General features: G+C 34.2%; 12 protein-coding genes and 2 pseudogenes across 21 annotated transcripts in view; 5 read left to right on the forward strand and 9 right to left on the reverse strand.

Moving 5' to 3' along the window:
• Positions 1-1642: 1642 nt before the first annotated feature.
• On the forward strand, positions 1643-3134 carry LOC126689275 (probable 3-hydroxyisobutyrate dehydrogenase-like 2, mitochondrial). Its single transcript, XM_050384415.1, has one exon. It carries the CDS (start codon positions 1809-1811, stop codon positions 2733-2735), a length of 927 nt encoding a protein of 308 aa, XP_050240372.1. The 5' UTR covers positions 1643-1808; the 3' UTR covers positions 2736-3134.
• A 697-nt stretch (positions 3135-3831) lies between these two features.
• Positions 3832-8145, reverse strand: LOC126689280 (endo-1,3;1,4-beta-D-glucanase-like). The gene is made up of 7 exons (XM_050384427.1): positions 7938-8145; positions 7581-7602; positions 5264-5393; positions 4940-5030; positions 4722-4811; positions 4537-4637; positions 3832-4154 (listed from the first exon to the last, which is right to left on the reverse strand). Exons 1-7 carry the CDS (start codon positions 8083-8085, stop codon positions 4014-4016), a joined length of 723 nt encoding a protein of 240 aa, XP_050240384.1. The 5' UTR covers positions 8086-8145; the 3' UTR covers positions 3832-4013.
• Positions 8146-10656: 2511 nt separating this feature from the next.
• On the reverse strand, positions 10657-29592 carry LOC126689279 (endo-1,3;1,4-beta-D-glucanase-like). Of its 3 annotated transcripts, none has more exons than XM_050384424.1 (7): positions 29249-29574; positions 14757-14778; positions 12176-12305; positions 11838-11928; positions 11620-11709; positions 11436-11536; positions 10657-11082 (listed from the first exon to the last, which is right to left on the reverse strand). In XM_050384424.1, the coding sequence occupies exons 1-7, from the start codon at positions 29394-29396 to the stop codon at positions 10942-10944; spliced, it is 723 nt and encodes a 240-aa protein (XP_050240381.1). In that variant the 5' UTR covers positions 29397-29574; the 3' UTR covers positions 10657-10941. The 3 variants fall into 3 exon arrangements, with proteins under 3 accessions (XP_050240381.1, XP_050240380.1, XP_050240382.1); XM_050384423.1 differs by lacking the exon at positions 29249-29574 and adding an exon at positions 15323-15562; XM_050384425.1 differs by lacking the exons at positions 10657-11082; positions 11436-11536; positions 11620-11709; ... (1 more) ...; positions 12176-12305; positions 14757-14778 and adding exons at positions 24640-24962; positions 25343-25443; positions 25527-25616; ... (1 more) ...; positions 26084-26213; positions 28666-28687 and having other exon boundaries at positions 29249-29592.
• A 2950-nt stretch (positions 29593-32542) lies between these two features.
• LOC126689276 (notchless protein homolog) lies at positions 32543-45127 on the forward strand. The gene is made up of 13 exons (XM_050384416.1): positions 32543-32843; positions 33527-33608; positions 33757-33846; positions 34698-34823; positions 35269-35396; positions 35573-35772; positions 36870-36933; positions 38565-38675; positions 39169-39306; positions 43649-43791; positions 43866-43920; positions 44533-44589; positions 44676-45127. Exons 1-13 carry the CDS (start codon positions 32685-32687, stop codon positions 44757-44759), a joined length of 1437 nt encoding a protein of 478 aa, XP_050240373.1. The 5' UTR covers positions 32543-32684; the 3' UTR covers positions 44760-45127.
• Positions 45128-45696: 569 nt separating this feature from the next.
• Positions 45697-49255, reverse strand: LOC126689282 (endo-1,3;1,4-beta-D-glucanase-like). Its single transcript, XM_050384429.1, has 7 exons — positions 49012-49255; positions 48334-48355; positions 47032-47161; positions 46732-46822; positions 46514-46603; positions 46330-46430; positions 45697-45988 (listed from the first exon to the last, which is right to left on the reverse strand). The coding sequence occupies exons 1-7, from the start codon at positions 49157-49159 to the stop codon at positions 45848-45850; spliced, it is 723 nt and encodes a 240-aa protein (XP_050240386.1). The 5' UTR covers positions 49160-49255; the 3' UTR covers positions 45697-45847.
• Positions 49256-50845: 1590 nt separating this feature from the next.
• On the reverse strand, positions 50846-54488 carry LOC126689281 (endo-1,3;1,4-beta-D-glucanase-like). The gene is made up of 7 exons (XM_050384428.1): positions 54173-54488; positions 53658-53679; positions 52313-52442; positions 51965-52055; positions 51746-51835; positions 51562-51662; positions 50846-51214 (listed from the first exon to the last, which is right to left on the reverse strand). The coding sequence occupies exons 1-7, from the start codon at positions 54318-54320 to the stop codon at positions 51074-51076; spliced, it is 723 nt and encodes a 240-aa protein (XP_050240385.1). The 5' UTR covers positions 54321-54488; the 3' UTR covers positions 50846-51073.
• A 2515-nt stretch (positions 54489-57003) lies between these two features.
• LOC126689283 (endo-1,3;1,4-beta-D-glucanase-like) lies at positions 57004-62187 on the reverse strand (annotated as a pseudogene).
• A 3061-nt stretch (positions 62188-65248) lies between these two features.
• On the reverse strand, positions 65249-69712 carry LOC126689284 (endo-1,3;1,4-beta-D-glucanase-like; annotated as a pseudogene).
• A 2645-nt stretch (positions 69713-72357) lies between these two features.
• LOC126689277 (ribonucleoside-diphosphate reductase small chain A) lies at positions 72358-87378 on the forward strand. 5 transcript variants are annotated; one of them, XM_050384421.1, is made up of 9 exons: positions 72358-72705; positions 83988-84148; positions 84641-84689; positions 84779-84905; positions 85501-85566; positions 85671-85787; positions 85984-86146; positions 86273-86343; positions 86975-87378. In XM_050384421.1, exons 1-9 carry the CDS (start codon positions 72537-72539, stop codon positions 87087-87089), a joined length of 1038 nt encoding a protein of 345 aa, XP_050240378.1. In that variant the 5' UTR covers positions 72358-72536; the 3' UTR covers positions 87090-87378. The 5 variants fall into 5 exon arrangements, 4 of the variants coding, with proteins under 4 accessions (XP_050240378.1, XP_050240377.1, XP_050240375.1 ...); XR_007644453.1 differs by lacking the exon at positions 72358-72705 and adding an exon at positions 82261-82637 and having other exon boundaries at positions 84641-84699; positions 84741-84905; positions 86273-86777; XM_050384418.1 differs by lacking the exon at positions 72358-72705 and adding an exon at positions 82263-82637 and having other exon boundaries at positions 84641-84699; positions 84741-84905.
• On the reverse strand, positions 75064-78523 carry LOC126689278 (endo-1,3;1,4-beta-D-glucanase-like). Its single transcript, XM_050384422.1, has 7 exons — positions 78300-78523; positions 77752-77773; positions 76405-76534; positions 76069-76159; positions 75850-75939; positions 75666-75766; positions 75064-75302 (listed from the first exon to the last, which is right to left on the reverse strand). The coding sequence occupies exons 1-7, from the start codon at positions 78445-78447 to the stop codon at positions 75162-75164; spliced, it is 723 nt and encodes a 240-aa protein (XP_050240379.1). The 5' UTR covers positions 78448-78523; the 3' UTR covers positions 75064-75161.
• Positions 87379-100391: 13013 nt separating the features above from the next.
• On the forward strand, positions 100392-111518 carry LOC126689285 (mediator of RNA polymerase II transcription subunit 33A). Its single transcript, XM_050384430.1, has 12 exons — positions 100392-100896; positions 102476-102586; positions 103848-104195; positions 104561-104880; positions 104999-105090; positions 105616-105976; positions 106699-106909; positions 107574-107688; positions 107879-108040; positions 108602-109262; positions 109570-109776; positions 110208-111518. The coding sequence occupies exons 1-12, from the start codon at positions 100622-100624 to the stop codon at positions 111323-111325; spliced, it is 3981 nt and encodes a 1326-aa protein (XP_050240387.1). The 5' UTR covers positions 100392-100621; the 3' UTR covers positions 111326-111518.
• A 3544-nt stretch (positions 111519-115062) lies between these two features.
• Positions 115063-126998, forward strand: LOC126689286 (mediator of RNA polymerase II transcription subunit 33A-like). Its single transcript, XM_050384431.1, has 12 exons — positions 115063-115425; positions 116974-117084; positions 117902-118249; positions 118913-119226; positions 119327-119418; positions 119766-120126; positions 121741-121951; positions 122731-122845; positions 123003-123164; positions 123743-124388; positions 124719-124925; positions 125880-126998. Exons 1-12 carry the CDS (start codon positions 115157-115159, stop codon positions 126983-126985), a joined length of 3942 nt encoding a protein of 1313 aa, XP_050240388.1. The 5' UTR covers positions 115063-115156; the 3' UTR covers positions 126986-126998.
• Positions 126999-131657: 4659 nt separating this feature from the next.
• LOC126689288 (pentatricopeptide repeat-containing protein At5g19020, mitochondrial) lies at positions 131658-134542 on the reverse strand. Its single transcript, XM_050384432.1, has one exon. It carries the CDS (start codon positions 134333-134335, stop codon positions 132224-132226), a length of 2112 nt encoding a protein of 703 aa, XP_050240389.1. The 5' UTR covers positions 134336-134542; the 3' UTR covers positions 131658-132223.
• Positions 134543-136054: 1512 nt separating this feature from the next.
• The window catches only part of LOC126689289 (uncharacterized protein At5g19025), a 7824-nt gene continuing 965 nt past the window's right edge, over positions 136055-142913 (reverse strand). The window contains exons 2-3 of one of the 4 annotated variants that reach the window (XR_007644455.1): positions 142261-142395; positions 136055-136397 (exon numbers count right to left, since the gene is read on the reverse strand). Coding sequence is in view for 2 of the 4 variants with exons in the window: in XM_050384433.1 (XP_050240390.1) it covers positions 142335-142395 (61 nt within the window). In the remaining 2 variants the exon portion in view is untranslated. The remainder of the gene's footprint in view (positions 136398-142260; positions 142396-142913) is intronic. The other 3 variants (XR_007644454.1, XM_050384433.1, XM_050384434.1) reach the window with 3 other exon arrangements.

Below are 142913 nucleotides of genomic sequence, written 5' to 3' on the forward strand. Positions count from 1 at the left end.
CTACGACTGGAGCTACAAACTGTCAAGATAAGTCAAAATCTCTCTATATTCAAGATTACATTATTAAGTACATGTTAATTCATTGTTATTGCACCGCTGGATGCAAGTTACTTTAATAATATCTCACCATTTAATAAATATGATCTCACTAGTACTTCATTAATGAATATACATATTAATAAATCGATCTACCACCGTTGCACATATATTTTTTGGAAACGAACTATCATTTGACATATATTATTTGGACATGAACCATTGCTGGACATACCTTATTATTTGAACATGAACCGTGAATCGCAATTGGATATGGACTGTTGGACTCATCCCATTGTTGGACATTTGGTACCTAATTAATTATTTTCTAATATAGGACATCACTTAATATACATAATAATAACGTATCAACTCACCATCTAATCAAAGTTATCACGCTAAGCATATTATTTATTTATTTCAACCATTGTCATGATTTTAAGACTTTGGGCTTCATCTATTTTGTAGGCTTAAAAATACACTAGAAGTCGTTAGTCTATGTGGCCCAATGTCAAGTTCCGAGTTGAACTCCCTAAAACAAATCTGGGCTTAACAAAGTCACACTTCTAGCAAGAGACACGTGGCTACGCGCAAAAATCGCCCCCAACATTTTGGCGACTCCAATGAGGACTCATAAAGTATAGCTTTATCATGCCTCTAAAAGTCTAGAGTCACATGTCATGAAGAAGATCTCAACTCCAATGTATCACACGCTCAATATCTCTTAATCCAGCAGCTCACGGAGTTGAGTCATGACATTATTATGTTCAAGATGTTTGGTGAAATGCCAAGCCACCTATCTCTCAACATTCTCCACCTAATGAAAAGTACATTGACATCTTTGCTTAAGAGTACAACATGATGCTTAGTTTAGATCCTGACTTGTTGATACATGCTCTCAATGTCAAGCCATGAAGAGATTTATCATGACATATGGACTTTCCACTGCTGCACTCATGTCATTACACTGCTGGACTGCCATAAGTTCACTGATATAAGTTGCTCAATGACACTTTTGTAAATATTTAGAAAAACGTGAGGCCCACTTGATTAGACAACACATAAAGCTTCCTTCTATAATTCCAACTAGGGGGCGCACTTATCATCTTAAAAAAAAAAAACACACGCACACACACACACACATACCAAACACATAATTATGTTTTTTCACACACTGAAATATGTTATTTGAAATATGGTATTAAACACATTTTTTGTTTTATGAATACTGTAAACACGTGTTTTCCTAACACCTTTTAAACCATAGTTTTCACATCATTTTAAATAACAATACTAGAAATCTCAAACCAAACGGGCCCTAATCCACTCATAACAATTGCTCATTTTAGGATGTTTAAACAATGAATTTAGAAAACTTGTTTTACCAGTTTTCTGTATTCAAACAATATTACTCAATAGCACTTGTAAATATTTTAAAAATTGTAGATCCCACACTTTAAAAAATAAGCACACACACATATTAAATACACAATTATATTTTTTCACTTTTGAAAATACATTTTTTGCATAATGAATATTTTAAATAATTGTTTTTATGGCACTTTTTAAACCACGGTACAAATATTATCAAACACTTCCCAAACAGGCCAATATGCACTTAACTGAAAATACGGTAGGCCGATTACCATGAGTACTGTAGTAATGTTGATACAAAAAGAGCCTCTTATCTTAATTGAATCACCCAAACCAAATCCATTAAAGCCAGAAGAACAAGATTCAATATTCAACGACTGCAAATCAAATCAAATCAAATGGGGACTCCCTTCCCAAACCCCATCACTCCTTCCCAAACTCGCATAGGTTGGATCGGCATAGGCGTAATGGGCGCTGCCATGGCCTCTCGCCTCCTCTCTGCCGGTTACTCACTCTCCTTCTACGCTCGCAACCCTTCCAAACCTTCATCCCTCTCTCTCCAATCCCAAGGCGCCGTTCTCGCCTCTTCCCCACGCGACCTCGCTCGTTCCTGCGATGTTATCTTCACCATGCTCGGACACCCACCAGATGTTCGACAAATTGTCCTCGACTCGGATGGCCTCCTCTCCGGCCTAAATCCAAACTCTGTCATTGTTGACACTACCAGCAGTCACCCTGCACTCGCACGCGAAATTTTCTCCGCTGCACGCAAGATAGATTGCTGGGCTGTCGACGCCCCGGTTTCCGGGGGCGACATTGGTGCTAGAGATGGGAAATTGGCCATACTCGCTGGTGGTGATGGTGAAGTTGTGAAGTGGCTGACACCCTTGTTTGATATTTTAGGGAAGGTCACGTATATGGGTCTAGCGGGTTGCGGCCAGAGTTGTAAGATAGGGAATCAGATTGTTGTGGGAGCGAATTTGTTGGGGCTGAGTGAAGGGTTGGTGTTTGCGGAGAAGGCGGGTTTGGATGTTGGGCAGCTCTTCGAGGCGGTGAGGAGTGGGGCGGCGGGGTCGATGGTGATGGAGTTGTTTGGGGAGAGGATGATAGGGAGGGACTTTAGGCCAGGTGGGTTTGCAGAATATCATGTGAAGGATTTGGGGATGGGTGTGGATGTTGTGGAGCAAGGTGATGATGAGAAGGTTGTGGTTTTACCTGGGGCAGCATTGTGTAAGCAGTTGTTTTCTGGGATGGTGGCTAATGGGGATGGGAAGCTTGGCACTCAGGGCTTGATCACTGTTGTACAGAGACTCAATGGCAAGTGAGAGCTTAAACAATTTCCAATCTTTGCAATAATGTTTGGGGTTTATGCATGGTTTTTCATGTAAGTTAAGGCAATGTGTAGAGCATAAAGTATGTTATGCAATGGGCATACATGGCATAATTCTTTTATGTCTGTGAGATCCATACAGCATGCGAGAATGACGTTTTATGTGTTTATTACATAAGGTATCGCCGCGAGTGAGATTGAGGTGGAATGGTGTGAAGTGGTAGGAATTTGTTCTTGGTTCATTTTGCTTGGCTGGTTCTGTATTTGTCCAAGATGTTTGGTGATTATAATTAGTGAATCTTGGTCTGCATTTTGTTCTGCTCTGCAATGGGTTTCTTAAGAGTTGTTTCTTTAGAGATGAAAATTAATGAAAGACGATTGTAAAAGACCTCAATGCGTGTAATTTGGAAAATTAGCGTTTTTTTTCTTCTTGATGTTAAAGTAAATCAGTTTGCAAGAGCAGAAAAATATGTACTAATGTTCTTTTTGGGAAAATGTATAATAAAACACCTTACGAGACAAAAGTCAAAGGTGAGTCTTGTATGTGGACGTTTGGAACCGAAATAAGATCTCAAGTTGACATCTTGATACACTAATTTTCCATAATGATAAATAGATTCAACGGTGAGTCTCCCTCAAGTTGACATCTTGATACACTAATTTTCCATAATGATAAATAGACTCAATGGTGAGTCTGCCGTGGGAAGAGCTGTTTCTTTCTTGCTTGATTGGGGGGAGGGGAGGGGGGGTTGTTTCCATTCAGTTATAATCGGGAATTAATGAAAACATGCTTTCACAATTTTAACTAAAATTCAGCTAACGTGGCATTGCATATCCCGCACTATGTGTGACTATCATATACTGTAATATCATGACTGAAATTTAGCTGGAAGACTGCACTTTGTGCTGGCTGTAGCTAGGCATCAATTCAAGTTTAATACCTTTCTCTGTATATGCCTTGTGAGTAATATTTTCATATCTCATGCTTTAGTAGAGTCTTGCACTTTGAAGTGAACATATAGCTTCAAATAAAATGAATGGCAAACAAGAATTGGCCATTTAATTAAGACAATTTCAATCAACATTCTAAATTGTACTAATTGAAAATAATATCATTAGTAAAATAATCATCCATGAGTATGTAATTATCACCAAATTTCAGAAACAAGGATGCTGATTTCTGCATACAATACATGGAAAATTAGTCTTCTAGGCACATTGCCTTACAAGCACGTTCAAACCCAGAGAGTTCACTTTCATGTATAAACAATTTTCACTTGACATACTTGGTAAACCAATTTAACATGTCCAATTGGGCCTCTTCTGCACTCTTGACGGCTGACTCATCCTCAAGATTGTACCTCACTGACCATCCATGAGCCACACCAGGGAATATTTTCACAAAGCTATCAAACTGTAAGATATACATAATAGGAGGTTAAATAAAAGCAACTGAATTATTGTTAATTTTGACATTGCAAAGCAGAAAAATCACTCCATGTTTGTTGTTGGAAGAAGAAATAACATATTTAATAAAAGTAGCCAGAATATTTACATGCCCCAATGCTGGAACTTCGAAGAGATTATGCTTTCTTATTGAGAGAAATTTTTTTCTGACCATTAATTATATGTCTTGAAATTCCAGGATTATTACCCAGGCTTCATTAAATGCTGTAAATATTCTATGATGGCAAATTTAATTCGACAAATGTTTTAAATTGGAACATAACATTCACATCTATAAAATTTAAAATCATGATGAGAGAATCAAGGAATGACCTTTTCTTAGGTCTTACCTCAGATTTTTCTGACAACTTCTTTCCAAACTCTTTCAATTGTTCAGGTGGGGAAGTATGGTCAATCTCAGCTCCCAATATAGCAATAGGAACCTTAACATCTGAAAAAAAATGAACCTTAACATCTCAGACAACATGCAATCAGTAGCATTAATTAGCATGAGCTTGACAAGTGGGAGACTAACCATCAATTTCATCTTCCGTGATCTTTCCAGGATGTAACACGACAGCAGCCTGAATGTCAGTAGAACTTGCTAATTTCGCTACTACCTTCCCTGGTAAATTTGAAGGGAAGCTAGATATTAGTAGCTGAAGCACTCTAGGTTTTCTATGCAAAAACTAATTTCAATCATTCAAGCATGAAGTCATACAACAAATTTAAAATTGAAAGCAAAACACTTACCTCCCCAGCAAAAACCTGCAGCCCCTATGGCAGAAACTCCTCTACTCTTCAGAGCCGTAAGCACAGGTTTGGCATCTTCATATCCTTTATCCTAGAAGGAAATATTATTCAAATTCAGCTCAAAGCAATCAGAAACGTTCAAGCCATACATAATAGATAATAAGCCATTTTATTTCAATCAACTAAGGCCCTGAACAAAACATGCATAAATGTTCAATTTGGACATCAAAGGCAAATCAATATGTGCCCTGTTTGATTTCTTGATTCTTGCACAATTTGTCATATGCCCATCCATAGATTGCAACTGAGAAGCAAGGAACTAACCGTGTTGTGAGTTTTTCGCCATGAGTCTCGATCAAATGTAGGGTCATTAAAATTAATAATAGGGTCCCCATAAAAAAAATCAGGAACTACCACCAAATATCCAGCTGACGCAACTTTGTCCGCAAGTTTCCTTCACAGCAAGACAATGCATAATATTAATTTCATACTAGTGAACAACATTTACTTCCACCAATTCAAACTATAGAGGACAACTGGATATCATTTGGCTTGAGCTTAGATAATTTATGGTTGAATATATCATTAGCATGTGAAAGACTACTAGGTGGTATGAGAAAAATCATTTATATGGTAAGAGAAGAAGAAAAGTATGTATCCTGTACTTAGTTTACTGTTTCAGACTTGTGACCTGGAAATTTTATATTTAGAATGCATATGCACAAGAAGAACAAATAACAATTAGGAACAAGTTTGCTTTACAAGCTCTTAAAATCAGTATGGGAAAACTACCAAAAAGAAAAAGAAAAAGAAAAAACCCTTATGATTTGCTGTAAAACACGGAGACCCACTAAACTTTAAAATGTAACACATAACACCCCTGTAGTCGTGTTTTAGTTGGAACTGTTACATCTTCCGTTACTATTGATGGTAAATAACACATGCCTCACACATGCATTTACACAATTCAAACAGAGACTAAAAAGACATGAATATTTCCCACCTCTTTTTGACGGCTATGAACCATAAAGGCTAAAATTGAGTCATTTAAGTTTAAGCCTTTATAACTGTTGGAAACTTTTCTCTGTTTTAACCTTCTAGGGTGTGCAAGTGTCCATGTGAGGCAAACACTATCAACAATAACGAAAAATGTTATGGTTAAAAGAAAACCATGACCACAAGGTGGTTGTGTGTCACAATTCAAAGTTTGTTTTACAAGCAAACCACAATGGTTTGTTTTTATTTTTTATTTTTAAATAATTTTCCCTTATAGATATTTGCTACTTCATTTTTCTTATTCTTCTTTGAAATCAGAGACGTAAAGTTTATGAGCTCATCCTTGTATTCACATTTCTTGTTTCATGATTCTCATAAAATCAATCAGTGAAATTCTCAATTCTCCACTCACATTTAGATCCATTTTATGCACAGTAATAAAATAATACATTTCTTTTGCTAATTCACATTATTTGATTAGCTAAAATTTTCATTCCTCCAAAGGCTTTGAAATATATTTAAAATGATGTCAAAATATTATAGCCATGATAGGCCTGGTGTTGCTCCATATTAAGGGTTGCTTGTTTATCATCATCCTTTGAATGACTTTTTGCAGGCAGAGAAACAAAATTGTAAAATAATGGCATCCATGAAGTTAACAACACATTTAGTTATGTGAAAATTTTCAAATTACTAGTGTTGGGTCCTGTTTGGTCCAGACCCATAAGGGCTTTTTCACTTATTCATGCCCCAAGCCATCAGGCGTTTTATAAAACTAAGTGGCGGGAACTTCCAGCACACAAAGCAATAGACACACACAAACGCACAAACACATAGATAGCGAGATATACAAAAGAGGCTAAGAGAACACACAAGTGAAAGAGATAAGGGTTTGGGTGTGAGTTTTCTTTCCCCCTACAGCAAGTGTCTGAAAGGTGTTTGGGGTCTCATTGTTGTGTAACCTCAAGTTGTGTGATAAAACTTGAGTAGAAAACCATTGTAACTTGTTGTCTATAATAATTTGTTCGGTGTGCAAACCATGGATGTAGGCTTAGTGTAAACCAAGTAAATCTTGTGTGTGCATTGTGTATGCCTTCTATGTGTTTGATAATTTGTCTCTTATATTCGATATTGCATATATAGCCAGCTTAGCCTTGGTATTTGTCGTGGCTAATTTCCAATACCTCTGTGTTGGTAAATTTAGAATTTTTTTTTTATAAGATAATTTTATTGAAAAGAGACTGCTTCATGCAAAATGACATAAATCAGCCTAAGAATTACAAACAAAAACAGAAAATTTAGACTTGCTTGACAATCCTGGTGGAGACTTTGCTCTCACCAAGAAGTGGCTAGTTTTTCCCAACACCTAGTACATGTATTGTGAAGAAATCCTTAATCCTAGAGAACGAAAGATTTATAAGCTCAGCTAGCTATGCTTTCAAAACCAATCTTATGTTTCTGTGCTTTTCCTTCAATTATCTAATTTACTAATGTTGTCACAAAATTATATCCTCTTATTTTGAGTGACAGTTTTCTTCTAAAATGGAAGCAAGCACCAAAATATGTAACTAGTTGCCTCTATTGATTTGAACCATTTAGTAAGTTACAAAACACCTGATCCAGTAAAACAAAGAAATCATCGTACCTTAAATTGGGTGCTTCATACCCTGCAAAACATCACCAGATGATACAAAAATTAAATTGTAGCTCCAAGGAACATTGTCAAATCTATGTATCACATAAAAAAGCAAATTCCACATTCACACACATATGAATATAAGTGAAAGTTGTGAAATTATAAATTGAATAACAACAAAATCATCCAAACCCAGATGGCAAAAAAAGTTTTTTTGTTTGTTTGTTTTCCTTTAAATGTTTATTATCAATTAAAAAAACTGATCAAAACCCACATCTCTAAACTTTTTGAATTATAGATTCAAGAATTTAACATTTACGTGCATGTTATAGTGAAGAAGGAAACACAAGTAAGATGGGGTGGTACCAAAAACATCGGAAATGAGAAGGATGGCAAGCTTGGAATCTGGAGAGCCAGTGATATAGGTTTGAAGGCCTCCAAATTCTTGGACTGTCCCTGCTCCACAGGTTGAGCTCAGAGTTGGTGGGTTCTCAAAGCACTGAGAGCTTGACATCTTTACAATTTTGAGTGGCAGTGTTGAAGTGTGAAAGTCAGGACTGAGGAGAAAAGTGGAGGGAATCTCAGGTCTTATAGAGAAGACAGCGTCACTGCTTACGTACGTGTAAGGGTAAAAAATAGAAATGTTTGACAATTCTAGTACCAGGCTGTTTACCGGAACTATCTTTACGCGGTAAATTATAACCGATGATCTGTCACTTTTTTTATATTAACCTACCATTTTTTATTAGTTATCTTTATTTTATCCTATCAGTGTTGTGTCAAAGTTATGGTATAAAATAATGTAGTCTTAGGTTCTTTTAATGTTTGACACATCCGGAAACACAAGCAAAAATAATATTAGTTTGGATTTAGTGTTTAGTACAAATGGGATCGTGTCAAAGTGGATTGCATTTGATCCACAATAACCAAATTCATATAAATAATTTTTATTTTTATTTGACTTTAATTTTGAGTTTTAAATAATGAATTGAGTTATTAGAACTTAAAAGAGTTTTAATGGTTATATTAACAAATTCTTCATTTTCGGCATTTTTTTTTTAAATAGGTTGAAATGGGTCTTGGTCGTATCAACTCTATACATGTTTATTAAAAATGTTGAAATAAGTTTGTTTGTATCAACCCAACATGACCTATGTGTTAAGTGTGTTAAATGGATCGTGTTTTTAAACTAGTGGTTGATGGATTTTGACATTACTATTAAATATGCCACATTAAGATTGATCCATGTAGTTAAATACTCATGTCTAGATACAAACACGATCCACTATCATGAAATGAGTGAAGGAAACCTAGGTCATCTCTCAAAAATAGCAATTCATTATTCCAGCCATAATATACTAATATTCCTTCTCTCTCGGTCACGTCATTATGTTACCTTTTGTTTTGTTTTTGTTTTTGCTTTAATAGATAAAATAGACTTCATCTTATGACATCCATTCTATAATAATTTATTATTAGACTAAGATACAATTTATTTATTCTTTGTTATTAGATTAAGATACTAATTGGTTTTTTTATGTATAAAGGATTTGAACCTAAGAAGAGACCTTACTGATGGAAAATGAATCATTATTTTGAAGGTGCCATTTTTTAATCCATTTCATAATAATTGATTCATTCTTGTCATTAGGCAAAGACACAAATTGGTTTTTGTGTATAATAAAGGATCTGAACCTAGAGACATTACTGATTGAAAATGAATTATTATTTTGAAACCGCAATTTTTTTAATTTAATACTATCCCATCAAATCATGAAAACACCTCGAGAAACTGGCTACTTGACTACTTCCCACACACACACACACACACACACACACACACACACACACACACACACACATAAATTTCTACTGTCAGAACACACACACACACACACACACACATACATAAATTTCTACTGTCAGAACACACACACACACACACACACACACACACACACACACACATACATACATAAATTTCTACTGTCAGAACACACACACACACACACACACACACACACACACACACACATACATAAATTTCTACTGTCAGAAATTTTAAATATTAGCACAATGCACATAAATCAGGCTTTTCCTGGCTGTAGCATGAGGTTATGCTACTGTGAATTAAACATTAGACAAGAGTGTGAACAGTCCAAATTAACAATCCTCTAAGTATTAACTCAAATTCAATAGTAGCTTGTGCTCAATTAGTAAAGTCTCTGATGGTTAAATAAGAGATCTAGGATTTAATCCTCACTGTGTATCTCTCACAATTTTCTCTTGCTTTCAATATTTTTCTCTTCCCTTTTGCTTGCTCTCCCTCACAAAGTTCTTCAAGACTACACTGTCCTCAGTCTCATTCTCTGGGACTTCTCTTACTCACCGGCAGAATGGCCTCCCCTTTTATTTCATCATCTTTTCCTTCTTTTCTTCCTTTCACACTCTTGATATCAATTCACAATAAATACATCCCACTTGCCTTGACTTTGCTTCAGCCAATTTCATTTTTCTTCGACTCTCCCTTAGGTCGAATAGCCTTAATGCATCAGCCCATTTCTTTTCTCTTTTTCTCCTTAGCGTGTCCAACACGCCTAAGCCAACCAACCCAATAATCATGTTGACTTTTGTACATGATTAAGAAAAGTTAAGAGTGATGAAAGACAAGCTCATTTTTTTTAATAAGAAACTTGTAACTTTTATAAAAACGAAGATAACATTGCTACATCATGCAGACTCAATCATAGAAAGGTGTTTCCTCTATCCAAGCTCATTAAATGAGCATGTCTATTACAAGTGGGCTGGACCCATGGTGCAGTGCACCCAACAATATTGTGATTCTTCGTATGACATATTTATTGAGAAACTCTAATCTCACGTAGGATCACCATTAAAGCAGATTTTTTGCCTAGAAATGTCCGGTTAGAGAGGGAATAATAAATAATATTATAAAGTCTCATACTTTAACAGAAGATATCCTGCTCAAGTGAAGATATAGCCAAATGGCCAAAGAGAGAATTGACCTCTTAATTCAGACAATTTTAATTAATATTCTAAATGGTGCTAGTACAAAATGATATCGTAAGTAAAATAATCAGCCATAAGTAATTATTACCAAATTTCTGAAACAAGGGTGCTAATCTTTTTTTTTTTTGATAAGCCAATTATTGCAACAAGTGACAGAGGGGGATTCAAATCTTGGTTCTTTTCACTAGAAAGACCAAACAATACTACTAAAGTACAAGCTTTTAGGTGAAACAAAGACACTAATTTCTGCATATAATACATAGATAATTACCCGTCTTCTAGCCACATTACCTTACGTTATTTCAACCCTCACATTTCTCTTTCATGTATAAACAAATTTTCACTTGACATACTTGGTAAACCAATTTAACATGTCCAAATGGGCCTCTTCAGCACTCTTGACAGCTGACTCATCGTCAACATTGTACCTCACTGTCCATCCATGAGCCACACCAGGATATATCTTCACAAAGCTATCAAACTGAAAGATATAAATAGTAGGAGGTTTAAAAAAGAAGCTGAATTATTGTTAATTTTGATATGCAAAGCAGAAAAATCACTCTTCTTTGTTATAGGAAGAAGAAATAATAACTTTTAGCCAGAAGATTTACTATGCTGGAAGAGATTATGCTCTCTTATCAAGAGAAATGTTTCTGACCATGAATTTCTAGTCATGAAAGAAATTCCAGTATTTTTACCCAGGCTTCATTAAATGCTGGAAATATACTATGATGGAAAATTACTTCAAAAAAAAAAAAAAGACTTAAATTGGAACAAAACATTAACATTTATAAAATTCAAAATATCAATGAATGACTTTTTCTTAGGACATACCTCAGATTTTTCTGACAACTTCTTTCCAAATTGTTTCAATTGTTCAGGTGGGGAAGAATGGTCGATCTCAGCTCCCAATATTGAAATAGGAATCTTAACATCTGAAATAATGAACCTGAACATCTAAGACAACATGCTACCTGTAACAAATATTTAGCATGAGCTTGAAAAATGGAAGGCTTACTATTGATTTCATCTTCTGTGATCCGTCCAGGATGCAACAAGACCGCAGCCTGAAGGTCAGTAGAACTTGCTAATTTGACCAATACCATTGCTGAAACACATGCACACAAACTAGATGTTAGCAACTGAAGCACTCCAGGTTTACTGTGCCAAGAAATTTTCAAAAAATTCAAGCATTAAGTTCCTCATCAAAGTTGAAATTGAAATCACATCACTTACCTCCCCAACAAAAACCTGCAGCCCCTATGGCAGAGAATCCTTTACTCTTCAAAGCTTCAATCACAGGTTTGGCATCTTCAAATCCTTTTTCCTAGAAAGGAAAATTTATTCAAATTAAGCTCAAAGCAGTCAGAATTAGGTCAGTTCAAGTCATACATTACAGATAAAAAGCATTCAATTTCAACTTTGGCTTTTTAAAAAAAATGCATAGATGTGTAATAGTATGTCAATTAGGACATCAAACACAATTTGATATGTGCCCTGCTTATTTTCTTGATTCTTGCACAATTTTTCATATGCCCATCCTGAAGATCGCAACTGAGAAGCAAGAAACTAACTGTGTTGTGAGCTTTCATCCAGGTGTCTTGATCAAATTTAGGGTCACTAAGATCAGTGACAGAGTCACCATGCAAAAAATCAGGAACTACCACAAAGAAGCCAGCTGCTGCAACCTTGTCAGCTAGTTTCCTTCATATAGAAGCAATGCATATTATTAATATCATATAGCTAGGAATAACTGATATTTGAATGCACTTACATCTAGTTTATCTAGAACATAAAAGTAAATTTGGTTGGTGAATAACAAAATTGATGGAACATAAAAAGCTCTAAGACATGGTTGATGGCAGTTTGGATCTATGTGCTTAGTAAAAGTTAAAATATGATAAATCATAGTATCTGAAAAACATTTGCTTCCACTAATTTGAACTATTGAGGACTGGATATTATTTGGCTCAAGTTTAGATAATTTATTGCAAATATATTTCATTAACATTTGAAGGACTAAAAAGCAGCATAAGAAAAATCAAATAAATGGTGAGGACAGAAGAAAATAAAGAAGAAGAAGAAAACATTATATACCCTAGACTAAGTATAGCGTTTCGGACTTGTGACCAGAACACTTCATAATTAGGATGAACTTATGAAAACACTGCATATTTAGGATGCATAGACAATCAACAATTAGAAACAAGTTCACTTTACAAGCCCTTAAAATCTATAATGTGGAAAATGCAGAAAACCCCCTCGCGGTTTGCCTGTAAAACACAAAGACCTCATGAACTTTTATGTTTGACACACAAATCCATGTAATCTTGCTTTAGTGATGATCGTGACTTTTTCCATTACTATTGATGGTAAATAGTATCTGTACCTCACGTGGGCATTTACACACTCTGAAATGAAGGGCAAAAGAGGAGAGTCATTTTTGTTACTATCTCCAACCTCTTTCCAAAGGCTATAATTTCCATGAAATTCAAAGAACTTTAGGTCCCTTTGGCCCTTGGATTGCCTGGTTGTGTTCCATTAGCTAACTAAACATGCCAGAATTTAGGCCAATTACATGTAAATGGCCCAATTTTGGCCTTTATAGCTGTTGGAAAGAGGCATGAAATATTCTTGTCTCTTTTGTCCCCTATTTCATATACATATATAATTGCCCATGCAAGGCACATGTACTATTTACCTCTATTTTTTTTTTTTTTTTTACTGAAAAAGGTAGAACAATTTACCTTTAATGATAATGATAAATTGAAACAGTTATACCTAAAACATGACTTCAAGGATGTAATGGGCCACATGTCAAAATTCAGTGATCATGTCTTACGGGCAAACCCCATGAATCCCCTTATGGATACTTGCTATTTCATTTTCTTTCTTGGAAATCAGAGTTTGAAAGTTTATAAGCTAACCATTGAATTCACTCTCCTTGATATCGTTGTTCTCATAATATTCATCAGCCACAATCTTCACTCAAACTAAAAATTTCAATCCTTCCACGAGCTTCGTGTTTCCCACATTCTTGGACTTGATATCACTTATTTTTTATTTTCTTTTTTCTTTATTTTTTTCAAATTCATTAACAATGATGTTAAGGATTTCATGTTATTATCATTATCCTGCGTGGCTGCATCACATCCTTTAAAAGACTTTCTTAGGCAGGTGAACAAAATTGTTGGATAATGATCTTTGTGAAGTTAACAATATATGTATTGGCAGAAATCAAGGAAAATCTAGGCCGGTCACAATTACTCAGTGTTACCAAATCTGGTCCTAATAAACCACCATTAGTTGGAGCCTCCTAAGGAAGCAATTCCAAAATAATCTCTAAGCAATTACTCAAATCATACCAAAGTTGGTCCTAGTCAACTACCTTTACTATTGGAAAATTCTAAGGAAGCAATCACATAATACTTTCTAAGAATCACTCTTTGTACAATCGATTTTGAATTTAAATTCTTTTTGTATGGAGAATATGTGGTATAATAAAAGGAGATGTAACCTTACTATACTAGCCGAATGAACAAGATACAGTTTCTACTTTCTACTCTCCAAATATTCTCTCTAATGTTTGATTTCTTTGAACATGTACTAGTTTTGTGAAAATTAAGAAGAGAAAACTCTCCGTTCGTCCTTAATCCAATAGAAGGCAAGATTTTATCTCGGAGAATCACTCTTTATAAATTTGGTTTTGAAATTTGAAATTCGTTTTGTATAGAGATTATGTTGTGTTATAAAAGGAGAGGTAACCTTGCTATACTAGCTTTCTAATCTCCAAATGTTCTCTTTACTGTTTGATTTCTTTCTACATGTACTAATTTTGTGAAAATTAAGAAAAGAAGGATCATAGCTGCAAAAAAGCAGATTTCCTTCAAAATCCTTAATCCTAGAGAAGGAAAGATTTATCTCTAAGAGAACCAAGGGAAAAAAAAATAGCAGCTCAGCAAGCCGTCCTTTAAAAATCATTTCTATCACCTAAGTTGTTTTTCTTTTGCTTTAATGATCCAATGTAACTATTGAATGTTGTCACATAACTCTATCCTCTTAGTTTGAGTGACAGTTTTCTTTTATATGTAACTAGTTGCCTCTATATAGCGCAATTGAAATATTTGATCCAGTAAAATAAAGAAATCATCATACCTGAAATTTGGTGCTTCATAGCCTGCAAAACACCACAAGATGATACATAAAAAAAATGAATTATAGCTCCAAGGAACATAATCAAATTTATGTCTAATAAAGATAGATCATATTCCTTATTTGTAATGCTATACTTTATCTCCAAGAAAACTGAAGAAACCCACCCCCCCCCCCCCACCCCCACACACACACACACATTACACAACAACAACAACAAAAGGCAAGCCTTTGGTCTCAAATTTTGTTGGGGTTGACTATTGATTATCAACTACTAATCATGGTCAATCACATATTCTTTCTTATCGTTTTATTCTATTCAAAGTCATATTCTTTGTTACTTCATTAACAACGATATCATTCAAACCCAGGTGGCCAATTTTTTTTTTAAAAATGTTTATTGGGAATTATAATCGCTTTGCAAGGAAAGCTTCCACAAAACTAATCAAAACCCAGGTCCAAAACTTTTGAATTAGAGAATCAAGAATGCAAACATGTACATAAACATCATGTATATAAAACACATAAAGAAACAAAGGAACCCAAGTAAGAGAAAAGAAGATAGGTACCAAAACCATCGGAAAGAAGAAGGATGGCAAGCTTAGAATGAGGAGAGCCAGTGACATAAGTTTGAAGGCCTCCAAACTCTTGGACTGTCCCTGCTCCACAGGTTGAGCTCAAGGTTGGTGCGTTCTGAAAGCACTGAGAGCTCGACATTTTGGTTACAATTGTGATCAGTGGCTGAGTCTGAGCTGCAGCGTCAAAAGTGTTGAAGATTTGGAAGGAAAAGTGGAGAGGGAAGCTGAGGTTTTAAAGAGAAGAAGACATGAATGGAGTAAACGTCACTACTTACGTCAAAGGACGCTTTGGCAAACACGTCACTACTTACGTCAAAGGACGCTTTGGCTTGGTCCGTCTCATCCCTCCAAAAATAACAATTTGTTATTCCTGCTTATCAAAAAGAAACCATTTATTATGGGATAATTACACTTTACTCATATGTGGTTTACCTATAATTTAACTTGTCTATTTGTGATTTCAATTTTAACACTTTACCCATCTGTGATTCCTTCCGTTACTAATCCGTAACCTACTTCTGTTAAAATTAAGGATAAATAGGTATTTTTGCTCAATTTTTATGTCTCTCTCCTCCCAAAACAAAAAGTAGCACAAAAATGCAAGAGAAAGAAGATCAAAAAATTTCTCCAGTTGGCCAAAGACGCCACTGAAGCTGAATTAGTTCCTTGTCCCTCCATGAAAATTGGGTTCTAATCTTACAACTTAACTCTATAAAAACCCAAAATTTGAAATCTAAATATAAATTAAATTTCAATAATAACAAAAACTAACACATAAATTAAATTTCAATAATAACAAAAACTAACACCATGGTAAAAGGACCAGGGGTCCAAAAAAAATCTCTCCAATGCGATTCTGGGGCTGGTCGTAGAAATCGATGCCCCAATTGAGAGGCTGTTGTGATTCATCAGAAGAAGAAGGGCAACGGACATTGAAATGAGTGAAGGCATCGTTGTAGGCCTGGCGGTGCAAGTGCTTGAACTTGAGGATCATGCCGTCGCAATCGAATACCAAAGCTTGTAGAGAAGCCGAAGCCGAAACTGAGAGCTGTTTCTTGGAGGAGCTGAGAGATTTTGATCTGAAGGTTCGAAAGAGCCAAAAAGTAGTGACTAAAGCTGAATCAGTTCCTTGTCCCTCCATGAAAATTGGGTTCTAATCTTATAGCTTAATGATTTTTCGAAGATGTTTCATTAAGTCAGTGATCTTGTATAGGTTGATCTGGGTTTTTTTTTTTTTTTGGGGAGTATGTTCTTCATGTTCAAGATTTGTGTGAATGGAGAGAGAGACAAATACCACTTTTTGATCTTTTTTTCTCTTGCATTTTTGTGCTATTTTTTGTTTTGGGAGGAGAGAGACATAAAACTTGAGCAAAAATACCTCTTTACCCTTAATTTTAACAGAGATGGGTTACGGATTAATAATGGAGAGAATCACAGGCGGGTAAAGTGTCAAAATTGAAACCACGGATAGACAAGTCAAATTAGAGGCAAACCACAGGTGGGTAAAGTGTAATTATCTCATTTATTATTCTAGGCTTAATATACTACTAATATATTCCTTCTCTACAGATCAAACCTTTTTTTAACCCATTATATATCAAAGCTATATAGACACTACAAATTTGATACCTTCTAAAAGCATTTGCAGCAGTGTAGCTAAATAGCTATATTGCTATTTTAGCTACACCAAAACACAAAAAAGAGGGCTGCAGCAGTGGAGTTATACTTAAAAATTTTTACCTTTTTGCTACAGTGCACATCAATAAATAGATGTGCACTGTAGCTGAAAGCTAAAAAGAAAATTAATTTTTTATTCTGTGTTCACACTACTTTTTTTATTTTTTATTCTTTCATTCTCCTTTCTCCGTCTCTCTCTCCTCACTGCCTCTCCATCTCTTCTTTCTTCCTCCAAACCCTTCTTTCTTCCTGTAGTGGGCCTTTTTGGTTATATTGGACTGGGCTGCCTCCTGTGGTACTGGGCCCAAATATTCTGAGTAAGGGAGTTGAGACCGGTCCAACTGCAACTCAATTTGGTCCGACTTGTGCGCAAACTATGCCTCGTTCGCCAAGAGTGTGCTTACGGCGGGCAAAGCTGTTTTAGATGCGTCGTGGCAAACAGATATGATAATAATAAGATAAAAGAAAGTACTTTGACTTCTTAATTAAAGTGAAAAGATAATCCCTAATCAAGAAAAGATAATCACAGTTTAATAATAATTACTTTTATAAAGAAAGTAAGGGAATAAATGGGTAGTCTATGGGTTAATCAAAAGAATAAAGAAATCAGATTAAATCTGATCCGCAGGATTAAAACAAGAGAGGGAAGAACGTCTCTTCTCAAAGTGAATAATCTCCCAAGGAAATCCTACTATGGAAATTAATAACTTTAAGGGAAAATGACCTGAATGGTTGGTGCATAAGGGAACTCTTTGTTTCTGGCAGAGAGTAGGACTTTGAGAGGAAGAGAGGGAATCAACCTATTGGTGCATGTCTGCCGCTCTAATTCTCTATCTTTTTCTTTCATTCTCTTCTAATACTCCCCTTTCTTATCTTTTTTTCTTAATACTTGTTTTCTATTTCCTGGTTTTTAAACTCCTATGTCGTGGTGTTGGTGTCTTCTTCCCTGTACACAGCAAGGGTCTCTTTTTATAGTGTCTATCGTGACTGAGTTTTACTATTTTAGCCCTTAACCACCTTTGTCTAGTCTAGGTATACTTGCCGACCACCACTGGTCCGTCTGTGTGTCACTCCTCATCACTAGACGAAAGAAAACTATTTTTGTTTGTTTGTCTGCCATGGCACCCTTCCCTGCTATGGTATGGGTGCCTTCTCTCTCCCTATCTCTCATGGCATGCACCTAGTGGTTCCAACTCAGTTTTTGCTTCTTTTAGGTGGTATGTCATTGCAGCAGGACACTTCTCCCAAAAGAGCCCAAGCAGGAACCTCAAAATAGGTTTTTCTCCTCTCCCCATCGCTAAACCATGCCTTCTTACCTCTGACCCATGACCTCACCGTGTCCTATATTGGCTAGGTATAGGCTAGTAAGGTCTAGGCCTTGCACGTGCCTCTCTTCCATGTATGTCCAAAATTTACCTATTGCTTATGCGTTTGCCGTGGTTGACTTGCATAGTCTGCCGTCTGTTTTTTACTATTTTCTGGTTCCCCTTTCTTTTATGACTTGCCCCACTTAGGGGCTGGGCCTTGCTTAATGGTGGGCTTTGCCTTTCTTCAGCCCACCCTTTTTTCTGCTACCATCTCCTGCCATGTCATTTTATCATTCCTACTGCGAAGTTGTTTGCCTCAATCCTGCTGGGCCTCTTTGGGCCTGCCGTTTATTCTTCTCCCAATCGCCCAATACGGCCATTGGTTCTTTTATTACATCACTGGTGGGCTTCTGTGTCCCATTTGTTTTCTCTTGGGCGTCCCTGGCCCATTTGCTTTCCTTGGCCATTTTCTTAACTTTGTATTCCCATGGGCTTTTACTGAGTTCTTTGGACTTCCCCGACCTAATTACATTATCCATCATCATTGGGGTTCATGGGCTTGCCATCAACTCCTTACTTTCTTTGCTTTCATTACTTTGGGCCTGTCGTGGCCCATTCTCACATTTCCACATCATATACTGCCTATGATTTGCTTATTTCTCTCTTTCCGGGCTCCTTAAGCCCATTTACCCCCTCAAGGCCCATTTGTTTATCTCATGGGCCTGTGATCCATTATTCCTGCCACTTGGGCTTAATGGGTTTTCTATCCATTTACCAATTCTTTTCTGCCCGCATTACTGGGCTTCTCCTTTCCACTTGGACTTCCAAAATGGCCATCAACACTTCCTCCACAAATCCATCGTCGATCTGCACGAGCCCAGCCACGGCCGCACGTCGAGAGAGGCCTCTCATTCGGACGTTGTTCAAATCGGCTGGGCCCTGAGAGCAGTGGCGGATAAAGATTGAGAAAAAGCCCATGAAGAAAAGAGTAGCAATTAGCACCACCACGATTATCGCCATTGACGAACTGAACTTGGCGTACTGGTATGGATCTGGGCTGGGCTGGGCCGTGGCCCATTTGATCATCACCTCCGGACATATAAAAAGAACTCCGATCAAAGTCCAGATCGGACGGTTGGGATCGGGTTGTGCTTGTGTTTCGGTTTGGCTGTGTTGATTTTTCTGCTTTCTTTTTTTGTTCTTCTTCACTGGTTTTGATGGGCACGGAAGGGTTGTGGTTGTGCAGTGATTTTTGTGGGTTTGATGATGGTTGTGGTGGTGTGTTGGTGGTTGAATGAAATATTATTTTATTGTAATGTTTATATTATTTTATTGTGTTAAAAGCTAAAATAGCTTCACTGCTGTAGGATGTGAGAAGGTAAAATAGATAAAGTGACTTTTTGTGTAGGTAAAAAGCTAAAAAATTAACTCCACTGCTGTGGATGCTCTAATATGACAAGTCAAAGCTGTATAGACACTGACAAATTTGATACCTGCTAATATGTTAGGTTGGTAGCGTGAGGTTAAAAAATGAATTTAGTGACTATTTGGATCCAACTGAAAAAGCCAGCGCATCTGCGTCTGACGTTTTCCTTTTTCTTTTTTTTCTTTTCTTATGCATGCGTTTTTGGGTAGAGACAAAGTTACTATTCATACACACAAAGTTACTATTCACGCACTATTCATGGGACCCACAACCACTTTATTCAAAAAAATATATTTAAAATGGGTCTCACAGCATTATTCACACATTTAAAAATTATTTTGCTACAGTGTTTTCAGTTTTCAGCAAAATAAGATGTATCCAAACGGACAGTAGTGAGTCTATATAAGAATCAATAAAATTTTGCCATTTCAATAGTGAAAAATTTTATCTTTTTTTTTTTTGTATATAGCATTACTCTAAATTAAACTTGAAAATATGGGATTAACTGGCATAGGTGACAAATGGTTGACCTCATCAATATTGCAAAAGAAGGGATTAACCAAGACTAATATAGGTGACGAGTTGATATTGCGGATATTATTGAGAATCTTAAGACAGAGAGAGAGATATATATATATATATTTTAAGAATCTCGAGTTTTTGGTGGTCCATAGACAAATTAATAATATTTCTTAAGGTAGTTAACACCTTTAACACTAAGCAACACCTGAGATTAACCATTCATTAACTAAAAAACATTCCGTCATTTTTTTTCTTTTTCAAGAGTATGAGTGTATGACCATAGGTCAAACTAGTTGATTACTTGATTATTTATATTTTTGGAGTTTTTCTGGGCCAACTTAATTATTGAGATTACAGTGGGCCAATTTATATTGTTAGTTAGTTAATTTGAATATGTGCAATTTAGCCATGCTAAGAGATAGAGTAACAGTGCCACCCATAACAGTGCTAAACATGTGAGACATGTTAGCAAGTTTTCAGTATAGATAGAAGATGTTCCTTCACACTTTTCTACTGTAATTCAAGATAATTCGACTATTCCTTAAATAAAATTAAAGTGTTCTTTCTCAACAAAAAAAATAAATAAAATAATGAAAAAAACTTAATCCTTGAGATGGAATGAATATATATATATATATATATATATTGCGGGGTGTCTGAGGACCAAGAAGAATAAGAGGTGGGGTATCATGCACCAACTCATTTATAAAAGCGCATCTGACCCGAGGAGTTGGTTAACCCAAGAAGAGGATGGGGAAGAGACATAACATCTTATGAGCACCTAACTAAGAGAAATGGAGTTATAGGAAAGGATCAGCACGGTGGAAGGAAGCTTCCTGAAAGGGTATACCTTCCACCCCCACATTAAATGTTTTGTAACAACCTTATCAACTGCATTGATGGGGAAGTGAACCCTGAATAATATTTTCACAGCTAGCAACCCTTTCTACCACCTTCAACTGAGACATGATGGGATAAGTATCCTGAGAAGAGCCTTGAGGCATACAAGTGGAGGGTTAGGATGCAAAGAAGGGGGATATATAAGAGGGAAGGAGCTCCACAGTAAAGAGGAGAGATTTTTAGGGAAGAAAGTAAGAAATAGAAAAGCGAACAATGTATTGCTTGATAAAAACTAGTGTAAGACCTAAATAAGAACTCTTCCTCGGAAGTGACTGAGTTCGTTCTTCCTTATTTGGGCACCACTTCACTAGCCCTAAGCTTAGCTTGCAACTATATCGTAGTTGTCCTCCCACGTCTACACAAAACAATTCTATTGTTTGGGTTTGGATTAAAATACAAGGCACTACTATTCTAAGTGGGCTTAGGCTGACAAATTCAGTTCTTACATATATATATATATATATATATATATTAAAATTACATCAGTTTCTTTTTTTAAATTTTTTTTATTTATAATAGTATGCTAGTCAATAACTTTTTATATATTGACAGTATATTATGAAAAATTTACTATTAGATTGTTTACATTTCAAGATAATAAGATATTAATAATTATCTCATCTATAAATATTGTAGGGTCCTTGGGCCCAAAAGTGCATTATTTATTCATATGTTGGGCTTGTGGCCCAAGTCGAGAACAAAGATCCGCCCGAGGATGAGATGTCTTTGTCAAAGGAAATTGCATTGATGAATAAAAGGTGGGGTTTGGTCCTAAAGGCCCCGGAAAGTGTGCCGAGGATGAAAACTTCCTCAGCCAAGCTCGGCCGAGGTCCTAGAAAATGGATTGATAGTAGAGATGACAATCCTTGAAATTCGTTTGGGGTGGACAAGCACTGCAGAGATGTGAGATAAGGATGAACCCCAAAATATCTGGGGAGAAAGCTGCTGCCTCCGCATTAAATGCACTACAGCTAATCTCCTGGCCACATTAATGTAGAAGTGATACCTGAACAATGTATTTCAGTCTTACAGCTACTACTTTAAGACTTATGAAAAGGACTGATGGGACAAGTATCAGCCCTAACCATCTAGCATACAGGTGGACGGTTGAGGTGAAAAGGGGTGAGAGTATAAAAGAAGATGAAAAAGAACAATGAAGGGTATCGAAAATTGGAGAGAAGAAATATTGTAGCAATCCACAATCAAATTTGTAACACTTTCTAAGAACATTATATTAGAACTATTGTCCTCGAATTTCGCCGAGGATGTTCTTTCTTCATTTCATAATAGTCCATTGTTATCTTTTTGTCATCAAGCCTATCTATAACGTTGTTTGATTAACTAAAACCCAGTGTTTTAACCCATTCCTCTACAAATTCATTATTTTGGGCCTCTTGGGCCAAAGTCCGTCCACGTACTAGGCTAGGAACTCAAGTTTGGGTCCTTACAAATATATTTTAATTTTTTTTTGTTTTATTAAAATTTATACATAAAATATGAGTTTATGGACTAAGTAGTAAATACCATCTTATTTTACCAATTTTAGTGTGCATATTTCATCAAAAAAAATTTTTGTGTGCATATTAAAAAAGGGAGAACTTGTGGGTTCCAGTTAACTCAACTGGTAAAGTCTCTGATGGTTGTACATATTTCATCAAAAAAAATTTGTGTGAAAAAAAAAAAAATTGTGTGCATATTAAAAAAGGGAGAACTTGTGGGTTCCAGTTAGCTCAACTGGTAAAGTCTCCGATAGTTGTATAAGAGATTTGGGGTTCAATCTCCGCCTACATTAAAAACTGATTGGTGTCTTGGTCTGATGATAAAGAGCTATCATTAGGAGCGAACGCCATAAGTTAAAACTCTAAAAAAAAAAAGGGAGAACTTAATTAAGATTAACAATGAAAATTTTAAAATATTGATTAAATAAAAAGTTATTAACAAAAATTTATAGGGTAGCATTGAATATAATTAAAAGAAACATAATTGCCACTGTGGGGCCAGAGAACTTGTGACCTCGACCCACTTTGCTTTAGGGCTCAAGACCCGAGCCGAGGAGGGATATAGCCGAGGACATACAGTGAAAGTCCAAATGGCCTAGAGATATAGCCGATGATGATTCTGTTCTCGGCATCCCAACGCGCTCCTGAAAGAAAGGGCAAGTACGATATAGGAACAATTTAAGGAAAAGCTGAACACCTGCACATTGATGGAGAAAGGACCCCTGGACAATATGGCGACAAAGGACAAAAGAAAGGTTGTCATTACTGCAATTAAATACTATGCACCAGACAGAGCAATGCTTTCCAGTTTTTACAACCACCCCCAACCATTTTGGGTATGGGCTGATGGGACAAGTATCAGCCCTGAAAAACTGAACCTACACGTGAACGTTGGAGAAAGGGTAAAGGCTAATATAAAAAGAGAAGTAAGCAATCCAGAAAGAGGGCTGGGAAAAAAGGCTAAGAACCAGAACCTCCCAGGCCATGCCAAGGAGAAAGACTTCTTGAACAAACATGGTTCACCTCTGTATGAATACCATGACTAACCACTGTCCGGTGACCAAGGCCTAGCCTTTTAGCCCACGCTCTACAAATTATATTGTTTGGACCCTTAACGTACGAACCCAATACCATTTTTGGGGTCGTTACAAATTGAGTCCTTACAGCCACAATAACTTCTATTTTAAGAATTTCCTTAAAAAAAACTTCTATTTTAAGAAAGCATGAACTTTAAGGGGGAAAAAAAAAAGTACTCTTCCACAAGTAAAAGTATGGAGTCACATATATCTCAGGTAATTAGTTTTTTTATTATATCATTAAATGAAAAACATTCATTAATAACAATTAAATATGAGTAAACCTTCAGTCCAGAGCTAGCGTAAATGGGCTAATTTATGCCACCAATAAATAAATGTCACATCAAATTTAAAGTGAAATGCCAATACACTTTTTTTTTATAATCAAAGCCAATACACTCTAGCACACATGATTATATCTCAATTAAACTCAAAATCCTCCAACACGTATACAAGATTTAGACCTAAAGAACGACTCCTCCAACGCTAAACCCATTCCATCTCCTCCTCTCCTCTGACCATCGAAGCTCCACCTCGCCGCTGGCGCCGCCGCACATGTTGTCTCTAGAGCTGACGCCACTACACCAGACCTAAGATTTGTTCTTATGATTTGCTATTTCCCCAAACTTTGGATTTTGTGATTTTGATGGGTTTGGGATAATTTTTTGGATATCAATCTGTTTATATTGGTATGAGTTTTTTTTTTTTTTTTTGGTATTTTCATGGGTTTTGATTAGATTCTTAAGTGGTAGGTTTAAACAAGGGGTATCAAATGGGTGGGTTTGGAGTGGGCATAATTGGGTTGGGTATATAAAACTCATTTACCCATTATTACCAAATTTTTGAAACAAGGGTGCTAATCTCTTTTTTCGATAATTCAATTATTGCAACAAGTGAAAGATGGAGATTCAAATCTTGGTTCTTTTCACTAGAAAGACCAAACAATACTAATAAAGTACAAGCTTTTAGGTGAAACAAAGACACTAATTTCTGCATACAATACATAGATAATTCCCGTTTTCTAGCCACATTACCTTACGTTATTCCAACCCTCACATTTCTCTTTCATGTATAAACAATTTTTCACTTGACATACTTGGTAAACCAGTTTAACATGTCCAAATGGGCCTCTTCGGCACTCTTGATGGCTGACTCATCCTCAACATTGTACCTTACTGTCCATCCATGAGCCACACCAGGATATATCTTCACAAAGCTATCGAACTGAAAGATATACATAGTAGGAGGTTAAAAAAAGCAGCTGAATTATTGTTAATTTTGACATGCAAAGCAGAAAAACCACTCTTCTTTGTTATAGGAAGAAGAAATTATAACTTTTATCCAGAAGATTTACTATGCTGGAAGAGATTATGCTCTCTTATCAAGAGAAGTGTTTCTGACCATGAATTTCTAGTCATGAAAGAAATTCCAGTTGTTTTACCCAGGCTTTATTAAATGCTGGAAATATTCTATGATGGCAAATTACTTTAAAAAAAAAGAAAAAGAAAAAAAAAAGAAGACTTAAATTGGAACAAAACATTAACATTTATAAAATTCAAAATCATGAATAGAGAATCAATGAATGACTTTTTCTTAGGACATACCTCAGATTTTTCTGACAACTTCTTTCCAAACTGCTTCAATCGTTCAGGTGGGGAAGAATGGTCGATCTCAGCTCCCAATATTGAAATAGGAATCTTAACATCTGAAACAATAAACCTGAACATCTGAGACAACATGCAACTTGTAACATATATTTAGCATGAGCTTGACAAATGGAAGACTTACTATTGATTTCATCTTCTGTGATCCGTCCAGGATGCAACAAGACTGCAGCCTGAAGGTCAGTAGAACTTGCTAATTTTACCAATACCATTGCTAAAACACATGCACGCAAGCTAGATGTTAGCAACTGAAGCACTCCAGGTTTACTATGCCAAGAAATTTTCAAAAAATTCAAGCATTAAGTTCCTCATCAAAGTTTAAATTGAAAGGAACTCACTTACCTCCCCAACAAAAACCTGCAGCCCCTATGGCAGAGAATCCTTTACTCTTCAAAGCTTCAATCACAGGTTTGGCATCTTCAAATCCTTTTTCCTAGAAAGGAATATTTATTCAAATTAAGCTCAAAGCAGTCAGAATTAGGTTAGTTCAAGTCATACATTACAGATAAAAAGCATTCAATTTCAACTTTGGTATTAAAAAAAAAAATGCATAGACGTGTAATAGTATGTCAATTAGGACATCAAACACAATTTGATATGTGCCCTACTTATTTTTTTGATTCTTGCACAATTTTTCATATGCCCATCCTGAAGATCGCAACTGAGAAGCAAGAAACTAACCGTGTTGTGAGCTTTCATCCAGGTGTCTCGATCAAATTTAGGGTCAAACCAATCAATGACAGGGTCACCATGGAAAAAATCAGGAACTACTACAAAGAAGCCAGCTGCTGCAACCTTGTCAGCTAGTTTCCTTCACATAGAGGAAATGCATATTATTAATATCATATAGCTAGGAATAACTGATAGTTGAATACACTAACATCTAGTTTTATCTAGAACACGAGTAAATTTGGCTGGTGAATAAGAAAATTGATGGAACACAAACAGCTCTAAGACATGGTTGATGGCAGTTTGGATTTATGTGCTTAGTAGAAGCTAAAATATGATAAATCATAGTATGTGAAAAACATTTGCTTCCACTAATTCAAACTATTGAGGACTGGATATTATTTGGCTCAAGTTTAGATAATTTATTGCAAATATATATCATTAACATGTGAAGGACTAAAAAGTAGTATGAGAAAAATCAAATAAATGCTGAGGACGGAAGAAAATAAAGAAGAAGAAAACATTATATACCCTGGACTAAGTATAGCGTTTCAGACTTGTAATCAAAACACTTCATATTTAGGATGAACTTATTAAAACACTACATATTTAGGATGCATATACAATCAACAATTAGAAACAAGTTCACTTTACAAGCCCTTAAAATCTATAATATGGAAAATGCAGAAAACTCCCTTGCGGTTTGCCTGTAAAACACAAAGACCTTATGAACTTTTAAGTCTGACACACAAATCCATGTAATCGTGCTTTAGTGATAATCTTGACATTTTCCATTACTATTGATGGTAAATAGTATCTGTACCTCACGTGAGCATTTATACACTCTAAAATAAAGGGCAAAAGAGGAGAGTTATTTCTGTTACTATCTCCAGCCTCTTTCCAAGGTTATAATTTCCATGAAATTCAAAGAACTTTAGGCTCCTTTGGCCCTTGGATTGCCTGGCTGTGTTCCATTAGCTAACTAAACATGCCTAAATTTAGGCCAATTACATGTAAATGGCCCAATTTTGGCCTCTATAGCTGTTGGAAAGAGGCATGAAATATTCCGGTCTCTTCTGTCCTTTGTTTCATATACATATATAATTTCCCGTGTGAGGCACATGAACTATTTACCATTAATAATAATGATAAATTAAAACAGTTATACATAAAACATGACTTCAAGGATATTATGGGTCACATGTCAAAATTCAGTGATCATGTCTTACGGGCAAACCACATGAATCCCATTATGGATACTTGCTATTTCATTTTCCTTATTTTCCTTCTTGGAAATCAGAGTTCGAAAGTTTATAAGCTAACCATTGAATTCACTTTCCTTGGTATCGTCATTTTCATAATATTCATCAGCCACATTCTTCACTCAAACTAAAAATTTCAATCCTTCCACAAGCTTCGTGTTTCCCACATTCTTGGACTTGATATCACTTATTTTTTCTTTTCTTTTTTCTTTATTTTTTTCAAATTCATTAACAATGATGTTAAGGATTGCATGTTATTATCATTATCCTGCGTGGCTGCATCGCATCCTTTAAATGACTTTCTTAGGCAGATGAACAAAATTGTTGGATAATGGTATTTGTGAAGTTAACAATACAAGTATTGGTAGAAATCAAGGAATCTAGGCTGGTCACAATTACTCAGTGTTACCAAATCTGGTCCTAATAAACCACCATTAGTTGGAGCCTCCTAAGGAAGCAATTCCAAAATAACCTCTAAGTAATTACTCGAATGATACCAAAGTTGGTCCTAGTCAACCACCTTTACTACTGGAAAATTCTAAGGAAGCAATCACATAATACTTTCTAAGAATCGCTCTTTGTACAATCGATTTTGAGTTTAAATTCTTTTTGTATGGAGAATATGTTGTATTATAAAAGGAGATGTAACCTTACTATACTAGCCGAATGAACAAGATACAGTTTCTACTTTCTACTCTTTAGATATTCTCTCTACTGTTTGATTTCTTTGAACATGTACTAGTTTTGTGAAAATTAAGAAGAGAAAACTCTCCATTCTTCCTTTTCATGGATCATAGCTGCACAAAAATGAATTTCCTTCATCCCTAAATTCCTTAATCCAATAGAAGGCAAGATTTTATCTCGGAGAATTACTCTTTATAAATTTGGTTTTGAAATTCTTTCTGTATAGAGATTATGTTGTGTTATAAAAGTAGATGTAACCTTACTATACCAGCTTTCTAATCTCCAAATATTCTCTCTACTGTTTGATTTCTTTCTACATGTACTAGTTTTGTGAAAATTAAGAAAAGAAGGATCATAGCTGCACAAAAAGCGGATTTCCTTCAAAATCCTTAATCCTAGAGAAGGCAAGATTTATCTCTAAGAGAACCAAGGGAAAAAAAGTAGCAGCTCAGCAAGCCGTCCTTTAAAAATCATTTCTATCACATATGTTGTTTTTCTTTTGCTTTAATGATCCAATGTAACTATTGAATGTTGTCACATAACTCTATCCTCTTAGTTTGAGTGACAGTTTTCTTTTATATGTAACTAGTTGCCTCTATATTGCGCAATTGAAATATTTGATCCAGTAAAATAAAGAAATCATCATACCTGAAATTTGGTGCTTCATAACCTGCAAAACACCACAAGATGATACATAAAAAAATGAATTATAGCTCCAAGGAACATAATCAAATTTATGTCTAATAAAGAGAGATCATATTCCCTATTTGTAATGCTATACTTTATCTCCAAGAAAACTGAAGAAACCACCCCCCCCCCCCCCGCCAACACACACACACCCCACCCTCCAGACACACACACATTACACAACAACAACAACAAAAGGCAAGCCTTTGGTCTCAAATTTTGTTGGGGTTGACTATTGATTATCAACTACTAATCATGGTCAATCACATATTCTTTCTTATCGTTTTATTCTATTCAAAGTCATATTCTTTGTTACTTCATTAACAACGATATCATTCAAACCCAGGTGGCCAATTTTTTTTTTAAAAATGTTTATTGGGAATTATAATCGCTTTGCAAGGAAAGCTTCCACAAAACTAATCAAAACCCAGGTCCAAAACTTTTGAATTAGAGAATCAAGAATGCAAACATGTACATAAACATCATGTATATAAAACACATAAAGAAACAAAGGAACCCAAGTAAGAGAAAAGAAGATAGGTACCAAAACCATCGGAAAGAAGAAGGATGGCAAGCTTAGAATGAGGAGAGCCAGTGACATAAGTTTGAAGGCCTCCAAACTCTTGGACTGTCCCTGCTCCACAGGTTGAGCTCAAGGTTGGTGCGTTCTGAAAGCACTGAGAGCTCGACATTTTGGTTACAATTGTGATCAGTGGCTGAGTCTGAGCTGCAGTGTCAAAAGTGTTGAAGATTTGGAAGGAAAAGTGGAGAGGGAAGCTGAGGTTTTACAGAGAAGAAGACCTGAATGGAGTAAACGTCACTACTTACGTCAAAGGACGCTTTGGCTTGGTCCGTCTCATCCCTCCAAAAATAACAATTTGTTATTCCTGCTTATCAAAAACAAACCATTTATTACTCCAGGCGTAATATACTACTAATATATTCCTTCTCTACAGATCAAACCTTTTTTTTAACCCACTATATATCAAAGCTACATAGACACTACAAATTTGATACTAGCTAATATGACAGGTGCAAACGCTAGATTGCACGTTGGAAACATGCAATCCAAACATACACCAAATAACTAACGTGACACCATTTAATATAAAACACTTTTTTGAGTTGGTGATCATAAAAATATAGCTGTTATCTAATTACTAGCCGCGGACCTGCGTGTTGCGTATGATAATTATTTTTATAGTGGTTTTATTAATTATTTTTATACAATTTAAACTAATTTAATAAAGAGTAATGAATTTTGTAATTATATTTTTATTTATTATAAGAATAATCATAAATTTAATATAGGAACAATCATAAATCATAAATTTAATAATTTTTGTCGTACTAAAATGAAAAAAAAAATACAATTTTTCTCAGAAATTCAAAAGGCAAGTTAATGAAAATATTTATTTATTTTTATAAAAGTTATAACATTTTGTGAATCATTAAAAAGAATATAAAATTTGGAAATTATTCTTTTAGTTTTAAACAAACTTTCTCAAACTTATTTTTTCTACATACAATCCAAAACACTGAAAAAAGTAACTAAAAAAATTCATAAAACTTAACTATGATTAATTGGACCAATTAGGAAAACAATTTGTTGTTTATAATCTACTAAGGCTATTTTCTTTGCAGAAATTGTAATTTCATCCACCCAAAACATATTATCAAATAAACAATTATTAGCAAAACCTAAGAATTAAATTTCTATATATGCATTGTTATAAAATAATAATAATTAAAGTAAAATTGCAAAAGATAAAATTTGTCTCTCATCCAATCAGTGGCGGAGCCAAGATTTTAAGTTAGGGGGGGCAAGATCAAAAGAGAGTAAAATTAATTTGAAAAAGTATTAAGTGATATTAATAATAAAATAAATTAACAACTATATGCAAATGTAATTGTCATATACAATTAAAATTTGGGTTTGTTAAAAAAAACTTGGGTTTGAAACTGAAAAATGTTGGTGTGGAAAGAAAAAATTGCTATACATAATAGAGGTGCTACGAGTAGTTCTAGACCATAAATTATTTCACAATGTTTTTGCCAAAACTTTGATATGGCAAACTATAAGTGATTAACAAATACTAACATATAAACTCACAAATTTTTTTTTCAACAATCACACTCTGCCATGCAAGTTGTAACAAAAAGTTGTGAAAATTTTTGTGGTCCTTAACTTTTTTTGAGATGCTATAATGACTAGTTAGTGAAAGTAGGTTTTTTTTTTTTTTTTTTCATAATTCTATTCAACAAAATAGTGGTGGAGAAGTAGGCTGTACAAGCAGAGGCGGAGCCAGGGGGGGTCGAGGGGGGGCCACTGCCCCCCCTAGCCCACCCAAATTTTTTTTTTTTTTTTTGATACTATCATTTTTATTTTCAGTTTTGAAGGTGAGAACAGTTGTTGGTTTTTTTTTTTTTTTTTTTTTAATTGACTCGTTTTGGTTGCTGATGAAGTTGTGAAAAATGAAATATATGTATATATATTTTATACTTGTTTTCCTAATCATTAATGGAACAAAATCACCTTAGCTACTTAACATATTTGTTGTTTCTATTTTTTTTTTCTTTTTACATACATAAGATATATGTGCATAAAATGCATATATCTTATACAAGTTTTGCCCCCCCTCAACTCAAATTCTAGCTCCGCCACTGTGTACAAGTAGTTATATTTTATTATAATATTATTATAAGATAGGACCCATTACTTTTTAAAAAAGAGTTGCAGTGGGCCCCAATGTGAAATTGTTTTCCTACAATGAACTGATATATAGTACATGTACAATATGTATGTAAAAAAGCTGATTGTCTTTGTGTATGCAAATAAGACATTGCACTGTATATTACTTGAGAATTTTTGGAGCATCAGGGGGGGCATATGCCCCCCCTCGCCCCCCCTTCCCTCCGCCCCTGCATCCAATAATTTTTGTTTAGCCAACCTTTGCTTTTCTCTAAATAAATGGTATTGTAGAGTACTTCTAATACAATTATTAAGAGTATTTTGTCCACCACAAAGAATTAAAAAATAAACAAAAATGATTAAAGTCTCATAATTTAACATCTAAATTGAGCACTATAAAAATCATGCTATCAAATTACAATAACTACCAAATTAAATTATCCAAATCATGCTATGTAGTAGAATAATATTATATTTTTATATGCTATATTTAACCCTTTATAACGCAATAAAATAACATTTAACAATCAAAGAGAGAGAGAAAAAAAACACAACAATTAAAAAAAAAAAAACAGAATCACATTAACCTAAAGTAGATTAAAGAATATAAAAAATTATCAACCTAAAGTGAAGATGCAAGAAAAATAAAAAATAAAAATCCACCCAAAAATTGAGAGAGAGAGAGAGAGAACCTTTTTTCAGTAAGAGAAAGCTATGCATAGAATGAAAGAGATAGTGACAAATTTATAGTAAGATGATGTGAATAAGAAGAGACAAAAATAGAAGAAGATGAAGGGAAAGATGAAAAATGATATTAACGTAGAAGGTAGTGGGGAGATGAGAAGGTGAGGGAAGGAGAAAGGTTGGAGAAATAGTGAGGAGACGAAAAGGTAAGGGATGGAGAAAGGTTGGAGAAGTGTAAATATGAAATAAAAATATATTAAAAATAATTATAAGAAAATGAAAAGAAAAAAGATAATGACGTAGATACTGATGTGGCTCAACATAAGCGCAGCAGCATTAAACGCTACGTTTCAACTTTTAGAAATATATAGACTTGATATAAAATATTTTTTTGGTGTCGATAAAAAACAAAAAAAAAAAAAGTTGACGTGGCGTGGCCTTTTATAAAGGCATTTTGTAATAAAAGTTGCTAAACCTAAAACAAAAACTCTGAAACCTAAACTAAAACCCAAACCCCCAAACCCTGTTTCTTTGAAACACAAAACCTTGAGTTCCATTGCACACACAGATACACATACACACGGTTTGAATTTGAAGCTTAGCAATGGAGGTGGTGGAAGGAGAAGAGCAAAGAGAGACAAGCAATAAGGTGATGTGTCTTTTGACGGACCCAGAAGGAACTCCTCTAGGAGTTCCCATGTACCTTCCCCAAATCGCTGGGCCTCAACAGCTTCAGCAAATGGTCAATCAGCTTCTGAACAATGTAAGTTTTTTTTTGCCTTTTGGCTTCTGGGTTTTGTTTTTTGGTTGCGGTGGCATGTTGGGTTGTTGAGAAATTGTGAGAAGAGAAAGCTGAACTGTTAAATGAATTGAGCTTTCTCTGTTCAACTTGTCAAGTTCGAATTGGGTTTAGTTAGTTCAATTGGTAAAGTTTATTGTCATTGAATAAGTGACCTCAAATAGGCCTGCATAAAAAAAGAAATCAATTGGTGCTTGGAAAGATGGTAAAGAGTAATATTATGGACGGGACACTATATGTTGTAATTATATATATAAAAAAAAAAATAATAATAATCAAGTTCGAATCTTTTGGCCCTGAAAATTCTTTAGTTTAGTTGTTGAGAAATTCTAGGAGGATAAAGAAGAAGACTTGAAAATTTTTGTATTGAATTGGTTGAGTTTCTAGGAAAGCATTATAAGGAAGATGGAAAATTCAGCCACATGGACTTGTGGATAATGGAAATTATGAGTCTTTGAATTTAGGAAGTAGAGGGACTAAAACTGCCAGGGCTACGGTCCCAGAATGATGTAATATGGTAGCAAGGATGGTAAATTGATCAACTTATTAGAAATGGTGGCCTTAGTAATTGAAAAATGTTGAGAGGCTGCGTTTGTGTTTCTATGAATTAAATAACAATGAGTGTCTATATTTTTGGCTTGTTTTAGGAGGAGAAGTTGCCCTATTCTTTCTATATATCAGATAAGGAGCTTGTTGTGCCTCTTGGCACTTACTTAGAGAAAAACAAAGGTTAGTCAAATGAGACTGGCAGTAGAAGTGTCACGCTTTAGCTGTTGCAATTGGATTTTAGTTATTGCTCTTGTTTTTTGAATGAGGCATTTAAAGGCTGATTTATGAGGCTTTGCTATTGTTTGTTTACCTGATAACAAATTTGCAGTTTCTGTGGAGAAGGCACTCTCAATAGTTTATCAACCACAAGCTGTTTTCCGAATTCGTCCGGTTAATCGTTGTTCAGCAACAATTTCTGGTATGATATTTTGAATTTTTTTGCATTACCATTTTACATGAACACATTAACTACAAGACAACATGAACTCTTTTACCTTTTTTATATAATTGGTTGCATTGTATTTATCAAAAAATAATTGGTTGCTTTGTGATACTTTATTATGAGTGGACTACTGATAGTTTTCATTGGTCTAGAGACCATCATTGTGCCACTTAAATGCTATTCCATTGCAGTAGTTTTGTGGTATTTGTGTTTGTAGTATGGTACATACAAGTTATTTTGAATAGGAATACTTTTCAAGGATGGGTGTTTGGTAGTGTATTTTGAACAATAGTTTTCAGTGTTTAAACAACATTACACGCATTTTCATACACTTTTTTACCCACACGTATTTCTAAAAAATACAAACAACGTTACTAGAACAATATTATCAAACGGGCCCAGACAACTCTTGTTACTGATATGACCTGCAAAGTCTTTTTTAATTGTTCTTTTTATAATAGTTAATGAATTCATATACAATGGCAAGCACATATGACTGAATGGTTTTACATGTACTTCTTTTATAAAAAAATCTTGTACGCCCTGCCCTCCCGATGTACTTTAATTATAGTATCTATAAAGGATTACACCAGTCTAATTTTAATTGATTGATGCAACCTAACGTTTTCCCTTTTTCAATTAGTTTCACCCCCCTTTTTGTTGTCCGATGTTAATCCTGGCTTCCAAACTGAGCTAAATTCAGCTAATGAATTCAATTTGTATGGTTAACCCTTGTCTTAGATTTACTCCTTATATGCAATGTCTTTATCGGCATGTAGTTTAGTATCATTTCATTGGTTTTCTTAAATCTGTGTATGTCACTGCAGGTCACACTGAAGCTGTACTTTCAGTTGCCTTTAGTCCTGATGGGCGACGTTTGGCAAGTGGTTCTGGTGATACCACAGTCAGAATTTGGGATCTTAATACCCAGACACCGCTATTCACATGTACAGGTTTGAAATCTAGGAGACTCGTCTCACATTGATATTCATGTGTAACCACTTGAAGAAAATGTAGTGGAAAAAAGGAATTAGAATAAAATAAAAAAACTTAACTTATACGACGCACAGAACTTTTAAGTAATCATGCAATTGTGTGTGTATGTGTGTGTGTGTGTGTGCTTTTTTTTTCCTCAAGGACATGTCCTGTAAATCTCAAAATTTTGACATTGCCCTTGTATTGAATTTTTGTGCCCACTATAACATGCTGCATGTTAAATGAGAATAACATGCTTTGATCCTCTTTTTTTTTTTTTTTTTTTTTTTTTTTTTTTTTTTTTTTCTGTTAATATTTTATAAAACTGGGATAGCACTTAATTTAATTTTCGAGTAGATGGCCAATCATTGCCCTTCCTCTATCCATTGTATTAACAATCATGAGCCTTCTCTTTTTATACAGGACACAAGAACTGGGTTCTTTGTATTGCATGGTCTCCAGATGGTAGGCATCTTGTTAGTGGCAGCAAGGCTGGAGAACTTCTATGCTGGGACCCTGAGACAGGGAGGCCATCGGGCAATCCACTTACCGTAAAGTCTTTTACTTGACCAAATGTTGGTTCATTGTATAAATTTTGATTGTTCACAGAACGTAATGATTGATGCTAGTGCTAGAAATTTCTTTATTATTATTATTATTATTTTCAAATAGTGGGCTTACCAATACATTTTCTGGACATTAACATTTGGAATCTGCTATTAATTAGGGTCACAAGAAATGGATTACTGGTATCTCTTGGGAACCAGCCCACCTGAATGCTCCATGTCGTCGATTTGTAAGTGCTAGTAAAGATGGTGATGCACGCATATGGGACATCGTTACTAAGAAATGTGTTATTTGTCTTAGTGGCCACACACTTGCAATAACTTGTGTAAAATGGGGTGGAGATGGAGTTATCTATACAGGGTACCCTTTTTTCTCAAGTTCTTATAATTATGTTGCAATGTTTATCGGTGAAGTTTTATATCTTTACAAAAATCTTAATAGTTACAAACGTATACCTGGACTTCTTTTCCTATTTTATGTTTTCTGTAAATGTAGATTCAGTTGATCAATGAATTTTGTCTTACTAGAACATGAATTGATTTTTATAAGTGCTTCAATGTCTTTTCAACCTTTGAACAGCATGGCTGCTCTGCCATTTATTTTTGGTTGGGCATTTCTCACAACTTTAACTGATTTGTGAATCCTTTCTAAATTTGTAATAACATGTTCAAGATTGCACTGCGTATGAGTAAAGCTATATGGGGGTTTAACCAAGTCCCTACCACCCCCCCCCCCCCCCCTCCCTCCTTCTCTTCCCTTAAAGTAAATTTGCCAACTTTGGCTTACAAATTGGGAGTGGAATGCCCAGGCTATGCAATGTAATGAGATTCGTTAGGGTGAGTACATATCTTAATTTATGATGTGATTTGCTAATTTGTAAATTGGCTCAATGTGTCAGACAGATGCCAGTTCCAATTTACAATTTCGAATGACATATATAAAATACAAATAAATATGTGTGTGTATAAGTTTGTATGAATGTATGTCTCTGTGTGTGTGAGGGGGGGGGGGGGTATATATTTTAGTCTTCTTCTTATGAAAGAAGAAATAACTTAAAAAGCAGGAAAAATGATCTGGAAGGCACAAGCAACCAAAATAAATACAACTAGAGGATGTAGATGATATTTTCTTAATTTATAAAGATTTACTTAGAGCCTTTCATAAAGAATGGTGAAGTTGTCTCTTGATGAAGCAAAAGATACAAAGTTTTTGGAGAATTGAAAAATTCATGATAAAGATGATTGAGTTACATTTTAAAAACTCAAGAAAATGTTATGGAACTTCCCTTTTAAGGAGATGGCCATCATTGTAATTTTGAATAAACACAAATTACTGTTTACTTATAGAAAACCAGAATCAAGTATTAATAAATAATAAGCTTTACTAGTCTAATAGCCACCATCCAAGCTTCAGTGTGCTCTGGATTTCTAACCATATCTTCATCTCAATTGATGCAGATCCCAGGACTGTACTATCAAAGTTTGGGAAACTTCACAAGGGAAGCTGATTCGTGAATTAAAGGTAGTGATAACTCTTTTAGAGTTGTTTTCCTAATAGTTCATGTCCTTTACTTGTTTGTAAATGTTCTTATGATGTCATTATTTATCACCTTCCATGTCTTCCTCTGTTGGAACTAGTCTGCTGTAATTTTACTTCATCAGTAATAGTGTGTTTGTCCATAGAATTTATGAAAACAGTTTATTAAAAGCTTTTTGTTACTTTCTTGATTGGAAGTTACACATGCACCATTGAGTTTTGTACCCATGACCTCACCCTCCACCCATTATAATATATATTTTTATTTGTAAGTGCCATTTTGTTTATGTTACTTGAAGGCCTTCAAGCAAAACCTTTATATTGGAAAGCATCCTCTTCACATTTTGCCTTCTTATGTCAATGAGAGGAAAAAAAAAGAAAAAGAAAACAAAGACTGTCATTGTACCAATGTGCTTCTGTTTTTTATTCTTCCTCAAATCAAATGTTCTTTTTAGATTGTTTACAAATCCTTTAAATTCATTTAGCTAATTTCTTAAGATATTTGTATGACTGGATGATTGTAACATGCAAAATCTTGATTGATCTCCTTATTTTAGATTGTAGTATTTGAAGATCTCTTTGAATACCTATATGTTTCTTGGTTTCTTAATGTATTAGTACCTATCCCCAAAAAGAGGATCTTAGATTTGTTTTACATGTATCTCACTTTATTTTATCTAATACTTGAAATGAACATGTTCAAGGATATTTGACCTTTTGGCTAAGATCAAGTATGGTGCTAATTCTTACTTGGGTTTTCAAGAATTCATATTTTTCATATTACACACGTTTCTTCTATCTATCATACACATATTAAAACATTCAATTTAATTGAATGACCAAAAGCCCCAGTAGTGGGTTACCCTCCAACAGTACTGTAAACCACTGTATTTTTTTTTATTGGATATAATTTGATAATTATAACAATGAGGGAGAGAGAATTTAAATCTCAAACGTCTTTATTGGAAACACTAGGACCCCGTTTGGTACACCCACTCAAACACATGTTTTTAGTTTTTAAATAACATTACAAGTATTTCCACACTTTTTCACTCAACACATATTTCCCCACATGTTTTCAAATACATGTTTTTAGTTTTTAAGTGTATATACCAAACACCCTCTAGGAGGTGCCAGTTGAGCTAGAAGGCTCTTGGCTTGTACACCACTGCTAAGCATGAATAAATGCATTCTCTTGTGATATTTAAAATGCCTATCAAATTTTAAGTTATGCTCTGATTGTACAACAGAAGTCAATGTGTTTCCTAATTTCCTTGGGCTTTATTGCAGCATTTCCTTTTCTTCTCTTAGGATATATCAAAAAAATAAATTTGTAAAATTTGTTCAAGTATGTGATATGTGTCGTGATGATTTTTTTTTTTGTTGTTGGCTGCTTCTGAAATTAAATCATTTGCTTCAGTTGTGCCATATATCATTATCCAACTTGTATTGCCATTCTTCTGCTGTTGTCATTAGTGTTCCTATCTATTATTATTAGTCTTATTTGGGGAGTCTATGATCTTGAATCCCAGTGGTTGATGTCATTTATTAATTTCCTCTACTTTCTACTATTTCTCAAACTTTTCTTTATATAGAATAATGAGTATTTGTTTCAGGGTCATGGGCATTGGGTCAACTCGCTTGCATTGAGCACTGAATATGTTCTTCGCACTGGAGCTTTTGATCATACAGGCAAGCAATATTCATCTCCTGAGGAAATGAAGAAGGTAAATATTTTTTGTTTGCTTTAAATGTTGTATTTGTCATAACATTTCACTCTCTCCTTGGTGGAGACATAATAAGATTGGAAAATGAAAACTTCTTTGAGGAAGAATTTGCACCAGATAAGGGATATTGCAAGCACCTGTAAAGTCTTGCTGTTAATCATTTGCAGTCTGCCTTTCAGAATCTTAAGGAATAAGGCCTTTTTTAGGGGCTCTTGTTTGAGTTTTCCTGCAATCATGTTACATATGTATTATGTAGCTTTTTCTTTTTGATTTTTGTCTTAAATAATTTGGGGAAGACTGGAGGCTTGTTGTTTTATGCAATGTTACTTAAGTTTGATTCTCCAGGTTACGTTCATTTTTATGAGCACATGCTTCATGCAACCATAGGTTATTGGTCATGTTGAGCCCAGGCTTCATGCCAATTTTTTTTTTAATCTTCCTCCATCTTCCTTAATATGGAACTAATTGCATTTCACTCTATTAATAAATATAGGTTGCTTTGGAAAGGTATAACAAAATGAAAGGCAATGCCCCTGAAAGATTGGTCTCTGGATCTGATGATTTTACTATGTTCCTTTGGGAACCTTTTGTCAGCAAACACCCAAAAACTCGAATGACAGGTCATCAACAGGTACAAATATTTCATAATCAATTATCTGTCTTCATTTAAATTGTTTTTCATTCTTGGGAGTGCAAGATTACTTTGTTTTCCTAGTTTTTCATCTTTTCCATTTGAGTGATTTTGACTGAAAATAAGAGAAGTGGGACTCTCTTTTTTGGCATGGATGAAACTCCATTCGTACTTGTTTCGTATTACTCACAAGAATATGCATCAATAATTGTTTGCTAAAACTAACAAGATCATAGTCCTCGGCAAGATTCAAGTCTTATCCTTATGACTGATGCCATTTGAGAAGCCCTGAAAATAACGTTTGAGATCCATACTAATAACTATGGAAAGAATAAAGAGACATTCCTTTTGACTCGCTTGCCCCTTTCTACCGTAGTTATCTTTAAGTATCATGTCATCCTGCTTTGCAGAATTGAAATAATTAAAGATAGTTTGGGTTTAGTACCTGGAAGCATAGGGTTGACAATTTTCTTAAGCAGATAAATTTCAACTTCCTTTTTTTGTTTCCCCTTTACAGCCAGATTATTTGAACATATCTGAATCTTCATGACTATGCCAGTTTTGAATCCTTCAGTTATTTATTTTCCTATGAAGTGTGAATGGTACCCTAGTTGTTGTTGGAGCTGCTGTATAGATACTAAATCTTCTTATGATGCAGGAGACGCAAGAAAATTATTGTTTAGTATTATTTATATTTACAAGTGAATTGTATTTTTATGTTTTAGGTCCTAGTAGTTTATTAGGCTATTAGAATTTTAATTTGGAAGCAAGGTTATTTTTGTAATAAGGCAATTAGAGTTTCCTAACCAATTAGAGCTAGGGTTTAGCAATCCTTTATAAGCATCCTATTGTATTTTTTGAGGAGATAATTGATATTTTGATGAATGAAAAAATGGCCATTTGGTCTCTCTTTGGTCTAGTGTTGACTCCAGGTCCACCCTAGGTGCTGACTCCTAATGGTTCCCCCCGCTTGGTGTTGACTCCAAGCAAGGCCTAGGAGCTGACTCTTAGGCCATATCCCCTTATTTTCTTGTTGTTTCATTTTGTTCTGGTTGTCCTACATTAGTTTTGGTATCAGAGCAAACACTGATCTGTTTGAAGCATCACTGCAGTCAATCCGAACCAGAAAATATTTGAAAAACAAAAGAAAAGAGAGTTTCGGCCATTGCATTTTCCACCCACCAGAAGAATAGTATCTTTGCCTACCACTACAGAAAACCCCACAAAATCCTGCCAGCATCACCCTCTACCTCCACCATCTCGCTACTGTCAAAATCCACACAGCAGCATCCATCAAGTTTTGAGCTCCACAACACAAACCTACCCACAACTAGGGATGGCCATGGGTAGGGTATAGATCGGGTATACCCATACCCTACCCGAAAAGTTTGCTCATGGATGCCCGAATATCAATACCATTAGTATCCATACCCGAATCTTACCTGGATATATTATCCATGGATATCCATACCCTATCCGAAACACGAAACCCATTTAAATTTTTTTTTTTTTTTAAAAAAAAAAATCCAAAACATTTTACTTAAAAACATAATACACACCGAACGAAAACCTCAAAAAATCTCCTTCTCCTTCAATGGCGTCATTAGAATCCATAGATGATAGCTTCCGAGCCCGAGTCGAAAAGGTGTTCAGATCCCTTGCATCCTCGAAATCATCGCCGTGGTCACTCATCGATGGCGAGGTCGAGCAACGAGAATGGAGGCGAGATACTAACGACACACGCAATCGCGACGACATGCCGTGATCATCGGCGTTCGATGAGTGCTTTAAGAAAGACCAAAGAGCTTCGCAAAGAAAGCTTTGTAGAGAGCTCGATGACCAAAATGACGACGCCGATGAATAGTCTAATCGGTCGTTTAGAGGTGGAGATGTTGATATAGACGAATGGGAAATCAGATCTTTGATCGGCTTGGATCCCACTCTCGACTACAAGGTTTGTTTCTTTTCATTTTGCATAATTTTGATTTTAATTTATCTGTTATTTTTTGAGGTTTTCGTTCGGTGAGAAAGGATTATTTATTTATTTATTTTTAATACGGGTCAGGTTTGGAGAATATCCATACCCTACCCAAACAATTCGGGTAATATTCATACCCTATTCGGTTAAGCTGTACCCATGAAGAACCGGGTATTACTCGGAACATTTGGATCAGGTAGGGTTGGATATCGAATATCCATTACCCAATGGGTATGACCATCCCTACCCATAACCCACAAAACCCAAGTGCCGATCGTACATCGCTCCACCTTCACTGTTCCGCCAACAACCACTGATAGTAGCTTGTGACCTCCATTGCCAACCATGGACCCATCGCAAAACCAACCCTCACCTGGGCCACGACACCACCATCCAACTGCAACACAAGTGCCTCCCATCGATCTGATCTTAAAGGTAACGCCTAACCCGGTCCTTTTTCTTTTTAACTCAAATACCCTTTAGTCTTTGAAAACCCTCATCCGACCCATTTGTTAATCAAGTTCCCCCTCTTGTTTTTGATCCACCCAATTAGGAAGCCTTTTGGATTTTAATATTCCCTGACCCAGTCCAATTAAACTACACAAACCAACAAACCAACCCAAGTCAATTTTTAAACTCAAGCCTTTAAGTGAGTGCTCACCCACTAGCCACCACCCCCCCCCCCCCCCCCCAAAAAAAAAAAAAAAAAAGAAAAAGAAAAGAAAGAAGAGCACGAAATCCAAACCTGTCAACAAGCCCAATCCTAGGAACTATTTGGGAGAACAGTCTTAGAAGCCCATTCCAATGATTTGTCCAAAGAGAATCACAACAACTATTTGTTGAAACACTATTTTAGAGAATTATGGTAATATTAGAAGCGCCTTATTTTGATGGTTGTAAGAATAATCCAAGGGATTTTGTCAACTGGATGAATGGGATGGAGCAATTCTTTGAGCAAGCAAATTTTGCAGACAACATAAAGGTTAGGTATGCAAAGTTGAAGTTAAGAGGTGGAGCACAACTGTTTTGTGAGGATCTTGAGTATTCCCGCTATATAAAGTATGAACTTGCCATTAGTGTGTGGGAAGATATGAAAGAAAAGCTTTGTGATGAGTATTTGTTACCATACTTTCGAGCTAAGTATCTACCACAATCTCACTATGGTACTTTTCAAGTTGAAGCAAATACGATGAATCCTCATTCCATTTCATATCCTCAGTGCACTTTTGAACAATCTACCAAGGAATTAAAGGAATTATTTGGAAAGCTCATGATTGCTCAGATGAAGCAAATGAAGACTCAAACTGATTCAATTGGGAAACCAAGGATAATTGATCACAATGAAATCATTGCTGCCCCCATAGAAGACAACATTGATGATATCTTGGTAGTGGAGAAACCTCAAGTAACACCAAAGCCTAATGTTGACAAAGACATACATGCCTCGACAAGTGTTGTTTTAACATGCGTGCAAGGAAACAAATCTATTGAAGAGCAGCAAGGTGAAGAGATGGTTTCTAAAGAGAGTATTATGTTAGAGGGTGCACATGATGTGATATTGGAAGCTAATGAATCTGCTTTTGATCAGCCTTCCATGGTGCATGAAGACAAACAGTTTGCTAAAGTGGAGAAAGTGGATAACATAGTGCTTCCAATGGTTCTAGATAAGATTGTATTAATTCCACATATTGATTTTGTTATTCCAGAAAAGTTTGGCATGGTGGAACTCAAGGATTTTCTTTTCTCTGTGCTCCCTAAGGTGATTCCAGACTTGAAGCAGCAAGTGTTACTTGTCAGCATCTTAATCCTTAAATGCTTTAGAACTCGAGGTTGAGTTTTCTCCAACCAAAGAAGAATGATGCGGGAGACGCAAGAAAATTATTATTTAGTATTATTTATGTTTGCAAGTTAATTGTATTTTTATATTTTAGGTCCTAGTAGTTTATTAGGCTATTAGTATTTTAATTTTGGAAGTAAGGTTATTTTTGTAATAAGGCAATTAGGGTTTCCTAGCCAATTAGAACTAGGATTTAGAAATCCTTTATAAACAACTTATTGTACTTCTTGAGGAGATAGTTGATATTTTGATTAATGAAAAAATGGCCGTTTGGTCTCTCTTTGGTTTGGTGCTGACTCCAGGTCCACCCTAGGTGCTAACTCCTAGTGGTTCCCCCGTTTGGTGTTGACTCCAAGCAAAGCTTAGGTGCTGACTCTTAAGCCATATCCCTTTATTTTTTGGTTGTTTCGTTTTGTTCTGGCTGTCCTGTCTCATTTTATCTGTATATAGAACTCCAATGTATATAATTGCACAAATCTATTCTTCTAGTTTACTAATTGAAGTTTGTACTTGTCTCTCTCTAACAGCTAGTAAATCATGTTTATTTTTCACCTGATGGGCAATGGGTGGCAAGTGCCTCATTTGATAAGTCTGTCAAGTTATGGAATGGTGCTACTGGGAAATTTGTTGCTGCTTTTCGGGGCCATGTTGGGCCTGTTTATCAGATCAGGTTTGTACTGTTTTTGTGATTATAATCATCCACTTGTCTTGGAGCTAATGTTTATGTCGCCTATTGCCCAACAGCTGGTCCGCAGACAGTAGGCTTCTTTTGAGTGGCAGCAAGGACTCCACACTGAAGGTAATAGAAAAACTATTACCTTTTCTTCTTATTAAGAGTTTCTAAAATGATTGAAAGCCTTTGGTTTCACATATTGCTGTAAACTCAATTAAGATTTTAGGCATTTTTAAACAAGGATAGACTAAAAAATAATTAATTGTCAAAAAATGATGCCATAAGATGTTTATAATGCCATCTCTTCACAATTAAAAGATCTTATGCACAAAATGGAAAGGACTCGTAACAAATGCTATCCGCCATTCCAATTAATTTTGCTACATTGCTTCTGATGGAGAGTTTCTAATCATGAATCTTTTCTTCTATCCATATGAATAAATAAATACCCTCCCCATACTTTAATCCTACTTACAAAATTCTTGGCTTTGATGTTCTCTTTGCCATGTGCAAGGCGGTGACTTGAGCAATGATGGAATTGATATCTATTATGCATTAATAAATTTTCAAATTTTGACCACAAATTTATTTGTTTAGACCCTTAAAATTAAAGCATCTACATCTAGATGTCTTACTATAGTTGTTACATGCTGGACCTTGATTGATTTGATGGTCATGTGTTTGCTGAGGATGGGCATATCCAATGACCTTCTGTTGAAATTTGTTAAATTCATCTAGGTTTGGGATATCCGGACACAGAAGTTGAAACAAGACCTTCCAGGCCATGAGGATGAGGTATGTTCTGCATCCAAATAAAGGTCTTTTAATTTTTTGTTTTGTTTTGATAATTGATTTTGGATTTTATTATATCATTTGGAAAGGTCTATGCTGTTGATTGGAGTCCAGATGGTGAGAAGGTGGCGTCAGGTGGCAAAGATAGAGTATTGAAGTTGTGGATGGGTTAGATAAATTAGGGGTGAATACATGATTGAAACGTCAAAAAACATGGTCATTCTGCAGCTTCTACCATCTGGAACTATTGACTCTAATGTCAAAGATGCAAGTATATGTTGAGTGATATGCACTGGGATCAAGAAATGAAGAATCAGGATTAAAGTTTAGGAACAAGATGTTCAACTTCTAGGTTGAGATATTCCCTTCCCCCCTTCTCTTTTATGTTTTTGAGTTGTAGGTACACTGGAAAAATTTTGTGCTGTAAAGCATCACTTTCCTCTTCTGAATATAGCAATTACTCTTCTAGTTGGAAAGCATTGCACCTTGTTGCGCCAATGTGTTACAGATATTATTAATTCTATAAAATTCATTGCTATTATCAGTAATCTCATTAATCATATCAACTTCATAAACAAAGTTTGATGAAACCAAACTTACTTCAGTTAGTGTTTAAATCCAAAGATTTCATGTTTGCCATTTTGAATAAGATGTTATCATTAATTTTACTCTCTCTCTCTCTCTCTCTGCTATTATTTAAATATTTTATAACAAAAATTATTTAGATATTTTTTTCTTTGAAATTCATGGTTTGACATGAAAGTATGACCATGGTAGTCCGGATTGTCTCCACCAGGATTGTTTGTCTGCTTAGGATGGCTTAGCATCACCACCAAGCTATAGAGAAACTCCACTCATTATTATTATTTCATTCTAAAATTCAACATCGCAGAAGTTTACTGGAGCCATGCTTTAACACAATCCAACCCATTCAAGATATTGGCAAGGATCATAGGAATGGGATTTGCATGACAAATATTTTGAACATGTACCAATGCCGTGCCTACGGTCTACCTCATACAGATTTCCTACAAAAGTAGCCTACCAAGACAAACAGAGGGCATGAAGGTAATGAATTTTAGAGTTTAGGGCTTCTAAGAACACATCAACTAGGAAAACTATAATCATGTCATTAATACAATCCCATAAAAATTCCCAAATCAAAATAGAAAACAAACTTATTCAAAACTCAAATAAAGTACAAAATCTAGTTCAAATCGGCATAATATCTAGTGTCCACACCAGTTTACAAACCAAATTTTCACTTAACATACTTGGTAAACCAATTTAACATGTCCAAATGAGACTCTTCAGCACTTTTGACAGCTGACTCATCATCAACATTGTACCTTACTGTCCATCCATGAGCTACACCAGGGAATATTTTCACGTAGCTATCAAACTGAAAGATATAAATAGTATGAGGGTTAAAAAAAATATAGCTGAATTATCAATAAGTAGAAACTGCAAATCACTTCATTTTTGCTATGGGAACAAGAAATAGTATCTTTCACAAAAATAACTAGAAATTTTACTCAAATTGCTCTAATGCTGGAAGAGATTATGCTCTCTCATCTTGAAAGACATGACTAAGAGCATTTTACCCAGGCTTCATTTAATCATAGAAATCTTCTATGATGGAAAATTACATCAAATTTATTTAAATTGGAACAGAATGTTTACAGTTATTAAAATTAAAATCATGATGAGAAAATCCAAGAATGGCCTTTCTTAAGGACTCACCTCAGATTTTGCTGATAACTTCTCTCCAAACTGTTTCAATTTTTCCGGTGGGGACCATTGGTCAAACTCAGCTCCCAGAATAGCAATATGAATCTTAACATCTGAAACAGTGAACTTTAACATCTGAGACAACATGTAATATGTAACAGTTATTTAGCATGAGTTTGAAAAATGGGAGACTTGCCATCGACTTCATCTTCTGTGATTGAACCAGGATGCAAAACGACTGCAGCATGAAGGTCAGTAGAACTTGCTAATTTCATTAATACCATCCCTGAAAAATATGCAAGCAAACCAGATGTTGGCAGATAAAGCACTCAAGTTTACTATGCAAAAACCGTGTTCGAAGATTTCAAACATTATGTTCTTTGTCAAAGTTTAAACTGAAAGCAAATCACTTACCTCCCCAGCAAAAACCTCCAGCACCAATGGCAGAAACCCCTTTACTCTTCAAAGCTGCAATCACAGCTTTGGCATCCTCATAGCCTTTATCCTATAAGGAAAATTTATTTAAATTAAGCTATAAGTTGTCAGGAAAAGGAAGTTACAAGTCCTACGAAACAGAACATGCATAAACTTGTGATAGTATGCAAATTTGGACATCAAAGGTAAATCAAAATGGCCCCTGCCTGTTTTCTTCATTCTTGCACAATTTTCCATATGCCCATCCCAAAGATTGTAACTGAAAAGCAAGATACTAACCGTGCTGTGAACTTCCAACCATGACTTTACATCAAAGTTAGGGTCATTAAAATCAATAACAGGGTCACCATAGAAAAAATCAGGAACTACCACCAAGAATCCAGATTCTGCATATTTATCTGCAACTTTCCTTCACAGGGAGACAATACATAATATTAATATCATATAATTAGGAATAACTGAGAATTAAATTCACGAATGTCTAATACTATCTAGGACAAGAATTGATTTAGCTGGTGAATAAGAACAGCGCCCAGGAACAAAAACTGCTATAAGACATGGATGATGGCAGTTAGGTTCAATTCAAGAGCTTAGTAAATCATAGTATGTGAAAAACATTTGCTTCCACCAATTCAAACCACGGAGGACTGGATATCATTTGGCTCAAATTTAGATTATTCATTATGATCATATCATTAACATGTGAAGGACCATCCTACATGGTGAGGGAAAAAGAATATAAAGAAGAATAAAAGAACATATCCTACGCCAGGTATAGTGTTTCAGACGTGTGACCTGAACATCTTATACTGATGCTTTGTATATTCAACAATTAGAAATAAGTTCAGTTTACAAGACCTTAAAATTAGTAAAGGGAAACTACCAAAAATAACCTTGTGATATTTGCCACTAATAGATGCCAGAACTTTGAAATGTCACACATAACCCCCTGTAGTTGTGTAAACTTTATGGGGTGATTTATACCAGTGTACAAGGTTCCCACTTTGCAAGATCTATGGGAGGTGATTGATAAGCAACCTTACCCCAAAATTCAATGGCCATGTTTTACAGGCAAATCACAAGGAATTTTTTATAATCTCCCCTCAAAGATACTTGCCATTATGCTTCTAAGAAATTATAGTCTGAAAGTATAAACACTCATCTTTTTATTCACTTTCCTTGAATCATTATTCTCTTAATATTCACAGCCACATTCTCCACTCAAGCTTAGATCCTTTTTATGCTTAGCAATAAACTAGCACAGATCTTTGTCTAACTCATAGCATTATTGGCTTTAAATTTTCAATACTACCGTAAGCTTCATGTTTACATGTTAAGTTAGCTGGTACTTTCAATACCTATGTTATGCTTCTCTTCTTTTATGTCTTATCAATGTTAGTATTGAATTTTGTCACAAATCCCTACCCTCATAATTTGAATGATAATTCTCTTTAAAGAACAAAGGCAAGCACCCAAATATGTAATTAGTTTCCTCCATATAGCACAATTGAACTCTTCAATTTTGAGCGATTTAGCATTTCAATACTTGATCCAGTAAAAGATAGAAGTTATTAATTGTACCTTAAATTTGGTGCTTCATACCCTGCAAAGTAAGACATCACAAGAGGATGCAGAAATTAAATTTTAGCTTGAAGGAACATAATCAAATTTATTATGAGTTGTACTATAACCATATAAATAAACCTAGATGGTTAAAAGATATCTTATTGTTTGTTAGCATTTAGAATCACTTAGCAAGGATGCACCCAAAAAGGGTATCTCTTTAAGTACCTAAATATTTCTCCATATGTGTATACTATGTGGTCTTCTGTTCAACAAACAAGAGGTATTTGCATGGAGGAATCTTTTGGGATCTCCATTTCAGATATTGTCTATTTCATCCATATCATAGTCCACATTAGATTTTACAAATCTAAAGGGGTACATTTCACCAAGTCATTTAAAATTTTATATATAGAAATTAAATCTAAACCGTTAAATGAACAAAATAGACAAGGATTTGACATAGAGAGATCCTATTTTGCCCAAAGATACTAGTTAGAAGTTTTAAAACCAAGATTTCATGAAACTCGTAAGGCCTTAAGAACCACTAGACTCTCTTTTTCTTTTTTCTTTTAAATGATCACTAGACCCAATTCTAAACGTTTTGAATTGGAATCTAGAGATTCAAGAATATTGCAGCATATACATAAATATTATGTAACTATATATAGAGGGAGAAAGAAGATAAATTGTTACCAAAAATATCAGAAAGGAGAATGACGGCACGCTTAGAATCTAGAGAGCCAGTGATGTAAGTTTGAAGGCCTCCAAACTCTTGGACACTCCCTACTCCACAGGTTGAGCTCAGGTTTGGTGGGTTCTCGAAGCACTGAGGGCATGACATCTTATAATTATGATCAGTGCAGTTTCAAAGTGGAGGGAAGCTGAGGTTTTATACACACAGGACCAACTAATCTCTCTCCCAAAATAAATAAATATCCCGACCATATTGTCTTTTTCCTCTGATACCAGTATGAATTCCTAGGCGGCTACTTTGTGTCCAAGAGTTCTAAATTAGTTTTTAGTGATAGTCGTGTTGGGTTGTTGAGAAATTGGGAGAATACAAAGCTGAATTGGTCTCTGTTCAACTTGTCAATTTTAAATTAAGTTTTAGTGTCATTGAATAAGGGACCTCAAATATCAAGTTCGAATCTTTTGATCCTCAAAATGCTTTGTTTACTATGCATCTACTATCACCCAAAAAAAAAAATGTCACCAAGTTAGAACTTTTTGGCTCTGAAAGTTCTTAGTTTAGTTGTTGAGAAATTCAGGGAGGATAAAGAAGAAGAATTGAAAAGTTTTGTATTGAACTGGTTGAATTTCTAGGAAAGCATAACATAGAAAATGGAAAATTCAGCCATATGGGTTCTTTTTTCTGTTGAATAAATTTTCTATTTTCATAAATCCTTTGTTTCACATTATTTTAAAAGATAAGAAAATTCATCAGAAGTGATTCATTTCAAAATATATAATCTCTATTTAAGTTTTTCTAAGTCCAACCTGAGTACTTGAATATTATAGTAGTTGTATTTTTCCAAGTTTTAGAATTTACGACCCATGTTTGGAATCAACATCATTTCCTGTTTTGAATCCTGTTCCGATATTTGACAACTAACCAAATGTATTAGAAATGCTGGCCTTAGTAATTGAAAAATGTTGAGAGGCTGTGTTTGTGTTTCTATGAATTAAATAGCAATGAATGTCTATATTTATGGCTCTTTTCAGGAGGAGAAGTTGCCCTCTTCTTTTTATATATCAGATAAGGAACTTGCTGTGCCTCTTGTACTCGGAGAAAAACAAAGGTTAGTCAAACAAGACTGACGGTAGAAGTGTCATGCTTTAGCTGTTGAAATTGGATTTTCGTAATTGCTCTTGTTTTTTGAATGAGGCATTTAAAGGCTGAAGTTGCCCTATTCTTTCTATATTTTTATTTTGTTTTGATAATTGATTTTGGATTTATTATATCATATGGAAAGGTCTATGCTGTTGATAGAGTATTGAAGTTGTGGATGGGTTACACAAATTAGGAGCAAATACATGATTGAAATGTCAAACAGCATGGTCATTCTGCAGCTTCTACCATCTGGAACTATTGACTCTAATGTAAAGATGAAAGTATATGTTGAGTGATATGCACTGGAATAGAGAACTGAAGAATCAGGATTAAGGTTTAGGAACAAGATGTTCAATTTTTAGGTTGAGATATTCCCCACCCCCCTTGTCTTTTGTTTTGGAGTTGTAGATACACTGGAAAAATGTAGTGCTGCAAAGCATCACTTTTCTCTTCTGAATCTAGCAATTACTACATGAAAGTATGACCATTGTAGTCCGGATTGTCTCCACCAGGATTGTTTGTCTACTTGTATTGACTTCACTGCTTAGGATGGCTTAGCATCACCACCAAGCTATAGAGAAACTCAACTCATTATTATTACTATTCTTAAATTCAATATCCCAAAAGTTTACTGGGGAGCCATGCTTAACACCATCGAACCCATTCAAGTTATTGGCTAGGATAATAGGAATGGGATTTGCATGAAAGATTGACAGATATTTTGAACATGTACCAATGCCATGTCTAATGAGGGCTTTTAGGAACACATCAACAAGGAAAGCTAGAATCCGGTCATTAATACAATCCGATAAAAAAGACCCCCAATCAAAATAAAAATCAACTTATTCAAAACTCAAATAAAACACAAAATCAAGTTCAAATTGGTACAATATCTGGTGTTTGCACCAGTGTACAAACCAATTTTCACTTAACATACTTGGTAAACCAATTTAACATGTCCAAATGAGACTCTTCAGCACTTTTTACAGCTGACTCATCGTCAGCCTTGTACTTTACCGTCCATCCATGAGCTACACCAGGGAATATTTTCACAAAGCTATCGATCTGAAAGATATAAATAATAGGAGGTTGAAAAAAAAAGGCCACATAAGTTTTAACACGCAAAACAGAAACTGAAAATCACTTCATTTTTGTTATGGGCAGAAGAAATAGCTTTTTCATTAAAATAACTAGAAATTTTACTCTACTTGCGCTAATACTGGAAGAGATTATGCTCTCTCATCTTGAAAGACATGAAATTCAAGCATTTTACCCAGGCTTCATTAAATGCGGGAAATCTTCTATGATGGAAATTTACTTTAAAATGTTTATAATTGGAACAAAATTTTTACAGTTATTAAAATAAAAATTGTGATGAGAGAATTTAAGGTTGACCTTTCATTTGGACTCACCTCAGATTTGGCTGACAACTTCTCTCCAAACTGTTTCAGGTGTTCTGATGGGAAAATATGGTCATTCTCTGCTCCCAATATAGCAATAGGAACTTTCACATCTGAAACAATGAACTTTAACATCTGAGACACCATGCAATCTGTATCAAATATTTAGCATGAGCATGAGAAATGGGATACTTGCCATTGATTTGATCTTCTGTGATCGGACCAGGATGCAAAATGACTGCAGCATGAAGGTCAGTAGAACTTGCTAATTTCACTAATACCATCCCTGAAAAATATGCAAGCAAGCTAGATATGTTAGCAGATAGAGCACTTACGTTTACCATGCAAAAACCATTTTCAAATATTTCAAGCATTAAGTTTCTTGTCAAAGTTGAATTGAAAGCAAACCACTTACCTCCCCAGCAAAAACCTGCCGCTCCAATGGCTGAAACCCCTTTACTTTTTAGAGCTGCAATCACAGCTTTGGCATCCTCACATCCTTTATCCTAGAAAAAAAATTTGTTCAAATAAGCTCTAAGTGTTCAGGAACAGGAAGTTTTAAGTCATACAAAACAAATAATAAGTCATTCTATTTCAACTCAGGTCCCAAACAAAACATGCATAAACATGTATAAACATGTAATAGTATGTCAATTTGGACATCAAAGGCAAATTAAAATGGCCCCCTGCTTGTTTTCTTGATTCCTGCACAATTTTTCATATGCCAATCCCAAAGATTGTAACTAAAAAGCAAGATACTAACCGTGTTGTGAACTTTCAACCATGAGTTTATATCAAAGTTAGGGTCCTCAGGATCAATAACTGGATCACCGTAGAAAAAATCAGGAACTACCACCAAGAATCCAGCTCCTGCAATTTTGTCCGCAAGTTTCCTTCACAGGGAGACAATGCATAATATTAATATTATATAATTGGGAATAACTGAGAATTAAATGCATGAATGTCTACTACTATCTAGAACAAGAATTGATTTAGCTGGTGAATAAGATGAGTGACTAGGAACAAAAACAGATCTAAGACATGGATGATGGCAGTTAGGTTCAATTCAAGAGCTTAGTAGAAGATCAAATATGATAAATCATGGTATGTGAAAAAAATTTGCTTCCACCAATTCAAACCACCAAGGACTGGATATCATTTCATTTGGCTCATTAACATGTGAAGGACTACCAGGTGGTATGAGAAAAATCAAATACACGGTGATGGAAAAAGAATATAAAGAAGAAAAAAAGAACATATCCTACGCTAAGTATTGTGTTTCAGACTTGTGACCTGAACATCTTATACTGATGCTATGTATAATTAATATTTAGAAACAAGGTCAGTTTACAAGCCCTTAAAATTAGTAAAGGGAAACCATCAAGAAAAACCTTTTGATATTTGCCTCTAAAACACAGAGATGCCTGAGCTCCGAAATGTTACACATAACCCCCTGTAGTTGTGTAAAATTTATGAGGTGATTTATACCAGTGTACAAAGTTTCCACTTTTGCAAAGTTTGTGAGAGGTGATTGGTAAGCAACCTTACCCCCAAAATTCAATGGCCATGTTTTACAGGCATCTTACATGGAATTCTTTTATAATCTCCCCTCATAGATACTTGCCACTTTCATTTTTCTTATCCTTCTAAGAAATTATAATCTGAAAGTATAAAAACTCGTCCTTTTATTCACTTTCCTTGAAATCATTATTCTTGTAATATTCATCAGCCACATTCTCCACTCAAGCTTAGATCCTTTTTATGCTTAGCAATAAACTAGTACAGATCTTTTGCTAATTCATAGCATTATTGGCTTTAAATTTTCAATACAACCAAAGGCTTTGTGTTGACATGCTAAGTTAGCTGGTCCTTTCAATATCTATCTTATGTTTCTCTTCTTTCATGTCTTAATTCTCAATATTAGTATTGAATTTTGTCAAAAATCCCTATCCTCTTAAATTGAATGATAATTCTCTTTAAAGAACAAAGGCAAGCACCCAAATATGTAATTAATTGCCTCCATACAGCACAATTGAACTCTTCAATTTTAAGCAACATAGCAAGTTACAATACTTGATCCAGTAAAAGAAAGAAGTCAATAATAGTACCTTAAATTTGGTGCTTCATACCCTGCAAAGAAAAACATGACAAGAGGATGCAGAAATTAAATTGTAGCTCCAAGGAACATAATCAAATCTATTGCAAGTTGTACAAGAACCATATAAACAGACCCAGATGGTTAAAAGATTTCTGATTGTTTGTTAGCAATTAGAATCGTTTAGCAAGAACGCACCCAAAAACTTATCAAACCCACCTCTCTCTCCAAAAAGGGTATCTCTTTAAGTGCCTAACTATTTCAGTATTTCCCCATTTATGTATACTAATGTAGTCTTCCGTTCAACAAACACCAGGTATTTGCATGGAGGAATCTCTTGGAGTCTCCATTTCAAATATTGTCTATTTCATCCATTTCATAGTCCACCTTTCTTTTTATGATCACTAGACTCACTTCTAAACGTCTTGAATTAGAGTCTAGAGATTCAAGAATATTGCAGCATATACATATATAAATTAAATAGTATGTAAATATACATATAGAGGGAGAAAGAAGATAAATTGGTACCAAAAGCATCAGCAATGAAAATGATGGCAAGCTTAGAATCTGGAGAGCCAGTGATGTAAGTTTGAAGGCCTCCAAACTCTTGAACGGTCCCTGCTCCACAGGTTGAGCTCAGGGTTGGTGGGTTCTGAAAGCACTGAGAGCTTAACATCTTATAATTGTGATCAGTGCAGTTTCAAAGTGGAGGTGAAGCTGCGGTCTCTTTTTTTATACACACAGAATAGACACTGAATAATAATAATAAAATAATTGAGTTTGAGATTTGGGAAACATCAGTACTTACGTAACACGACAGGGCCAACTATCATTGGTAATCTCTCTCACAAATTAATTTTAGTATTCCGACTTTATCATCTTTTTCCAAGAGCCGCCCTACTTTTTTGTCCAAAAACTCTTATCTATTTAGTAGGACACGGACAATGTCCTAAAGTTTCGTGCAAAATAGTTTTGGAAGAATGCTGTATATGTACTATCATCATCTTTTTTCTAAAGCCGCCCTACTTTTTTGGAAGAATGCTGTATATGTACTATCATCATCTTTTTTCTAAAGCCGCCCTACTTTTGTGTCCAAAGAGTTTATCCATTTAGTATGACACGGATAATGTCGTAAAATTTCGTGCAAAATAGTTTTAGAGAATGCTGCATATGTATTATAGTATAATTGTTATAAAATTTTATTGGTAATGAGTTCATCATAAAAAATAGTAACAATTATAAATTGTACACACTTATCTATTATAATTATTCAATTGAACTCACTATTGAAGTAATGAGAAATAATAATTAAAAAAAAAACAATTTCGGAGGAATATTATAGAATAAAAATTTATATATAATTTGTGTTTTTCTTTCTCCTTAATTCTAAAACAAAATGCACATCCCAAACACCCATATTCAATGACTTAATTTACAAAATCTACAAATCCACAACGTCTGATTTTAACATTAAAATTGTAATTGTCGTTATTACTCAATATAAAATGCAAGCCCTCCTTCCTTGGTTGTAGCCAACTTATATGGGTTAGAATTAGATGAAACAATAATGTTAGAGATAGGTAGGTGTTGTCAAAACTCAAAAGATTGAAAGTGGACATATTTAATAGAAAAATTATCACAAAATTTTTTAAGATCTCATTTTTATCAGTTTTTCACACATGGCACAAATTAGCAACTAGTTATTATTATTAAGAAGTTGATACTAAGTACGAAATAAACTCTCTTATATATGCATTTTGTCCTTTTGGTAATTTACAACTTAAATCACCACTTTTATAAGTGCTAGTCAAATAGTTAGCTTTTTTTTAAAAAAAAAATTTTAACAGATTTTACCAAATGCTCTACTTTTTTTTTAAAAAAGTCCAGTTTAACCACACTTTTTGAAACTACCACTTTTTCAAAAAACACAATATCAAAAAGTTAAACCAAACTCAGCATAATTCTCATAAAAAAAGGGTTTCGCTTTTTTAGGTGTGAAAAAAACATTTTTTAGAAAGTTACATTATGGATAGAGCACAGTATAATTCTCACTCTTCACCTAAAAAACAAAAGTCAAATTGTAACTTCTCTCTTTTTTTTTTTGGCTGAAATTGTAACTTCTCTCTTTATCTGTCTTAACATACGTAATCGTATAATTTTCTTGGATATGTGATAAGTCCAATAACCCTACAAATAAGAAACTCGATAATTAAGTTGAGTGAAAATCTAGGATTCTAGAGGAATATATATATTTATTTATTTAGTTTTCAAAAATCTTTTTTCCATGACCAGGAATTGGATGTTCAAATTTGTATTATTGTGTTGCCTTGACTAAAATCTCAATTTATATTCATAGTCAGATTATGTACAGGTTTCAAAACCTTATTTTTTTCAAAACAATTGCCTCAATTTGATTTCCATGAATTATTTCTACTAGTGTGTAACTCGTGCATATGCACGAATACAATTAAAAACAATCATAATCAAACGGTTTAAATTATACATTTTTTTTTAGAATAGGTTCAAGTTATATACGGTATATATTAGTTTACACATTTTTTAAACCATACATTTCTAAAATATGTAATGATTTCTTATTATTTGTATATATGATTTAGAATTTAATTGAATTTAGAATTTTTGGTTTTTGAATCCAATAATTTACTTGCCACAAAAATTAAAATTTAGATGGACACATGGCATAAAATTGAACTCCAATTGAAATTCAATTTAACTGTTTCCTCCACCAAGATTCCTTGTCTACTTGTATTGGCTTAACTATCTAGGATTGCTTAGAATCAAGCATTAGAGAAATTCAACTTCATATTTTTTTCATTCTAAAATTCAATATCCCGAACATTTTATGGGAGCTATGCTTGATCCCATTCAACTTGTTCCAGTTCATCATAGAAATGGGATTCACAAGATGGTGATTCTAAACATATACATGTTAAAGATGCTCTAATACCATGTTAAATAAATTAGAGGAGACAAAAAATAGATGCGGAAGCATAAAAGAGTAACACAAGAACACTTGAAGAATTACGTGATTCGGTCTAACAACTTACTCTTAAGGACCACATTTTTTATATATGAGTGAAGTACAATTCCTGTGTTACAAATTTAAAATGAATTGGTTTCTAAAAAAAATTTTAAAAAAAAATTTACAATGAACTCATTATAAGTATTTACAATTAATAAACTTGTAGTACAAGTATGTCTTGGCTTGCACATCAAGCATGATTGGGCTTGAATTTCTCTAACAGTACCAAAGTTGCATCCACCTCATACAAATTTCTTACAAAGCAGTGGCTTGACAGGAGACTTAAACAGGGGGAATAAATTTAGGATTTCCAGGATCACATCAAGTAGGAAAGCTATAATCAAGAATTAAATACAATCCCTTAAAATCCTCAGTACAATCCCATAACATCCTCAATCAAAATAAGAATCAAACAAACTCAAAAAAAAAAAAAAAAAAAAAAAAAAAAAAAGCACAAAGTCTAGTTGAAATCAGCATAATATCTGGTGTCCACACCAGTGTATAAACAAATTTTTATTTAACATACTTGGTAAACCAATTTAACATGTCCAAATGAGACTCTTCAGCACTTTTGACAGCTGACTCGTCATCAACATTGTACCTTACTGTCCATCCATAAGCCACACCAGGGAATATTTTCACAAAACTGTCGAACTGAAAGATATAAATAGTATGAGGGTTAAAAAAATGCAACTGAATTATCATTAAGTTTTGACACGCAAAGCAGATACTACAAATCACTTCACTTTTGTTTTGGGAAGAAGAAATAATATCTGTAAGGACTCAATTCGTAACGACCCCAAAATGGTATTGGGTTCGTACGTTAAAGACCCAAACAATAAAATTTGTAAAGCGTGGGCTGAAAGGCTAGGCCTTGGTCACCGGACAGTGGTTAATTAAGGTATTCATGGTGGACGCACAGAGGTGAACTAAGTGTATCCATGGACCTTGTCCATTGAGCTTAATGTTCTTATTCTTTCTTCTACTTTCTAGGTCTCATCGTCCCCCCTACCTTTTGGCGCATAAGCCCTTACATTATATAGCCCTTCTCGATTGATCCTGACATTCCATCTGTTGATCAGGCAGGTAACTACTCGAGTACCTGTCCCATCAGCCGCCTCCCCCTACTTTCTGTTAGTTGCAATAACCGAAGCCACACTGTTCAAGAGTCTTTTCCCATCAATGTGGCTAGGACGTTTGTTGGTGCCTTCAATGTGGAGGTGATGTCTTTTCCTCGAACCACTCCCACACTGTACTCCCATGCGAGTCCCATTCTACTCGCCTTTTCTTCTAGGACCGTTTTGGAGGCTGCCTTTGATGACATGTCGTTCTTCCCTTTTAGGCCTTGGGATGCCGAGGACAGGGTCATCCTCGGCTGCATCTCTAGGCTATTTGGTCTTTCACTACTTGTCCTCGACGCGGGCCTTGGGCCCTAATGGAAAGTGGGTCGGGACACAAATTCTCTGGCCCCACAATATCTTTACCAAAAATAACTAGAAATTTTACTCAAATTGCTCTAATGCTAGAAGAGATTATGCTCTCTCAATTGAAAGACATGACTAAGAGCATTTTACAGGCTTTATTTAATTCTAGGAATCTTCTATGATGGAAAATTACTTGAAAGTTATTTAAATTGGAACAGAATGTTTACAATTATTAAATTCAAAATCATGATGAGAAAATCCAAGAATGGCCTTTCTTAAGAACTCACCTCAGATTTTGCTGATAACTTCTCTCCATACTGTTTCAATTTTTCCGGTGGGGACCACTGGTCAATCTCAGCTCCCAGTATAGCAATATGAATCTTAACATCTGAAACAGTGAACTTTAACATCTGAGACAACATGTAATATGTAACAGTTATTTAGCATGAGTTTGAAAAATGGGGGACTTGCCATCAACTTCATCTTCTGTGATTGAACCAGGATGCAAAACGACTACAGCATGAAGGTCAGTAGAACTTGCTAATTTCACTAAAACCATCCCTGAAAAATATGCAGGTAAACCAGACGTTTTCGAAGATTTCAGGCTTTAAGTTTCTTGTCAAAGTTTAAATTGAAAGCAAATCACTTACCTCCCCAGCAAAAACCTGCAGCCCCAATAGCAGAAACCCCTTTACTCTTCGAAGCTGCAATCACAGCTTTGGCATCCTCATATCCTTTATCCTAGAAGGAAAATGTATTTAAATTAAGCTTTAAGGAATCAGGAAAAGGAAGGTAGAAGTCGTACAAAACAGATGATAAGTCATTCTATTTCAACTTAGGTCCCAAATAAAACATGCATAAACATGTGATAGTCATCAAAGGCAAATAAAAATGGCCCCTGCTTGTTTTGTTGATTCTTGTGCAATTTTTCATATGCCCATCCCAAATTGGAACTGAAACGCGAGAAACTAACCGGGTTGTGAACTTTGCCCCACAACTTTACATCAAAGTTCGGGTCATTATAATCAATAACGGGGTCGCCATAGAAAAAATCAGGAACTACCACCAAGAATCCAGCAGCTGCAATTTTGTCCGCTAGTTTCCTTCACAGCAAGGCAATGCATAATATTAAATATCATATAATTAGGAATAACTGATAATTGAATGCATGAATGTCTAGTATTAGTTAAAACAAGGATTGATTTAGCTGGTGAATAAGAAGAGTGACTTGGAACTGAAACAACTCCAAGACATGGGTGATGGCAATTAGGTTCAATTCAAGTGCTTAGTGAAAGCTCAAATATGATAAATCATGGTATTTGAAAAACATAGTCTTCCACCAATTCAAACGACAGAGGACTGGATATCATTTGGCTCAAGTTTAGATCATTCATTATGAACATAATCAACAGATCATTTACATGTGAAGGACAAACAGGGTGGTATGAGAAATATCAAATACATTGTGAGTGAAAAAGAATATAAAGAAGAGGAAAAGTACATATACTGGGCTAAGTATAGTGTTTCAGACTAGTGATCTGAACATCTTATACTAATGCTATCTACAATCAACAAATAGAAACAAGTTCAATTTACAAGACATTAAAATTAGTAAAGGGAAACTACCCAAAAAAAAAAAAATACAAAAACAAAACTTGTGATATTTGCCTCTAAAACACAGAGACCCCCTGAACTGTGAAATGTTACACATGACCCCCTGTAGTTGTGTAACATTAATGGGGTTCTTTACATTCCCAATTTTGAAGGGTCTGGGAGAGGTGATTGATTAGGCATCCCTACCCTCCAAATTTAGGGATTGTGTTTTACAGGCAAACCATATGGAATTTTTTTTATAATTTCTCCATATAGATACTTGCCAATTTCATTTTTCTTGTTCTTCTAAGAAATTGTAGTCTGAGAGTTTACAAACTCATCATTGTATCCACTTTCATTGATAACTCTATTCTCATAATATTCAACAGCTACATTTTCCTTATGCTTAGCAATAAACTAGTACAGATATTTTGCTAACTCATATCATTATTGGCTTTAAATTTTCAACCAAAGCTAGTTGGTCCTTTCAATATCTATCTTATTTTTCTCTTCTTTAATACTTAAATTCTCAATGGTAAGTATTGAATGTTGTAACAAATCCATATCCTCTTATTTTGAATGATAATTCTCTTTAAAGAACAGAGGCAAGCACCCAAATTTGCAATTAGTTTCCTCTATACAGCTTAATTGAACTTCAATTTTGAGCAATCTAGTTGGTTACAATACTTGATCCAGTGAAAGAAAGAAGTCATTAATTGTACCTGAAATCTGGTGCTTCATACCCTGCAAAGCAAAACATCACAAGAGGATGCAGAGATTAAATTGTAGCTCCTACGAACATATTCAAATTTATTACGAGTTATACAAGAACCATATAAACAAACACAAATGGTTAAAAGAATTTTTTTTTTTTTTTTTTTTGAAATAAAAAACATGTTTGGTTGGTTAAAATTAAAAAGATAGTTTTTTGAAGAAAAAAAATAGAAAATACTAAAATATGTTATTACTAAGATTTGAACTCTAATGCTAACTTATTAAATAAGATAGATTCATTAAATCAAATGCGTGTTTTCATTGACTTTTGAAAATTAGAAACTAAAAATAGTCTTTTGCATGTTTTCAGTTTTCTTTAAAAATTGAGTTTTGAGAATAGATTTTATTTTCTGTCTATTTTAGATTTCCAAACAGGTTTTTTAGTCTCAAAAATAGAAAATTGTTTTTGAAAACAAAAAATAAGGGGGAAAGAATAGTTACCAAAAATACTAACACTCACATAGGGAGAGGGGAGAATGTCTTAAAAAAACTAATAGAGGTGTATATCCAAAATAACTGCATTCTTGAATACATAGCACATGCTTTAAACCTCTTTAATTCACACTCATTTTCCAATGTGAGATTAACCTACTGTTTTTTCTTTTGAGAATACTAAGATTATGTTTATTAACAGTTTTTGTTTTCTATTTCAAAAACTTGTTTTTGGGAATATAAATAAAAAACAATTTTTTTTTTGTATTTTTGAAATCAAAAACATATTTTGTTAGTTGAAATTAAAAAAAAAAAAAAGTTATTTGAAGAAAAAAAATAGAAAAAAACTAAAATATGTTATTACTAGGATTTGAACTCCAATGCAAACTCATTAAATGAGATTGATTTATTAAATTAAATACGTGTTTTCACTGACTTTTGAAAATTAGAAACTGAAAACAGCCTTTTGCATATTTTCAGTTTCTTTCACAAATTGAGTTTTGAGAACAACTTTTGTTTTCTGTCCATTTTAGGTTGCCAAACAAGTTTTTTTGTTTCAAAAATAGAAAATTGTTTTTAGAAACAAAAAATAAGAGAAAAAAACAGTTATCAAACATACCCTAAGTATTTTTAACACACACACACGAGGAGAGGGGAAAACACCCAGTATAACTCTCTACGAATGCTACACCACTCAAATAAATTTACTGTTAAATTAAATATTTATATTATTCTTAACATGTATGTCTAATTTCTTATTAATTGGATATCATTAACTATTCTATCATGTTTTGTGTAATGTATTAAAAAAATCATTTTTTTTTGGGAGAAACAAAAAAAAAAAAAATCATATTTTGAATGTGGTAAATAGTTATTAAACTCTAATCAGCTTGAAAATTTACAACCACGTAGAGTAATTTAATGGTAGATTTGTCAATGTGTCAAGGTATGTATCAGATAAAAAGATATTGAATTGTGTAACATTTCTTTACGTATAACTTTTTCTTTCGAAAAAAAAACACACACACACAAAGGTGAGAGAAAATGGTTTTAACACAAAGGCACACCACATATAACTTGAACGCAACTTATAACATGTATTTAATTAGAGAGAGAAGATAAATTGGTACCAAGACCATCAGAAATGAGAAGGATAGCAAGCTTAGAATCTGAGAGCCAGTGATGTAAGTTTGAAGGCCTCCAAACTCTTGGACAGTCCCTTCTCCACAGGTTGAGCTCAGGATCGGTGGGTTCTCAAAGCACTGAGAGCTCGACATCCAGGGCCGGCTCTAAGGTGGAGCAAAATATGCAACCGTCTAAGGCCCCAAGTAAAAAAAAGGCCCCTAAATTTTAACCAATAGGATTATTTATAATCAATAAATAAAATAATTTTTTTTATTAGATGAAAAACAAATAAAAAAAAGAGAAAAATGCAACGTCATCCACAATATTTTTCACAACACTTTTACAATTAATGCTAAGTAGCAAGTTATTACAGCCTATTGTTGATGGCAAAAAAATAATTATAGTGATATTTTCAAATAAAAAGCAGTTTAAAATCTAGGATTTGTTATAAAAAATATTGTGAATATTGTGCTTCTAAAAAAAAAAAAAATAATAATAAGAGTTTAATTAGCAAACTTTTACTAGTTTTCATCTAAATCTACCACTAACACCACTGTTTTACTTACCACTATCAATCTACCACATCAACAAGTATGAAAAATTTTGTCAAATTTTTTTTTGTCTTAAAAATTCAAAAAAAAAAAAAAAATCTATGTAGTTCATGCTTATAAGTAGTAATTTTGCATCTAAATAAGATGATCAATTTTCACCTTAGACCCTCAAATGCATCAAGCCGCCCCTGTCGACATCTTTACAATTATCAATGTCAAATTCAATGTGATGAAGTGAATCTTAGCTGAGATCTTATTGCAGAGATAGTGAAGACTAAAAAAAAATGATTGAATTTGATATTTGAGAAACGTCAGTACTTACGTAACACTAACAGGAGTCCTGTTGGTATTATCTCTTCAAAACAATTCTATATTCCGACCATATTTTTATTATCTTTTTCCTTTCACATCACCATAGAATCCATGTCCCTACATTTGTTTCCAAGATTTCTAAATTTGTTCTTATTTACAATTGTTTAATAATTTAGGAACTAACTTTAGTGTTAAATTTTGGGTAAAATACAAAAATCACATTGGAGAAAAATCAAACCAACACCAATCACCTTTTTAGTACTTATAAAAAAATATCTAATTTATTAAAAACAAAACGACACATAGAAGTCAATTTCTGACAATTTAAAAAAAAAAAAAAAATGAGGTTTGAAAATCCGTACATTATTTAGTGATGAAAATAAACTCGTGAGTCGTGACAACACAACAATACAAATTTGAACATCCAATTCTTGGTTGCCTCAGGCTCAGCCAAGATTCCTTGTCTGCTTGTATGGGCTTCACCACTTAGGAGACTACTTAGAATTACGACCAAGCTATAGAGAAATTCAACTTACTATTTTTTTTTAAAAAAAAATTCTGAAATTCAATACTCCAAACTTTTGTGGAGCCACGCTTGACACCATTCAACTAGTTCAAGTTCACATAGAAATGTTACGTCTAAAACATTTTTACAACAAATTATAGATAGCAAGTTGTTATTGATAGGTAAAAAATTGATATTAATGGTGGGCGGGCCCAAATTATGACTAGTAATAGTTTGCCACCTAAATTTTTTTGTGACAATATTGTGAATATAATATTACTCTAAGTTCACGACTAGGATCATAGGAATGGGTTTTGCATGATGTAGATTTTGAATAGGTACCAAAGGCATGTGTAACTCATACAAATTTCTTACAAAGAAGTAGTCCACCGAATCACTTAAGGGGCATTTGGTTCGCTGTAATATTATATTATTGTTATTTTACATTAACTAGAAAATGTCCCGCACGATGTGGGGACTACTTTACAATTTCACTTGAAATCATTTTTATGTATATTAAGACCATCATATAATACTTATTTTGTTGTATAATATTTATATTTGCCCACAATATTTTTGAACACTTTGAAAATTTATTTTCTTAATTCATATTTTATTTTAAAAAATTATATAACACTATAAGACTATAACATAATATAATATTTACAGTTAAAAGTAGATTTTATTTTTTAAATTGATTAAATGATTTTGAAATCTATAAATAATAATTTAAAGCATAAAATACTTTTATATTCTAAAATTGCATAAATTTAAACAACCTCCCAAATACTTTCTCAACTATTCTATTCTCACAACCAAATATGGAGACCTCAATCACAAACACCCAACTCATTGTCTCAATGAAATTAAGGAAATTATTTGTAAGTATTAACATAAAGAGAACGTGATTAAACAAAGAGAAATTGGCTAAAAACACATCCATTAATCAAAATTTAATAGTTTTTATTGGGCTTCTGTACCCTTTAAAAAAATTGAAAATAATTTGAAATCATCATCAATTTTTATTTTTATCACTATGGCTCATACAATAGTAGTAAAAAAATCCTACAAAAAAACCTACAAATTATGAGTTCTAACACAATTTTTTTTATTTTTTTTGGAAAAAAATTAGCTAAACAAAATACATTTATGACTTTCCCAAACCAAAATCCCAAACACCCAAAGACTCAAAACGAATTACAACCTTTACAAAATCCAAAATGTCTGACTTCAACATCAAATTGTAAGCTACCATCACTGAATAAAAAACGCAAACTCCCTTCCTTTGTCATAGCCTACTAATACGGGTTAGAATTAAATGGTACTGCAATGTTAGAGTTACATAGGTGTGCCATTAAAAGGTTGAAAGTAAATTGCATCGTTTTTTGTTTGAGTGTATTTGAGATGGATAGCATGAAGGGTTATAGGCATGTGTATATAAAGGAGTAAAAGTGGAAATGGTGAATGGAAATGCAAATAGTTTTTTGTGTGTGAGAAAGAAGAAAAATCTTGAAACACTAAACTAAATGAAACAAATAATAGTCTTAAAACATTGAATAAAAAATGTAACAAAAAGTAGTCTTGAAACATTGAACCAAAGGAAATAAAGAGTATTTATTTTTAAATTTGTTCATATCAGAGTGACTTAAGAGTATTTTAATTCTCTTCATAGAGTGTGACACATGGCAGAACTGCATACTTTCCTGCATGAGATCTTTGCTTATATATATATATATAGTGAAATAATTTCAATACAAGAATACAACATTACATTGTTTCGGAAAGTGATGAGATTAATATAATATGATATATTTTGTAATTTTAAATTGTGGTAATGTTAGAAAAATTAAAATAAACCAAAAATCTTAATGTCACATTATTGTAATGTGCATCACATTAAGGGCATATCACTACAAACCAAATGGCCACTTAGACACTTAGACGACAAAGGGAATGAACTATGAAGGATATGGTTTTTAGGGTCCTAGGGTTTTATGGCTTCCAAAGATCACAACAAGAAGGAAAGCTTTAATCATGTCATAAATACAATCCCATAACATCCTCAATCAAAATAAGAACCAAACTAACTCAAAAACTCAAATAAGCACAAAGACAAGTTCAAATCAGCTTAACATCTGGTGTTTGCATCAATGCACAAACAATTTTCACTTTACATACTTAGTAAACCAGTTTAACATGTCCAAATGGGCCTCTTCAGCGCTCTTGACAGCTGACTTATCATCAACATTGTACCTTACTGTCCATCCATGAGTCACACCAGGGAATATTTTCACATAGCTGTCGAACTGAAAGATATGAATAATATAAGGGTTAACAAAATTCAACTGTATTATCATTTAGAACTTAAGCTTTGACACCAGCAGAAACTGAAAAAATAAAAAATAAAAAAATTATGGCAAGAAGAAATAATATCTTTCTCAATAATAATGAAAATTTTTACTTTCTTGCTCTGATGATGCTGTAAGAGATTCAGCTATATCTCATTTTGAAAGACTTGTTTCGGACTATGAATTTCAAGTATATATTTCTAGGATTACCTAGGCTTCATTAAATGCTGGAAATCTTCTATGGTTGGAAATTGTTTGAAAATAATTTCATATTTTTTCCTCAATGTTTTTGAAAATTTGTTTCAAAATCATCCCTATAATTCAAAATATTTTTAAAAGGTCCTTACTGTTATTTGATGGATGGAAAATGTTGATAACAAACTGAATTTATGAAACTGAGAAATGTTTTAAATATTGAATTTAGTAATTTATCTAACACTCTTCCTCACATGTGGGTCTAAATTGCTCTTATTAGAAGTGGCCTAACATGTGGGATCTTTTTAAATGGGAGGTAAAGTGGAGATAGGGTTTGAACACAGAACCTTCTATATCATAGTAAATTATTGATTGTTTCAAAAGTTTAAGTTATTAGAAAATGATGGATTTGATCATTTATCTAACTATTATTAAAATTAAAAATTGTGACGAGAGAATTTAGGATGGAATTTGTTTAAGGCTCACCTCAGATTTTGCTAACAACTTCTCTCCAAACTGTTTCAATTTTTTTGGTGGGGACAGATTGTCATTCTCAGCTCCCAATATAGCAATTGGAACCTTAACATCTGAAACAATGAACTTCAACATCTGAGACAACATGAAATTTGCAACAAATATTTAGCATGAGCTTGAAAAGTGGGAGACTTACTATCAATGTGATATTCTGTGATTGAACTAGGATGCAACAGGACCACAGCCTAAAGGTCCGTAGAACTTGCTAATTTCACTGCCAGTCCCTGTAACACATGCAAGCAATCTAGATGTTAGTAGCTGAAGCACTGTAGGATTACAATGCAAAAACTATTTTCAAAGAATTCAAGCATTAAGTTTCCCGCTATTAAATATTAGCATTGATACACCATGTTGAATATGCTAGTATGGATGCGGAAGCGAAAGCATAAAATATAGAACACAGTAACACATGAGAGTTACGTGGTTCAGCCTAATGGCCTACATCCACGGAGGAAACCCTAAAGGACTACATCAATAATATATTAGAGTGTAGTACAAATCCTGTGTTACAAAGAATCATAACATGTGTATATATAGTAGACTAAACCCTAGACTAATAGACTTCTAGTACAAGTAGGAAACTTGGCTTGCACACAAAGTAGAATTAGGCTTGAGCCTATGTTAATGGGCTAATATATCTCTAACACCCCCTCTCAAACTCAAGATGGAAGCTTGATGAAATCTTGAGATTTGATAAGGTTGAGAAGATCCCTTGAATGAAGTTTGGCTCTGTGACGGTAGTTTGAGGAAGGCAATGGTCTTGCAGTGTTGATGCGACTTCTAACGGTGGCTTGACTATACCGGAGAGTTTTGACGGCAGCAGTAGAAAGCCAAAGAAGATGAACGCAGCGAAAAAAAACACCGAGGAAGACAAAGATTGTTCTTAAATATACCGTAAGGACAGAAAACCATGACCACAAGAAGGTGGCTCTGATACCATGTTAAATATTAGCATTGATACACCATGTTGAATATGCTAGTATGGATGCGGAAGCGAAAGCATAAAATATAGAACACAGTAACACATGAGAGTTACGTGGTTCAGCCTAATGGCCTACATCCACGGAGGAAACCCTAAAGGACTACATCAATAATATATTAGAGTGTAGTACAAATCCTGTGTTACAAAGAATCATAACATGTGTATATATAGTAGACTAAACCCTAGACTAATAGACTTCTAGTACAAGTAGGAGACTTGGCTTGCACACAAAGTAGAATTAGGCTTGAGCCTATGTTGATGGGCTAATATATCTCTAACACCCGCCAAAGTCGAAATTGAATGCAAATCACTTACCTCCCCAGCAAAATCGTCCTGCCCCAATGGCAAAAACTCCTTTACTCTTTAGAGCTGCAATCACAACTTTGGCATCTTCATATCCTTTATCCTAGAAGGAAAATGTATTTGTCAAAGATATCTGGGCCTCCTAGTCAAAGTTCAAGTATACTCCTACTTGAAGTGCAAGCAAAAAAATCATAATCTTACTTGTATTGCAAGTATTGTAACCCTAGTTTAATGTATGGTTCATAGAGGATTTAGCATATTATAATGCCGATCAATGGATTCAAAATTGTAATAGAGAGCTTCAAATGAAGATGTGGCTATCAAGGATTTTTCGAATTAAGATTAAAACAGTCGAGGACAGGAAGGTTCAAGTCATACATAACAGATAGTAAGTCATTCTATTTCAACTAAGGTCCCAAGACTTCCCCACCAAAACATTCATAAACATGTGATAGCATGTCAGTTTGAACATCAAAGGCAAATCAACATGTCCCCTGCTTGTTTTCTTGATTCTTCCACAATTTTTCATATGCTCATCCAAAAGCTTGCAGCTGAAAAGCAAGAAACTAACCGTGCTGTGAACTTTAATCCATGAGTTTACATCAAAGTTAGGATCATTCAAATCAATAACAGGGTCATCATAGAAAAAATCAGGAACTACTACCAAGAATCCAGCTGCTGCAATTTTATCTGCAATTTTTCTGCAAAACTAGACAATTCATAATATTAGTATCATCTAATTAGGAATAACTGATAATAGAATGCAGGAATATCTAGTATTATCTAGAACACGAACTGATTTAGCTGGTGAATAAGAAAAGTGACTTGGAACAAAAACAGCTCTAACTTCAAGTGACTTGGAACAATGCAATTGAACTCTTCAATTGTGAGCGATTTTGTAAGTTACTTACAATAGTTGTTCCAGAAAAATAAAGAAGACATTGTATCAAGAAAAAAAAAATCATCGTACCTTAAATTTGGTGCTTCATATCCTGCAAAACATCACAACATGATACAGAAACTAAATTATATCTGTGAAACATAATCAAGTTTATGTCTTATTAAAAAGAAATCGAATCCCACAGTCATTATGCTATACTCAATCTAAGAGAAAACTGAGGAATATGTGCCTAAATGAAAGTTGTGAAATGATTTTTTATTTTTACATATTTATTAGCCATTAGAGATTCAAGAATACAGCATTTACATGAATTTTTATATTGAAGAAAGAAACTCAAGTAAGATAGAATGGTACCATAAATATCAGAAATGAGTAGGATGGCAAGCTTAGAATGTGGAGAGCCAGTGGCATAAGTTTGAAGGCCTCCAAACTCTTGGACTGTCCCTGCTCCATAGGTTGGGAGTTGGAGGGTTCTCAAAGCACTGAGAGCACGACATCTTACAAATGCTGAGTGCAGTGTCAAAGTGTGTTAAAGTGTATGTGAGGTGGAGTTGGAAAGGAAAAGTGGAGGGAAGCAGAGGTCTTATAGAGAAGACTAAATAGAGACTCGTGTTGAATTCAGTAAGTCCTATGTTAAAGATATCAAGGCTCACTCTTAATCAAAGTTCATTGATCAAATTCTACTTAGAACGCAAGTAAAACAATTCTAGTCTTACTTGCAATATAAGGAAAAAAAATCATATTCGTACTAAATTTAACTTGTTATATATACCTAATAATGGATATATTGTAATACAAAGGTCATAATAATAAAGATGCAGTTATCAATCATTTTTATGTCCCAAGTGTTACATACTTTACATTTACAATTATGCACTGGCCAGTGCGTTGAAGACCCGTCTAGTAATTCTTAAAAGATAGAGCTCTTTTAGTTCACTGTACAAGTTTTATTCCCTCCTTTTGTCAGTTCCATGCCATCTCAAGTGGTTTGTACTAGTCACCACATGCGCGGTCTGGAGGCATAGACCAACCTTGAAGGAAGACAAGTGGATTGAACTTGTCCAGAGAAGAGCAGGCTTTTACAGGGAACTTTAGACCGCGCATATGGTGACTAGTACAAACCACTTGAAATGGCTTGGAACTTCACAAGGAGGGAAAAAGTAAAACTTGTACAGTGAACTAAAAGGTCTGGAGGCATATACCTTTTTTTTTAATAACACAGGTCATCTATTCAAAACGGCCCATAATGTTAGGGAGACAAATAAAAAATTTTGAAATATTAAGGAGCCAAATAAAACAAAAACACAAATTTTTGGTGCGTTATTTGCACTTTACCCGATAGATTACAACCAAACATGATCAAAACGTCACAAATCATAATTATGGACTTTCACAAACCTCATAAACAGGGGCGGAGCCACGTAGTGGCTTGGGGGCCCGGCCCCGGCCCCTGCCAAAAAAAAAAAAAAAAAAAAAATTCCATTAGAGTAGGTAGAAAAAAAAATTAGGCCCTCCCAATATTGGACAGTCGGCCCCCCCATGCCCAATTCTCAACTATTCTCCCAAGCTCAGATCAAATATTCTCCCAAGCCCAGCTTTAGTTTTAGGCCTTATCACCTTATGTACTCCAAATAAAACAAGTTGGCCCGCTCAAGTCCAAACACTAAAAACAAAACTTCACTTTCTCTTCATCTCAAAAAATCCACCCACGGAATCCCTTTCTTTACTTCTTATTCTTTTGTTTTGTCTTCTTTGATACACTTTCATTTGCACTGGTACCGTTGCCTACCTACCAGCCCCCAAAACTCCCGTCCTCTGTACTCACAATCCGAAAAAAAAAAAAAAAAAAAAAAAAAAATCCTGACCAATTTTTTCTTTCTTCATCAGCTTTAGTTTTGGAACTTGGTGATTGGTGAGTTTTCTTCTCTTTCTTAAGCATTAGACATTTATCTCTTTTTAGTGTCTTTTTTTTTTTATTTTCTCAACTATCTACACCTAAATATTCACATGCTCTTTATATTTTCATAGATTTTTAGAAAATACATGATTGAAGGCATGGGGAGATTGTTTGTGATGGGTCTTGAAGGGAAGATCTAAAGTTGGAGGCAGTCAGGCAGAGACAGTAGACATTACCACATGGGTGACCCATCTTTGCACTTCGTGAAGACAAAGTTTCTAAGGTAAAATTGTTTTGATTTATTACCTATTTTTGATTAGTTAGATATCATGTGGCTGTGGATGTGGCCGTGGGTGTTGTTAAATTGTTTGGTTTATGTTGTGTACCAACACTTGTGTGTTTAATTTTTGTTTTTGTTTGAGGGGTTATTATTAATTAAAGTCATATTAAAAATGGGTTGTATGTTTAAATTATAGTGGAAATTTGTTTTTTCTTGAGTATGAATAACATCCATATAACTAAGTAAAAATTTCTAATTAAAATTTTATTTTTTAAACTTTTTTCAGGTTAATTTTTGAGTCATATTCTTAAAACTAAAAGAATTATGAGCAAATGAAAAACAATTGATGTATTCTTTAAGAAAAAAGATGTTAGCAATTCAGAAATTAGGATACCTGTGGCTGTAGAAACAAATGTTGATACTTCGATACCTGATGAACACCCTGACCCGTCCAAATGTTCAAGAATTCAATCTGAAGAGAAGATTGTGATCCAGGATCACGTAAACAAATATGTGAATTCCCTATCAACAAACAAGATGAAATCTGACGAGCTTATCTTAAAGAAGGTCCATATCAACCTAAAAATATAGACTATCTATACAACGATGATACTCATCGTCATCGATTTCAACCTTCATGGTTCGAATCGGTCCCCCATGTAAAAATTCCTGGCTACGCCCTTGCTCATAAATATAAACATGACTACAAATATGAACTAACCTAAATCTCATTGCACTCGAAACAAAATCTCAATACCTGCCAACAACTCACTCTTACCGTCTTACACACCCAAACCTTAACACCAAAGGGCCAACTTGGACAAAGTTTCATTGGGGGAGGATTTCTAGCCTAACAATGTTATATACAAAACAAATTTCACATTTTTTTTTCACTCGGTGTAAGATCACTTTTACATAGAAATAGAATTACCACTAACATCACTTTTATTGTAAATCAATCACAATTCACAAGTAATCAACAATTATAAAATTTATTATGTGATCGTTTGGGTACCGATGAAATGCAGTGCATTTTGCGTCTATGTTTCTTTTCTTTTTTTTTTTGAGCCGTGATTTTCTGTGGCTGTTGGTTGTCTAGTGGGTCCCGTGCACTGTTCACGGGACCCACAAACCTCTTTTTTCAGTAACTTTTTCATTAAAAATGGGTTCCACAACACTATTTACATTTAAAAATTATTTTGTTACAGTACTTTCAGTTTTCAGCGATATACAAACGCACCCTATATATCAAACTTATTCTTCTCACAAAACAATCATACTCTAAACATCTCCATAAGAGATCTCAAGGAGGATCCCACTTTTTAATGGAACAAGGAGGTCTTAGACAAGTGGCCCTCCACCCAACACACCCACATTGCTTTGAACTAGGTTAGGTCGAGCCGAGTTGGGCTCAAGTCCATGTGAGCTGAGCCGTGTCTATCCAATGTTTAATAATCTTTTCTCAAAAAAATAAAAAAATAAAAAAGAAAGAAGAAGAAGAAAGAAACATCTCGAGAAAGAAAGTGTTACAGCTAACTACTGTGGGTTTGTGGTTCACTTTCACGGTTTCACCATCTCCAATTTCAACCCCTACTGTCGGTTTCTCTTCTCTTTCTTTGTGGGTTTTTGCAGGGTTTATCATCTCAAACCCCAATATATCATTAGCTTCAAATACACACACATACGCATAAAAATGGGGTCTTTGGAAAATGGGGTTGAGAAACTATCACTACAAGACAGAGAAGAAGAAGAAGAAGAAGAGCCAATATTGAAAGAGCAAAATCACAGGTTTTGCATGTTTCCCATAAGGTACAAGCAGCTTTGGGAGATGTATAAGAAGGCTCAAGCCAGGTTCTGGACCGGTACTTTGTTAACCTTCTTGATTTTTTGGTACATGAATTCTGTGTTCTTTTTGTGAAAGTTTGGTTTCTTCATTTTAATTTGTGTGTTGTTGGAAGTTGGGAGAATAGAAAGCTGAACTGGTCTCTGTTCAACTTGTCATGTTTGAATTGAGTTTTAGTGTCATTGAATAAGGGACCTCAAATATCTACTTTGAATCTTTTGGTCCTTAAAACGCTTTGTTTACTATGCATCTATCAAAATATCACCAAGTTAGAACCTTTTGGCCCTGAAAGTTCATAGTTTAGTTGTTGAGAAATTCGAGGAGGATAAAGAAGAAGACTTGAACATTTTTGTATTGAATTGGTTGAGTTTCTAGGAAAGCATTATAAGGAAAATGAAAAATTCACCCACATGGGTTCTTTTTTCTGTTGAATAAATTTTATATAATCGTAAATCATTTGTTTCATATTATTTGAAGTGACAAAAAAAATTCATTAGAAGTGATTTATTTCAAAATATATAATCTCTAATTAAGTTTTTCAAAGTCCAAGTTGAGTACTTGAATATTGTAGTAGTTATATTTTTTCAAGTTTTAGAATTTAGGACCCATGTTTGGGATCAACATCATTTCCTGTTTTGAATCCTGTTCCTATATTTGACCAACCAAATGTATTAGAAACGCTGGCCTTAGTAATTGAAAAATGTTGAGAGGGTGTGTTTGTGTTTCTATGAATTTTAAAGCAATGAATGTCTACAATTTTTGTCTTGTTTCAGGAGGAGAAGTTACCCTATTCTTTCTATATATCAGATAAGGAGCTGTTGTGCCCCTTGGCACTTAGAGAAAAACAAAGGTTAGTCAAATGAAACTGACTATAGAAGAGTCACGCTTTAGCTGTTGCAATTGGATTTTCGTTATTGCTCTTGTTTTTTGAATGAGGCATTTAAAGGCTGAATTTGCCCTATTCTTTCTATATTTTTATTTTGTTTTGATAATTGATTTTGGATTTATTATCTCATATGCAAAGGTTTATGCTGTTGATTGAAGTTGTGGATGGGTTAGATAAATTAGGGGCAAATACATTATTGAAATGTCAAACAACATGATCATTCTGCAGCTTCTACCATCTGGAACTATTGGCTCTAATGTCAGGATGCAAGTATATGTTGAGTGATATGCACCGAAATAGAGAACTGAAGAATCGGGATTCAAGTTTAGAAACAAGATGTTCAACTTCTAGGTTGATATATTCCCCTCCCCACCTTGTCTCTTTTTTTTTTTTTTTTTTTTTGGAGTAGTAGATACACTGGAATAATGTAGTGCTGCAAAGCATCACTCTCCTCTTCTGAATATAGCAATTACTCTTTTAGTTGTGTTGGACAGTAAGCTGTGCCATTTCACCTCAAAACCAATTAATCATAAGGAAGACACACTCAATTCTTTTATGGCATTCGACATCACACCACACGGGCTTGTTTTTAGAGTGGTTGTAGGGAGTCAGATTGTGGCCCCCCCAACAACAATCCCTCCCTCACAATGACACTCTTGTGACTCGAACCCATGACCTTGGTTCTAATACCATTTGTCGGACCGTGAACTGTGCTATTTCACCTCAAAACCAATTAATGATGAGGAAGACATACTCAAATCTTTTATGGTATTCGACATCACATCACACGGGCCTATTTTTAGAGTGTAAGGAGTCAAATTGTGGTCCTCCCAACAAGTTGGAAAGAATTGCACCTTGTTGTGCCAATGTGTGACAAATATTATTAATTCTATAAAATTCATTGCTATTATCAGTTATCTCATTAATTATATCAACTTCATACACAAAATTTGTTTAAACCAAAGTCACTTCAGTTATAGTGTTTAAATATTTCATGTTTGCCATTTAGAATAGATGTTATTATTAATTTTACTCTCTCTCTCTCTCTCTCTACTATTTTTAAAAATATTTTATTACAAACATTACTTAGACTTTTACTCTTTGAAACTTAACTCGTGGTTAAACATGAAAGTATGACCATTGGAGTCCGGATTGTCTCCATCAGGATTATTTGTCTGCTTGTATTGACTTCACTTCTTAGGATGGCTTAGCATCACCACCAAGCTATAAAGAAACTCAACTCGTTATTATTACTTTGTTCTTAAATTCAATATCCCAGAAGTTTACTGGAGCCATGCTTAACACCATCGAACCCATTCAAGTTATTGGCTAGGATAATAGGAATGGGATTTGCATGACAGATTGACAGATATTTTGAACATGTACCAATGCCATGTCTATGGATTTTAGGGTTTAGGGTTTTTAGGAACACATCAACAAGAAAATCTAGAATTATGTCATTAATTTAATCCTATAAAAAAGACCCCAATCAAGATAAAAATCAAACTTATTCAAAACTCGAATAAAGCACAAAATCTAGGTCAAATCAGCACAATATCTGGTGTCTGCACCAGTGTACAAATCAATTTTCACTTGACATACTTGGTAAACCAATTTAACATGTCCAAATGAGACTCTTCAGCACTTTTTACAGCTGACTCATCCTCAACATTGTACTTTACTGTCCATCCATGAGCCACACCAGGGAATATTTTCACAAAGCTATCAAACTGAAAGATATAAATAATAGGAGGTTAAAAAAAAGGCCACTTAAGTTTTAACACGCAAAGCAGAAACTGAAAATCACTTCATTTTTGTTATGGGCAGAAGAAATAGTTTTTTCATAAAAATAACTAGAAATTTTACTCTACTTTGCTAATACTGGAAGAGATTATGCTCTCTCATTGTGAAAGACATTACGATGAATTTCATGTATGAAATTCAAGCATTTTACCCGGGCTTCATTAAATGCTGGAAATCTTATATGATGGAAAATTACTTTAAAATGTTTATAATTGGAACAAAATTTTTACAGTAATTAAACTAAAAATTGTGATGAGAGGATTTAAGGATGACCTTTCTTTAGGACTCACCTCAGATTTTGCTGACAACTTCTCTCCAAACTGTTTCAGTTGTTCCGGTGGGGACATATGGTCAATCTCAGCTCCCAATATAGCAATAGGAACTTTCACGTCTGAAACAATGAACTTTAACATCTAAGACAACATGCAATCTGTAACAAATATTTAGCATGAGCGTGAGAAATGGGATACTTGCCATTGATTTGATCTTCTGTGATCGGACCAGGATGCAAAATTACTGCAGCGTGAAGCTCAGTAGAACTTGCTAATTTCACTAATACCACCCCTGAAAAATATGCAAGCAAGCTAGATATGTTAGCAGATAGAGCACTTACGTTTACCATGCAAAAACCATTTTCAAAGATTTCAAGCAATAAGTTTCTTGTCAAAGTTGGATTGAAAGCAAACCACTTACCTCCCCAGCAAAAACCTGCTGCCCCAATGGCTGAAACACCTTTACTTCTTAGAGCTGCAATCACAGCTTTGGTATCCTCATTTCCTTTATCCTAGAAGAACAATTTGTTCAAATAAGCTCTAAGTGGTCAGGAACAGGAAGGTTCAAGTCATGCAAAACAAACGATAAATCATTCTATTTCAACTTAGGTCCCAAACAAAACATGCATAAAATGTGATAGTTTGTCAATTTGGACATCAAAGGCAAATCAAAATGGCCCACTGCTTGTTTTCTCGATTCCTGCACAATTTTTCATATGCCAATCCCAAAGATTAAACTGAAAAGCAAGATACTAACCACGTTGTGAACTTTTAACCATGAGTTTACATCAAAGTTAGGGTCATTGAAATCAATGATCGGATCACCATAGAAAAAATCAGGAACTACCACCAAGAATCCAGTTCCTGCAATTTTGTCTGCAAGTTTCCTTCACAGGGAGACAATGCATAATATTAATATTACATAATTAGGATTAACTGAGAATTAAATGCATGAATGTCTAGTACTATCTAGAACAAGAATTGATTTAGCTGGTGAATAAGATGAGTGTCTAGGAACAAAAGCAGCTCTAAGACATGGATGATTGCAGTTAGGTTCAATTCAAGAGCTTAGTAGAAGATCAAATATGATAAATCATGGTATGTGAAAAAAATTTGCTTCCACCATTTCAAACCACCGAGGACTTGATATTGTTACATTTGGCTCATTAACGTGTGAAGGACTACCAGCTGGTATGAGAAAAATCAAATACATAGTGAGGTAAAAAGAATATAAAGAAGAAGAAAAGAAATTAGTAAAGGGAAACTACGCTAAGTTTAGAGTTTCAGAATTGTGACCGGAACATCTTATACTGATGCTATGTATAATCAGAAATTAGAAACAAGTTCAGTTTAAAAGCCCTTAAAATTAGTAAAGGGAAACTACCAAAAAAACCTTGTGATATTTGCCTCTAAAACACAGAGATGCCTGAACTTAGAAATGTTTCACATAACCCCCTGTAGTTGTGTAAAATTTATGGGGTGATCTATACCAGTGTACGAAGTTTCCACTTTTGCAAAGTTTGTGAGAGGTGATTGGTAAGCAGTCTTACCGCAAAATTCAATGGTTGTGTTATACAGGCAAATTACATGGAATATTTCATAATCTCCCCTTTTATGTACTTGCCACTTTCATTTTTCTTATCCTTCTAAGAAATTATAGTCTGGAAGTTTAAAAACTCATTTTTATTCACTTTTCTTGAAATCATTATTCTCGTAATATTTGTCAGCCACATTCTCCACTCAAGCTTAGATCCTTTTTATGCTTAGCAATAAACTAGTACAGATCTTCTGCTAACTCATAGCATTATTGGCTTTAAATTTTCAATACAAACACAGGCTTTGTGTTGACATGCTAAGTTAGCTGGTCCTTTCAATATATATCTTATGTTTCTCTTCTTTTATGTCTTAATTCTCAATGTTAGTATTGAATTTTGTCACAAATCCCTATCCTCTTAATTTGAATTATAATTCTCTTCAAAGAACAAAGGCAAGCACCCAAATATGTAATTAGTTGCCTCTATACAGCACAATTGAACTCTTCAATTGAGCAATATAGCAGGTTACAATACTTGATCCAGTAAAAGAAACAAGTCAATAATAGTACCTTAAGTTTGGTGCTTCATACCCTGCAAAGAAAAGCATCACAAGAGGATGCAGAAATTAAATTGCAGCTCCAAGGAACATAATCAAATTTATTACAAGTTGTACAAGAACCATATAAACAGACCCAGATGGTTAAAAGATTTCTGATTGTTTATGAGCAATTAGAATTTTTTAGCAAAGATGCACCCAACATGTGTATCTCTTTTTAAGTACCTAACTATTTCCCCACGTGTATACTATGTAGTCTTCTTCTGTTCGGGGTATATGCATAAAGGAATCTCTTGGAGTCTCCATTTCAAATATTGTCTATTTCATCCATTTCATAGTCCACGTTAGATTTTACAAATCTAAGGCTGTACAATTTGCCAGCCCGAAGATAAAAGTTAGAGATTTTAAACCCGGATTTCATGGACCTCGTAACACTTTAAGAACCACTAGACAATTTTTTTTAATGATCAATAGACCCACTTCTAATTGTTTGAATTAGAATCTAGATATTCAAGAATATTGCAGCATAAATAGTAAGTTTGTAAGAAGATAAGTTGGTACCAAAAACATCAGAAATGAGAATGATGGCAAGCTTAGAATCTGGAGAGCCAGTGATGTAAGTTTGAAGGCCTCCAAACTCTTGGACAGTCCCTTCTCCACAGGTTGAGCTCAGCGTCGGTGGGTTCTCAAAGCACTGAGAGCTCGACATCTTTACAATTATCAATGTCAAAGTCAATGTGAAGTGAAGCTTAGGCTGCTTAGCTGAGATCTTATTGCAGAGATAGCTGAGATCTAAACAAACAAAAAAATGATTAATTTGATATTTGAGAAACGTCAGTACTTACGTAACACTTTAACAGGACCAACTAACATAAAATCTATGGCCCTACTTTTGTTTCCAAGAGTTCTAAATTTGTTATTTAAATTTATTTTATAATTTAGGAACAAACTTTAATATTAAATTTTGGGTAAAATACAAAAATCATATTGGAGAATAATTAGAGCCTGATTGGTTGTGTTGTTTAAATAACAGTTTTCGTTGTTTAAGCAACACAACACGTATTTCTAAAATACTTTTTCATCACACGTATTTTGACAACGCTTAAATAACACTACTAGAACAACATTGCCAAACAGACCTTTAAACTAATACCAAGGTATTAAGCAAAAATTAAAAAAAAATAATTAAAAAATAATAAAAAATAAATAAATAAAAAAAACCTAACACCAATCACGTTTTTAGTACTTCTCAAAAATATCTAATTTATTAAAAACAAAACGACAGATGGAAGTTAATTTCTAACAATTGTTTTATGAACTATGAAGGTAATGGTTTTTAGGGTTTTAGGGTCTTAGGGATTTAGACTTCCAAAGATCACAACAACAAGGAAAGCTTTAATCATGTCATAAATAAAATCTCATAACACCCTCAATCAAAATAAGAACCAAACTAACTCAAAACTCAAATAAGCACAAAGACAAGTTCAAATCAGCTTAACATCTGGTGTTTGCACTAGTGCACAAACAATTTTCAGTTTACATACTTGGTAAACTAGTTTAACATGTCCAAATGGGCCTCTTTGGCACTCTTGACAGCCGACTCATACTCAACATTGTACCTTATTGTCCATCCATGAGCCACACCAGGGAATATTTTCACATAGCTGTCGAACTGAAAGATATGAATAATATAAGAGTTAAAAAAATTCAACTGAATTATCATTTAGTACTTGGGTTTTGACAACAACAGAAACTGAAAATCATTTTTTTTTTTTTTTTAATGGGAAGAAGAAATAATGTCTTTCTCAATAATAATGAAAAATTTTACTTTTACTTGCTCTAATGATGCTGTAAGAGAATATGCTATCTCATTTTGAAAAACTTGTTTCGGACTATAAATTTCAAATTTATATTTCGAGGATTTTACCTAGGCTTCATTAAATGCTGGAAATCATGAACCAGATTCATAATTTTGTGACAGATAAAGCGAGCCAAAAAAAGTCCCTACTTTTTATGTCCCAAGAGTAATATGCTTACATTTACAATTATGCACTGGCCAGTTTTTCTCTCCTTTTGTCAGTTCCACCGCTTTGATTGTTCCATGCCATTTCAAGTGGTTTTTGCTTTTTACTAGTCACTACATGCGCGGCCTAAAGTTCCCTGCAAAAGCCTGCTCTTCTCAGCGGCACAAGTTCAATCCACTAGTCTTCCTTCAAGGTGGCCTATGCATCCAGAAAGCTATACATAAGAACTTGGCATCCCTTGCAAAATCAAATTGGAGACTATGACACTTTGTCCCACTTTGTTGTTGTGGAAGGGGTTGGATGATGACTTTGTAAGTACCTAAAAGTTATTTCATGAAAGTTTTTATTAAAGAAAAAAAAAAGCTACCTTGAAAGTTATTCCATTTTATTTCCTCTATGTCTTCTTAATACTTCTTCTTCTTCTTCTTCTTTTCTTTTTTATTGTAATTTTTGGTTATTACATTCCTTTTATGCCTTCTTCAATTGTTTCTTTTATAGCTTATTAAATAATACGGGTCACCAATCAAAACAACATATAGAGTTAGGGAGACAAATTAAAACAAATTAAAATACCTTCAAACTTTAGAGGTGTATTTTGTACTTGAGCCTATAGATTACAAACAAACTTAATCAAAACATCACAAATCATACTTATGGACTTTCACAAATTTCATAATTATAAACATAACTACAAATATGAACTAAGAGCACAGCAGTGGAGGCAAAATTTTAGCTATTTAGCTACACAAAAAGTTACTTTATCTATTTTACCTACACACATGCTGCAGCAGTGAATCTATTTTAACTTTCAACATAATAAAATAATATACACATCACAATAAAATAATATAACTACTATAATAAAATAATATATCTTATTAAAAAAAAAACAATCACAGCACCAACCACAACCACTCTATCATCAGCCACAACCATAGCCACAGCCACCACCACCACCACCACCATCGGTCCACAGCAAGGAAAAAAAAAAAAAAAACTCACAGCTCCACAAAACGTGGCACAACCACCGCCAACACAGCACCACAAAACAAACCCACTCTACAATCAGCCACATCCACAACCACCACCACAGCCCATAACAAAGAAAAAAAAATCAACCAAGCCCACACCCACCTGACCCACCAGGCAACACCCACACCACGGCAATCAAATTCACGCAACGCAAAAAAAAAAAAAAAAAAAAACAACCAAAGTTTGGATCAACGGAAAACCAAAGCAATGGGCGGAGGAAGGCAGCGGCGGCTTCAATGATGAAACCCAGAGCTTGGATCGACAAATGAAACCCTCGAAATCCAGAGCTTGGGTCTGATCGACGAGATGGGTTTGTTGGCAGAATGGGTGGGGAGATCGACGAGATGGGTCGGCGCCGGTGATGGGTCGAAGCTGGGCTAGGTCTGATCGGCGAGATGGGTTTGTTGGCGGAATGGGTGGGGAGATCGGCGAGATGGGTCGGCGCCGGTGATGGGTCGAAGCTGGGCTGGCGGTGGAGGATGAAGAGAGAAGATGAGGAAAGTGGAGGAAGAAAGAAGAAAGAAGTTCTGGATAGAGAAAATGGGAAATGATTATTTAATAAGAGAAGAGAGAGAGAGTGTGTGTAATAAAAATTTTTTTTTTTTTTTTTACCTGTGAGCTACAGTGCACATCTATTTTTAGATGTGCACTGTAGCTGAGGAGCTAAATCTTTTTAGATTTAGCTCCACTGCTGCATGATGATTTTTTGTGGTTGAGAGCTAAAAAAATAGCATTATACCTATATAGCACAACTGCTGTGAGTGCTCTAACCTAAATCTCATTGCACCCAAAACAAACTCTCAATACCTGCTAACATCTCACTCTTACACGACCAAAACCCTAAAACACCAAAGGGCCAATTTCAACAAAGTTACCTTGGGGATGATTTTGAGCCCAGCAGTGTACATAACAAATTTTTTTTTTTTTTTTTCACAATTTAAAGTGTTAGATTGTAATTGGTGTAACATTACTTTTATATAGAACCATTATTGACATCACTTTATTGTACATCAATCACAATTTACAATTTATCACCCTAACAATTATAAAATTTGTTATGTATCAAAATTTATTGTTCTCGCAAGATGATCATATTCTTAACATCTCGATAAGGGGTTTTAAAGAGCATCCCACTTTTACGAGAAGGCGGTCCCCACACACCCACATCCCTTTGAACTAGGTTAGGTTGAACCAAGTCGGGCGCAAGTCCTTGTTAGCTAAGCCTTGTCCATCCAATATTTAATAATCTTTTCTCTCCACACAAAAAAAAAAAAAAAAAAAAAAAAAAAAAAAAACATCTCGAGAAGCCCACTAGCTTCAGCCCACAAAAAATTCTTCAAAACTAGTAACACAATGAAGCCCATACCCCCCCCCCCCCCCCCCCCAAAAAAAAAAAAAAAAAGTGTTACAACCAACTATGACACCCAAAACGTCGTCGAAGAAAGGAACCCAAGCAGTCTATTTCAACTCCAACCCACCATGCACGAAACCAAACAAACATTAAAAAAAAAAAAAAACGCCAATAATTCACGGACTCTGTTTGTGGTTTCGCTTTCACGGTTTCACCATCACTAATTTCAACCCCTACTGTCGGTTTCTCCTCTTTCTTTGGGGGGTTTGTGCAGGGTTTATCATCTCAAACCCCAATATATCATTAGCTTCAAACACACACACATACGCACAAAAATGGGGTCTTTGGAAAATGGGGTTGAGCAACTAACACTACATGACAGAGAAGAAGAGCCAATATTGAAAGAGCAAAACCAGAGGTTTTGCATGTTTCCCATAAGGTACAAGCAGCTTTGGGAGATGTACAAGAAGGCTCAAGCCAGTTTCTGGACCGGTACTTTCTTAACCTTCTTGGTTTTTTTGGTACATGTATTCTGTGTTCTTTTTGTGACAGTTTGGTTTCTTCGTTTTAATCTGTGTGTTCTTGGAAATGGGCTTTTTTTTCTTTAATTTCTGTTTGTAATTCATGGTCTCGGGCACCTATGGTTTGAAAAGTTGGTTATTGCCGTTAAGACTTAGATATAGAAATGTTATTATATAAGTTGTTGTTTGAACCCCATCAATGGGCTGCGCATAATACGGATGTATTTTGGAGTTATCTCAGAATTATGTGTTTGTTTTAGAAAGCTTGTATTTTTTTTTTTGGTTATGTTTGAATTTGAAAGCAATTAAATTTGAATTGGGAATTCAGCATAAGGTTTTAATTTATACTTCGGTTAAGTTTTGCATTTTCTTTTGGCTTGTTTCTGTTATGTGTTGGTCATTTTTTGGAGAAGTTGTTCAATTATGTGTTTGAATTTAATATATCAAATTTGGTTGGGTAATTCAGTTATATGATACTCCCTACCCTACTTTTAAAATTTGAGTTTATGTTCTCATGCTTTTGAAATTACTCTCTTTAATGTCATTAATGGGGTCCGGCCATCCAGAACCTTACTTTAGATGAGTTGTAGTCTCAATTCATACCCTTTTGGGCAGTTCTAGCTATTGACTAATCAACAACTAGGACATATGTGGTGTTACAAATACAAGAATTTCATAATGTTTTTGGAGATAGATATTGATTTTGTGAAATTGCTGGTTCTTTGAAAGGAAGAACTGTAATTGAAATAAATATTTGGGTTATTGCATGTAAATATTCATGCATTAGTTTGGGAACCTTGGGATACGACAGCTGTTTAATTTATAGAAAATGTCATGTCATAGTAATGACAGACATTATTCATATGGAGATGTCTTGTTCTAATAGCACAGTCATTATTAAGCTGAGTGAATTCCTTTTGCAAGAATTACATCAGGAATCCGAATTTTTTCTCATGATGCTGTGCAAGCATTATAGAAAAATATCACTAGCGAGAAAGCAGGCATACCAAACTATGTAAATGTAAGCAATTATGGGCAGCAAGTTTAATGCACAAAATTGATGTATAGTGAAGACTGAAACTTTAATGTCTCAGACACAGAATAGTTACATCATTGGGACTTGCTTGTAAGTGCTTTAAACAAATTGTAAGATACTTTTGCTATGCCTGCAGTACCAAGAATAAGACAGGTAGTGACATTTGAATTTAAGATGTGTATGTGAGGCCATGAGTCCAGCCGTTATTATTTACCGGTTCAGGCAATGCACACTGTTTTTCTTTTTTTAAATGCATATTCTAATAACTTTTCATTTGACTTACAGCTGAGGAGGTTGATCTTTCCCAGGATATGAGGCAGTGGGAAACTCTGTCTGACTCTGAGAAACACTTCATTAGCCATGTGCTGGCATTTTTTGCCGCATCTGATGGGATTGTATTGGAGAATTTAGCTGCTAGATTTCTAAATGATGTTCAAGTACCAGAGGTGAGTTTCATGATCATGTTGACAGTAGTATTTTAACTTTGGTGTTCATTTTTTATGGAGAGAGTTACGTACATATAACCTCATAGGGGAACTACATTGTTGAGTTGGTTGCTTGTTCAATTGTGCGAATAGGATTGGGGACTTGCTATATAAGTTAAGGCATAACTTTTACGGTTAATCACCTTAAATTTCTTCAAAATCGTCAAGGGGCAGAGTGCTCTGTTATTCATGCCTCTTTTTATGCACAATTATGAGAAACTTGGGGAAAAAATCTGCCTTTTAAATGCTTAGTTCTGTGATGGTGTTTATATATTTTGGACATATAAAAATGTTTAGTAAAATCTGTATTCCGTTTTAAGAGATATAATGGGGATCAGATACCTCTGTCACGCTTGTCCCTTTAGTGCCTAAAGCCAAGTGGGGGTGCATCAGTATCACCTTTTACTTCCTTATTGTTGACCATCTAAAATCAAGGCTTTTCCTTGCTCTCAGGCTCGGGCATTCTATGGATTTCAAATTGCAATGGAGAATGTTCACTCTGGTAGAGCTTTGTAAGTGATATATGTGGGTTTCTCTCTATAAGCTAGTACAGGCTACCTGACTTAAATATGTTCTGCTGCCTATTTTCAGAAATGTACAGCTTGCTTCTAGAGACATATATCAAGGATTCAAAAGAGAAGCATAGATTGTTCAATGCAATTGAAAACATTCCTTGTGTGGCTAGGAAGGCTAAGTGGGCTTTAGATTGGATTCATAGGTATGTATGAAGTTTTGTTTTATATTTTTGATATCACTACATTTAGCAATTATATTTAAGGAAACCCTAATTCATTTATAAGGATTTAAAGTAATGTTGAGGATTTTTTTCTCCAATATTTTTTATGAACACTAAAATGAGCAGCATCCTTTACTCACATATCCAGGGTATCAAGCTCTCATATGATTACTTCCAAAAGGAATCTTACGGATAGTGGGTGTATGTAATTACTTGTCATCATGCACCGTCCTTTTTTTTGTGTTGTTGGGGGGGGGTGGGGGGTCACATTTGTACACTCCAAGCAACTAGATTCAATTTTTTCTTTCAAACAAGTACAAATGCCTGCTACAATAGAATGCTCATACCATGTGTTTGGGCTTTGATGCATACAATTCTCAAAAACTTAAATGTTGCCAGTGTAGTGGGATTAATGATGTGTTATATAAAATTTTCCATAAAAGGAAATGTAACAAGTATCAATTTATAAGGCCATTTATCTGATGTGTTTAGTTCTACAAGTTCTTTAGTTTTTGGAAGATTTTTCTCATTTTGCATCATACACAAGTAACAATTTCTCATTGTTCATCTTGTGCAGCTCCACCTTGTTTGCAGAGAGAATTGTTGCTTTTGCATGTGTTGAAGGAATCTTTTTCTCAGGAAGGTATTCTTCCTTAGAGATTATGGATATTAGGATATGATTGTCTTTCTTTTTTCCCTTGTTTGTTCTGAGTTTAGTTGTTTGTTTTGTTTCTTTGTGGTTGTCAGCTTCTGTTCCATATTCTGGCTTAAAAAGAGGGGAATGATGCCAGGCTTGACATTCTCAAATGAGCTTATTTCTAGAGACGAAGGCCTCCATTGTGACTTTGCTTGCCTTCTTTACAGGTTATTTTTGTCTCCTTTTCTAGTCTAATTGTCAAATTTTCACATTTGATGGCTAGAATAGAGAATAATAGTTTAGATGGTGTTTCTACAATAAATATTTGACCGAAATCAGAGGCATAGGTTTGGTCTCTTTAATGATATGCAAAGTAACAATTATAGGAAAGACAAAAGGTTCATTTATTGTTACTGCTTACAGTTTGTTAAGGAATCAATTACATTGGGAAAAGGTTCATCACATTGTACATGAAGCTGTTGAAATTGAGACGCAATTTGTGTGCGAGGCCCTTCCATGTGCGTTGATTGGCATGAATTCAATACTCATGAGCCAGTATATAAAGTTTGTAGCTGACCGACTTTTGGTATATTTCCTCAAATTTGTTTATTTCTCACCCATTCTTTCTCAGGGAATGGGATTAGGCATTTTTTGTTAAATAATTCTATGTTGATTTCTTTTTTTGTCAAATAATGTTTTTTTTGGTCCCCAGGTTTCATTAGGGTGCCAGAGGAAATACAATGTGGAAAATCCTTTTGATTGGATGGAATTTATTTCTCTGCAGTGAGTATTGATGAAAGCATGCTTAGGTTCTGATTTTATTCTTTAAATTAACTCAAGCAAAGGTTAAAAGTACTGCTGATCTCATTAGGATTTCCTTTCATTTTCAAGTAGGTTGTAACCCCTTGAGGGTGCCTCTTAGAAGGCTTTAACAGCCAGATATTTTTCTTTGAAAACCAATTGATTTATGGGTTTCCACCATCCCCTGCATTATGATAAAATATTAGGTCTATCATATTTTCGTAAGTATAATCATATCACTATTAGCACCTGCAGGGACCAATCAAATATTGGTCCCTGACGTAAATTATCAAACCATGTTTACAAGAATTGAGGTGTGAACAGCCAGACTTGATGGAAGTATGGGATAAGGCTTAAGAGCCACTTAGGAAGTCAGACTTATTTGAGTTGGTGATATGTTTGGCCAAAATAAACAGGTCAGACCATTTTTTCCCCCTTTCCTTCGGCATATAATATTTTGACTTTGAGCTAATGAATTCATAGAATGTGGTTAAGGTCCTGAAATTTGGTATTAGTTTGGTTATTAAAGTATAATAATAATCATACTGATTATGACATCTTGTACTTGGGTTCCGGCTTAATTTTCTTCAACTTTATTTGTTTGATTGAACAGAGGAAAGGCAAACTTTTTTGAAAGAAGGGTGGGCGAATATCAAAAGGCATCTGTAATGTCAAGCCTTCAAGATGGTGGAAAAAACTTTGTCTTTAAGCTGGATGAGGACTTCTAATCATACTTATCCCACTCCCTCAAGTATCATACAGATGCTAGAACTGGGCATCAAAATTTTGTTACTATTCTTCATGGTAACCTGTTGTGTATAACTCTATTCCAATTATAAGCAATTCAAAGGCATCATCAAGGCCTAGTTTAAAATTGTAATTTTTATTAGAAAAAAATTTTATTTGAACTTGTAAAAACTTGTCATATGTACAGTATACTAAGGTAGCGTGTCTTCTTATCTATGATTTTTAGTGGCTGTCATAATCAAAATGATGGCATTGATCTTTTTTTTTATAGATTGATTCTCTCAAGGTGGAATGTTTATGTCAGGCTGTTAGCACTTTGTTCGCACTAGGTATTTGTTTCTTTTGCTTTCGTCACTTGTCCAGATGATATTATTTTTGGTAGTGTCTAATACACACGATCTATTACACAACCTTTTCAACTGGAATCTTAGCTTGAAATCACGATTTCAATTTTTCAATTTAGAAAATAAACAGTGTATTGTGTGTGCAACAAGGCGTGTGCAGTAACGAACACTCATTATTTTATTTAGATATGGATATGGATACATTGTGCGTTTATGTGTGTGTGTGCACATTTCTGGACACCTATAGGGTGACAAATCACAAACCAAAGTCGGGATGTTCAAGTTACTAAGACTTCTCACTTCTAATAAATTGTAGTAATTTGCAAGTTTTAGAAAGATGTTGAAGGAATATGACATTCATGATCCCTTTTTGTAGTAAAGCTTTCATGAACTGTTTATTTTATGCTCAATTCTCATTGGAAAAGGAAGAGCATGTTCAGGATCAGATTAATTAATTCTCTATCGCCATTACAGGCTTTAATCTTAGTTGGGAGTTGTTAACTACACGTGGAAAGCTGAAGGTGGAGTTGAGTGCAAAAGCCTCATGTTGCTTAGCCATAAAGAACAAGGCGCATGCATTGCAAGTGCGCTTGTGATTGAAGTGAAAGCAACATTTTTAAATGCAATAGATGACTATTTCTTAGATAGATCTTTTTTTTTTTTTTTTTTTTTTTTTTTTTCCTGATTAAACCTTTAATACCATAAAAGAGACAGAGAGAAATACATGGAATTAAGGACTAGGAAATGGCACAATCTATAGAAAATTAATTTATCAAATTTGGGATTTACGTAGTTCATTCTCACAAATAGTTTTGATCTGTTAAACAAAGGTTTTAGGCCCACAATCTAAATTCTACATAGTTTATTTAATTTCTCAAATTATTTATTACAAGAAGTGGATATTTTTGGTTGGCGTTTCCACAAAAAGCTTGAAACTTTTTTTTTTGGTTGGCAATTCGACAAAAAGCATGCACATTTTGCATTATAAGTTGCACATAAACAAACATTAGTAAGCTAAAAAACAGAGGTGAACTTGGAGATCAAAATAGAAATTCTATGACCATCACACCAAGTTGTTTTTCTTTTTCATAACAGTTTATAAAAATATTTTCTAAAAGGGCATTCATTAATTTTTCCATTTTTTATTAGAATCCAAAATTTATGTTGCGGTGGCTTGTTTTTAGCCGTGAACTGATATGATGTTTGGATTTGAGGTGGCTTGTTTTTAGTTGTGAACTGATATGATGTTTGGATTTGAAGTTTCCTTTTTGGATATTGGCATGAGTGGCTTTCATAATAGATTACTAAACCAACCAACCAACCCCCCTCCCCCTAAAAAAATAGATTCCAATTCCATTAAAGAAACGATGGCATGCCTTGCCTAAAAGTGCAATTGGAGTTATATAGCTTACTTGGCACAAAAGGAACATTGGTTCTTGTGGACATTGTCCCATATTATCAAGAAATGAGTTTAATTTTATAATAACATCCTAATTATTTTAAACGGATGTGGGGCTTGTGGTTATAATATTTAGGGTTTACCAAGAGTCTTGTAACTTAACTGAAACATTTGGTGTTTCCAACGGAGACATCCATGATTCAAAATTCAAATCTCCTCATTCATAATTATCCATGTATTAAAAAAAAAAAAAAAAAACATTAAGGGTTCAAATCTTTCCACTTCCATTGTTACTTTTGAATTATAAATAATAATTATTAAAAAGAAAACCCAAATCCTTCGTCTAATTGATGGATAGAAATGCAATAGCAAGTTGTGTAATTAATGCTCCTATGGTGTTTTGAAATCTCCATCTAAACAAAGACATTTCAGCACTCACCTTAGATTAATTAGTTGGCCAACAAAACTTTAAAAAAATAAGTTGGTAGACAAAGAGGCATATAATTAATATATATCAAATTGTCAATAACAGGTTGGAATCGAGTCAGATCTATTTGTGAGAAAATTATATGTGGGATATACCAATATATTGAGTGTTGCATCCTAATTCATTTTCGTAACCTCCATTTGCATCAAGACATGGCACATAATAAAAAATTTAAAAAAAATTAAAAATTTAATTAAATAGCAATACTAGACTTCATTAGATTCTCACTCCCATGTTCTTATACCCTTATTCATAAAAATTAAAAATTAAAAATTAAAAAGTCCTTATACCCTTCACTCTTAGGACTCATAAAGTCTTGATTTTTTAATTCAATCACGCCTGGTACAAAGGGCCAATTATCAGACAAATGCATTAATTTTTATATTAAACTTTTTCCCCAATGAGATAGTGGGTTTAATCGTTTTATTTATAATTATCCAAATTCAAAGGTTTCATGATGGCTTTAACAGGATATAAGGATAAGGGGGACTATATAAGCTTGAGAACTAATTCAATTTAGGCAATGATGTCATTTCCTCTTCAAGAAGGTGACCTCTCTCATCAACTCTCTCCTTTAAGGATATGATCATTAGACATGAAATTAACGTGAGGAATCTCGAGAATTACCAATAATAGCTAATATTATGAGTTTAAAAGTCTTGGGTATCTCAATAATAATTCATGAGATTCTAAAATTTCACCTAAAAATTAAGGTTTTTTTTTAAAAAAATTATAATTTGATAATTGAGGGAGGAGAGAGACTTTTGGCAAAATTAAGATTCTTAATCTTTTGTATGTTGCACTTAAATGAAGTTATAACAAATCCCTTTTAAAACTAGTTAACAGTCCTTGCCTACTAAATCAAATCCTCTCTTTCCATTATAACTATCGAATAATTAAAAAAAAAAAACATTTTTTAACTGGTTTCACCTGCCATGATGAAGAGGTATGTTGTTTTCTATCCCATTAAATTTACATATATTTATAAAATGTCAAAATTTATGTACAGTACTTTAGGTGCTGTTCTTAAGTTCCCCTCTTAAGATTTTATCATGTGGTTACTTAATTTAAAAAATACACTTTCATCCATGAAAAAAAAGCTACATGGTAGAATTTTAAGAGATGAACAAATAGCACTTAAGTATTGTACTTAAGTCTTGTTCTTTATAAAACTATTTTTTTAAAACATCCTGAACATTAATATTTAATTTCTTCAAACAGTTAAATTCATAAATTTGTATATACAAACTCATAAAAATATTTAATTTTCAAAAAAAAAAAAAAATCATTGGGACCTAAAAGACCCCAACTTTCTTTTGATTAGCAAAAAAGATTGAAAGGGAGTGGTAACTGGTAAAATTCTCTTTAATTATATCTCCATTTTTTGACTGATTGAGTCCATAGATGTTAGAAAGGAACTAAATGTCTCCAATACAATTTTTTTTTTTTTCGAATAATTTTTTTGATTCAAGATAAAAATTATACTTTAGACTAACCTAAATATATATTTGTTAAAGTTCTTTCTTAGAAATTTAAACCCCAATCTTTTTCCTCGCCCATAAATACTTTGCACCTGAAAAATGATCATCAGACCAGTCACGTGATTGTGTTTTTTTCTTTTTTTTGGACAATTGAGTAGTGGTGCAGTGCTGCTCGAAATCTAAACAGAAGTATTAAATGAAGAAAACAAATGCATTTATTAGTCATCTACCTACCAAGGAGAGTGGTGTTTCTCATCCCGGCCTCTTCTACATAGACTGTAACTCGACATTAGAATAATAAGTGGCAAATTCAGAGTCACATAGGCATAGCTAGCCCTCCCCTTCTCTCTTTGTCTCTCTCTCTCTCTCTCGCTTTCTGCTTGTCACCTCTTCACGTATGTTCACAATAGGCAGTGGTCCAGTGGGGCACTCAAAATTATTGTTCCGAAAGTAATGGTGGGTAATAGTTTGATACCAAGCTACCAACCTCCAATTCTTTCTTTTTTTATATATTATATTCTTAGTACATTACTGGCCACCCATCTACATGCCCTTCAAACAAAAAAACATAAAAAAAAAACACAACTAATTTTAGAATTTTCGACGTGACAAAGTTGTTATTAGTAGTCAAAATTATGATGTTAGAATTAGTAAAGAATTAGTTAGAATTGCTGAATCTTGGGTGTATTGAAAGTGAGATGGTATAATAAAAAAATTAACTTTTTAGATGATAAAATAATAACTTGCATGCATTTCCAGATGTGAATGCTCTATTAATGAATTTATATTAGAATTAGTAAAAAAAATCGTTAACTCAACTATTGTAAAATTTGTTATATTTTAATAAATACATATATGAGTAGCCGTTTTCTTATTTTTAAGTAGGTCACCATTTTCAATTATGATTGCTTTCCTTGGCCGTCTTGGTTTTGGTGGGAAGGCACTCTCTTTTGAGAGGCACTCCTGAATCAATGTAAAGTGTTATTGAGATTAATATATATTAAAAAAAAATAAAGAGGACTATAATCATAAAGTTTAACTATAAAGAGTGTGAATTTTGTTGTTTCTCACAAACTTTAATCCATGTGTTTTTTTTAAAACCCACTTATCACGCTTTACCACCTTCAAATAAGATGATGGTGCCGACTTTAATAGTCACATGTTTTAGGTATTTGAATGACTGATTCATTTCACCTAATTCATTTTCAAGTGGATATTATAGCTATAGCTATAGCTATAGCTATAGCCATGCAATGATATTGATTTGTAAACATAGTTTATCACTAATAAGTAACAACTACCCCGTAATGATGGTGGTGAACGGTTAAAGAAATACCCTTAATGAGTCCAAACTAATAATTAACATTTTATTCATAGATTCAACTTCTAGGCTTCTAGCATCATCAAAGCATGCTTTGACATTTTGACAGTTTTTCTTGCTTCATAACTTACCAAACTATATACAAATATGTAAAACTCAATCTCATATCCATTTTTTGTTTCAATGTCTGGGGTGTTGAACCAAATGCCAAGACTTTTCTTTGAGGATAAAGATGGACCAATCCCAATATTTCCTTTTCAGCAATATGATAAAGTCAGAACTCTGTGCAGCACTGGTGCTTACCAACCATATAATATAATTCATAAATTTACATAATAAACAGAAACTGGGCCACCATGGAAAAAGTGTGTATAAAAAGCCAATGAATATGTAGAGATCATTATCACTTAGAGCTAGACCAACTCTGGTTGGGTTCGCTTCTCTCACCCTGTCATCATCTTCACCTACCCTAACCACTATATGAAAAATTAAATAAAAAAAAAATAAAAAAAAATGGTAGTTCCACTAGGCAGTGAGCCAGCCACCAACCTATTGGACCTTATGGATTGAAGATCATATGTGGGCCATGACCTGTCATACTATTTGCATAGGTGGGTCATTGTCTTGAGAGCAGTTTGATCCTCTGATCCCAATACTATATATATATGTTTAAGAAGTTATAAAAGAATGAAATTAATGTAATGGAAATGAATAAAGAGTAATAAAATATTTTTTTCTATCCTAATTTTTAATAAATATAAGAAAATAGAAAATAATTTTATTTGGAGGTTTAATAAAACAAATTGTAAAAGTAACCTTAATAGGGACATATTTGATATGTGGGCTATGAATTGTTATATTATGCACAATTGAGCCGTAGTCTTGGATGCATTTTGATTATGGAAATGGTCTTCACAGTACTTTTTTTTTTTTTTTGAGAAAATGGTCTTCACAGTACTTGAGTCTCAAAGATGTGTGAGATTCATCAAATATGGTAAGATTGTGCCATATGTCAGTTTCATAAGATGTTTTCTTTTGATTTGGCCCCAAAATGTCCAACAAGTAACAACTTCAGAAATTCCAATTAGCCCTTTCTCTTTCCTTTTTTTTTTTTCTTTTTAGGGGTGAATTAGTTTATACTTTCTTTAATTCAAAAGCTAGGTAGTTACATCTTATAGGTATGTGATAATTGTGTTTCCATATGTGACTTGTGTCAGTGACCTTGTTTTTTAGTTTTGCCATATTGTCTTATTCCCAGGACATCTGAATCTAAACCAATCTAAAAGAGATGATTAGTCTACATCAATGGCAATTTCATTTATAAACTATCCATCTTCTTAATATATAATTTATTAATTAAATTTTTTTTTTTGGTAACCTATTAATTAAAGTTAAGCAAGCTGCATGGTGAGTAAGCACAAAGTAATCCACCTGTCCTATCCTACATAAAATATGGTACTTTTAGCCCCTTATTATAAAATAAAAATACTCAAAGTTTTTTTAATAAATAATTCAATATTATTCTTGTGTAGATTTGATTAAACCTTTTATTCTTTTAGCTTTTTAACTTATTTATAATTTTAAAAGTATCATTTTTTAAGCTATAATAATCTTTTTATCAATTTTCAATATAAACAAATAAGCTTTATTGTTAAAATATGTAATTGTAACAACTTATAGTTGTATTTCTTGTGGGTTTCAGTTAACTTAACTGGTAAAATCTCTAATGGTTGTATAAGAGATCTGGGTTTCAATTCTCACCTATATCAAAAACTGATTGATGTCTTGGTTTGATGATAAAGAGTTATCATCAGGAGCGGACACTATAAGTTTAAACTCTCTCAAAAAAAAAATTTTGTATTTCTTTAAGGGACATTATAAGTTACTTGTTGAATTACTCAATTTACCAAAAAAAAAAAACACTTTCATATTAAACACGTTTTGGCTTTTTTTTTTTTTTAAGGGACAACATAAGGTACTTGTTGAATTACTCAATTTACAACCAAAAAAAAATTAGGAAAACTTTTATATTAAACTGTTTTCAAGGCTTTCTAGAAATAAAATTATACCAATCTATATATATATATACACACACACTAGCCTTATCACACGCTTTGCACATGCAATGAGATTTTTTTTTTTTTTGGTCTAGTGTCATAATTTTCATTTCTTTTCAAATTTTGGATTTTTTTTTTTTTTTTTGGGAGAGTTTGGATAAGTTTGTTTTGAAGATATAGATTAGTAGAAAAGTGTCCTATTTTGTAGGCATTTTAAGTAAAGTTGGAGATATAGATTACTAGGTTATCCTTAAGTTTTTTCTCTGTTAAACCTAAGATTTAGGGATATTTCTGAACCACAAAAAAGTTCAGTCAAAAGAGGTGAATCCTCTTTTAAATAGTATATATATATAGTTAGTTAGTTATATACTATTATTTAAGGGGTTTCTCCTGTTTGAACTATACTTTTTTTTTTATTCCAAAATACCCCTACAGCCTACATTTAAGTAAAGGCAAAACTTGAGGATAACACTGTAAAATCATATCTCTAACTCTCACCTATAACATTTGTTACAAATATATTATCACTCTCCTACTAACCCTTTTCTTCAAAACAACTACCTAAGGCCTGATTGGTAGGATGATTTTTATTTTTGTTTTCAAAATAGTATAAAAACAATTTTCAAAAAATTGAACTTGAAACTAGTTTTCTAATAATAATTTTTATATTTTACGTATTTGGCTCTCACTTTTAAGAACAATTTTCAAAATACTAAAAACAAAAATAATTGTTTTGGAGACCATTTTTATTTTGAGATTTAAAAAATATATATTTACAAAAAGTAATGTGTAGAATCTGTAGATTACCCTTTTTTTTTTTTTTTTGGGATAATGATAAGGGAATAGAGCTCATCATTTTTTTTTTTTAATGATAAGTTTCAAATTTGAAGTGTGAGAATTCTTTTTGTGATAAAGATAAACTCCTAAATTTAAGAGATAAAAGAGTTTGGACAAATATGTGGGGTCCACTATTTTCAATTTATTTACAACTATGTCATTAAAAACATTTTTTGTATATTGAAAACACCCTTTAAGCCGTTTTTTAAATTCTGTTTTAAATTAGGAAAATAGGATACAATTTTTTGAAAACAGTATTTAGAAAATATTAGCCAAACAATAAATTTAAGTGTGGGACCTACCATTTTATGGATTGCAAAACAAAAAACTATATTTAAATACTCTTATCAAACAGCCCCTAAGTTTATTGTTTTTTTTAAAAAAAAAAAGAAAAAAAAAAGAAAAACAAGTTAAACAACCCCGCGTTGCTGTTGTTGTTGTGTTTTTTTTTCCCCTTAAAAAAAAACCATCCTCACGTTTATCTTTCTATCAATTTTTTTTTTTTTTTTAAATCCTCAAGTTTATCAAAAAAAGAAAAAAGAAAAAACTAAATAGATATATGCACGTTTGATTACAATTTAAACTACTTTTAACTTCTTTTTTAAAAAACTAATTGCTCTTAACTTCTTATACTTATCTAAATTAACAATATCAAATCCTTCATTGTTCATAATTCTATCTCTATAGGTTGGAAGTCTTGAATCCAAGAGGCTTAATGTAATTTTTTTGTGTTTAAACATTAATGCTGTTTTGAAAGTCATATGTCTGATTTTAGGATCACCGCTAATGCATTATGTTGTTATTTACTTATTTTTATTCTTTTGTGTAGATGAATTTCTTGGTTAAGAACAAGGTCAAAATTTTATCTTGCTTTAGATAAGTCTTCATGTCTATCCTATTTTATCTTGCTTTAGTTTTTGATCTCTTACATTTTGTCTTCTTTTTTTTTCACCAGTAAGTTAAGGTTGGAGATGTGTTCCAGTCTAGCAATACTGATGCGGCAATAGGGATGAAGGGAGGATTGTTGCGAAAAGCGAGAGGAGAGAGACGATGGGAGCATGAACTATGGAGGAACCACAACTAAAGCATATGCTTTGATGTTTTGTGACAATGCAATAATAGAATAGTTGTGTTCAAGTCTATTAATAGTGTTGGGGTTGTCATCCATCGCATTATGGGCTGATCTACGACATGAAAACTTGGATTTGGGTGGTAATGCACAATTGCATAGGACAAGTCTTCATGTGTAGAGAGTTAGGATTTTTTTTTTTTTTTTTGGAGAGAGTTAGGAAGCTAATTATGAAAAAAAATTTGCATCCAAAACGCACAGCACTCATCATATGACTAGGTATTTTTGTGATTGAAAAATATAGTAATCCCAAATTATAATTAATGTCAATTATTAACCTTTACCAAAAAAATAGAAGAGCCTCTGATAAACCATCCTTTAATAAACCATTACATATATTATATTATATACATATATATATAATGATAAATCATTACATATTTTAGAAATGTATAGTTTTAAAAAAGTGTAAACTAATTTCATGTATAATTTGAATCGTATAATTGTGATTTTTTTTAATTGTACTCGTGCATATACACGGGTTACGTACTAGTTTATATATAATAATAATAATAATAATAATAATAATAATAATAATAATAGGTGAAACTGAGAGAAACTCAAATTAGAATTTCAAATTAGAGTTCCAATTTTACGCCATGTGTCTTAAATTATTTATTCTCAAAGAGTTTTATTTTTTAATTTTAGAATCAAATGTGGGACCACATCATAAATATTCATCAAAGTGAGTTATTAGGTACTGTAAGGACTAAATTTGGATTGGACCCAGTGTAGGATTTGGTTTAAACCCAAACAATGAATTTATAGAGTGTGGGTGAAAGAACTAGTTATACTCCAAAAGATGGACAATAAAAGTTGCTCAATTAAGATTATTGAACACAAGTAAAATAAAAAAATCTATTCTCAGCACGCTTATGTTATAATATCTAGTACTTGGACAAAGCTACAAGAGTTCACTGTATTCTTACAAAGATTTCTTGATTTTTTCCGATCCCTCTTTTGGGTCACCTTCCCGTGCTATATATTACAATTTTAGTGTTATCCCTACCATACACGTGTAGGTTGGATTCTAGGAACTCCTTCTTGTCCCATCCAACACCTCCCAGAACCATCAAATAGTAGTTGTAAGGCTGCTTGGTCACTGTTCAGATATCACCTCCACATTAATACGGCCATAGAGTTAGTTGAGAGGCATTTAATGTGGAGGTAGTAGCTTTTGAAGACATTTGTTGTCTCCCTTAACTTACCCCTTATCCAACGTCCAACTCCTAGTTGTGATGTAACTTTGAAGAAAGTCTAGGGTGATATGACACTCTTACTGACCTCGGATCCTTATTCCTGAGATGGCTCTTCTCCTCGAACGTGTGTTGGACTTATCTCGTACTATCTTTATTTTTCTCTTTATACCATTCCCCTTATAACCTCATTTGGCCATTCTCGGATTAGTTAATGTCCTCAGATTGGACCATAGGCCCAATTCGTACAACCTTAACAATACCTCCTAACTAATTGGCCCCCACAGGTACAAAAACCAAAGAGTTTAGAATAAATGAATTGTAAAAAAAAAAAAAAAAAGTGTTTCACAATAATAATAAAAAAAAAATGGACAATTTACATTTTATACCTAATAATATCCTTACAAATTTTTTTAAAGAGTTAACAAAATATAAAAATGACCATCAATAGTATTTCAATTATATATATGATAATTATATTATGCATATTATTGTATATTTTTAAGTGTATCCATGCATATGCATGAGGTTACAAGTTAGTATATATTAATAAGTAAAACAGAGATAAAATCCAATTAGATTTCAAATTGAAATTCAATTAAAGTCTAATTTTGTATCACATGTCCCATTTAATCTAAATTTTAAAAATTTTGTGCCAAGTTATTTAATTTAGTGTAAATTTTGGAATTCAATTAGAGCTTAATTTTATGCCACGTGTCTTATCTAATGTAAGTTTTTTAATTTTTGTGCCGCGAGAGTTTAATTCTATGTAGAAAACATGGAGTTCAATATAAATAAATCATAAAAAAAACCTATTCATATATATATATATATATATATAGAGAGAGAGAGAGAGAGAGAGAGAGAGAGAGAGAGAGAGAGAGAGAGAGAGAGAATCCAATTAAATTATAAATTGGAGTTTAATTTTGCGCCACTTGTTTCATCTAATTTTTAAATTTGTGTTTCAAGTGAATTATTAGGTGAAAAAATCAAAGAGTCTAAATTAAATTAGATTTTAAATTGAATTTTAATTGAAGTTCAATTTTGTGCCATGTGTCCCACCTAATTTTTTAATTTTTGTGGCAAGTGAATTATTTGGTGCAAAAACCGAAGAGTCTAGATTCAATTATATTCTAAATCATGTTAATTTTGCGCCGTGTGTTTCATCTAATTTTTAAATTCGTGTATCAAGTGAATTATTAGGTGCAAATATCAAAGAGTCTAAATTCAATTAGATTCTAAATTGAATTTTAATTGAAATTCAATTTTGTATCATGTGTTCCATCTAATTTTTTTTTTTTTTTTTAATTTTAATGGAAAGTGAATTATTGGGTGCAAAAATCAAAGATTTTAGATCCAATTAGATTCTAAATTTTATATATATATATTGTGGGGCCAGAAAATTTATGACCCCAGTCCACTTTACATTAAGGCCCAAGGCCCGAGCCGAGGAAAGATATTGCCGAGGACATGCAATGAAAGTCCAAATGGCCTAGAGATAAAGCCGAGAACGATACTGTCCTCGGCATCCCAAGGCGCTCCTAGAAAAAATGGCGAGTATGGTATAGGAGCAGTGCATGGAAAAGCCAAACACCTCCGCATTAATGTGGAAATGACCCTTGAATAGTGTGGCGACAAAGGACAAGGGAAATGTTACAATTACTGCAATTAAGTACTCTGCGCCTGACAGAGCAATACTTTTCAGCTTTTACAACCACTCCCAACCACTTTGGGTATGGGCTGATAGGATAAATATCAACCCTAGAAAGTTGAACCTACACGTGGTCGTAGGAGGGAAGGTAAAGGCTAGTATAAAAAGGAAAGAGAAGCAATTAAGGAAGGGGGGGGGGGGACATATCGTCTCCCAGGCCATTGAATCCTAAAAAAGGGAGAATAATAAGAACACGAAGTTCCTCGGACGAGGTCTAAGGACCGGAGCCGCTTAGGCCGTGCCGGGGGAAAAGTCTTATTAGATACACTAAGTTCACCCTCATGCGACTACCATAAACACCATGACTAACCACTGTCTGGTGACCAATGCCTAACCTTTCAGCCCATGCTCTACAAATTTTATTGTTTGGGCCTTTAACGTGTGAACTCAATACCAGTTTGGGGTTGTTACGAATTGAGTCCTTACATATATATATATATATATATATATATATATTAATAGGTAAAACTTAGAGAAAATTCAATTAGAATTTGAAATTAGAATTCAATTTTGCGTCATGTGTCTAAATTTATGTGAAGACCACATCGTAATTATTCACTTAAGTTTTGTATCATGTGTCCACTTAAGTGTTTTAATTTTTGTGCTAAGTGAGTTAATGAGTGCAAAATATTAAGAATATAATATTAATAAATTATTAAAAAAAAAACCAATTACATATATTCAATAAAAATCACCACATGACAAACATCAATGCACGTTCTATCTTATTAAAAATTAGAAAAAAAAATTATCATAATTATTATTAAATTTATGTAAGAATTTTAATATGTAACTAATTACTTTTATTTAAAAAAAAATTAATTTGAAAAATTATTTATATTTTAATGATAAAAATTTTGTTTAATTTTAAATGTATTTATAAGTTTTCGCATGTGTTACATGCTATTTCTTTTAATAATTTGACTAATTATTTATATTTTTATAATAAAAATTGTGTTTAATTTTAAATGCATCTATACATTTGCATGAGTAACATACTAGTTTATAAATAATAAATGAAATTATAATCCCACTAACAGTTGAAAAAATTGACAAAAACAAGTAACATACTAGTTTATAAATAATGAATGAAATTACAATCCCACTAACAGTTGAAAAAATTGACAAAAATATCTTAATTGAAGAGTTCAAAAAGGTAAATCATGAAAGCAAGAGAATAACCAAATATTAATAAAGCATTCAGTCCAGATATTAATCTGGGTGGTTCATTTAAAATAAATAAATAAAGAACCCCCTAAAATATTAAAATATTTAAACCCCACTTCTATTTCTCTCACAGCTTGACATTCAGCAGTTTCTGAATTCTGACCAATCACGCAATCAGACATCGCAATATCCTCCCATCACACAGAAAAGCAAAAAAAAAAAAAAAAAACAGTCTTCTTAAAAACACAAACACACCTAGAAAACATAGACATTCACGCACGGACATAAACACAAACACATAGAAAACACAAAACACGAACACCAAAATAAACACTCTTATCTTGCGTAGTCCCAGCGATCATAATCCAAGTGTTTAAGGCTAAAATGGCTGTTTCTGTACAGAGTAGTACGTGGGACAGTGTGATAGACATAACACAGGTGGCACAGCAAAAGGGTATGGATCCTCTGCTCTGGGCGTTACACTTGTCATCGAGCTTGAGCTCAGCAGGAGTGGCTTTGCCTTCTGTGGAGCTCGCTGATGTGTTGGTTTCCTACATTTGTTGGGACAACAACGTGCCTATTCTATGGAAGTTTTTGGAAAAGGCTTTGATGCTTAATATTGTGCCCCCTCTGCTCCTCCTTGCTCAGCTCTCTACAAGGTTGGTTGGTTTGTTTGTTTGTTTCTGTGCTCTGTTTTGCTGCTTGTTTAAAATGGTTTTTTTTTTTGGGGGTTTTTGTGAGTTGAAATGGGGTATTCTTTTGTGGGTATTAGAGAAAGTTGGTGAATTTGTTTGAATATTATTGTTTTCTTTCTTTTTTTGAATGTTTAGGGTGTGTGATGATTCTTAGTGCTTGTGTTTTTTTATGAGTTTTTGATTGGTTTGGGATTGTTGATTGTACTGTGTTTGGTTCCTGAGAAAATGGAGGAAATAAAGTAATGTCTTTTCCCTTTTGTTTTTGTTCGTTTGTTAGTTCTGTTTTCTGTTTCCAATGGTTTTGTTTTTGGTGGGGGGATTTGAAATGGGGTATTCCTTGGTGGGTATTGGCGAAAGTTTGTGAGATTTTTTTGAATCTTTTTTTTATTTTCTTTCTATTTTTGAATATTTTGGGTGTTTGATGATTCATGGTACCTGTGTTATTGATGAGTTTCTGATGCAGTTTGGGACTGTTGACTGCACTGTGTTTGGTTCCTGAGAAAATGGAGGACAATAAAGTAATGTCTAGAATCAAGAGGTTATTGGTTTTGTTCTTAAAAGCTGAGAATAAGCCAAATGATTGTTTTGAGCTCACTTTATCGAAATTTGAGGATAAAAGTGCTATTTTTGTTTCTGTTTGACATCAAGATTCTGGATTTCTTTCTTGTTCATTTCCCCCATAATTCCTTTCTCTCTGTTGGTCATTCTATTTTTTTTTTTCCACCTCAAGATTCTGAATTTACTTTTTGTTTATTTCCCCATTGTTTCTCTCTCTGTTTGACAAGTTGTTATTTTATCTATCTTTCCAGTCGTACCAAATTCTTTCAGTTTGGCCTATGGATGAAAATGAGTGTTGCGTGTAATGCTTGATGTCAAATTTGATTCCAAGAAGTAATAGAAAGCAACTTTTATTGTATTTGGCTCATTTGACTTGTAGAGCATTGGTTCCCTCGGGTCATGCACAACATATCTAATACTTTCAGTCTCTCACGTCTTTTTTTTTTTTTTTTTCCCTGCATCTTCTTCCAATCAACACAGACCTGAGCTTTTGTTTATAGCACATTACAATACTTATCAAATGGCATTTTCCTATGACCTTGATTTTACAATATTCATGAGCACAAAATTGTTTTTGTTTATTTATTTTGGGACTGAATGGCATCTACATTCTTGATTTAGTTTAGAATCAATTTCAGCATCTCTCATTGAGTTATTGAGTTGTTCTACCCTCGGTTTGGGTCTTGGAAGGATGGGAGAGAGGAAAAGAAAGGTGACTGGAGTGGAGATTGTTTCTTAGTATTTTGTAGGCTCTCCTTCCTTTGATATCCAAATGGAGGTTTCATAATTCATGAGAAACTTTTCATTAATAATATATCTCTTGTTGAGATGCTGTAATTTTCTTGTTTACTCTTGTGAAGTGGCTTGTTTATCTATCAAATATGAAATAAGGATCCACACGAAGAAAGTAATTATGACTTGGTGGCTTGGCTGTCTTGTTTGGCACATTCACATTTATAGTATTGTTATTTTTTATTTTCTGCAGGGTCATTCCAAGTAGACATTCTCGGCCAGCAGCATATAGGCTTTATCTTGAACTCCTTAAGAGACACGCTTTTACACTTAAATATCAGATAAATGGACCAAATTATCATAAGTAAGTTATACTTATTAACTAATTTATATATTTATGTTCTACTTGGTTCACATTGTCAATATAATTAAGCTCTTTTCTCTTGCCATCTAACTTATAGAATTACTGTTGTGTTCTGACAGACCATTTGTATTGCACCACGCCAAAAAAAAAAAAAAAAAAAGTGGAAAAAAAAAAAAGATAGGATCATGAGAATATTAAATAATTCGAAACTTTTAAGTTTTACATATTGCATTGTATATGACGAAGATTTTCAAATATTTTTTTGGTTAATGGCAGTCACCTTCTAATTAGTAATTATATACTGAAAAATTCTAGAACAGTCTTTATTAAAACCTTGTGGAAGTACTTTAGACAGTAGGCAACGCAATCATAAACAGTCTTGCTAGGGTACCTATTCCCACAACATTGCCAAAGATGGCTGTGATGGTAATCTCATTATGCATAATTTTGTCAGTTAAACAACATCGCCAATTTTTCATCTTTCCCATTCTACACCCAATATCAAGAGAATTTGAGGGTATTTTGGGTGTCAAAAAGTAGGAATACAAACAGGAGAAAACCCTTCAATGTCCTTACAGTGCTAGATTTTATGACTGATTAAAAGGTATTTATGCTCTGTGGTTATCTTTAATTAGTAGGCTTTTAAACTGGTTCTCACCTCTCATGATTCAAAAACTAATGAGGTCCCCATTGTTCTAAACCCCTCATGTGTGCTTAGGCCTTTTTAACAGCTCTGGCCTACAACACATAAAGTTGAAATACAGAGAAGAAATGAAAAATAGCTACAGTAATTGCTAAGGAATAGGAAACCAGAGCTTTCCATGTTGGCTTGAACTGAAATCTTCTCTTTGGGATGGTGAATGTTGGATGCATCACTCGCTGTAACTTTTATTCATTTTTGTTTATTATCTTTAATAAATTCACAAATTTTCAATGAGTTTCTGTGAAAATTTTATTTTATGTAGTACTACATAATTTGAATAAGAATAGAAGAGCTCTACAATTCAAGTGTAATGAAGTTGTTTTCAAATTTTTTAGTTTACTATCTCTTAATTAATTCACAAATATTGAATAATTTTTTATGACATTTATTTATGTGATACACATGAATCATATAATAACAATAAAACCCCAAAATTAAAAATTCATGTTTGATGAAATTGCTCTCATTTAATTTATACTGCTTGTTTTCCATTGTAATTTTCTATCATAAAGTTTTCTAGTTTCTAACCTTTTTAAAAAAAAAAAAAAAATTATGCAGGGTCATGAAATCGATAGATGCCGTTCTTCAACTTTCACAGGGATATGGTATGCCCATGAGTGAACCTGGGATTCTGGTGGTTGAATTTATCCTTTCAATTGTGTGGCAGTTACTTGATGCAACATTAGATGATGAAGGCTTGCTAGAACTTACCTCAGATAAGAAGTCCAAATGGATAATTAAATCTCAAGAAATGGAAATAGATCGTAATGATAGTTTTGACGAGAAGAGGGCTGAACTTCATGAGAGATTGCAAAATTTAAATACTGTGATGGGCATTGAATTAATAGGGGAATTTCTACAAAATAAAGTAACTGCGAGAATTCTTTACTTGGCTCGTCGAAACATGTATGTAGATTTCCCTTTTAATAACTTCCTTCTCAAACTCTGTTCATCTTACTTTAATTGCATGCAAGTGAAATCACACTGGATGACTCTTATGCTTAATAGGTCAAGCATTGGATAGGGAGTGTTATCACTTGACCTTTAAGTGCATTATTTATAGACATAACTTAATATTCTATGAAAGAAGTTTCCAAAATAGTTGTCCTATATTTTCAGTGAATCCTGCTTTGTTGTTCCATTCAATTCCATTTTTATAATTTTATGAAGTCATAACTATCATGTCTCTTCATAACTACCATAATCATATTTCTATTTGGTCTTCTCTTGAATGAAAGAAATTTGGCTAATAGTCCCTGCTACATTGTCAGGCCCTCACATTGGCTAGACTTCATCCAGCGATTACAGTTGCTTCAAGCAAATTCCTCAGCATTAAGAAATTCCAAAACTCTAACTCCTGAGTCTCTTCAGCAGTTGACTTCAGATGCTCGAATAGTATTGTCTCGAGAATGCAAAACAAGTTCACTACAAAAGTTTCATGCAGTTATGGCTTTTGGATCTCTCTCTTCCTCTGCTGGTCTATGCCAAGGAGCTAGCCGTTCTGCTCTTTGGCTTCCTCTTGATCTCTTATTAGAAGATGCCATGGATGGATATCAAGTTAATGCAACATGTGGCATTGAAATAATTACTGGTAAATTCAGAGTTTGTTCATAGTCCTTGACATGAATGTTAATAGAAATGATGTCAGATCTGTTCTTCCAAATCCAATGTCTATAAAAATGATAATTTTAAGGTTTCAAATTGTGCAGGTTTGATTAAAACCCTTCAGGCAATAAATGGCACCACCTGGCATGACACCTTTTTAGGTCTTTGGATAGCAGCTCTTCGTCTTGTTCAAAGGGTTAGAATTCGTCATGATTGTACTAATCAATTTCATTTATTTCTTTGAGTATATGTCAAATATTTTTGACATCACAATGATTTCTTATTTCATTTGAGTATCATGTCTTACTCCTTAACTTGTCTTGTTCTCTTTAGCCTTAGACCTGACTCAAATTTTTGTGTTTTTAGAAGTTTTTGTCTAACATCAATCTTTGAGTTTTCTTCCCTATCTTAATTGATCAGTAATCTGGAGAAGTTTTAAGCATTTTGGGGGAAAAACATCTGTTTGGTTCAGTGAAGTGCCCTTTTTATTTTCTGAATATATAAGAAATGGTATTTTATTGATGAAAAAGAGAGAGCCCATGTACGCAGAAAGTGTGCAATGGGAACAAGAATTTCAAGTACACAGATACAATGTTTAGGGTGAAGAGATTGTTACTATCTAGGTTTCCAGTGGAGATATATATGCACATCACTCTAAAAGTTTTATTTTACATTATCTTAATTGTTAACCTTTTCAAATTCTAAATATTTTTCTTGTTAGGAAAGAGATCCCATTGAGGGTCCTGTGCCTCGCCTTGATACTCGCTTATGCATTCTATTGTCTGTCACAACCCTTGTGGTTGCTGATCTCATTGAGGAGGAGGAAAGTGCACCTGTTGATGAAACAGAATGCGGCTCCACTAATCATTGGAAAGAAAAAAAGGTTACAGGGAAGTGCCGCAATGATTTGGTGTCAAGCCTACAGATACTTGGGGATTATCAGGGCCTGTTGACTCCACCTCAATCTATTGTTTCTGCTGCCAATCAGGCTGCTGCAAAGGCAATGTTATTTGTTTCAGGCATCAATGTGGGGAGTGCATACTTTGAGTGCATCAATGTGAAAGACATGCCTATCAACTGTTGTAAGTGATATTTGATTCTTATTAACAATAGATCGTTTAATGAATTTCTTCAGTTAGAGGAAAGGTTGGACCAACAGCCAATGGGAATATGGTAGTAAGTAGTAACTAGCTAGGTCTAATCATGGTGCCTCCCAAGAGTACTAGTAATTCATTCTAGATGATATTGTGTCCCCTCTCTTTTCTTAACATACTTTCTCCCTGTTGAAAATGAATTATGATGTATCAAATTGCCTTGATGATTTAAATGAGGCTTAGGAAAATCATAAAGAACAGAATAGTATTTTTTTTATTATAAGTAAATAAAATTTTATTTGAAGTCGTAAAAAGGAGTCACCCAGGTATACAGGAAGTATACAGCAGTGGTCCAACCTAAGAAAAAATGTTTAATTTTGTTAACCTGTTCAACTATAAAGAACAGAATAGTTGAACAAAATTAAACATTTTTTTTTAGGTTGGACCACTGGAACCTTTTAAAGTGTTTCCATTCCTTGTTCTATCTGTAGTCTGTTCTAATATCCTTGTTGAGACATCCATTTTCTTTCCCCAATATTACCGATTATGTATGTACTTTATTTTTTGGCTACGTTCTTTCCTTACTCCAGTATTATTCAATCAATATGTATCTTTGCGTTCGTGTTTTGTTCTTTTTTCATGGGGCCAGTTTTAGTCTTTGAGATATATTTTCCAGTTTTTCTAATCTTAGTTCTGTACTAATATTTCAGCTGGAAACTTGCGTCATTTGATAGTTGAAGCTTGTGTTGCCAGAAACCTACTGGATACATCTGCATATTACTGGCCAGGTTATGTGAATGGATGCATCAATCAAATACCTCATACTCTGCCTGCTCAAGCCCCTAGTTGGTCATCATTTATGAAGGGTGCTCCACTGACTCCAGTATTGATAAATGCTTTGGTTTCAACTCCTGCTACAAGGTATACTCTTTCTGGTTCTTATTCTTAAGTACTGTAGTTAATAAATCTGTGATACCCCATATTTTGCGGATTGGATTGGTTTGTTTTAGTGTGTTGTGCGGGCATGTGTTAAGTCCCACCTCGGTTGTTTACTAGGTGGATGTTGGATTTATAAGTGATTATGAGGAACCCGGTTGCAACTATAAGTGTAGATGTGGCTAGCACTTTCCTCCCGTCCTTACAGAATCAATATTTTTATAACAAGGTTTCTACAAGTCACCCTGTTGAGTTATTTAGATTCTAGGGTTTGTCCTAAAGGGGTGCATTAAATGGTAAATTGCATATTCTTTCTTGAAAAATATGCTTAATTAACTAGTCATATGATTGTTGGACATACCAATTTGCGAAGTTCATTGATTTAAAATATATATATGAGTATAATGGATTTTTCCTTCAGCCATTAACAATTATGATCCATTCACTTTATAAATGGGGTTCCAATATACAAAAAATATAGATGATCTCTATGTGGTGAACTTTTAGATTACTAATTAATGTCTTTAACTATGGCCTGGTCTTCAGTTATTCCTTTTTCTCTCCTGAAGCCAGGTATATCAAATGCTCTTTTTTGTAAATCTACCCAAAGGTAAATTCACTGAATTTAAGCTCATGGATTTGATGGAAGCTTAGCAGAACTCGAGAAAATATTTGAGGTTGCAGTCAATGGATCAGATGATGAGAAGATATGTGCTGCTACTATACTTTGTGGGGCCTCTTTAATTCGGGGTTGGAATATACAGGTAACAAAGTTAAACTTTTACATACCATATTTTAAATTCTTTGTTCCTGAATAGCTACAAAACTAGAGTCTTTGCCCTTGCATATTATTGATACCTAGCATTTCTTTATTTCTTTCTTTTTAATTTTGCTTTTAGTAATAAGGGCACCGCACAACTACTCTAATAACTTTAAGGTCTGCATTTCATGCAGGAACACACTGTTCATTTCATTACTAGACTATTATCTCCTCCAGTTCCTCCAGAATATTCTGGGAGTGACAGCCACTTGATTGGATATGCTCCAATGCTGAATGTAATAATTGTTGGAATAACTTCTGTTGATTGTGTTCAGATCTTCTCTCTACATGGCTTGGTACTTTCTTCAATGCTTTTCCTTGGCTAAGAAGTTTTTTTTTTTTTTTTTTTTTTTTTTTTCATGTGTAATGGAACCAATAAATAATTGCAACAATGTGAGTGATATCATTACACTTGAAGGTACTCTAAAATAAGGAAAGGCCAACAGAAAGTAAACTAAAACATAATTAAGACATGATGACATACATTTTAGTAATGTTGAGACTTTGCAAAGCATTATGCAACTAGGTTTGCTTGCCTTTGACTGAATACATCAGTTGAGTGTATTCTTGGCTACCGAATGAAGCATGGTTATGAAATTGAAAGAGGAAATGGGGATAGAGGCTCAAGGAACAAAGTTAATAATCAGAAGTTAGCACGTTTAGTAATGCAATAATGATAGGTGTAGACATGTAGTTTATGATTAATATCTCTAGCCAAGTGTTGAATCTTCAATTAAATTGACTTGGAATTGGATTGTATTTACTTTCAAACTCCAGTGATTCTACAGAAGGGTGATAATGACTGAGAATTTTAGGTCAGCTACAAAATAATGTCGCTTTTCTGAATTTTTTGCCAGGTTCCGCAACTTGCATGTTCACTAATGCCAATCTGTGAGGTTTTTGGATCATGTGTACCAAATGTCCCGTGGACTCTCACAAATGGGGAAGAAATTTCTGCTCATGCTGTGTTTTCAAATGCATTTATTCTTCTTTTGAAGCTATGGAGGTTTAATCATCCTCCTCTTGAACATGGAGTAGGAGATGTACCCACAGTTGTATCCCAACGAACTCCTGAATACCTTCTATTATTACGAAACTCCCACCTAGTATCTTCTGGGAATGTAAACAAAAATCGAAATAGAAAAAGACTCTCAGCGGTTGCAAGTTTATCATCTCCACAACCCATATTTGTGGATTCATTTCCAAAATTAAAAGCATGGTATCGGCAGCATCAAGCATGCATAGCTTCAACATTATCTGGTCTTGTTCATGGAACACCAGTTCATCAGATTGTCGATGGGCTTCTTAATATGATGTTTAGGAAGATTATTAGAGGAAACCAATCCTTAACTTCATTTACATCTGGAAGTAGTGGTTCTTCGGGAACTGGAAATGAGGATACTTCTTTAAGACCTAAATTGCCTGCCTGGGATGTACTGGAAGCTGTTCCCTTTGTTGTTGATGCTGCTTTAACAGCCTGTGCTCATGGAAAACTTTCTCCTCGTGAACTGGCTACAGGTTAGCGTGCGTGTTGGTTTGTGCTGGTTATACATGTAAAATTTGGGAAAACAAAATCAAATGAGTTTTATACTTGAATTTCTTTTAAATTACAACTGGGACCCTAAGATGATCTTTGCAACTGTAAATAAAGTTTATACGACAGGATATTTATGATATACTCAAATCACCATTATTGATTTAACATGTCAGTAAATGACAAAATATGTTCTTTGGTTGAGTCGATGTAGCACCCAGTTGTTGATCAAAACAGATTCCTTTTAAAATAGGGTAGTGTTATAATTTATGACTTTTTCAATATTTTCAGGTCTGAAAGATTTAGCTGATTTTCTCCCTGCAACTTTGGCAACTATTGTGAGCTACTTTTCATCTGAAGTAACTAGGGGTATTTGGAAGCCAGTTTTCATGAATGGAACAGATTGGCCTAGCCCTGCTGCAAATTTGTCTAATGTTGAAGAGCAAATTAAGAAAATCCTTGCCACCACTGGTGTTGATATCCCAAGTCTTGCTGCAGGTTTTCTCTTTTAAACATTATAACTTCTCAATAATTAGTTTTGCATGTCTAGACATCGGCCAAAGACCTTTATTTCTGTGTCTGCCATTGTCAAAGATGTCCAAAGTCAGAAGCTTAGTGATAAATATAATCAATCCTGATTATTATAATACTTAAGATCTCCTTATTTAGGATTCAAGCTGTGTCAATCAAAATTCATGTTTTTTTAACACCCCCCCACCCCCTCTCCCCCCCACAAAAAAAAAAAAAAGAAAAGAAGAAAAACCCAGAGAATCCCGAACTTATCATGTCTTACAGGATTAAGATGATTATACTTATCAAAAAAAGTATTAAGATGATTATGAGCTATTGAAATTGGCTTCTTGGAGGTCTTTCTTTTCTTTATATAGAGTTAGTTCTCCAGTATTCTGATAGAGAAATGGTTCTCGCAGGTGGAAGCTCTCCGTCTACACTTCCACTTCCCCTGGCTGCCTTTGTGAGCCTTACAATAACCTATAAGATTGACAGAGCCTCAGAACGTTTTCTCAATTTGGCTGGCCCAGCCTTGGAGTCCCTTGCAGCAGGTTGTCCATGGCCTTGCATGCCAATCGTGGCTTCCTTGTGGACCCAAAAGGCGAAGCGCTGGAGTGACTTCCTTGTCTTTTCTGCATCTCGAACTGTCTTCCTCCACAGCAGTGATGCAGTGGTTCAGCTCCTTAAAAGCTGCTTCACTGCCACACTTGGTCTGAATGATGCACCTATTTCAAGCAGTGGTGGTGTTGGCGAACTTCTTGGCCATGGATTTGGATCCCATTTCAGCGGTGGGATTTCTCCTGTTGCTCCGGGTATTCTTTATCTACGTGTTTTTCGATCCATTAGAGATATTGTGTTCGTAACAGAAGAGATTATTTCTCTCTTGATGCATTCTGTCAGAGAAATAGCATCTAGTGGGCTTCCAAGAGAAAAATTAGACAAGTTAAGGGCAAGCAAGAATGGATTGAAATACAGACAGGTTTCACTTTCTGCATCAATGACTCAGGTGAAACTTGCAGCTGCCCTTGGTGCTTCTTTGGTATGGTTATCTGGAGGCTTGGGTCTTGTCCAATCCTTGATAAAAGAAACCTTGCCTTCTTGGTTTATATCTGTTCACAGATGTGAGCCGGAAGAAGGGTCAGAAGGGATGGTTGCAATGCTTGGGGGATATGCTCTTGCCTACTTCACAGTGCTTTGTTTGGCCTTTTCTTGGGGTGTTGACTCAACATCATCTGCATCAAAGCGGCGCCCAAAAATCCTTGGGACGCACATGAAATTCCTGGCAAGTGCACTTGATGGGAAAATTTCACTTGGTTGTGATTGGGCCACTTGGCGTGCTTATGTCTCAGGATTCGTGACCTTGATGGTTGGCTGCACACCAAATTGGGTACTAGAGGTAGATGTAGATGTCTTGAAGAGACTGAGTAGTGGGCTGAGACAGTGGAATGAGGAGGAGCTTGCTTTGGCATTGCTGGGGATAGGTGGGATTGGTTCAATGGGTGCAGCTGCTGAACTGATAATAGAAAATGAGATGTAAATTCCTCTCCCTCTTTTCATTAGTTTTTTTTAGGATGGCCTCTGTTCTATATAGAATGTAATTGTACATTAATCCCTCATAGGAAAGTTTTTTTAGGAATAAACTTCCATTTTGTATAGTTAAGGTTCTAAAGTTTGTCCAATGGAAAAGCTTCACCCTCAAGAATGGGAAAATTTTGTCCAGAAGGGGCTCATATTTGCGCAACATAATTTCTTTGACCATAAATTCTTCTTAGAAAGTTGTCAGCCAGTTAAATTTATGTCATCTTCTGCTTATAATCAATCCAATTTGGCTAAAGGCTTTGAAGCTTAACATGAGGTGCAGTATTCTTATATATATAATGAATAAGCGGATAATGAATTTTAAGAAAGCACTCAATTCTGAGATGAGTTGAGAGATTTTGTAAGTTTCATCTATTCAGCAACAGACACTTAACTCTTATGAATTTAATTGAGTTTTATTATGATGCCTTTACAAGCAATGTCCATTCTGGTCTATTTGTGTTTTTAGTCTCAAACTCGCTAAAAACATATACTTACATACTTCATTTACTTAGATAAAATATCTTTGGGCCTCTTAAACTTTATTGGATAGTAAGCCAGCCACAGCAACATGCGTTAGACTTTTTATGAATTATATATATTTATTTCTGTTTTGGGCCTTCAACTTTCATATTAAACACGTTTCGGCTTTTTTTTTTTTTTTAAGGGACAACATAAGTTACTTGTTGAATTACTCAATTTACAATCCAAACAAAATTAGGAAAACTTTTATATTAAACTGTTTTCAAGTCTTTCTAGAAATAAAATTGTACCAATCTATATAAATATATATATATATATATACACACACACTAGCCTCATCACACGCTTTGCGCATACAATGAGGCTTTTTTTTTTGGTCTAGTGTCATAATTTTCATTTCTTTTTAAATTTTGGATAAGGTTTTTTTTTTTTTTGGAGAGTTTGGATAAATTTGTTTTGAAGATATAGATTAGTAGGAGAGTGTCCTATTTTGTAGGCATTTTAAGTGAAGTTGGAGATATAGATTATCAGGTTATCCTTAAGTTTTTTCCCTGTTAAACTTAAGATTTAAGGATATTTCTGAACCACATAAAAATCCTGTTAAACTACTACTACTACTACTACTATTATTATTTAAGGGGCTTCTCCCTTTTTGGTTCCAAAATACCCCTACAGCCTACATTTAAGTAAGGGCAAAACTACTAAATAGGGGCTTCTCCCTTTTTGGTTCCAAAATACCCCTACAGCCTACATTTAAGTAAGGGCAAAACTTGAGGATAACATTGTAAATCATATCTCTAACTCTCACCTATAACATTTGTTACAAATATATGATCACTCTCCCACTAACCCTTTTCTTCAAAACAACTACGTAGGGCCTAATTGTTAGGATGATTTTTGTTTTTGATTTCAAAACAGTATAAAAACAATTTTCAAAAAATTGAACTTGAAACTAATTTTCCTTTTTATTTTTTTTTCAAAAGCCTACCCGTAATGTGAAATTCTTTTAGATTCAGATAACTTTTCTACACACATATGATTCACAAACTATTGGATACAGAATTTACTACCTTGACATCCTATTAAAATATATATGAATTAATTTAATAAAATATTTAAATTATTATCAAGTTTACTACAAAATATTTACAAATTTACTCATTAATTTAACCACATAATAATTTTTCAAGTGAAAATTGAAAAAAGTCATAGAACTCATGATCATGAATGATCTAATCCCAAAACTAAGGTGGAATGCAGTAAATATAAGTAAAATGTATAGACTAGTTTATCACTCAAACATTATAATTTATAAATCTTCCATATCTCTCTCTCTTTCAAAAAAAATTTTTTTTAGTACAAAAGAAATACTTAGTTGCTTTCATGTTTTATTTATCTATTATATTTCTTATGTTATTTCTATCATATTTTTGTATATTTAAAGAGTATCATGGATTGAAGTCCAACATATAATAACCAAATTGAACTCAGAATAAGAGATAAATTTAAGTTTAAGTAGGTTTTTTTTTTTTTTTTTTTTTTTTTTTTTTTTTTTTGAGAATGAGATAAGTTTAAGCTAACTAAGGTGATATGATTTAATTGTGTTGGAGTGTACAAAATCATTCTATTTGTTTATATATATTGGTTAGTATGACTTGAATTAGGTTGCAATATTTCCTAAAGATGAGATCACATCGAGGTATATGCTTCAATTGAGAGAATCTTTTAATTTCAAAGTAATGCTGCATGTATGTCCATAGTTATAAAATGGATGCAATAGTTAAACATTGTAAGCGTCCCAAAGTTGTTTCCTTAAAAATTATAAATGGTAATATATATATATATATATATTTTTTTTTTTTTGAGAAGATAAATGGTAAGAATTAGGGATTAGATTTAAAAATAATAATTAGAATGTTTGACTTACCATAATGTTGTTTACACCGTAATTTTAATTTTATTTTTTTTATAGAGTTTCAACTTATGACGTCCATTTCTCATTATTGTGCTTTTTATCATTAGACCAAGACACCAATCGATTTTTGGTGTAGGCAAGGATTGAACCCCAGATCTCTTATTCAAACATCAGAGACTTTACTAATTGAATTAACTAAAACCCACATTTAAACTGTAATTTGTCGAAAAATTAATGAAAAAAAAATCATATTAAGCTAAGTTATAATCCCAAATACAAAGAAAAAAAGGAACACCATACGGTCCGTACCTATCGATGATAAGGTATCCTAAGAAGTTAGAAATTAGCATAGATTTAGATGAGATTAAAGGATAATTAGCAAGAATTTATGTAGTACTTTATTTAAAAAAAATAATAAAGCCATTCAAAAAATAAAATAAACAAATGGGAGGCAAATGACCATGTATTAAATCAATAAAACGCATTCCAATTCTTTAGACACAAACAATATTAATCGGTAAAAAGAAATAATGTAAAGAAAAAATGTAAACATGAATAGAAAGAAATAGATTAACAATTGAAAATTGAAAAATTTTAAAAAGAAAAAAAAAACACAATATTTACAACCTCGCAAAAGAAAATCCATCACAAATCATAAAAATTGCAATGGAAAAAAGCAAAGGAGTTCAGGGGAAGAAAAATAAAAATTGACCTTGAATTAGTGGCTTTTAAATCCAAAGGGAAGCAACTGAATGTTTTGATGGGGGAGAGAAGCCGTTTGTTTGATAAGGAGAAACATTAGCTGTTTGTTTGATGGAAGATGGTTGATTTTTGGAGAGAGAGAGAGAGAGAGAGGAGATGATTGATTGCTAAATTTAAGGCAATTTGGATTTAATAGAAAAGTCATTAATAGGAGAAACATTAGCCGTTTGTTTGATGAGAAGATGATGAGTTGAGAGAGAGAAAAGATGATTGATTATAGAGAATATGTGAAGCGGAAACCAAAATAGAAAAATTTGTGACATGACAATAATGTGACTTAACTAAAAAATAGCAAAAATAAATATTACACTTCCAACTTTTAATTTAGATATATATAGAAACTAGACATAGATAGATTATATCGACATTAATTTGGCCTAATAATACAAATGATCGTTTTGAATTTGACTCTATCCGTTAAAATTCGATCCTATCTATAAAAAGAAATAGCTCTTTCTCTCACTTTAATTAATCTTACAACCATAAAGTCGTCAACTTACTTTGACTGTTTCTTTCTCTGACCGATTATACTGCAAAATACACATCACAAACTATAAAAGAAGAAGCTGGCAATGGCATTGTGTATGCCTAAAAATCACAGAAACTGTTCGTAGGGACGTACCCTTTGAAATGGAGCAAAGCAATGATTGGGTCCAGATGGTGATAGAGGTAACCAAAGATGCACAAGAAAAGGGTAGTGACCCTCATGTCTGGGCAATGCAGCTGTCCAAGTTCTTGAACTCGGAAGGAGTGTCACTGCCATCCATAGAAGTGGCAGAGGCTTTGGTTTCCTACATTTGTTGGGACAACAACGTTCCCATCTTGTGGAAGTTCCTAGACAAGGCCTTGGTGCTAAACATTGTGCCCCCTCTGCTCGTTCTTACTTTGTTTTCTACAAGGTTTTTTATTTATTTATTATTACTTTTAGACTCTCGTTTTTTTGTCAGATATCATTTTTATCAGATATCATTTTTATCATACACCAGTAAGAACATGTTACGTTAAAAAAAAAAAAAAAAAGTGTTATGAAAAATGTTGTATCCTAAATTTGTTATTTTTTGTTTGGGATATGTTTTTGGAGTTTGAGGAATGACGTGGCTGGTTTGGAGAGAAACATTTTCCTTGCAAGTATCAAGAGGACAAAAATTAACTATTTTATTTATAAAGTGTTTGAATTTCAAGGTTTTTTTAAAAAGAGTTTTTGAATAAAATAATAATTAACATCTTATTATCATAGAATTTGTTGTACTGAGAAGGGAGACCCGGCACGAACAGTGATTAGTCTCTGGTTGAAAGCTTTGAGGATACACTGTGGGAAACCACAAAAAAAAAAAAAAAAAAAAAAAAAAAAAAAAAAAAAAAAAAAAAAAAAAGAAGGGAGAACTGGATTTTTAATTTTATATCCAAAATATTGTGGGCATATATTTACATGACATGACTATATATTTTGAAAATCTATGTTCTTTATGCTGTAAACACATATATCAAATTTTATGTCAATCGGATATTATTTATTATTTGATTCATAAACTTATTTTTTATGCATAATTTTACACTATAAAAACTTGAAATTTAAATATTTGATTGATGACATAGCTATTGATCTTTGATTTTCTGGAAATTTTGCAAACATAGAGAATATAAGAAAAAAATGTAATCCAATTGTAGATTTATTAAAATTCATATTCAATAAAAGAATATTAAGTATAGTTGTAGCCTTAGGCTACAACCTTGGCTGTGGCCAAACTTTGTTCAAATATTTCATGTTCTTGGAAGTGGGTCTTTGTCTATCTTTTTACTAAAAAACAAAAGAGAAGAAAAAGAAGTAAGTCTTTGTGAAATTTTCAAGTGGTCAGCATGGTAAAGGATCATAGATAAATATTCGCATGACAAAGTGGAAAACATCCTTATCAAGAGTAACATTTTTACCTTTGATTGTGTAATTGAAATTTTTAGTGAAAAAGGTTGTATTATTTCAAGAGAGTTATTTCTTAATTTTGTTAATCATACATCCAAAGTAGCTTATACAAACTAGGATGTCTGACTATAAAATTGTTTGGAAATCCCTATTAATTGAACATGCAATTGTATATGCATAGCTGTTAGATGTAAATGAATGGTAAATCATATATACTTATGTACTTAAAAACATGATAAAATAACAGTTCCTGAAAATGATAAAGAGAATTGAAATTACAGACTGAGATGTTCGTTTTCTTGGCCTATATAATGGAAGATAACAAAAAATAATAGTAGATTTAAATAATTAGAAACAACTGTTGTGTGAAATAACAACGGATGTTTTGGATATATAACTTGCCAGTTTTTACAAAATTGTTTTTTCTGCTGTATTTGTTGCAAAGTTGCCACTCATTCTGTAAAAAAAAAAAAAATGTTGTTAGTGGATTGTTTAGTTTCCTTTCAAATTCATGTTCATTCGTTTACAGGGTTATTCCAAGTCGGCGTCACCAGCCGGCAGCATATAGGCTTTTCATGGAGCTCCTTAAGAGACATGCCTTTACTCTTAAATCTCAAATAAAGGGCATGAATTATCAAAGGCAAGTTTTAAATTTTGTTTTGCATATCATGTTAGACAGACTGGATTATTTATGAGCTGTCTTCATTATTGTCTAAGTCAGTGCTATATTGCCTTCTTGTCTTGAATTTATCTATAGGTGTGTTTTGAGGAATATTTTATATTGTGTCTTGTTTTGTGCAACAAAACTTTCTGAAGTCAAGAAAACCCAAAGTAATTAATTCTTATGGATTTAAGTTATATATTACATAAAGATTTTCCATGCAAAGTAAGGATAATTGTTCAAGTTCTGCAGTGGAAACCAAAAATACTGGATGATGCTCTTCTTTCATGTATCTTTTGGTTTCATAAGCAGCTCTAGTGTCATCTACACGGGTTTTGTAAACACCCCTAGAAGGAAAATAGAACATATCTGCCAATTGAGAATTGAAGAGGACGCAGCAATGAATGAGAGGATACTAAATTTACCACAAGGACACTGTAATTTTTCATGCCACCATTGATAAGATCATCTCAATGTAATTTAATTTTTTCATACTACATGTAAATCCCAAATTGGTAACAAGTTTCTATTCATGTGCCCGTACAAATCCTCATGTTACTTAAAATACAAGTGCTCTACGGTCTAGTCTACATTAATATACTGGTAATTATTTATATGTCAATAAAATCATTTGCAATTAGTATAATCTTTTCTCTTTCTAGTGACTAGTCTCTAGTATCATTGCTTTAAAATAAAGTTGATGTTGTTAAAATGATTGCAATATTTGATGTCATTCCATAACATTGCATTCATTCTGGTTTTTCATTGACGATTTCTTGTGTATCTTTCTATACAGGGTTATGCAATCGATAGATACTATTCTTCAGCTCTCCCAGATATTTGGTCTGAAAACTAGTGAAGCTGGGACTATTGTGGTTGAGCTCATCTTTTCACTTGTGTGGCAGTTACTTGATGCATCATTAGATGATGAAGGGTTACTAGAACTTACCTCAGAAAAGAGGTCTAGATGGGCAACTAATTCTCAAGACATGGAAATAGATGGTCATGATAAATATGATGAGAAGCAGAGTGAATGTCATGAAAGAATGCAGAAATTTAATACATTGATGGCTATTGAGCTTATTGGGCAATTTATGCAGAATAAAGTAACTTCCAGGATTCTTAACTTAGCACGCCAGAACATGTATATGCTTATGTCTCTTAGTACTTGCTTTTTCACAATTTATTCACTATTATTGCTATATTGTGTAAGTGAAAGCACACTAGAACTTCACCAATTAGTACTAAAGTGAATTTCTCTTGGACTTTTCTATGACAATTTAATGGAAAACGGTCATTGCACACACAACTGAGTTTTTTCCTACTTATATGCATCAGCTACTTGTTCTATAATTTTCTCCCTTTTTTTTTTTTTAATTCATTCCCTTTTATCCTTCCTTAAGTCCCATAGGTTTGATCTTGTATAATCTGTAATCACCATCTGATTTTGATTAAGTTCAGTGGGAGAATTGATTTTATCACAGATTCATATTCCAATGAAGAAACCCCATTTTCTTTTCAAAAGAAAAGGAAACCCTCTAAAGCAATCCAAATGATGCTAAATCTTAAGCCATTATGTCTGCCAATGACCTTTAAGCCATATGACATCTTCACCCCATAACTTAAGGTGGTGAGTAAGGTCATGGTTTCAAATTCCGTTGGGTGCATGAGTTAACTGCAACAACAACAAACAAACAAACGAAAAACCGGGGAAGACCATCATGTAATTTTACAGATAGCTTACTTAGTTTCCTGCTTGGTCTTTTTCCTGAATGATTTTGCTTAACATTTAGTGCCACATTGTAAGGTCCTCACATTGGAAAGGATTTACCCAGCGCTTACAGCTGCTTCAAGCAAACTCATCAGCTTTGAAAAATGCAGAAATAACTCCTGAGGCACTTCTGCAGTTGGCTTCAAATTCTCACATTGTCTCTCAAGAAATCAGATTAAAGTCTAGGCTAAATTCCAATGACATTGTGGTTATTGGTGCTCTGGCTTCTTCTACCAGTCTGTGCAATGGGGCTAGTCATTCTGATCATTGGCTCCCACTTGATCTGATTTTAGAAGATGCTATGGATACAAAAGAGGTCAATGTCATAGGCGCCATCGAAACCATCACAGGTGAAGAATTGTTATCCCAAACAATTTTATTTTAAATTGTATAATCTCATTGCTTAACAAACTGGCATCTATGTGAATATTGAAATTTCATTTTGTGCAGGTTTGATTAAGGTCCTCAAAGCCATAAATTGCACCTCCTGGCACAACACCTTCTTGAACCTGTGGATTGCGACTCTTCGTCTTGCACAAAGGGTAAAAAATATTTGTGGTTAACTTGAAATTTTCTTCTATCTTTGATTTTTTTCCTTGGTTCTGTGGAACATAGAAAAATGATGCTTCCTTGAAGATTCATGTTGAGGCTCCTTTAAACTTATAATGTTCTTGGGGAAGCGGTCCATACTTGGTTGTTTGGGTTTCCTGCTGGTGAATTACATTCTAGTACCATCAAACTGTCAAAGTTTCTTGTTAGTGAATTGATCAACAGGAGCATCGGAGTCGGTAGATTGAGTTATGCTTTGCATATCATTAGGTGTCATATAGTTCTATTTCTAGGAACTGAACTGATTGAATTTTCCATTTTAATTTTTTATTATTGTTAGGGTCGGGATTCCATTTACACTCCTAGGTTTCGTCTAGATAATCGGTTTTGCACCTTACTGTGCATCATAACTCTAGTGGTTGCTGATTTTATTGACGAAGAGGAAAGTGCACCACTTGATGAAACAGAATATGGCTCGACAAGTAGTTGGAAAGAAAGAAGTGTTCCAGGAAAGTGTCGCAACGAGTTGGCCTCCAGCTTACAGATGCTAGGTGATTATAAGGGGTTGCTGATTCCACTTAAATCCACTGTTTCTGCAGCAAATCAAGCTGCTGCAAAGGCAATGTTCTATATTTCAGGCGTCGATATTGAAAATACAAACTTAGAATGCATCAGTATGAATCATATGCCAGCTAATTGTGGTAAGTAATAACAGGTTCTCATTCATTATCTACGATTTACAAAAGCTTTCTGTAGGCGTAAAGTTCAAACTCGTATAGCATTGTGATAACTGTCTAGGGGGTACAGTGGTGAGCTCACTCAATGTACCTCTTGAAAATCATGCATCTGACAATTCATCTGAAAGATATATGTAAGCTTCTCATTATTTATCATTCTTGTTTAATGTTCTTTAAGGCTGTAGTGATCTAGTTGAAGTGAGCTCAACTTAAAATTGGATATAGATAAAATATCGGTGGTGTGTAAAAGTCTATGAAGCCTACTCACTATTTTGTTCCCATTTATTTCAAAAGCAAGAGTGAAAAAAGCAGAGGTACTCAAAATTTTTAGTTACACCAAAATAGGAAAAAAGTTATAATTTGATGCATCACACTAATAACACTTGATTATTTGATATTCCCAGACAACAAAAAGAAGTTTAACCTGGTTTGTTAGATTGTATCCTTTAAGTTTTCTCCCTAAGCCATAAAATGGTGTTCTTGCATTCTAGTCTTCTGTTTATGTATTTCAACATCTTAGTTTCTCTTCCAAACGTTCTTTTTGTATTTTTATGTTGGAAACATTCCTTTTCACTCATATGCATCCTTTTGTCCCTAAACATGAAACTAATGTTGGATGCTAATACAAGTTTCTTATTTTGACACAAGTAAAAAGTTTAGCTCCAAACCAGTTTGGATATCTTCCTCCAACCCAGTATGTGACAATTGAAAGGACCATCCATGTTTAGTTTTACTCATATGACATTTTGATGAGTCATGTGACTTGTTTAAATAATACATATAGATAATCTTATAAATTGCCATGTAGTGGGTTGGAGGAGATAGCTCCAAACCGGTTTGGAGCTAAACTTTGTCCTTGACACAAATATACATTGTTGGACACAACCACTCCCAGAAATCTATATGCAATGACGTGGCTATTTGTTTTTATCTTTGTCAACATACATCTATTGAGTGTCATTTGCATGCAAAACTATAGATACTATGACAATTAAGAACTAGGGATTACCTCCTTGATGGATAATGTGTAATTCAATTTCTTAGGCAGCCCTTTGATTTTGTAATTCACACTCGTGATTGATACTATGTAAGTTTGAGAATTTCTGTGTACGATATTCATCTCAATTGAGGTACAAAATAGTGTACAAGGCAAGTAATAAATGGGGAACAATGTACGCCTAAATGAAAGCATGAATATATGTGACACAGTATCAGTCAAGCCTTAATATGTGTAACATAGTATCAATTAATGGGCTGCCTAACACACTTGAAGTCTATTAACTTTCTAGGTGAATGAGTGTCATTTCATTTATGTCTGAAAGCATGTGTCCCAGACCAGATGGACTAGAGTGTCATGTCCTCTCTTGTCCAACACATAAGTTTTCATTTTTTCCTATAGTGTTCAACAAATAAGTTTTCATATAAAAGTATTCCACAGATTGTAGCTTCAACTTCGTGCTCTATCCAATTCTTCAGTGCCACTTGTGTTTGTCCTTGTAGCATATTTGTAATGCCTTCTAATCCAAGATTTTGCAGCATGTGCAATGCTTTCTAAAATTAGTTCTATCCTTGTTTCAGCTGGAAACATGCGGCATCTAATAGTTGAAGCTTGTATAGCTAGAAATCTACTGGACACATCAGCATATTTCTGGCCAGGCTATGTGAATGGAAAGATCGATCAAATACCGGTTAGTTTGCCAGGACAAGTGCCTGGTTGGCCATCATTAATGCAGGGGGAATTGCTTACTCCAGTAATGATAGATGCTTTGGTATCCACTCCTGCTTCAAGGTATATTCACACTTGTTCCTTTTAAAGTTCAACTGAACCACACTCAAATTGAACAAGCCTTTACCATATGTAATTGGTATTAGCTACATGAGCCCTTTATTTAACTAATCTGGATCTGGTGCATGAAAGTAGAGAGCACCTCAACTCAATTCTCTAAACCATTATTTTTCAAACTCAATTCTCAGATGAATCATAAGATGTGACTAAGACATTCACTAGCCATCAACTTGCAACCCTCTTCCTTTGTCAAGACTTAGAATTGGTTGTGTGGAATTTAGCCTAGGTGGATACATGCATTTAGTATCAGGGGTGGTCCAAGAAATGAACTTGGAATTGAGTAACACAACAATCAATAATCATACCACTTGATTCATCTGCTCCTAATTGGCATAGTTACCAGTAAAAATGACCATATCCAAATTAGGTTCATTTCACAACTTAGAATTTCTATGTTAAGACTTTTATTTGACTCTTGAATCTTATAATTCCAGTAAAGATGCCTAGAGGTCAGATCATATAATTGTTTGACAATGCCAACTTTAATGTAACATTTTGAACCCTCTAAGTTCTATGTTTTTTAAAATGTTAATGGAGGTTGGACAAAATAATTTTGAAGTTAAAGAGAGAGCATAACTTTTAGATTAGCTAATTTCTCTGACTGGGGCCTGGTATTCGGTTACACCATTTTTATTCTGAAGCCAGGTTTATCAAATGCTCTTTTTAGTAGATCTATCCATGTTAAAGCAACTAAATTAAACTCATGGATTATTTGGTGGAAGTTTAGCAGAGCTCGAGAAAATATTTGAGATTGCTGTCAATGGTTCAAATGAAGAGAAGATATCAGTGGCAAAAATTCTTTGTGGGGCCTCCCTAATCCATGGTTGGAAAGTACAGGTGATAAATTTATCTACCTGATCATACAAATATCACATTCATACTTATGCCATTGGTTCCTCCCAATTATTTCATTCCCTTTCTTTGTTACTTCTTACAATTTTCTTGCTGAATTATTGAGCTACTCTGGTTAAATGAATATCTACATTTCATGTAGGAACACACTGCTGATTTCATTATAAGATTATTGTCTCTTCCAGCTCCTGCAGATTACTCAGGGAGGGAGAGCCATTTGATAGGTTATGCTCACATGCTGGATATACTTGTTCTTGGAATAACATCCCTTGAATGTCTTCAGCTTTTCTCACTACATGGCTTGGTATATGTTGCTTCCTCTGATTCAAACATCTCCATTACATGGATAAGAAATGATATTATGTTGGTTAAATAGATGTCTTTAATAAGTTACAGGATTTAGTGAATCTATGTTTCCACATATTCTGTCTTTACAGAATACTATCCTAACAGTTAATTTGGCTGCCAAGATGGTTTGCAACATGCATTGTAATGGCAGCGTCAATATGACATGACTTGAAGGTGCTTTATGGATATCCAGATGGCCAGGAAAAATTTAGATTAGAAGATGGATGTAAGACAAGATGGTCAATGGTTTAACTCAGTCTAGCTCTTGGTGAAGCAGAATGGTGGCAAAGCTATTCTCACTGTTGAGCATTTTAGTTGCTTTTTTATTTGGTATTATTGAAATGAGAATCTTTCAGCTACTAAATGGAGCTTACTTGTAAAATCGAACGGTGTAGGGGCATCCAGGAACGATGTTAATGGTGCACCAATATATGGATTAAGTTGAATATGGATTGTATTGAGCTTTAATTCCACAGATCTGTTAGAGAGAGGCAATGTTATGGACTAATTATTTTTGTCTACTTTTGTTTGCAGGTTCCACACCTTGCGTGTTCATTGATGTCAATCTGTGAGGTTTTTGGGTCATGTGTGTCCAATGAGTTGTGCACTGCTGCAACAGGGGAAAAAATCTCTGCCCACTCTGTGTTTTCAGATGCATTTACTCTTCTTTTAAGGCTATGGAGGTTCTATCATCCTCCGATTAAACTGCGAACAGGAATTGTAATCCAAATTGAATTCTTCCAAACTCCAGAATACCTATTACTTTTACGTAATTTTTACCTGCTATCTCATGGACGCAACCACCAAAGTCGAAATAAAAGGAGACACAAAGCTGTTGCAAGGTCATTAAGTCCACACCCCATATTGATTTGCACATTTCCAAAAATGAGAGATTGGTATCAGCAGCATAGTGCAAGCGTACATTCAACCCTCTCTGGACTAGTTGTAGAGGCTCATGTTCATCAGATTGTTGATGCGCTTCTTGGAATGATGTTCAGAGGAAGTCAGTCTCTGCATTCTGTTAGTTCTGGAAGTAGTGTCCGTGGACCTAAGGATGAAGACACCTTTCTAAGACTAAATTTGCCTGCATGGAATATACTGGAAGCGGTTCCTTTTGCGGTTGAAGCTGCTTTAAAAGCCTGTGCTAATGGAAGACTTTCTCCCCGTGAACTATCTACAGGTCATTCTCATGTCACTATTTGATTTCTATTGGTGAAATCAATTTTTTTGATAGGTTCCTCTAGGCAAACAAGTCAAATTATATGATTCATTTTCTGCTCTGCCTGATAATCTATGATTCTTTTGGCAACTCTTATTGCCAGCCTAACTGGTGATAATCTTAGACTTTAACTAATCACAATTATTCATTTTACCTTGGAAGCCAAAAGAAATAAATTATTATTATTATTTTTTCCACTAAGTTGACCATTTGTGGTAGAAATAGTTAATATTCATTATTGCTTGAATCAAATAGGTACTGATATAACCTAAAAATATTTTAATGTCTCAGGGCTTAAAATGTTATGTAATTTTCTTCCTGCGTCTTTGGCTTCCATTGTAAGCTACTTCTCATCTGAAGTATGCCGGGGTGTTTGGAAACCAGTTTCTATGAATGGAACGGATTGGCCCAGCCCTGATGCAAACTTATCTGATGTCGAGGAACAGATAAAGAAAGTTGTAGCTGCCACTGGTGTTGATGTCCCAAGCACTGCCTCAGGTTCATTTTACCATAATATACATATGCATATACTCATGTGTTTGTAGTTGTGTGTAAAGATCAAAGTCATACGTCTGCCCACATTTTTAGTTCTCTTACTTATAAATGAGAACCCCAACCCCAGGATCATGTAAGTCCTTTTAATCCTGGAACCTTCTACATGAGTGTTATGCATGTATAAACAAGGACAACAAATTTAAAAAATAAAGAAAGAAAGAAATGTATTATTTTCCAAACCAGAAGTATTTATCCATTTATTTTGATAGGTAATAAAAAACTTTATTAATAAAAATATCTGCAAGTACACTAGGAGTATACTAACGGAACATCATAGTACAACTCTAAAATTACAAAAATCAGTAAGTTCAACTAAATTAAAGAATGTAAACCTGAAGCTGTCATCCACTCAAGAAGCGTCTTCATGAAGAGATCTTTCAGCCCTATCTTAGTGCTCTCACACCCATCAAAAGCCCTTGCATTTATTTCCCTCAAAATACATCACATCAAACAATGAGTAATAATCTTCCAAATTTCAACACATCAATTATACCCAAAACCTCCTTGCCAATAGGATAGTAAATCAATAACCTCCTAGACATCACCCACTAAATCCTAAACAGGACAAAAAACAAATCCCACAATTCTCTAACCAAGGAACAATGCAATAACAGATGGTCCACTGTTTCATCATCTCAAACATGCAACCCAACTAACCAGCAGTATTTAGGTAAATATATAGGGTTCTGGTTGATGGTGCTTTAAGACACTCCTTTGCAAAACCAATTAATACTCTCATGTCTATGCCCTTTACTTTGGGATTATTTTGGGCGCAGGGTTTAACTAACCAAACTCTTCTTTTAAATGTTTAGCAATTAAATTAGTATCAAGGGTTTCTCCATATATTAATCTAGAAACAGTCTCTTCAGTATTCTAACTGACTTGTAATTTTCACAGCTGGAAGCTCTGCACCTACACTTCCACTGCCCCTGGCCGCTTTTGTAAGCCTAACCTTAACCTTTAGAGCTGTGGAAAGTCCACTCTATTTGGCTATCCCAGCCTTGGAATTTATTGCTGCAGGATCCCCATGGCCTTGTATGCCAATTGTGGCTTCCCTGTGGTGCCAAAAGGTGAAACGTATGTTTGACTACTTTGTATTTAGTGCATCTCGTACAGTCTTTCTCCAAAACCATAGTGCTGTGGTAAAACTTCTTCAAAGCTGCTTCACTGCCACACTTGGCATAAATTCCTCTCCTATCTCAAGCAATGGTGGTGTCGCTGTCCTTCTTGGTAATGGACTTAAATTCCCTTTCAACGATTGGTCTCCTGTTGCCCCCGGGATTCTCTTTCTACATGCCATTCGATCCTTAAAAGGAACTATTCTAATTGCAGAAGATATTCTCTCTCTGTTGATGCATTCTGTGAGAGAAATAGCATGCAGTGGACTTCATAGAGAGACACTGGAGAAGATGAAGAGTACCAAAAATATAGTAAGATCTGGAAACGTTTCGTTTGCTGCAGCATTGGCACGGGTGAAACTAATGGCTTCTCTCGGGGCTTCTTTAGTATATATATGTGGAGGATTCAGTTTGGTTCAGCCATTGTTTAAAGAAACTTTGACTTCCTGGCTTATATCTCCTCACAGTTCAGAGTTGGAAGGAAGGTCAGAAGGGATGGTTGAAGTACTAATGGGATATGCACTTGCATACTTTGCATTTCTATGTGGAGCTTTTGGTTGGGGTGTTGACTCAGCATCACATGCATCAAACTGGCGCCATGATATCCTCAAAGGCCATATGAAATTCTTAGCGAATGCACTTGATGGGAAGATATCACTTGGATGTCATCGGGCAACTTGGCATGTGTATGTTTCAGAGTTTTTGAGCTTGATGACGGATTGCGCACCAACTTGGGTGCTAAACACAGATGTAAATGCGTTGAAGAGTATAAGTAGAGGTTTGAAGCAATGGAACAATGAAAAGCTTGCTCTTGCGTTGCTTGTTATTAGTGGGGCTGGTAATATGGGTGCAGTTGCGGAATTCATTATAGAAAATGCCTTGTAGTTTCCAATATAAAAAAAAAAATATATATATATATATATATATATATTTTTTTTTTATCTAAAAGTATTTTAAAATGGTAATCTACTTTACATGTAATAAATTTATGTTGTAATAAACCTTCTCTACTAATGAAAGTCTTTAATTTTATTTCTATGAGAAAATTATGTGGTGTATGAGGAATATCTTCTTGGTGAAAAGGCTAACGTATATGTAAAGGGATTTCATGAGAAAAAGGCTAGTGTATATGTAAAATGGGCTCGTCAATGTTGGATTTATCTCCATTGTTTGGGCCGATACTTAAATTGGGCCCAATATAGGGCTGTCCACTGGAAACCGAAAACCGACCCACCCACCCAAACTGCTCAGGCCGACCCGACACCAGTGACAGTCGACAGTGGGTCTTTGCCACCAAAAACTGACTTAGGCAGGTCGGATGGTGGGTTTTCTGCTCCAAAACCCGATAAACCCGATCCGATTGACGAAACCCATGAAAGAAGGTCGGATCTACCTAGATCCACTTAGATCCGGTGAAGATTTGGTAGTTTTTGGTTAGATCCGGTGATGAGATGGAAGTTTTTGCTCAAATCTGGGCTTGAGGTGGTGGTTTTTGCTTCAATCCCATGGTTGTCACACAGATCCAAAGAAAAATCAACAGATCCGACGAAGATCCAGCGAAGATTCGGCGAAGATCCAGCGATTAGATGGAAGATTTTGCTCAAATCTGGGCTTGAGGTGGTGTTTTTTGCTTCGATCCAGTGGTTGTCACACAGATCCGAAGAAAAATCAATAGATTTGGCGAAGATTCGGCGAAGATCTGGAGGTTGAAACTCACTCCGACTTTAACTGACCCGATCGTTGTCCACCGAAGACCGATCTGACTCGACCTAAGGTTGTTCGCGGTCGGCGGCGGGTCGTTCAACCTCCCACCCGATGAGAGCGGGTCAGTTTCGGGTTGGGCACAAACCTGACCTGGACCGACCCGTGGACACCCCTAGCCCAATATTTATCCCGTTATAATAATGCCCAAAGTTTGCCCTACTACATTACTATATATTTATTTTTACTCTTTTTCTTCTCATTTTATTTTCTATAAATTTGTTATTCTCTCTTACATTCTTTCTTGAAAAAGTGTTCTCTGTCTCTATCTCTGTCTCTCGATTTTTTTATTCTTTTTTGTAACTTTACTTTAAGTTTATAAATCATTATGTTTTTTATAACCCTATTTTGGGTTAATATGTTTTGGTGTATTGTTTTTGAGTTCCCCATCACAAGTAGTCTCTCTCCCTCTTATAGCCATACTTTGATTTTTGTTTAAGTTAATACTTAGTTATTTTGGAAGTGAGATTTTGAAATTATATCAAAACAAAATCTTGGCTATGCATTTGGATGTGCCTATTAATTATTTGAATAATATCAAGTGTGATTTTTGTTATGGGTTTTGATTATCATGACAATCTCCTTTAAGAGAACGAGAAATTTGAATAATTAATTGAAACTTAAAAAGTTTAGTTGTGCGAAGAAAAAAAAAAGAAAAAAAAAAGAGGAAAACATAGCACAGTATAACATAATTTTGAAAAATACGGACCACCTAAAAAATGAATAATATCAATCAAACACACTCAAAATAATAGAATGATATATTGGTAGAGATAGAAAGATGGAAAATAATTTTACAAATTAATTAATTTTTAGGGAGAACAAATTATCTTTAACAAATTTTAGAGAACAAATTATACATTATACATATCAAAATTAAAAAATAATTATATATTTCCATGTATCGCGTTAGACCGTCAATCCATTTTAATCCACTTTAGTCCATTCAATCCACTTCAATCCATTCAGTCCACTTTGGTCCAATTCGGTCTACTTCAGTCCATTTGATCTATTTCAGTCCACTTTAGTCCATTTTGGACTAATTGAGTCTTAAATTGATTCTTTTTTGTAAGTTTCATTTTTCAATTTTAGGCTCAAAATTTTTTTTTTATATAAAAAAAAAAAAATCAGGGTTAAAAAATATGAAATTTTATTCTATTTGGGCCAAACTCTTTAGTTTTTCATTAAAAAATACAAACAAAATAGGCATTAGAAATTAGATATATAAGCCCTAAAAAAGAAAAAAAATGATAAATATCCTAAAGATTAACTTAAAATTCAAGTTTCAATAACATAGCCTATACTTATAATTGGAAAGAAAAAAAAATGTTATGACTCTAAACTTATATAATTTAAACTAGATGTAACATGTTACAAGTGTTCTATTGAATAGAGGTGTACATTTAATAAATATATATATATATATATATATTCTTGAATATATTTAAATTAGTCAACCAATTATAGTATATTTAAAAAAAAAGTATTTTTAATAACATCTTCTCCATTTATATAAACCAATATAATAATTATGTAGTTTAAATGTGCTTTTATGTTAGAATTTCTTTTCCTCTCTCTTGTGTGTTTGTTTCCACAAAAAAAAAAAAAAAAAAAAAAAATTACACTTATATATATATTTATATCGCGGAAGCCTAAAGAAAGCATACACAATATTCTCTTGATGGAACAAAAACTAAACTATTAGCTTATGGTGGTAAACCTCGAATCTACGAGGGGTTTCCCTGAATCCACAAGGAGAAGAAAACTGGAATCCACTAGAGAAATAATTTGACAAAAAATCTGTGTTTATTGATAATAGTCTAATTTGCCTCTGACAGCTACAAAACATATAAATACTGAGAAAAACGTCTAAAACCCTAATTACACGATTATGTGACAAAATACCAAAAATGACAAAATTGAGTTAAATGCAGAATCATAAGCTACTGAACTTAAGGGTCATTCCAAAATAAGCGGGACCTTATTCTGACTTTTGAGCAAAAAGTTATTAAGGAAATAAAAATTATTATAAACAGCGAAATTGCAGTTTTCGGGGCCTAAATAAAGGAATTCACCATTTTCAAGGGTACCTCGTGGCAAAGTGGCAACTATTGCTTAGAAGGTCGTTTCACTTCAACTTGCCAAATTTCATGCGATTCCAACTCCGAGGCTCATGATTTCTACTAGTGTCTTTTTGGCTGGCGCGTTGATTTCAAGCACGCGTAAGAGTCCAAGAAGGCCATAGCGCGTAAGTTTGTGACTTGTAGATATAAAATCAGATTGTCTAGATAGTGTCTGTTTGGCTCTTTATCTTTTAAAGTTTTCCTTGATCTTTTAATTTTCTCTTCTCTTCATATTTAACTTACAGGCATCTAGTCATTTGGTTTCTTTCAATTGTAAAGATTTCTTTCGGTGACCGGACTCTAGCTTTTTCTATTTTTTTTTCCCTTTATTTTCTTGTTGAAGATGTGGTACAGTAATAATACTGTCGCATTTGATATGGGGCAACATAGAAAATTTATTGTATATTGAAGCAAAATTCCAGTGTACCTACGGTTCATGTGGGTCATCAATATCATCTAGTTAGCTGTACCAGATACTGTTACATGTTAGCTATGATTTGTTGAAAAAACCCTGCATGTTTGTTTGTGTATTTTGAGCAACAAATTTGAAGAAAACAAAGGCACAGTGAAGGTTTATAAAATTGTATGCAAATGGATTAGTTAATATAATTCACTTGTGTTTTGCAGGCTGACTAAAGAGGAAAATTATTGAATATTCTGAGAGGGAAAATTATTAGGTATTCTCGAAGTACCATAAATACGTACTCCCTGCTCTCACATGATGGTGGGTTCTACTATGAATTTAATTATTGGAATCCACCATTTATGTGAGAGGAGGGAGTACACAATAATTTCCCTTATGAGTGTACTATAAATGTATACTCCCCCTCTCACATAAATTGTGAATCTCACCATAAATTTAATTAATGAAACCCACAGTTATGTGAGAATGAGGAATATGCATTTATGATACTTCGAGAGTACTTAATAATTACCCAACTAAAGAAACACATTTATGCGTTTTCTAGTTAAGCATTCAGTTCCTATTTGGGAATGTCAACAGAACAAAATTTCTTTATTGAACTTGAACTTTTCAATCTACACCAATTAAAGATTGAAGAGGGAAAGCAGATAACAATTGTGCACGCCAAAAATAAAGGAATTTAATACAAATCTCTTTCTTTGTCTTTTGGGGAATTTAGCACAAATCTCAAAATGGATTTCTTAACATTTTTAACAAGTTATAAAATTTTCAAACATACTTGGAAACTCTTTTTCAGTTTATTTGCACAACAGTCTTATTTTCTAATTCCGGATTCGTAAGGGGCAACCCAAACTTAGCTGATATGATAAATGGAAATAAGTTGGATGAATATATTTTATATTTTCTAGTTTTGATGAAATAAGAAAACACTCAATAATTTAAGGATAGATAAGCTCACTACCAAAGTAAACCCAAAGGGATACAAATAACACCACCCAAAGGAATTTAACTGAGGATATAGAACTATTTTGGCTTACAATTCTATAGGATACAGATTAGCACCACCCAAGAGATATAGAAACTGATACTCGCCACCTAAAGGAATTCACCCAAGGGATAAGAGATAATTTAGAAGAAATCCATCTTTTGAAAAACACAAGGTTTTTTAATTTTGAAAATACATTTTTTTTTTATTTGATTTAGCCAAAGGCTTAAATTGAGCTTGGAATAGCCCCCAAGCATAGGAAAATGAAATAATAATAAATACATTCACTTAATCTGACCAAAGTCAGATATGACTCTTAGGAACTTAGAAACACAATAAATTACTTGTTGGCCTAGGAGAAATAAAACATAAAGTCTAATTCATCCTAGTAGACACTAAATAAAGACAAATTGACTTAATTAATAATAAAAAAAGTTTTAAAATAATGGGCTATTATTCTGATCTTCAAGAAAAGCTTTTTGGACCGGATTGTCATCAGATTGGCCTTGCTGGATCTTGGGACACTTCGGTTGGAACTTGGGACACTCTGGTGTCAAGAGGAACAAAACCTAATGGCTGAATGTTAGGAAACAAATATTAAATACTCTTTGACTTCTTGGAGAAAATGACTTCAAATATCTTCTGAATTGTTGGGCAAATAATGGCTTTATTTGCTGGGCTTGAAAATCAATATGGTCGGGCTTAAGAAATTGATTGGATTGGGCTATAGGCTTATTCGGATACTCTTCATGCCACCATGTTTGTAACTGCCACTTTACTCCCGTGTCATTTTCAATTTGACCAAACTGTATTCAAACCCCATCATGTTGTCATACAACACCACTGCACCCTGGTGATTTCTTCATTCTCTGAATTTGCATTGCTCTCCTTACCGAAAATGCATCCTCCCACCTACCAGCATCTGCATATATGTTGGATAGAAGAACTCTACCAGCCCCGTGAGATGGTTCCAACCTTGCCAAACTCTCTGCAGCTCTCTCTCCTATGTCCACATTCCCATGAGTTCTACAAGCTGCCAATAATGTGCCCCATATCACAATATCTGCCTTCATAGGCATGCCTCTTATTAAATCTTCAGCTTCTTCTAACTGCCCAGCTCTGCCCAGGAGATCAATCATACAACCATAATGCTTGATGTTTGGTTCTATGTTATACACATTCTTCATTATCTTTAAATATCTCTTCCCTAGCTCCACCAATCCAGCATGGCAACATGCACTTAGGACTCCAATGAATGTGATTGAATTAAGCTTGATATGACGGCTTTGCAAGTCGGAAAATATTTCAAGAGACAAATCGGCATGTCCATGCATGGCCAACCCACATATAATTGCGTTCCATGGGGAGACAGTAGAGGCATTTTCTCGGATTTGATAGAACACTCTCAAGGCAGTATTGATGTTCCCACATTTGGCATACATGTCAATGATAGCTGCACTTAAATTGTCATTAAGAGGGATGGAGTTATTACACACATATTCATGGGCCCATTTTCCTTCTTTCAATGTCCCTAAAGTCGCGATTGCAGAGAAAACACTCACCATAGTAATTTCATTCGGTTGGATGCCACAAGCTATCATCCCATGGAAGAGTTCTAGAGCCATATTAGGTTGCTCACTCTGTGTATAACCAGAAATCATGGCACTCCAAGATAAAACATCTCTTTCTGACATCTCATTGAATATCTGCCTTGCGTCATCAATCATCTCATTTCTTACAAATCCTGCAATGAGGGCATTCCAAGATGCAATATGACCCTTGATTCCCACTTCAAATTGCAAACGAGCTAGTGTCATTCTGCCACAAGCGGCATAAAAATGAATGATTGTTGCCTGTATAAAATCATAACAGTCAAAACCTGTCTTTACAGTTATACCATGAAACTGCTGACCCTCATCCAATGCCATTGATTGGCCACATGCTGAAAACAAATCAACAATCATAATATCATTGGGTCCCACTCCAGTACATAACATTGCACGATACACTGTAAAAGCTTCAGCTAACCATTCTACTTGCACGTAGCAATTGATCATTGTACCCCACGACACCACATCTTTTGAAGGAATCCTCTCAAACAACTCTATAGCCATATCAACAAGCCCTGCTTTTGAATACCCATTTAACATTACATTCCACGAGACTATATTCCTCTCAGGCATCTCCTCAAACAACCTTCTCGCCTCCAATACTCTCAAACAAAGACAATACATGTGCAACAAATTCGTTGAAATAAGAACCAATCCCTCAAGTTGCAGCTTAATCACCAACCCGTGAAGCATCCAGCAATTCCAAATCCCACCTAAACGCGCACAAGCCGACATGACACTTGCCAGTGTAACCTCATTCGGGATCACTCCAGCAAGCCTCATATCCTTAAAAACCTCAACTGCCTCATACCAACAATCATTTTGGGCCAAACCCATTATCATAGTCGTGTACGAGACAAAACCTTTACCGGGCATTATATCAAACAATTGGCGAGCATTATCCAATTGCCTGATTCTTACATACCCAGCAACCATAATATTACAAGACACAGGATCCAACTTAGGACAAGAATCAAACAGCAACTGGGCATTACTGATAAACCCACATTTCGCATACATATTAATCAAACTGTTTAAGATAAAAGTGTTGGAATGAAGCCCAGATTTCAAGGCCAAGCAATGGATTTGTTGGCCTTGAGAGATGGCCAAAAGGGATGAGCAAGATTTGAGTGCAGAAACTAAGGAGAGCTCGTAATTCGAGCTGTAGTGAGTGGCTTTGGTTGTGGTATTGAAGAAGAGACGAAGATGGTGATGTGGGTCTGATTGTTGGGAAAGCTGAGGAGGAGGTTTGGAGGAAATGGTGGAGACCCATTTGAGAATTGCGATTGGAAATGGAAAAGGGAATGATTTGGGTCTCAGAGAAATGATCATGAGACGAGATCATGAGACCAGTTGCAGCTTGCAAGCAAAATGAGTTTTCAAAAAGGAATACAAATTTTGGAGGGAAAGATTTGATTATCCCTTTTATACTTTCATTTGTGTTTTTTAAGTTTAAGATTTTTAATTTTTTTTTAATTATTTTGAATAATTCCTGTGGAACCTCACTGTGAGTGTCAACATGGAACGAAAATGCTACTAATTTTGCTTAAAAAATAATTTGGGTAAAGGTAAGAGTCGTTTTGATAATAATAATAATAATACACTAGGAAATTGTGTTTGATCAAATAAACTTCAAAATAAGGTAGCTCAAACACACTACACTAAATGATGTGGTAACGGCCAATGGCCTCGTAACCAAGTGGCACCCAGGTTCCTTTGTAATCTATTACTTGAGGGTTCTATCCCCCGCACTTACCAAGCAAAATAAAAAATTATGTGGTAATGACTCTACTTCTACCCATCACATAGCTACATTGTTTTGTATTTTATAACAAAATAGTAAAAATTTATGGAGTAATCCAATATGTAAATAATCAAGTGTGTACTAACTTGCAATTCAAACTTCAAATTGCATCAATGTGAGTCTTGGCAATTGGCAATCACTTTTTTTAATTTACAAATTAAATTTTTTATATGCAAGAAAATATAAAATCATGAGTAGGAATAGCAATGGATCAAGGGAGCCAGATCATAGATGTCCTGTCCCTGTTCCATCCCTTCTTCATGATAGGAGCAGGATAAGAGACGAAGGCATTTTGCAATCCCTAATTAGGTGACTTTGTCACTTATGAGATAAAGATAAAAGAGAAAAAGAATAGGCAACAATAAATTAGAGAGAGAAATAGACCCGTATGTTTAGGAAATACGGTAAGGTAAGCAAAACTTATCTCCATCCTATCCCCTCTTTAGACATAAAAAATTTGCACGAGATAGAACATATAAGGATGGGTTGAGCATGGCAAAATTGTTGCCATCCCCTAGCGTCATGCATCACAATATTTACTAACTATGTTTTGAATTACCATTTTGTTTGAACGGAGAAGTCTCTAGATTTTAAATAAAAAGCTTGGGACGAAATCTATATTCTTCTAGAATAAACAAAAGAGAGGATTTATGTAGGAGAGGAATAAAGAATAAGGTTAGGATCTGCGTCCTCACTCCTCATTCCAATCCAATCTAGCCAAAAACTTATGAGAGAAGGTAAATTCGTCATATAGCAACTCATAGACATTTTTCTTTTTCTTTTTTTGGTTGATGCAATTATTTCTTGAATTATGGAATGAATCATCTCCATCTCCATATTTGTAACTCTCCTCTGGAGGATTTGAACTTTTTTATTTTCTGTGACATTTCGGAGGTCTACACAACGATTTTGCTGAGGATGCTGAATGCTTCTCAGGTTGGAACAATGATATCTCTCTCCCTCTCTTTTCTCCCAGCTCTTTAGTTCCTTTAGGTTAAGGCCTCAACTTTCCCAGAAATCAAAATCTTGTTTACTTTGATGAATTCACCCTCTTCTAGACTCATTCAATTACACAATGTACACATATTTAAGCTTGCATTCCTGAAATTGTTGATTGCTCTTTAACATTTTTACAGACCAGGAATGCAGAATCATCTTCGCAATCAGCCCAATCTGTTATTGAACATTCATATACAAAAGGCAGCCAATTGTTTGAAACTTGAAGCCGTATTGATTTAACAACTAAGTACGGAACAACTACAGTAATTTATTTAAAGCTGAGATAAATATCCATTTAGCATGTCATATGTTTATTGGCATATGATTTTGTGTATCCTTCCTTAAATGAGTGTAATATCCAAGGTAATGCAGATACAGGGAAGGTTGTTTCAGTTCAGACATATAGAAGTACTATCAGATTATAGGATTGAAAAAATTGTTTTAATAATGAGATTAATCTTTGAGAAAGATCATAGAAAGTCTGAGAGGTGACAGGAGGAGAAAGGTAAATATATAAGTAGGCCCTGATGATGCATCAGAAACAATCAGCGATGATCTCCTCCCCCATTAACTGCCACATTGGCCAGAGCTCTGCAAGACCAACAAAAAAACAATACATTATATCATATAACAAGATGAAAAATTTCATATTCAAGGTAGTAATCAAAATATTTGTCCCACAAGTCACAGTAGCATATAATATGTCCCACAGTAGCATATAATTGTAACATATATCACAAAATGGTCAATAAATTATGGTACAGGGAAGGGAACAATCAAGGGGAACCAAGTTTTATGCCAACAGAATATTCACAAATCATTATAGCCTGCCCAGTTGTCTAATCCAGTCCATCTTCAGGGTTTAATTTGACTAACATAATATAATCCAAGAGTCCTGCAACTTAATACTATTTTCCGACTCTTCTACAAAAAGAAGTCAAGTTTGAATTCCATCTCAGCTTTGTTGCAAGCAAAAAATGACTCATAATATTAAAAAGCAAAAGTTGTCCTGAACAGAAAACATCACTAACAAATGAGTAATTTTCCAGGGAACTAATTGATTCCTCTTGATAGGCAACTGTGACTCAAGCAAACCCATGACCTCCAGACCTTGTACCAAAGACCACTGGTGTAGAGAACTACTAATTAACAACCAAAATGAAAGCAAATCCCAGCAATATGGCACAAATATTTAGCAGTCAGAGTTCTATATTAAAATTGAACTTACAAAGTGAGGAAGGGAATGGCAAAGGGCATCATCCATTTTTATTAATCAACTGAATACTATCCAAAAGCAATTTTAATTTTAATCTTAAAAAACATGGCAAAGATCTTACATAATGAAGATCGGGTGTTCATGGTTTGGATCACATTGGATTTGGATTACTTTCTACCCAACCCAACCCAACCCAACCCAATTATTATGGGTAAACCCCAACCCACCCAATTACCCAATTATCAAAATTACCAAAATGCCCATAAAGTGAAAAACTCAAATCTCACGGCTCCACCTCTTATCCTTCTCTGGTTCAAAAAGTGAGGTTGGAAAATTTCATCAAATCTCAAAAAAAAAAAAATATATATATATATATATTTTGCCACCATCCACTAAATAAAATAATCCAAAATCCAATAAATTTAAACCCCTCTGCTCATTTTTTGCAATCCCATATCTTCCCTCCGCGTTTAATTGCTAAGAAAATGCAGGAAAAACAAAACTCTAATTTTCTCAGCAACCAAACACTCCCCAAGAAATAGGAAAAAAAAAAAAAAACACATTCACAACCCAGACAACTTTATATATATTTAACTGAAACTGCTTTCTCTCACTCTGCGTACACAAAGCAAAATGGCCGAGTCAGTGAAACGACACTCTCGAAAAAATGGCCACAGAGTTGGAAGAGAAGTTCATAGAAGAAGAACTTGGGTACCCGATTCGACTCTCGGAGCAAGTTCGGGCCACGGTGGACGAAGCCAATTGGTTCAAACTTGAGTGTTCTGAAGTGGGCAAACAAGTGGACCGGGTCTCCCAGATGCTCTGAACCATGACCCGGTTTGCTTCCACGACACATTTTCTTTACGACCGTCCGATTCGGCAAGTGACTGCCAAGGTGTCTAAGAACCTAGAGCGTGCCCTAACCCTAGTCCGGAAGTGCAAGCGCCGGAGAGTTCTGCGACGCGTCGTAACAATCGTGAGCGCCGCCACCACTGCCAACCACTGTGTCCTGCGCCTACATAGCCGAGCCATGGCGACTCTTGTCAATCATTGACTCCGCCATTGTTGAGAGAGTGAAGCAAGAGTTTGGGGTTTCTCTGGGTTGGTTTGCTTAGGTGGGTTTAGGAATCTGAATACATGACTGGAGGCTGAGAAGATGAAGGAAAATTTTAAAATTTGAAAACTTAGTGAAACTATTAGAGAGGCTGAAAGAGAAGTAGGGCTGGGTTTTTTATTTTTATTTTTATTTTGGATGGGAAGGGCTGATTGAATTTGGGTTAATTGTTTCTGGGTTAAATGGGTTTCAATGGGTTCTTAGTTAAAACCCAATAATTATTGGGTTTAATTGGGTTGATTCCCATTTAACCCAAATAATAATTGGGTGGGTTTGAGTTCAATTAGAGTGGGTGGGTTTGGGCTTATTTTGCCACCCCTAATATAAACTGAGTATCAAAATCTGAAATAAATACTAAAAAATTTAAAACACCTGTTTTTCTGAACTATTATTAGCGTAGGTTGGATTGGGTTATAATCAGATTGAAAATTTTGCCAACTGCCAACCCAGACTGACCAACCTAAACCATCAAATGGCACATTGAATGCACAACCCTAGAAATGAGGAAGGGGGTGGGGAAGGGCATTAGTTTCTTTCAGTTAACTGAAAACTGGCCAGACTTTTTTTCTTTTTCATTTTCTTTTTTCTTGAGAAAACAGACAATTTAATTTAAAAAGTAAAAAACATGGGTTAGAACCAAGAGCAAAGCTAAACAGACACAATCAAACCACTTAATCCAGTCAACAGGGTAATCGCAGGTTCTTTTCAGGATAAAAAATAAGATTAAACCATGTGTGAGGGCCATAATTGAGGCTTTTAGAAACTACATCCATCCTGAATGTGGAGACAATAAAAAATTTGGAGCGAAACTGCTCATAAGTTATTAGCTTTTCCTTCTGCCTATATATCACATTGCCTTTATAATGTGGCTGAGCCATAAAGATGAGCATAGCCTACTCTTTCGACAACAAAATCAAAACCTAAAGACATTTACACGCACTTTTGATCACATGATCAGAGTGCTAGGATATGAAATTACCACCAAGGACAGCAAATTCTCTACAATCTGCATATCCAACACCTATGAGGCATGTGCACACTATTAACATAGTGGCTAAGCACTGGGATACATTATGGTCGCAAATTCCCAACAATCTAAAGTTTTTGACAAGAACCAGCTCCATCTATAATTTGACCAAGTTGAACAGCAAATTTGAAGATTACATTAAAGCATTCTCCATTGCCCCCTTTAATTGAAATCCAAGTAATGCGAAGGACAAGATTTGACTCCCTATCAGCATATACCTTTTTTTTTATAAGTATCAAGTGCATAAGTATATGCTGTAAAATCATATTGCATAAAAGAAATAAAGCATGCTGGACAGTTTTATATACGTATCTGACATAACAATAAAATTACAAGCTATTGAGAGTTGCGTTGTCCATTACTTAGACAAGATATTAATGTTATAAAAATTGTATCAAAGAAGAATAGCAAGCACAATTGTGTATTGGTTCTGTAATAACAAAATGAGTCCAAAGGTACAGCAGCACAACAAGGCCACCAAACACTAAAGGTATGGAGTTTTAATTAAATTGGGAAGTTTAGGGGCTGTTTGGATTTGTTGTTTCCATCGCTCATAACTCTATTTCCATCACCCATAACTCAAAAAAGGTGGGACCCACAACTGAGAAGTTTGTTTGGTTTTTGTTTCCATCACTCAATTTTTCGATTTTTTAGTGATGAGTTATGGAAATTGAAAACACATTTTAGGTGTTTTCAGTTTCCAAAACTCAGTTTCCAATGGCAATTTCGTAATTCTTTAGCACAAATGGGTCCCACTGCCAGTGTCCCGTCCCATCCCTGCACAGCTCCAATGGGTCTTTTTGCCTTTACTCTCTATTTCTCTCTTCTCTATTTCCTTACTCTTCTCTCTAATCTCATTGTTTTTCTCTAATCTATCTCTTCTCATCTGTGGTGGCGTTCCAATGGTGGAGTTGGGTATTGATGTGTGGCATTTTGGTGGTGGAGTTGAATCGGTGGCTGGAGTTGAATCAATGGCTAGCGTTTCGGTGGTGGGTCTCCTCTATGGGTCTGTTTTAGTGGGGGTGGGTCTCGTCTATGGGTTTGGGTCGTGGGCGTGGGCCATGGGTTTGATTGTGGTGGTATCTGGTTTGAGATTTAAGAAGTGGGTATGATTGTAGTGGTCACTGGTGTGGGTTTGGTATTTGGTTTGAGATTTTAGAAGTGGATGTAATTATGGTGGTGTCTGTAAGTTTTGGTTTGGCCATGGGTTTGGGGTTTGGTGCGTTGGGTTGATTCGATGGTTGTTCAGGGGTTTGTACTAGCTGTGGGTTTCCGATGGGTTTGTGGTGGGTAGGCTAACAGCTTTGCTCTAATCAAGTTACAAGTATGGGGCCCACAAACAGTTGAAAAATTTGAGTGATGACAAGTTGAGTGATGGTGCCAAACGGGTGGGGTGTAGGAAGTTGGGGTATTTTAAGTGATGAGTGATGAGTGACAAGTGACGAAAATTGAGTGACAAGTGATGAGTGATGAAAAAAAAAAAAAAAACCAAATAGGCCCTTAGATACCTCAACCTTAGAAGGGAATTGAGATTTTGCTGCTTTCCTTTTTTTTCCTCCTATTCTTGGTGGGGAAGAACAATGTGGGGTGTTGGTAAAATGGAGAAAGTTCTGTCTCAATATAAAGAGAAACCCTAATAACTTCAAGATTGGCAAAGATTCAGACCAAGAAAATTAAGCATTTACTATTGCACCATAGAAAAAGACAAAGTTTTCATAAGGCTTAAAGGTGAATTTGATATAAACTAACAATGACAATTAGTTACTAAAACAATTTCAAAGGCCTTCATGCAATTTCAGTAAATTTAAGCTAGTAAGGAGGAAGTCATGGAAAGTAAATTTAACATTAGAGAATACACAAATTATATAATTTCACGTATCTCTAGCTGTATATCTTATAGCATTCTGTTCATAAAAATGGCACCCCCTCGCTCCTCCCCGTGTAAAAGCAAGGTGGTGGGTGACAGGTTCAAGACCCATATAACATGTGTGCAACTTACCAGTTAAAAAAAAAAAAAAAAAAAAATCCACCTGTGTTTTTCATAGCTACAAAATAATGTAGAAGTATCGGAATGATGAAGCTACTAATTCCAACAGCTATAAACAACCACTCTTAGAGATTTAAAAACATTTGCAAGATGCATGCAGGTTTTTCCCATAAACCTATAAACCAAAAAAAGATAAAAAGTTAAAGCTTCAAAGCAAATCAAGGGAGAACCAAGAAAGAAAAAAATAACATAAGTTCCTAAGTAGTGGTGATACATGAGCTCAAAAAAGACCAAAAGACTAAAGGTATCACAACAGAGAAGACACATCAGGAATTGAAGCAAATATTGACTTCGACAAAAAATACCACAAGACCAATGTCCAAGAGATGGCACTTAGACATAGAAGTGCCATTTATTGAAAGAACAATCTACAAAGTATTTATGCCTTGGAATACCATTGCTTTGACTTAAGCACATATTCACATGTCATACAAAGTATTAGAATATAACTATTGGATGACACATGCTACAAAGATACGTTGCAAAGAAGCAGATAATTTGAAATGGATCCCTTTAAAGACTAAATGCTTCAAAGTAAATAGTTATTATAAGACATTGAGAGGAGGTGGGAATTTTTTTTCTTTGGAAAGGCCATGTACCATCAAGGGTGGCTTTTTTCACATGGAGTGTGTGATTAGGTAAGACTTTTTTTTACTACAGATAACCTTAGGAAGTGAGATTAATCATTATGGTGTGGTGTTTAATGTGCAAAATTCATGGAGAGAGTGTGGCCCCTATCTTTTCCTCCATTGTAAGGTGGCTCAGGAATTGTGGTCCTTGATTTTCAGCTTGTTTTTTGTTTTCCCGGGTAATGCCTTCTTCTGTGTTGGAATTTTTATATTTTTAAAAGGGATGTTTTAATAAGAGAAGCAATGGGGAGATTAGGAACATTGTTCCTTTTGTATTTAATGAGGGTAAGAGCTGCACATAACGAAGGTATCCATGAACTTGAGAAAGCACACAGTAGAATAAGCATGAAAAGTGGATAACTCATAAAACTCAACTCACACCAAGTTCATCAAATATTGCTACAATAATTTTTACGATTACCCAAAATGCCAAATTACTGACCCATATCCTCATAATTTGGGAGATCACCATCAACAATGATGAACTTCACCTTTTTATCCTCTTTTCTTTCTTTTTACAGAAGTGGAGGTAGGCACCAGGGGTAACAACAAAGGCCTAACAGCAAAAAATCGGGTATAAGAAACCTCTCACATCATAAGAATTTAATTCAACTTTTGTCCACAAAATACTTAAGCAATACACTTTCATCTATAGATTCAATACTAATAAACCACACAAACAACTCAATTAAATGTTAAAAACAACAGGTATACACACAAACCTGGTAAAAATTAGACCATAGGCAGAAATTATTAGCTCATTACCTTGAGCATTTGTCTAACTGAACATTTCTACTCAAATTTCTATCAATTTCCCAAATACAAACAAATCCTTATTGCACTCTATTTTGAATAGATGCCATATTCATGATGCGAAATATTTCATGGAACACACAAAAATTTTCTTTAATAATAGTGTTTTCCGGTCGATAGGAGTGCATTTTGCCACCAAATGTTCCTCCTTTTTCCAAAACAGTACACTGACTAAACTTTAAAAAGTTTGAATTCTCTTCGATAAACTGAATTTAATCACAATTGGCTATAGGAATTGCTGATTCAACGACGCAAAAAACA

This window comes from Quercus robur, chromosome 6 (genome assembly GCF_932294415.1).
Source record: "Quercus robur chromosome 6, dhQueRobu3.1, whole genome shotgun sequence".
NCBI lineage: Eukaryota > Viridiplantae > Streptophyta > Magnoliopsida > Fagales > Fagaceae > Quercus > Quercus robur.

Coding starts and splice junctions, on each gene's coding strand:
- LOC126689275 (XM_050384415.1), top strand. CDS start 1,809: ATGGGGACTCCCTTCCCAAACCCCATCACTCCTTCCCAAACTCGCATA.
- LOC126689280 (XM_050384427.1), bottom strand. CDS start 8,085: ATGTCAAGCTCTCAGTGCTTTGAGAACCCACCAACTCTGAGCTCAACC. Junction 5,394..7,580: donor TATGAAGCACCCAATTTAAG/GTACGATGATTT, acceptor CTTGCTGTGAAG/GAAACTTGCGGACAAAGTTG. Junction 4,812..4,939: donor TGCAGGTTTTTGCTGGGGAG/GTAAGTGTTTTG, acceptor CAAATTTACCAG/GGAAGGTAGTAGCGAAATTA.
- LOC126689279 (XM_050384424.1), bottom strand. CDS start 29,396: ATGTCGAGCTCTCAGTGCTTTCAGAACGCACCAACCTTGAGCTCAACC. Junction 11,929..12,175: donor GGATGAAAGCTCACAACACA/GTTAGTTTCTTG, acceptor TTTCCTTTCTAG/GAAAAAGGATTTGAAGATGC. Junction 11,537..11,619: donor CACAGAAGATGAAATCAATA/GTAAGCCTTCCA, acceptor TCATTATTTCAG/ATGTTAAGATTCCTATTTCA.
- LOC126689276 (XM_050384416.1), top strand. CDS start 32,685: ATGGAGGTGGTGGAAGGAGAAGAGCAAAGAGAGACAAGCAATAAGGTG. Junction 33,609..33,756: donor TTACTTAGAGAAAAACAAAG/GTTAGTCAAATG, acceptor ACAAATTTGCAG/TTTCTGTGGAGAAGGCACTC. Junction 38,676..39,168: donor CTCCTGAGGAAATGAAGAAG/GTAAATATTTTT, acceptor TAATAAATATAG/GTTGCTTTGGAAAGGTATAA.
- LOC126689282 (XM_050384429.1), bottom strand. CDS start 49,159: ATGTCATGCCCTCAGTGCTTCGAGAACCCACCAAACCTGAGCTCAACC. Junction 47,162..48,333: donor TATGAAGCACCAAATTTAAG/GTACAATTAATA, acceptor CTCCCTGTGAAG/GAAAGTTGCAGATAAATATG. Junction 45,989..46,329: donor AGTTATCAGCAAAATCTGAG/GTGAGTCCTTAA, acceptor TATATCTTTCAG/TTTGATAGCTACGTGAAAAT.
- LOC126689281 (XM_050384428.1), bottom strand. CDS start 54,320: ATGTTAAGCTCTCAGTGCTTTCAGAACCCACCAACCCTGAGCTCAACC. Junction 51,663..51,745: donor CACAGAAGATCAAATCAATG/GCAAGTATCCCA, acceptor TCATTGTTTCAG/ATGTGAAAGTTCCTATTGCT. Junction 51,215..51,561: donor AGTTGTCAGCCAAATCTGAG/GTGAGTCCAAAT, acceptor TATATCTTTCAG/ATCGATAGCTTTGTGAAAAT.
- LOC126689278 (XM_050384422.1), bottom strand. CDS start 78,447: ATGTCGAGCTCTCAGTGCTTTGAGAACCCACCGACGCTGAGCTCAACC. Junction 77,774..78,299: donor TCTCATTTCTGATGTTTTTG/GTACCAACTTAT, acceptor TTTTCTTTGCAG/GGTATGAAGCACCAAACTTA. Junction 75,303..75,665: donor AGTTGTCAGCAAAATCTGAG/GTGAGTCCTAAA, acceptor TATATCTTTCAG/TTTGATAGCTTTGTGAAAAT.
- LOC126689277 (XM_050384418.1), top strand. CDS start 82,481: ATGGGGTCTTTGGAAAATGGGGTTGAGCAACTAACACTACATGACAGA. Junction 82,638..83,987: donor TCAAGCCAGTTTCTGGACCG/GTACTTTCTTAA, acceptor TTTGACTTACAG/CTGAGGAGGTTGATCTTTCC. Junction 84,906..85,500: donor GCTTTAGATTGGATTCATAG/GTATGTATGAAG, acceptor CATCTTGTGCAG/CTCCACCTTGTTTGCAGAGA.
- LOC126689285 (XM_050384430.1), top strand. CDS start 100,622: ATGGCTGTTTCTGTACAGAGTAGTACGTGGGACAGTGTGATAGACATA. Junction 102,587..103,847: donor AATGGACCAAATTATCATAA/GTAAGTTATACT, acceptor AAAATTATGCAG/GGTCATGAAATCGATAGATG. Junction 105,091..105,615: donor CTCTTCGTCTTGTTCAAAGG/GTTAGAATTCGT, acceptor TTTTCTTGTTAG/GAAAGAGATCCCATTGAGGG.
- LOC126689286 (XM_050384431.1), top strand. CDS start 115,157: ATGGAGCAAAGCAATGATTGGGTCCAGATGGTGATAGAGGTAACCAAA. Junction 117,085..117,901: donor AAGGGCATGAATTATCAAAG/GCAAGTTTTAAA, acceptor CTTTCTATACAG/GGTTATGCAATCGATAGATA. Junction 120,127..121,740: donor TCATATGCCAGCTAATTGTG/GTAAGTAATAAC, acceptor TCCTTGTTTCAG/CTGGAAACATGCGGCATCTA.
- LOC126689288 (XM_050384432.1), bottom strand. CDS start 134,335: ATGATCATTTCTCTGAGACCCAAATCATTCCCTTTTCCATTTCCAATC.